Source organism: Budorcas taxicolor, chromosome 4 (genome assembly GCF_023091745.1).
Source record: "Budorcas taxicolor isolate Tak-1 chromosome 4, Takin1.1, whole genome shotgun sequence".
In the NCBI taxonomy this organism is placed as follows: domain Eukaryota; kingdom Metazoa; phylum Chordata; class Mammalia; order Artiodactyla; family Bovidae; genus Budorcas; species Budorcas taxicolor.
The window spans coordinates 9639049-9783227 of NC_068913.1; the positions used below are offsets into that span (position 1 = coordinate 9639049).

At 43.7% G+C, this 144179-nt stretch overlaps 4 protein-coding genes and 1 non-coding gene across 5 annotated transcripts in view; 4 read left to right on the forward strand and 1 right to left on the reverse strand.

The window, feature by feature from the left end:
• Positions 1–1653: 1653 nt before the first annotated feature.
• C4H7orf57 (chromosome 4 C7orf57 homolog) lies at positions 1654–22526 on the reverse strand. Its single transcript, XM_052639141.1, has 8 exons — positions 22472–22526; positions 14404–14589; positions 12488–12596; positions 11866–12022; positions 7067–7164; positions 5350–5549; positions 3985–3999; positions 1654–1775 (listed from the first exon to the last, which is right to left on the reverse strand). Exons 1-8 carry the CDS (start codon positions 22524–22526, stop codon positions 1729–1731), a joined length of 867 nt encoding a protein of 288 aa, XP_052495101.1. The 3' UTR covers positions 1654–1728.
• Positions 22527–30848: 8322 nt separating this feature from the next.
• Positions 30849–77758, forward strand: SUN3 (Sad1 and UNC84 domain containing 3). Its single transcript, XM_052639196.1, has 10 exons — positions 30849–30970; positions 39169–39230; positions 48905–49008; positions 62408–62448; positions 63976–64147; positions 65425–65509; positions 67963–68078; positions 71587–71754; positions 76537–76629; positions 77639–77758. The coding sequence occupies exons 1-10, from the start codon at positions 30849–30851 to the stop codon at positions 77756–77758; spliced, it is 1083 nt and encodes a 360-aa protein (XP_052495156.1).
• Positions 59575–59678, forward strand: LOC128047132 (U6 spliceosomal RNA). Its single transcript, XR_008199319.1, has one exon. It is a non-coding gene; the product is annotated as a U6 spliceosomal RNA (small nuclear RNA).
• A 9570-nt stretch (positions 77759–87328) lies between the features above and the next one.
• CLDN12 (claudin 12) lies at positions 87329–98662 on the forward strand. The gene is made up of 3 exons (XM_052639167.1): positions 87329–87388; positions 88836–88917; positions 97854–98662. The coding sequence occupies exon 3, from the start codon at positions 97891–97893 to the stop codon at positions 98623–98625; it is 735 nt and encodes a 244-aa protein (XP_052495127.1). The 5' UTR covers positions 87329–87388; positions 88836–88917; positions 97854–97890; the 3' UTR covers positions 98626–98662.
• Positions 98663–143890: 45228 nt separating this feature from the next.
• PTTG1IP2 (PTTG1IP family member 2) overlaps positions 143891–144179 on the forward strand; it is a 16965-nt gene continuing 16676 nt past the window's right edge. Inside the window, exon 1 of the mRNA XM_052639052.1 lies at positions 143891–144038. Within this exon, the coding sequence (XP_052495012.1) occupies positions 143891–144038 (148 nt within the window). The remainder of the gene's footprint in view (positions 144039–144179) is intronic.

The following is a 144179-nucleotide window of genomic DNA, read 5'->3' on the forward strand; positions in this document are numbered from 1 at the left end:
AGCTGAGGTTGCCAGATGCTTGTCACAGAAGCATCAGGACCCTGGAAGGGTGCGTTTGCCCATGCCTGCATGCACATGTGTATAAAAGAAGTATTTCACTAAGCACTTTTTTTGCCGGTTGAAGCTGACAATTTTTATTTAGAATGATTTTGCTGTATTTTCTATCTTTTGGCAAAAGCCCTTTGCTTCAAAATAATTTGGATGGAATGTGCAAAACTTCTGTTTTCATCAAGTCTGTTGTTTATTACCAAGCAGGAAGTTAACTGCAGGGTTGTTTTTTACCAGTAACAGACACCAGAATCCCTGCATGGAACCAAGGTCTGGTCACAGGTCCCCATTCCAAACTCTCTCCTCTCCCTAAACCACAGGTTCCATACTCTAATACCCTCAAAAGAGAATTAAACAGTCATAAGCTACTGTATGGGGCTTCCCTGGTGGTTCAGATGGTAAAGAATCCGCCAGCAATGCAGGATACCCGGGTTCAATCCCTGGATCGGGAAGATCCCCTGGAGAAGGGTTCTTCTCCCACTGCAGTATTCCTGCCTGGAGAATCCCCAGGAGGAGCCTGGTGGCTCCTGGTGGAGCCAGGTGGAGCCACCTCCAGCCTGGAGCCTGGTGGGCAACAGTCATAGGGTCACAAAGAGTTGGACACGACGGAGCAACTAACACTAAGCAAGCTACTGTATCTGTTGCTGATGGTTTTTTCTTGGGGAGGGAAGGGTGAGGATGGGGTAGGTTTTAAAGAAGAGGAAGGAAAAGGTGACAAAGGAAAGAAAGTTGGCACCTTCCCCTAAAGCGAAGTCTCTCTGTTCAGCACACACACCACTCACAATCTCCCTATGGCTGATTCAAGGATACAGATCCATGGGCTCAACTCAGTATCTTTAAATGAAGAATTAACTGAAAACTTCAATTTGAAGTGAGCAAGTACATGATAAGTTTATTCTGGGAAAGAAGCTAAAATATCTCTGACTTTACTTGGCTGTCTGAAAATCTTCCAGCAGAAAATTATTATTTTATTAATGAATTAAATGTACAAAATATAAAACTACATTTTATGCTAATTACTTACATTTAAATGGCAATGAAATTTATAAAATGAGAGAACTGTCTCTGTATTAAAACATTTTTGTTAAGACTACTAAATTAAGTATTTAAATATTTTTACTTAATGCAAAACAATAAATGTTTGCTACTATGAATTTTGGTTGATGCAAAAAATATTCTCAAACATTTAAAACTAGAAAATGTTTAAAACTTCAAGGTATAACAAATCAATCTTTTTCTTAATATAAACTGTATCACAATATTCTGAAATTAAATGCTGGTTTGTAACAGAAAAATTATTTCTACAAAAATTTCAAGACCAAAACAGTGAAAAAGCTTTTGGGTGAGTTTTTTCCAGTTAAGCATCTAAACCGCCGATTTCAATAGAGTTAGGGCCCACAGAGACTCACACAGCAGGAGGTGACGTGATATCTGCTGAGGATGGGGAGGAAGCGGCCCTGGGACATCCCAGGTCGGCAAGGCACAGTGGGGCAAAGGCCACTTGCCTGCCATCCCAGAGAGACGCAAGAAACAAAACCCAACACCAGCACCACCACGCAGCAGGGGGTTCACATCTGTTCTAAGACGGATCACTCTGTAAGAATTTGTGTTAATAAACCATAACAGGGGACTTGTGACTACAGCCGTAACAGAGATCCAGGATGCCCTTTATGTCCGGGTTTATTTGAGCTCCACAGGTGTTGAGTCAGGTGGAGGTGCTGCTGAACCTGCAATGTAAAACAAACAGTTGATGAGTAAAGATATAAGATGGCCTGTTTTGTAAATTTAAAAATCTAATCTATTAATTGTATTTTATTTGCAAGCTAATTTTTTTTAATGTGTACCATCTTTTTTTTTTTTTTTTCCATAGGTAAGAAGTGGGTTTATTTAGAGAGAAACAGGCTCCCCAGAGTGTGGGCCATCTCAGAAGGTTGAGAGGCCCATGTGAACCATTTTTAAAGTCTTTACTGAATTTGTTGCAATATTGTTTCTGTTTTATGTTTTTGGGTTGTTTTTTTATTTTTATTTTTTTTTGCCAGAAGGCAGGTGGCATCTTAGCTTCCTGATCAGAAATCAAAACTTGCAACCCCTGCATTGGAAGGGGAAGTTGACCACTGGACGGTCAGGGAAGTCCCTAACCTATTAATTTATTTTAAATAAAAGAAATCTCTCTGTATTGATTTACTAAAGTAGTAATCCTATTTACCGGATTATAACTGTAGTCTACATAAAATTCTAGTGTACTGTCCTATCCACAAGGACTAATCACGTGTCAGAAACATCGGCTTCCAACTCGCAGGCAGCTGGTGGTCCCTGAGTCAGTCCCGCATGTGCTGAGAAGACTCTGCTGACCAAAAAATGCTGAACACAGCGCCACTCATCTAAAGGCAGCTGTCTGGCAGTGTCAGAAACACCTACAGTGGCTGCAAAAATCGCAGTGAAAACCAATAATTCTGGTCTAGTTGAAGGAGAACACATTCAAGAAGCCTTGATACGGTCTAGGCTTGCACAGCTGGCTGCGGTGGAGGGCAGGTGGTGCTTTCCATGGAAAGAAAAGGCGTGCTTTGGGTGGGTGACTGCTGTTTATCAAGTGAAAAGCCGGGATGGCCAGGAGAACCAGGAGACCTTGGGCAGTGTGGCCGAGGTCACCCACAGCACCCAGCAGATCAGAAGTCTTGGTGAGGGAGGATCGGCACCAGGTAGGGATGCTCAGCGACCCAGAAAATGCGCAGAAGCCGGTTGGCTCAACTGCATGGTGATTCTGCCAAGTTACAGGGCCTTTCCTGCCAACTCGGTCTTCCACTAATTTTGAACTGTGAAAAATTTCCTCTGAGGTTCAGAGGGGCTTGCTGCAAATTCAAACACATGGATATTATATAACACGTGCAATGATTTCTTTCCCAGTAGCAAGTATATATATATAGGGAGAAGGCAATGGCACTCCACTCTAGTACTCTTGCCTGGAAAAATCCCATGGTTGGAGGAGCCTGATGGGCTGCAGTCCATGGGGTCGCTAAGAGTCGGACACGACTGAGCGACTTCACTTTCACTTTTCACTTTCATGCATTGGAGACGGAAATGGCAACCCACTCCAGCGTTCTTGCCTGGAGAATCCCAGGGACGGTGGAGCCTGGTTGGCTGCCGTCTATGGGGTCGCACAGAGTCGGACACAACTGAAGTGACTCAGCAGCAGCAGCAGCAGGAAGTATATAACCTTAGACTAATGTTCTTTAACCAGATAAGATATTTTGGTGGTGGTGAAGAAAATTCTATCTACTTAAGACCATGCAGAAAAACAATAATAAAACCCCTTGGAGACCCTCCATAGGTGGGCCTTGGTGCCTGCCACAACTGTATTTAAATTGGGGTCTTCTAGTGGCCTTTCATTCTTTGTGCTCAGTTGCTAAGTTGTATCTGACTCCTGCCAGGCTCCTCTGTCCATGGGATTCTCCAGACAAGAATACTAGAGTGGTTTGCCAGTCCCTTCTCCAGGGGATCTTCCCGACCCAGAGGTTGAATCTGTGTCTCCTGACTGGCAGGCGGATTCTTTACTGCTGAGTCATCTTGGAAGCCCCTTTCACTTCTTTACCATTATTTAAACCCACATCTCTCACACGGTGCCTAATAAAATGTACATCTCTAAAGTGAACTGAACTATGCTTTATCTTGTGTGATCTGCATAAAAGACTAATCTTCTTGTAATAAAGTAAGTGGTCCTTCTTTTGCTGTCCCCAGACTGTGTTGCTAGAACTCGACTTTTTAAAGGGGTAGATGGCACCAGCTTTCGTAGTTAGGGCGCCAGCAGTTTGGAGAGGGATCTCACAGGCTTCTGAGATACATCAGCTTCAGGTTCAAGAACTACGTCCATCGACTGTTCCGTGTGTCTGAGACACGTTTTATATTTGGACGCAGGTCAGTTTCTCTAAAAATACTCACTCGGAGGAGAAGACTCTGGAATAAAGAACAAATACATTCATTTTTCAATTCAATGAAACAGGATAACTTTAAAAGAATTACTTTTAATAATTACTTAAAAATTAGTGAAAGGTTGTATGACTTAAGATGGCATCATGGTGACAGTGGAGGCAGGGTGTTATTAAGACAGTGGCTGGGGCAGCGAGGTGCCCACTGGACGGGGAGGTGCACAGAGATCACACTTACACATAACATATCACATAAAACACTCGAGATGCTTGAAGGGACATAACACAGCTCCTGCCTCCTTAATCGGAGAACTGAAGCCTCAGGGTGAAAATACATCTCCTACAGGTAAACGGTCAGTAATTCCTAGAGCTACATACTCTGGGACATAGTGAAGGACCGGCAAGCCTCGCCTACTGCAGTCCATGGAGGCGCAGAGTCGGACGTGACTTGGCGACTGAACAACAGAAACGAAACACAGGACTCGACAGACTTGAAGATGGATGCGGCCAAAACATAAGACCCACTGTCCCTGTGACTGCGATTGTTAAAAACCAAATAGAGTTTCTGGATAGCAGAATTCAGGGAAAGGACTGAACTGTTGATGTTTAAAGCTTAATGACAAAGTGTAGGAAGTGTTGACAATGGCACGACTTCCACGTGAACTGCTGGTGCTTTTCAGAAGCCAGGGCTTTTTCTGAAGCTGCCCCAGAGAAGACCAATCATTGCGTGGGTCAGGACCTTCTGGATCCAGGAGACTAAAATCGATATTATGCATGTGGTACAACACAAAAAGCATCGGAATTTTCAACAACTAAGACTTCACTTTCTCTTTTCAGCTTCACGCATTGGAGAAGGAAATGGCAACCCACTCCAGTATTCTTGCCTGGAGAATCCCAGGGACAGGGGAGCCTGGTAGGCTGCCGTCTCTGGGGTCGCACAGAGTCGGACACGACTGAAGCCACTTAGCAGCAGCAGCAGCAGCAAAGGAAAATGTAAAGCTACAGAAATAATGACTTTTGCTATTCATCCGAATAAAGAGGAAAAAAAATAAAATACAGATTATCCTCATGTGTGCCTGTAACCTCAATACTTCTGTTTTTTATGTGGCTTTCGGATCACTCATTATGATACAGTTCCCTGGTGGCTCAGACGGTAAAGTGTCTGTCTGCAATGCGGGAGCCCTGGGTTTGATCCCTGGGTCAGGAAGATTCCCTGGAGAAGGAATGGCAAGCCACTCCAGTACTCTTGCCTAGAAAATCCCATGGATGGAGGAGCTTGGTGCAGGCTGCTGTCCATGGGGTCTCAAAGAGTCGGGCACGACTGAGCGACTTCACTTCTTCTAATGAGACAAGGGCTCTTGGTGGCCATGCTGCTCACCTGCGGCTTCCTTGGCGTCTCTGGGAGCCTCTGGGTCTGCGGGCGGCTCAGCGTCCGGTGGGGACGGAGATGAGACAGAGGACTGAGGGGTCTGCGGGGCCCTCTTGTCTGAGTCCGCTTGCTGCTGTAACCACTCATCCTTATATCCATTGCTAATCAGTTTGGAAAAGTTTGTAGGTGAACTGGGTCTTTGACCAGGTCTCAAAAAGAGAAAAATTAAGTACTTAAGTACAAAGGTGAATGAAAAACCAGGAGCTAACATATTCATGGTAAATTACATGTGTTGTTGTTCCTAAAGACATAATAGAGATGGTTCTCTTCTCTCCCTGCCTCTCTCCACCTCTTTCTCAATTTCTCCACTTTAAAACATAAAGAAGTGACCAGCAAGCATGCCCTGGACGCTTATACTTAGCTCAGCTCACACTTAGTTCAGCTCCCAAAAGCCTTTCTTCAGAACAGCCAATGAGAAGAAGCCGGATTCCAGCATTCTCCAGAGGGCTTTCTCCTGAAAGCACTGCCCCGTCCCTGGGGAGGGATGAGTGACTCAGACTCTACTGCTTTGCAACAAATTATTATTTTCTTAATGAGTTCTGCCCAGCTCACATTGCAGATTATCTTCTGCTTCTTTGCACGGCTTTGCCTTCTCTCCATTTACCTCTGTGGCTGTATCTTTACAGACCTTATCACAACCTACGTTCAGACAGGCAAGGAGATCAACACGGCCAAAGCAGCCCACTCAGGTGTCGAGCAGGGCGCCTACATCACCTGTTCCGCTGAGCCTCGGGCTCGGACTTGCGAACCACTCTGTTGTTATTAGGGTCTTCCTAATGGCTCTGAATGGCTCTCCCTGTTTGTGTGTATAGACAGAGAGATAGACCTGGAAATATAGATATAGATAGATGACAGACAGATGGGGGTATGGATGGGCAGAGAGGACAGAGAGATGGATGACAGACAGATGATAGATGATAGGGGGACAGACAGAAGGACGAATGGACAGACAGAGAGATGATGATAGAATTCTTTGCCCTCATAGTCTGAGTGCGGCGCTCCCATGACACTCGTCACACCTAATGTGACTGATTGATCACTCCCCTTCCCGTCCACCCACTAGCGGAGAAGCCATTTGAAGGATTAGTCGGACAATTAACGGCAGTAGTTCTGGCACTAAAATGGGGTTCTGGGAAAGTGAAGAGAAACAGAGGCATCAGGGGCCCTCTCTCCAGCCGGGCAACTACCCACACGTCAGGGCACCTGATGGATGGGAACACAGAGTCCGGGGCTCACTTGGCATGGACGCTGGGGGCCAGGCCCCAGGGACAGAAGGCGGCAGGACTGAGCAGCGCACACATATTAGGCCAAGTGGTCCCAGGTTGACAGGGTGAGCCTGGGTGAGGGGGTTCCTGAGAGGGGAAGGCAGCACTCGGGCTGATGGAGGAGAGAACTCAGCCCGCACTCACAGGCACGAGACGACAAGGGGACAGAGGGGGCCACAAGGTCCAGGGGCGTGAGGAGGGAAGGGGAGATGGGAGAAGAGGCCAGTGGGCAGGCCGGGCCGCGGGAGGTGTGCAACTGCAGGGACGCCCCCGATGCCTGCTGCTGGGAGGTGAATAGCCTTAGGCGGCATCCGCCTCTGGTGTGGGAGGGTGGCTGTCACCTGGACCAAAGGCCAAAACCACACCAAATCCAGACTGCGCTGCCCAGCCCATGCACTTACATGGGTGGAAAGGACAGTTTGCTTCCTGCAGGCTCTCTGTGGCCAAGAGGGGTCCCCACTTTGCTTGGATACTTGGACTTGATGGCTGGCAGCCTCACCTGTGGAGAAGGGAATGGCAAACCACTTCAGTATTCTTGCCTTGAGAACCCCAAGAACAGTATGAAAAGGCAAAAAGATAGGACACTGAAAGATGAACTCCCCAGGTTGGTAGGTGCCCAACATGCTATTGGAGATCAGTGGAGAAATAACTCCCGAAAGAATGAAGAGACAGAGGTGGATGAAACTGGAGCCTATTATATAGAGTGAAGTAACTCAGAAAGAAAAACACCAATACAGTATACTAACACATATATATGGAATTTAGAAAGATGGCAACAATAACCCTGTATGCGAGACAGCAAAAGAGTCACAGATGTATTGAACAGTCTTTTGGACTCTGTGGGAGAGGGAGAGGGCGGGATGATATGGGAGAATGGCACTGAAACATGTATATTATCATATGTGAAACGAATCGCCAGTCCAGGTTTGATGCATGAGACAGGGTGCTCGGGGCTGGAGCACTGGGATGACCCAGAGGGATGGGATGGGGAGGGAGGTGGGGGGGACGGGGTTCAGGATGGGGAGCACATGTGCACTCATGGCAGATTCAAGTCAATGTATGGCAAAACCAATACAATATTGTAAAGTTAAATAAATAAATAAATAAATAAAACTTAAGAAAAAAGGAAGGAAGAGACGGAGCCAAAGCAAAAACAATGCCCAGTTGAGGATGTGACTGGTGAATTAGAAGTGGCCAAATAAGAGATGGCAAGAGTGAACACTGATATTTTAGGAATCAGTGAACTAAAATGGACTGGAATGGGCAAATCTAATTCAGATGACCATTATATCTACTACTGTGGGCAAGAATCCCTTAGAAGAAATGGAGTAGCCATCATAGTCAACAAAGAGTCCAAAATGCAGCACTTGGGTGCAGTCTCAAAAATGACAGAATGATCTCTGTTTGTTTCCAAGGCAAACCAATATCACAGTAACCCAAGTCTATGCCCCAACCAGTAATGATGAAGAAGCTAAAGTTAAACAGTTCTAAGGAGACCTACAAGACATTCTAGGACTAACACCCCCAAAACCCCCCAAAAATGTCCTTTTCATCATAAGGGGACTGAAATGCAAAAGTAGGAAGTCAAGAGATACCTGGAGTAAGAGGCAAATTTGGCCTTGGAGTACAAAATGAAGCAGGGCAAAGGCTAACAGAGTTTTGCCTAGAGAAGGCACTGGTCATAGCAAACACCCTCTTCCAATAACACAGGACACAACTCTACACATGGACATCACCAGATGGTCAACACCAAAATCAGATTGATAATATTCTTTGTAGCTGAAGATGGAGAAGCTCTATACAGTCAGCAGAAACAAGACCAGGAGCTGACTGTGGCTCAGATCATGAACTCCTTATTGCCAAATTCAGGCTTAAATTGAAGAAAGCAGGGAAAACCACTAGACCACTCAGGTATGACCTAAATCAAATCCTTCATGATTATACAGTGGAAGTGACAAATAGGCTCAAGGGATTAGATCTGATAGAATGCCTGATGAATTATCGACAGAGGTTTGTGACATTGTACAGCAGGCAGGGATCAAGACCATCCCCAAGAAACAGAAATGGAAAAGGGCAAAAAGGTTGTCTGAGTAGGCCTTACAAATAGCTGAGAAAAGAAGAGAAGCTAAAGGCAAAGGAGAAAAAGAAAGATATACCTATTTGAATGCAGAGTTCCAAAGTATAGCAAGGAAAGAAAAGAAAGCCTTCCTCAGTGATCCATGCCAAAAGAAAAAAAAAATAGAGGAAAACAATTGAATGGGAAAGACTAGAGATCTCTTCAAGAAAATTAGAGATACCAAGAGAACATTTCATGCAAAGATGGGCTCAATAAAGGACAAGAATGGCATGGACCTAATAAAAGAAGAAGATATTAAGAAGAGGTGGCAAGAATACACAGAAGAACTATTCAAAAAAGATCTTCACAACCCAGATAATCACGATGGTTTGATCACTCATCTAGAGCCACACATCCTGGAATGCAAAGTCAAGTGGGCCTTAGAAAGCATCACTACAAACAAAGCTAGTGGAAGTGATGGAATTCCAGTTGAGCTATCTCAAATCCTAAAAGATGATGCTGTGAAAGTGGTGCACTCAGTATGCCAGCAAATCTGGAAAACTCAGCAGTGGCCACAGGACTGGAAAAGGTCAGTTTTCATTCCAATCCCAAAGAAAGGCAATGTCAAAGAATGTTCAAACTACCACATGATTGCACTCATTTCACACGCTAGTAAAGTAATGTTCAAAATTCTCCAAGCCAGGCTTCAACAGTATGTGAACTGTGAACTTCCAGATGTTTGAGCTGGATTTAGAAAAAGCATAGGAACCAGAGATCAAATTGCCAACATCTGTTGAATCACAGAAAAAGCAAAGAAGCAAAAAAAAAAGAAAAAGCATGAAAAGAGATGGGAATACCAGACCACCTGACCTGCCTCCTGAGAAACCTGTATGCAGGTCAAGAAGCAACAGTTAGAACCAAACATGGAACAGACTGGTTCCAAATTGGGAAAGGAGTACACCAATGCTGTATACCATCATCCTGCTTATTTAGCTTATATGCAGAGTACATCATGTGAAATGCTGGGCTGGATGAAGCACAAGCTGGAATCAAGATTGCCGGGAGAAATATCAATAAACTCAGATACACAGATGACACCACCCTTATGGCAGAAAGTGAAGAGGAACGAAAGAGCCTCTTGATGAAAGTGAAAGAGGACTGAAAAAGCTGACTTTAACTCAACATTCAGAAAACTAAGATCATGGGATCTAGTCCCATCACTCCATGGCAAATAGATGGAGAAACAATGGAAATAGTGAGAGACTTTATTTTCTTGGGCTCCAAAATCACTGCAGATCGTGACTGCAGACATGAAATGAAAAGACGCTTGCTCCTCGGAAGAAAAACTATGACCAACCTAGACAGCATATTTAAAAGCAGAGACATTATTTTGTCAACAAAGTCCCGCCTAGTCAAAGGCATCATTTTTCCAGTAGTCATGTATGGATTTGAGAGTTGGACTATAAAGAAAGCTGAGTGCCAAAGAACGATGCTTTTGAACTGTGGTGTTGGAGAAGTCTCTTGAGAGTCCCTTGGACTGCAAGGAGATCCAACCAGTCAGTCCTAAAGGAAATCAGTCCTGAATATTCATTGGAAGGACTGATGCTAAAGCTGAAAATCCAATACTTTGGCCACCTGATGCAAAGAACTGACTCATTTGAAAAGACCCTGATGCTGGGAAAGATTGAAGGCAGGAGGAGAAGGGGATGACAGAGGACGAGATGGTTGGATGACATCATCAATGGACATGAGTTTGAGCAAGCTCCAGGAGTTGGTGATGGACAGGGAAGCCTGAGGTGCTGCAGTCCATGGGGTCACAAAGAGTCAGACATGACTGAGCAAATGAACTGAACTGAGCCAAGCCTCACCTGTGCAGAGAAACACAGGATAGAATGGGCTTGCTCCCCACACTTTCTCAGCCCCTGCATGCCTCTGTCCAGGGTTTGGGGGCAATGCAGTATTTCAGCCTTTAACAGGCCATGTGCACTGACCCTGTTAACCATCTATCTGAAGGTTCTGGGTATTGCTGGAAGGTGTTGCCAGGAACATGCATGTTCCTGAGAGCAGCTCATTCAGTGATCGTGCAAACGCCAAGACCCAGGTTCAGGGCTGGGGTGTCTTGGGGGCAAACAGCCAGCTAAATATAGGTAGCTGACCCTGCACATGGGGCTCAATTTTCTGAGCCCCAAAATAAACTTCCAAGGTTCCTCCTCCAACTAGACACTGGGAAGTGGGCCTCAAGGCTACTCCCTGGCGAGGCAGGGTGTGCGTGTGTGTGTGTGTGTGTGTGTGTGTGTGTGTGTGTGTGTGAGTGTGAGGGTGGCAAGGCTGGCTCATTGCCAGGACACGGATGCTAGTTTCAACATGAACATCACCAGCTCACCCACAGATCCCACGTCCCGAGAGCCATGCCAGCCGTGACCAACGGCCTCTGAACTGAGACACCACCATAAAGCCACCAACCAGGGATGGCCTTCCACGGCTCCCTTGAAACAGAAATGCCTTGAAAGTGTGTCACGCTGGAGCCAGCACTCCTTCAAGGTCAAATACACCTGCGGGGTTTGTGCAGTGGCAAAGCACTGTCTCCTCTTCCCTTCCTGTCCACACAGAGTATTCTGGGGAATTTTACCTTAAACCCTCAAACAGAATGGGCTCGTTCAGAAACTGGATAATGTCCTTCCTATCTGGGCAGATAGGAAGTGGTGGCCAACTTTCCCCATGTCAGCTCCTTAAACGAAAGGCAGTCTCACCTCACAGGTTTGATGTTGATAAGGAGAAAAGAAAGCTAATTTATTTGGCCTCTGATCTTTGTATTTTCCAATACTTCGGCTATCTGATGCGAAGAGCCAACTCATTGGAAAAGACTCTGATGCTGGAAAAGTTTGAAGGCAGGAGGAGGGGACGACAGAGGATCAGATGGTTGGATGGCATCACCGACTCAATGGACATGAGTTTGAGCAAGCTCTGGGAGATGGTGATGGACAGGGAAGATTAGCGTGCTGCAGTCCATGGGGTTGCAAAGAGTGGGACATGACTGAGCGGCTGAACAACTGGCCTTTGAAAAAATCAAACGTAAAAGGCAGATTCCGGGGTCACGAGACACACACAGCTGAAAAGCAACGCCATACTATCTATCTAGTGCACCTTTTTTTTCTCCTTTTCAAGTTCCTCGGCCTCTCTTTGCCAGATCGTCTTCATGTCAAAGTCAAAGGGGCCCATTCTGGACTCGAAGTTGCCAGTGGCCTGATCAGGGTTAAACTCTTCATAAACCATGTAGTCAGGTATGGACACAGCAGGGACCCTGCAGAAACAGAGGGAAGGGCCCCGGCCCAGCTGCTTAGGGCCCCCTCCGGATTCCCCCTCCCCCATTCCCCCACTCCAGCACCCGGTACTGACCTCCTCCAGGCCCCGCCCACCCCCAGCCCCACTCCCACCCCCACCCCCGCTCCCACCCCCACCCCTCATTTTCTTGGCTCCTCATTCAGCGAGGATAAACTTCCAACTCTTAGCTGGGGGAAAGGAGGAAGGGGAGGGGAAGAGTTGAGAGGGGAAGGAAAGGGAGGAAAAAGACAGCAGCGGAGGGGGGAAGCCTCCAGGATGCAGGGCCCAGGAGAAGCCGGGCAGTCTGCAGAGCGCCAGGAAGGGTGGGAGAGAAAAGGGCTGCAGGGGGCTGCAAGGAGGCTGCAGGCGGAGCGGCTGGAGCGAAGTCAGAGGCTGGGGGTGCTGGGCTGGGCGGTGGCTGCAACGCGGGGGTCAGGACACTCACTGTCTCTGGTCTGCCGTCGGCGGCTTGCTGTGGTGGATGTACCAGTCTGGCAAGGAGTAGGCCACCGGGGAGCCCTTCGTGGTCCCGGGGGCAAAGTGCTTCAACAGATCTCGAAGGCAAAAAAACGCGGCGGTGAGCACCACCACCGCCACACGAGTCTGAGCATCACCAGCCAGCAGGTCGCTGCTGACAGGGGAACTGGGCTTCCTCCTGGGCTTCTCTGGGGTCGGGGGTGGGGGCGGGGGCGGACGTCGGGGTGTCCCTGGTTCTCACCTGCCAGTGCTGCCTGATGCCAGGGAACACCCCCTCCCTCTGCCCCCCACCCCTCCTCCCATCCAAGCGTCCCTGGAGGCGGTGGGGGGTGTCGTTGCTCCAGGCCAACGACTGTGGAGGCAAAACTCATCATGGGGCCCGGGGGCCGGGGCCGGGGCCAGGGGGCGGCTTGCTGTCTCCTCTCAGCCCAGGAGGGTCTGTTCTCCGTCCCTGTTCCTTCACACCCTGGGCATTTCTGGGGTAAGCGCCAGGTTTCTGGTGGGAAGCGGGCACCAGCCCCTCTAAATCATGAGAGTAGGGGTCCTGTTAACCCGCATCCCCTTCAGAGCCAGGCTGAGAGGCACAGACTCCAGCTCCCGGCCCACCCACTGGCTGCCGGGTCTTCGTCCCCCTCCTCCAGGCTCAAGGCGGTTCACAGGGGGTGCTCAGGCAGGGGGTCGACAGGCCCCAGCTGGGAGTGACTGGTTTGCCTGCTAAGCAGGTTTTGCCTGCTAAGTTGGGCAGTGGCCAATACTATTAGTAGACATTTGAAACTTTTTTACTTTTCGAACTTTTCATTTTTTAAATATTTCAAATGTAGACAAAAGTTCCCTCAAATGGTCTGAATTCCGCTATACCCTTCACCCAGATTCCCCAAACACCATGCTTCCTTTCCAATTTGCTTGTTCTTTCTCTCTCTCCCCCATTAGTATTGTCACTGTCTGTTGCTCTTTGGGGGACCACGTGGGGTGTTTCCAGTGACAGTTATGACATAATCACAGTGCAGTGATCAAAATCAGGAAGTCAGTGTGATGCAATCCTTTTATCCAGTTACAGATATTATTCAGATTTTGCCAGCTGTCTCACTGATGTTCTTTTAGCCCAAGGCTCATAGTGAGGAGGGGACCCTGCTTCTGTGCTTCACATGCAATGAGTCACACAGTCTGTTCCGGGCTTTGTAGTGTCACAGCCCAGATGCCACCATCTGCCACATAGCCCACCTTCTCCGTGACAACCTTCACGGAAGGCATAGCGGCCAGAAAGAGAAAGGTCAGCGTTTCTCAGGGTCGCTCTCCACAAAGGCCCGGCAGAAGGTGTTCCAGATGTGACTCCTAACCTGAGCAGCAGCTTGAGTTAGCACAACTGAGCAAGACTTTCTCAGTGAAATCATGGATAAAGGTCGGATGTTCAGCGTCACCACTGACACTCATCCTAGCCTCTATCATGCAGAAGATATTAATATACCCCTGAGGGATGAGGAGACGGAGCACCAGGAAACAAAGATGCTTCACGGGCAAGTGCAGAAGGGGCAACCCCTTCCTACCCCCTAGAAGGGTGACTGCAGTGCAGACCGCGACTCTGCAGTTACACAATGAGGCTGGCGTGGGAGTCACCCCAGGGTGTTGCTCAGGAGAAATCCAGAGAAAACCCCAATCTGGTGAATGCACAGTCTAGTCGGTCTTTCCCATAAACGGCAGCACGTCCCTGAAGAGTCTGCACCCTGGGCTGTATCAGGCAACCTGGACATCCTATGACCTTGAACAAAATTCCTACACTTGACAGTAACATGTGTCCAGATCACAGATGGCATCTGGACGTCCAGATGACAAGGTCACACCACCTGCCCACCCCTCCCCCCCGCACACACACATAAAAGCACTCACCAGGGCGGCCACCTTGCTTGGCCAGCTTCACGTACTCCGAGTCCGTCTCCTTCACCCAGTACCTCCGCAGTCCAAGCGTGTGCCCACTAGGGGCTTCCCTCGGGTCACTGAGGCCGGGAATCTGCGATGCTGGTGGGGCATCCACGGCTTTCTCTGACTGCTTCACAGGAAGGTGGTAATACCAGTCTAGGGAAGAGGAGGCCCAGGGTCGGGATATTACTCATGGAGCCCAGGCTGGCTTGGTCCCCTGCCCAGGAGACATCAAGGAGGGTGTCTCACCCTCCCCAGGACACCAGCAAAGGAAAAACTGCCCTCTTCTGAACACCTGTTACCTGACGCATCTCCCTGTGGTCATGTACTCGGCAGATCCTAAAGGCCACCAGCAGTAGCCACAGTGCCCAGCCCGAGAACACCCTTGCGGGGGCCGGCCACCCTCTGCACCCAGCTGCCCTGCTGTCCCAAAGCAGTGAGACCAGAGCCCTTTCCTGGGGGTCTTAGCCTCCCAGTGAGGTTTCCAAATTCCCTAATTGTCTATCTCTCTTCTCCTTCAATCCTCCCTGAATTGGGACTTGACTGCATTTCTGGATATGTTGGGAGTACACATTCCTGATGGAGCAAGAAATGGCAACCTTCTCCAGTAGTCTTGCCTGTAAATCCCATGGACCCAGATGGGCTATACAGTCTATGGCGTCGCAAACAGTCAGACACAACTGAGCATGCGTCATATACCCACACATTCCTGAAGGATCCAAAATCACTTAAAACATGGGCAAGTCTCTGGACTATGTGGCCAAAAGTTGGCCAAGATTTGATCAACTTAGACTTTTAAAACACTGAGATTTCATGAAAAAAAAACTCTCACCAAAGTGGGCATAGAGGGACCTATTTCAACATAATAAAAAGCTACTATGACAAACCCACAGACAGCATAATACTCAACGTTAAAAAGCTGAAAGCCTCCCCACCAAACTCTGGAACAAGACAGTGATGCCCGTTCTTACCACTTCTACTCAACATAGTCCTGGAATCCTAGGCAGAGCAGTCAAAAAAGAAAAATAAATCAAAAGTATTCAAATTGGTCAGAAAGTGCCAAAATTGTTATACACAGGTGCCATGATACTATATATAGAAAACCCTAAAGACTCCACACAGAAACTACTAAAAATGATAAATGAATTTAACCACATAGCAGGATACAGGATTAACATACAGAAGTCTTTGCATTTCTTTATACTAATAATGAAATATCACAAAGGAAACGTTAAAAAAAAATCCCTTTTAAAGTAGCATCAAAAATAAATAAATAAAATAAAATACTTAGGAATAAACCTGATCAAGGAGGCAAAAGACACATATGCTGCTAATTGTAAGGGAAATTGAAGATGATTTAAAGAAATGGAAAGATATCCCATGCTCTTGCTGCTGCTGCTGCTGCTAAGTCACTTCAGTCGTGTCTGACTCTGTGCGACCCCATAGACGGCAGCCCACCAGGCTCCCCAGTCCCTGGGATTCTCCAGGCAAGAACACTGGAGTGGGTTGCCATTTCCTTCTCCAATGCATGACAGTGAAAAGTGAAAGTGAAGTCGCTCAGTCGTGCCCGACTCTTAGCTACCCCATGGACTGCAGCCTACCAGGCTCCTCCGTCCATGGGATTTTCCAGGCAAGAGTACTGGAGTGGGGTACCATTGCCTTCTCCACCCATGCTCTTAGGTTGGAAGAATTAATACTGTTAAAAAGACCATATTACCCAAAGCAATTTACAGCTGTAACTTGATTCCTGTCAAATTACCCATGACATTTTTCAGAGAACTAGAACAAATAATCCTAAAATTTATATGGAATATTAAAAGATTCAGAATTTTCAACCTATCTTGAGGAAAAAGAAAAAGCTGGAGACATAATTCTCCCAGACTTCCAACAATATTACAAACCTACAGTAATCAAAACAGTGTGGTATTGGCATAAAAACAGACAAACCAATCAAAGGGCTAGAATAAAGAGCCCCGAAATAAACCCACACACCTGTGGTCAACTAACCTTTGACAAAGGAGGCAAGACTATACAATGGGGAAAAGACAGTCTCTTCAGCAAGGGTATTGGGAAAGCTGGTCAGTCACATTTAAATCAATGAAGCTAGAACACACTTGCTTACCACACACAAAAGTAAACTCAGAACGGCTGAGAGAAAAATATGACATGACACCATAAAGCTCCTAGAAGACAGCACAGCCAAAACATTCTCTGACATAAATCATAACTATGTTTTCTTCGGTCAGTTTCCAAAGGCAATAGAAATAAAAACAAAAAGAAGCAAAGGGGACTAATCAAACTTACAAGCTTTTGCACAGCAAAGGAAACCTGAGCAAAATGAAAAGACAAAGTATGGACTGGGACAAAATACTTGCAAACTGTGTGATGGACAAAGGTTTATGTCCAAAACACACAAACAGCTCATATAATGCAGTAACAGCAGCATAAAAACCCCCCAAACAGCCCAATCAAAACTGGTCAGAAAAGCCAGATAGACAAGTCTCCAAAGGAGACATACAGATGGCCAACAGGCACATGGAAATACACTCAACATCACCAATCTCACTAAGCCATATCCGACTCTGCCCCCATGGACTGCAGCAGGCCACACTCCCCTGTCCTCCTTCACTGTCTCCCAGAGGTTGCTCAAGTTCACGTTCATTGAGTTGGTGATGCCATCCAACCACCTCATCCTCTGTCACACCCTTCTCCTCCTGCCTTCAATCTTTCCCAGCATCAGCGTCTTTTCCAATGAATCAGCTCTTTGAATCAAGTAGCCAAAGTACTGAAGCTTTAGCTTCAGCACCAGTCCTTCCAATGAATATTCAGGGTTGATTTCCTTTAGGACTGACTGCTTTGATCTCCTTGCTGTCCAAGGGATTCTCAAGAGTCTCCTCCAGCACCACAGTTTGAAAGCAACAATTCTTTGGTGCTCAGCCTTCTTTATGGTCCAACTCTCACATCTGTACATGACTCCTGGAAACACCATAGCTTTGACTATTTTGGCCTTTGTCAGCAAAGTAATGTCTCTGCTTATGAATATGCTGTCTACGTCTGTCATAGCTTTCTTTCCAAGGATCAAGTGTCTTTGAATTTCATGGCTGCAGTCACCATCTGCAGTGATTTTGGAGACCAAGAAAATAAAACCTGTCACTACTTACACTTTTTCTCCTTCTATTTGCCATGAAGTGATGGGACTGGATTCCATGATTTTAGTTTGTTGAATGCTGAGTTTTAAGCCAGCTTTTTCACCTTCATCAAGAGGCTCTTTAGTTCCTCTTCACTTTCTGCCATTACAGTGGTGTTATCTGAGGTTACTGATATTTCTCCCGGCAATCTTGATTCCAGCTTGTGCTTCATCCAGCCTAGCATTTACCATGATGTACTCTGCATATAAATAAAATAAGCAGAGTGACAATATATAGCCTGACGTACTCCTTTCTCAATTTTGAACCAGTCTGCTGTTCCATGTCCAGTTCTGACTGTTGCTTCTTGACCTGCATACAGGTTTCTCAGGTGGCAAGTCAGGTGGTCTGGTATTCCCATCTCTTTAAGAATTTTCCAGTTTGTTGTGATCCACACAGTCAAAGCTGTTAGCATCATCAATGAAACAAAAGTGGATGTTTTTTTGAATTCTCTTGCTTTTTATATGATCCAACGAAGCATCTGATCTCTGATCTTTCACCTTTTCTAAATCCAACTTGTACATCTGGAAGTTCTCAGTTCTTATTTTCAGCATAACCTTTCTAGCGGGTAAAATGAGCACAATTGTACTCCAGTTTGAGCATTCTTTGGCATTGCCTTTCTTTGGGATTGGAATGAAAATTGACCTTTTCCAGTTTTGCGGCCACTGCTGAGTTTTCCAAATGTGCTGGCATATTGAGTGCAGCAGACAGACGCACAAGGTCATCATCAAAAAGTCTACAAACAAAAAATGCTGTGGGTGGGGAGAAAAGGGAACCCTCCTACACTACTGGTGGGAATGTAAATTGGCGCAGCCATTATGGAGAATACTGTGGTGCTTTCTTATGAAACTAAAATAGAACTTCCATACAATCCTACAATCCCAGTCTTGGGCATATATCTAGAAAAGAAGAAAACTCTAATTCAAAAAGATACGTGCACCCCAGTGTTCATAGCAGCACTATTTACAATAGTCAGGATATGAAGACAACCTAAATGTCCATCAACAGATGAATGGATAAAGAAGACGTGGTGCATATAATGGAATACTACGGAGCCATAAAGAGAATGAACTAATGCCACTGCGGCAACAGGGATGGACCCAGAGATGATCACACTAGGTGAAGTAAGCAGACAGAGACAGACAAATATCATGTATCGCTTATAAATGGAATCTTAAAAAATGACACAAATAAACTTGATTACAAAACAGAAATAGACTCACAGACATAGAAAACAGACTTAATGCTCACCAAAGGGGAAAGAAGAGGGGAGGCATAAATTAGAAGGTTGTGATTCACATGTACACACTGCTATATATAGAACAGATAATCAATAGGGACCCACTGTATAGCACAGAGAATTGTACTCAGTATCTTTTAATAACCTATAATGGGAAGAATTTGAAAAAGAATGTATACATATATGTGTGTGTAACTGAATAACTTTGCTGTACATTGAAGCCAGCACAAACCACACTGCAAATCAGCTATATACTTCAATTAAAACAAACATACTGAGACAGAAGTCACAGGTTTAGTGGACATGTTTGCTAATTTGACAGGAGCAGGACTGAGTGCCACCTCAGAAGGCTGGATGGTGAACAACCTGACCTGACACCCACCCCCCGGGGGGGCATCCTGGCAGGTACATCCTCTCCACACAAGCCCCTCAGCTTTCCTTTTGCTCAAGGCGGGAAGCAGGACATCCTGAGAGGTCAGACAGGAAAGGGGAGAAGCACCCTGAAGGGTTGCTGAACAGAGAGGCAGGGGCTTTGCCCTGGGCAACCTTGCGCTGTGGGAACCCTCTCAGGCTGCAGACTGGTTGGGGGCTGAGTGTGGCTCCCGTGGAAACATCCAGTTGGGTCCCACAAAACTGACGTGCGGTGAGTACAGATATAGGGTGTGTCCAGTGGTTAAAAATCCGTCTGCCAATGCAGGGGATGTGAGTTCGATCCCTGGTCTGGAAAGATCCCTTGTGCAATCTTGGAGCAACTAAGACCGTGCGCCACACTACCAAGGCCACGTGCTGCGACTCCTGAAGCCTGTGTGCCCTGGAGCCTGCGCTCTGCCAGCAAGAGAAGCCACACAGTGAGATGCCTGCTTGCCACAACTGGGGAAGGTCCGTGCAAGCAGAGAAGAGACAGTGCAGCCAAAATAAACAAATACATTTTAAACAGTGTATGAGATTTCTAGGATCTGAGATCTGATAAAGATGGGGTGGGAGGGCAAAGAGGGATAAGAGAAGGCCAGCTTACTCTCTCACCTCCCTCCCCATTGATCTGTTGACCCCTACCTCCCCCAGAGAGTGCTCATGGGTGGTGAGCGGAACGGGCCTTGGCAGAGCCCTAAGGCCCCTCAGTGGGCACCTAGGACAGAACCCTGCAGGTGGCTTTGGTGACCACCTGTGAGGGTCCCTGCCAGGAGCAAGAGGTGTCGGCAGAAGCCCAGGGACCTGCAGTTATCAGGTCCACTCATAATCCCACAGAGAGAAGACACTCAGCCTCTTGGTGTTCCGGTGACACTTTGCATCTGAAACTGATGAACCAATGTGTCCAAATATAAGAACAGACATCACAGCTGACTGAGAGCTAGGGGAACAAAATCTAGGAGGGATGTGAAATTAAAAAGATGCCACTACCGTGGCACAAGTGACTCTAGAATTTAAGAGCTTACTGGAACCAGCTGTCCAAAATGCATGGCAGTCAGGGTCTAACACAGGACCAGCTCCTGGCAGGCGCAATGGGTGATTTCCTGCGTCCACTTGGCTAGGCCACAGTTCCCAGGCTGAGGTCTCCTGAGAAGGAAGAAATTCTGCCCCCAGATGGCCTTCCAACCCAGGACTGTAGCATCAGCTCCTTCTCGGCCTGCTCCACAACTGTGTGAGCCAGTTCCTTAAAATAAATCGATGTCTCAGTCAATCTCTCTTTCTCTTTCTACACACACACATACACATACACACACACACACACACACACACACACAGAGGCACAAATGTTGGGCTCTGGAGAATTCTGAGTGATACAGCAGGATCACAGGAAAACAGGCTGAATAGATGGCTTTACACAAGCACACACGGATCCCAGGAACAAGAAGTCGCCTTCCTCCACAGCTAAAAGTTAGCCACACAATTTCTACTTAGAACTAAAGGTGAGTCCACTGTGTCAAACATGAATGTTCATGAAAAAATATTTAAAACATCTAAACAACAGTAATGAGATGGACTCTATAGTGAAAACACAATAGAGGGAAAAGGAGAAAAGAGAAAGAGGCGGGGGGTGGGGGGGGTGGGGGTGGGAAACCCTGACGGGAAAGCTTTCACGAAGTTTGCCTGAGCTCACAGAGTTAGTTTTAGAACCAGGAGGAAGGGCTTAGGAGCATCATATCTGATCATCTTCAGCTCAAATATTTTCTTTCAGAGGGAAAGCATTCAGTTCTTGCTTTATTTTTCCTCTCTGTGTTTTGATTACTAATTAATCCATAGAGAACAGAGTAGTTTCTACATCTCATTACTGGAAGCTTCGGGCAGGAACTGAGCTCTAATTTGGTTGGCCGTTTATGATGGCGTGCCCTGCAGAGAGTCAGCACATGAGTGACTGTGAACCAACTGTCTCACACACGCACACACACATACACACATGGTTGAAGGAGTGAAGCAGTGAGAATTGTCTTGTCCTCAACCGTGATTAGTACTTGTCTGGCACCAGATCACTCACAACTGTGTAGATTTCTTTACCGGCTCCCCTGTCTCCTCCTGGCTTCCTTTATCTACAAGGAGCCCGGCTCAGAGATGACCGTAGGGTGACTCAGTCCTGCAGTTCTCTGGTCTTTGAGCCATGAGAGGCAACCCAAAGGCAGGGTCCTGGCAACCAGCCTTGGAGAATAGGGCAGCTTTTTGAAACTCTAAGCCTCAGGTTTCTCATCTGCAAACCAGAGCTAACAACCCCTCAGCAGGTTGTCCTGAAGTTCAATGTTAGTGTGACAGTGTTTAGCACACAGGGGGAGGCTACGCAGTAGGGCACGGAGACACCAGAAAACCAGGCTGAGAGCCTACAGTGGAGACTGGGACCCAGGCCTCCTGTGCCCCTTCCCCTCCATTCCAGCACAGCCACAGCCTCATCAACAGAGGTCACAGCAGAGCTCTGGGCAGGAAGCACGGGGAGACTGTGAAGGCCACACTCAGTCCTGCTGCCTGCAGTCCACTTGCCAACCCCTACCCTGCCTCTTCCGACAGAGCTTCGGGACCCTCTTCTCCATCCTCCTACTCCAGCCCTTCATGAGATGCGGAAGAATAACAACAAAGTTAAAATCAGACCACAGCAGCTAGGTCTTCTTTCCCTTCTTCCAACTTCACAATGAGAAGCCCACTGCAGTAAACCTCCACAGGAGGCTTACTTCCTGTGTTCATGAGCTTAAAGCAGAAGACACAGTTACCCTGGTTGGAGTCTAAATCAGGAGCAAGAGACAGGTGATCAATGAAATACACAAGGATGCAGCTGAAAATGAAAGTGTCCAAGTCAACACAGGATTACTGTTACAGAGAAATTTTCAGAGATGTTATTGCTCCAAGAACTGAGTAGCTCTAACAGCCGTGGGTAGCCTGGCTTTCTTTTGTTGAAAGTAGCGAAACAAACGAAAAAACCCCAGAAGTCAAGTTCCCCTCTACGCCTAGATCCCCACCTTACGTTTAAGCCTTACTTCCACCCTGGGGCACAGGGGCGGTGTGTAGCTTTCTTTGATGGTACCCCGTGTTAGTCCCGTCCCCTCCCCACCGCCTTCTCCACACACGCATGCAGGATACAGGTGAGCCTGTCCAGCAGCAGAGCAAAGGCGGATCCTCTCCTCGGGTCACTCACCGCAGGGAGCGTAGCGGCTCGCGGCCCCGTGCAGCTCCTTGCTGGTACTCCTCATTGCCCTGAGACACGCTGGGCCAGGTGTTCACGGGTGAGCCAGGAACCGTTGCCGGGGCTGAGCTGCAGAGGCTGGGTCCGCACCCCTACTCGGTCCGTCCTCCTCCACCTGACAGGTATGCAGGAGTCTCACCATTCAGGTAGTGCGCGCACGCCCAGGCAAGGCATCAGCAGGGGCGCGTCCAGCCAGGGTATATGCATCACACACGCAGAGTAGCCAGCAGGAGACAGCAGGTCCCAAAGTCCCGCCCCTGCCCGGTGCTCCTCCATTTCAGGAGGCAGGGGTCCCTCCCGGTCCCGACCCCACTGGCCGTCTGACCCCGCTCACCTGCCGACCTGGGGTCTGGGTGGGTGCCACCTGCAAAGTCCGAGACCAGTCTGTTCCCGCTGGCGGCTGAGACCAATCCCAAACTCCCAGAGAGGCGCGGAACTACAGCAACCCGCGTCGCCAGGGCAACGGCCGGCCTGGGCCAACCGGCGGCCGCCGACGGAGCACAGGCAGCCAATCGGCGCAGTGTGAGGGCAGGCCAATCGGGTCAGGGGCGTGGCTTGGGTGCCTACAGTCAACTGCCCGGGGCTTGGGCGTTGTCTAGGTGGTGGCGCCGGCGTGGCAGCGCGGCTGCTGGGGCGTGCCAACCTCAGAGTTCTCCTGGTGAGACCTCCGCCCTCCTGACGTCCTGGAAAACTCAACAGCGGTTTTCTTGTCCATCTCCGGTTTATTTAATACATTGTTGAAAAGAGGACGAGTAAGTACCTGGGAAAACTCGAAAGACAGCCGTTTCTGCCAGTTGTGTATTAGTAGTAAAATTACTATGCACACGTCTTTCCTCATACGTTACTTGTTCAATATTTCTGGTTTGGAAACTTGGTTTGTAGTTCTCCTGTAATTCCACCAGCCCAGGCAGCAGTTGGAGCTACGGTTGCTGCTAAGTCGCTTCAGTCGTGTCCGACTCTGTGCGAACCCATAGACAGCACTAGGCTCTGCCGTCCCTGGGATTCTCCAGGCAAGAGCGCTGGAGTGGGTTGCCATTGCCTTCTCCAATGCAGGAAAGTGAAAAGTGAAAATGAAGTCGCTCAGTCGTGTCCGACCCTCAGCGACCCCATGGACTGCAGCCCACCAGGCTCCTCCGTCCATGGGATTCTCCAGGCAAGAGTACTGGAGTGGGTTGCTAGTGCCCTCTCCCGCTGAGGTTGTCTTTTGCTAAAATAGAAAAATCACGATGTCTTAACGGTGGTCATTTGGCAACTTTAAACAAGGCTCTCCTTTTGCTACTACACAAGTTAAGCATTAGAAACCTAGCAGAAGAGAGGTGATGTAACCATTTGATAGGGAGAAGAGAATTCTTGTGATGGGAATTTACTCTCACTGTGGGTTATCAAGCTATCATATAATATTTTCAGGATCCTCAGCTGACCCAGTTTTGAAAGTAAGCAAGACGTCACTTTTCAATGTCAAATGTTTGTCCCATTGCAGCTTGACATGTAGACTCTCACTAAGTATAACAGGGTTTCCTGTTGCATAAGTCAGGGCATTGTTTACCCAGGGAACTGCGCTCTAAGAGAAGGTGATTTTTTTAAATAGTGTATCCTACTGATTGAAGCCTGAGCTTGGTTAACAGAAGAGAAGGAAACTTCCTCAAGTTGACAGCCCTCTTTACTAGCTGAAATCATGATTTGAGTTATAAGGAAGAGTGATCATTCCTCAGAATAGAGTTCTGACTTTTGGAATGTGACTGAAATCACAAGTATTTGCAGATGCCAAATCAAGAACGCAAGTGAGCTGCTACACAAATGAAAACATGGCACAAGAAAAATCTATTATGAAGATTTCTCAGTGTTTATTTCCTATACTTTAACACATATGATCTTTCTTTCATACAATGGCCCGGAGTTTTTAGAAGGATCCAGCCTTTCCTCATATACAATCTTACTTCATGTACAGATTTAGTCAGCAGTTTATGGAAAAAAAAAATTATTCAATTATTTGTAGATGTTTGTTTAAAGTATATCTGTATTTTATATGTGGATAAATTCTTAGAGATTTATATCGTACATAGATATTGTAAATGATTATAAACTGTTTATTAGTTTTTGGGGAAGAGAAAAACATGTATTTGAGTATAAATTCCGATTTTTTTACAGCCCTCAGACCCTTCCTTCTTGCCTGCTCTTGGTTTGCTCATGTTGTTGACTGAAGCTAATATTTCTAAACTCCTGAGACACATCTTCAGGCTCAAGCCCATCCTTGTTTCATCTTCCAACCCAGTAGATAAATTCCTTTCCCTAAACATCACACTCAGGAGACTCAATCTTCCATAATACGCAGCATATTCCTTAGACTAGGATTTCATAAAATGGGGGGATTTCCAAATTTGGTGTTTTCTGTTTGATGATAATCTAATCCTTTCAAGACAAATGCTTCGTTTTTGACACATTTATGTATTTCAGTATTAGGTAGTAGTTTGGGTTTTCAGTCCATTTGAAAAATAAAATTATCATCTGTGGAAACAAGATTATCACCTGTGGCTGGCTCAGAATGAGAAAGGATTTCTTTGTGTCCTTATCAGCATCTCCCCTCCATTATGTGTTAAAGTGATAATGATCTTTCTCTTTGGTAGAAAAACTTCACATTTTACAATAAATGTAAACAGATTACCTTTCTTAAGACGTAACAGTAAAATGTTTTGGAAAAGTGACAGAGTAAAAACAAAATATACGAAAGTAACAGAACAATTTAAATCATTTTAATTTAAATTCCTGTAATGCAACAATTTATATATAATGCTAAGGTAATTGCATTGGTTTTGAAGAAATACAAAATAAATACTTTGTATTTGAAAAATAGTAAGACCATTTATCATGTATGATTTATTATTGATAAAGCTAAGTTGTTATGGGCTATCAGAAACCAATGTTTTTTTAATTTGTTTGGCCATGCCCTTGGCTTTCAGGAGGAGCTCCCTGACCAGGGGTCGAGCCCACAGCCCCTGCAGTGGAAGTGCAGCCTTAATCGCTGGAACATTAGGGATGTCCTGGACATCTGTCTCCGTGTGCTGCCTGCATTCACTGCCAGCCCTGCTGTATGCGACAACTCCCAGTTTTTTGTGCCAGTCACAATGGGTTTGATCACTGGTGGGAGAACTAAGGTCACAAGTGGAGCAACTGAGCCTATGTGCTGCAGCTGCTGACCTGTACACCTGCACAGTGTGATGAAGGTCCTGCATGCTGTGACCAAGGGCAGCCAAATAGATAAAGAAATAAACATCTTAAAAATAAATAATTGCAAATAGGTTGGGGTCTTCTGCCAAATACAAGCTTTGGGGTGGTGGTCTCAGTTCAGTTCAGTCACTCAGTCGTGTCCAACTCTTTGCAACCCCATGAATTGCACCACACCAGGCCTCCCTGTCCATCACCAACTCCCGGAGTTCACCCAAACTCATGTCCATCGAGTCGGTGATACCATCCAGCCGTCTCATCCTCTGTCGTCCCCTTCTCCTCCTGCCCCCAATCCCTCCCAGCATCAGAGTCTTTTCCAATGAGTCAACTCTGCGCATGAGGTGGCCAAAGTATTGGAGTTTCAGCTTTAGCATCAGTCCTTCCAGTGAACACCCAGGACTGATCTCCTTTAGAATGGACTGGTTGTATCTCCTTGCAGTCCAAGGGACTCTCAAGAGTCTTCTCCAACACCACAGTTCAAAAGCATCAATTCTTCGGCACTCAGCTTTCTTCACAGTCCAACTTTCACATCCATACATGACCATGGGAAAAACCATAGCCTCGACTAGACAGACCTTTGTTGACAAGTAATGTCTCTGCTTTTGAATATACTCTCTAGGTTGGTCATAACTTTCTTTCCAAGGTCTCAAGTACCTCCTGTTTCCAAACTTACAATGGCAGTAGATGAAATGCAAATAGAAAATAATTTACAATGCTGGAAGTCATGCTGCTGCTGCTAAGTCACTTCAGTTGTGTCTGACTCTGTGTGACCCCATGGACTGCAGACACCCAGGTTCCTCCATCCATGGGATTTTCCAGGCAAGAGTACTGGAGTGGGTTGCCATTGCGTGGGATCCCAATAAACACAGAGGATCAGAGAGGAACAAGAGTGAAAATAGGAAACTCTTCACTCAAAATAAAGTCTGCCATGCACAACCCTAAGTCACTGTGGAAACAAGCCAAGGAAAGATGGTGACTCATCATAAAATGAGTAATCTCCAGACAGATTTTATTTTTAATTCTGTTGCTTGAAAAGGGCTTTTAAAATAAGCACATACTTAAAGAAATAAGTATACCCTTAAAGACATAAATGAGGGCTTCCCTGGAGGTTCAGTGGTTGGGAGACCACCTACCAACACAGGGGACATGGGTTTGACCCCTGGTCTGGGAGTATCCCACATGCAGCGAAGCAGCTAAGCTTGTGCACCACAAATGCTGATCCCAAGTGCCACAGCTGCTGGGGTCCATGGGCCTTGGGGCCCATGCTGTACAGCAGGAGAAGCCACCACAATGAGAGGCCCACACGCTGCCCCTGAAGAGCGGCCACCCCCCACCCTGACTCCCGGCAATGAGAGAAAGCCCACGCACAGCAACGAAGACCCAGCACGGCCAAAAATAACACAAATAAAAATGTAAAAAATAAAGACCTAAATGAAAGAAGGATAATGAATTTAAAAGTGAATTTCCAAGCCAAAGAAACAAAGCAAAAACAGGTAAACAAGAAAAGCAGAACCCAGGAGAATGTGGGTCTTAACCACATGGGGAAAAAAGCTCAAACTCACTCATCAGAATGCAAAAAGAAACTCTCCTGAGGTACCGTTTTTAAAAAGCTATTCAATTGGCAAAGATTAAAAGATTGATAATACACCAGGTTGATGAATAAGAGGAAAATATCATAAATTCCAGTGGAAACTTAGCTGGCAGAGTCTCTGGAAAGGACAAAGGCAACATTTATCAAAATGACAGACGCAGAGAGACGTGGACCCAGCAGTTCTTCCTCTGGCTGTGCATTCTTGCACATGCACTCAAACACGTAGAATAACTGCAGCATGTGGTTAGTATTGCACACTTTGCAATACAAAAACGCTCATTAGGGTAAACAGATTGGTGCACATTCGTACACCGAAACCCTAGGCAGCCATGAAAGAAGGAGAAAGATCAACTCAGAGTGAGTCAGAAAAACTTCCAAGGACCTTCTTTGGGGGCCCAGTGGCTAGGGCTCCATGCTTCCAATGCAGGGGCCCAGGTTCGATCCTTGGTCAGGGAACTAGATTCCACTTGCTGAAACAGAAGATCTGTGTCTGTGCCACAGCAAAGACCTAGTACAGCCAAACAAAGCATAACAAAACCCAAGATATATTTTTTCCTAGTATGAATTAATGTATTATGCTTGGCAGATTTTACAATATGTTTTTAAAAGAGTAAAAACTCTTTGGAACTTTCATGAAACATTTACTGAGAGAGAAAAGTTACTACCATAAAATCAAAGCTATTTGATCAAACAGCTTTGATAATCAAATTATTTAAAACTTCTTTTTTTCATTGCCACCACCACCACCATCTTGGTCACCAAGATATATTTTTACCTGAAAACAGCAAGGGGTGGAACATGGTTTCTAGCAGGCTTCCTTTTACTTTCAACAAAAAAGAGATGGATATATAGAGATAGACAGAGGCACACATATATATGTACATAAGTATAGTATTTTGGAGAAGGCAATGGCACCCCACTCCAGTACTCTTGCCTGGAAAATCCCATGGGCAGAGGAGCCTGGTAGGCTACAGTACATGGGGTTGCTAAGAGTTGGACACAACTGAGCGACTTCACTTTCACTTTTCACTTTCATGCATTGGAGAAGGCAATGGCAACCCACTCCAGTGTTTTTGCCTAGAGAATCCCAGGGACAGGGGAGCCTGGTGGGCTGCTGTCTCTGGGGTTGCACAGAGTCAGACACGACTGAAGTGACTTAGCAGCAGCAGCATATGTATTTTGCATAAATATATATTTATGTATGTATTTGTACATATGTATCCATATAGTCAAAGCCGTGGTTTCTTCTAGTAGTCATTTATGGATGTGAGTTGGACCATAAAGGAGGCTGAGCATTGAAGAATTGATTCTTTCAAATTATGGAGCTGGAGAAGACTCTTGAGAGTCCCTTGGACTGCAAGGAGATGAAACCAGTCAATCCTAGAGGAAGTCAACCCTGAATAGTCACTGGAAGAACCGCTGCTGAGGCTGAAGCTCCGATACTTTGGCCACCTGATGTGAAGAGCCGACTCATTGGAAAAGACCCTGATGTGGGGAAAGATTGAGGGCAGGAGGAGAAGAGGGTAACAGAGGATGAGATGGTTGGATGACATCATCCACTTAATGAACTTCAGTTTGACCCTGGGAGATAGTGAAGGACAGGGAAACCTGCAGTCCAAAGAGTCAGACATGACTTAGCAACTAAATAACAAATCATATCTTTGAAAAAAAATAAAACAAAATGGCACCATGGATGCAAGTAGAGTGGAGAAGTGATAGCTACCAGGCAGAAGTGGGTAAGTACTTTGCTATGTATCATTTTGCATCTTTTGAATTTTGGATCATTAGGTAAAAAATCAGAAATCTCGGGGCTTCTTGGGGTAGGTCTAGACTTTGCCAAGTTAAAAAGAGAAGTAGTGTATTATAAAAATAGCTCCTACAAATTTACCCTGAAATCAGCATTAAAAAAAGAAAGAAAGAAAAACATCAAAAACAAATTTAAAGGGGCAGTTTAGCGCTATCTTACTAATGTCAGCAGCATTTAAAGAACTGACGGCCCAAATAAAAATCCCAGAATTGAAGAAATACACGAGCATGAAATATCTTACGCTTTTTTCCCTTCAAAAAGGAGAAAAGATTAAAAAGCATGATCACAATGTGGTACATTGGTGAAACTGAAGAACATCAAAGATGAACAGAAAACCTTGAAAATGACCAAAGGGAAAAAGAAAAACCAAGTGGCCACACAGTCGCACAAAAAAGGAATAAGGAGAGATGAAGATTAAGGCAGGATTTTTATCCCCAACAGCCAAGGCCAAGACTATGGAATAGCATCTCCAGAGGACTCAGAGGAAAATAACTGTCAGCCTGCAGCTTTACGCCCCAAATAAGCATGCTCATCATTCCAGCAGTTCCATTCCGGAGGTTCACCCAGGGAAGCCCTTGTGGTGTGCACGAAACAAAGGCAGGCATTGAACTTTGATCGTGTTGCTAAAAAACCAAAAGCAACTGATGAAAGACTGGGAGAGTGAAATGTGATGTGTTGCCTGCCATTCCAGTAAAGAAGGAATGCTGCCCAACCATCAGGCCATCGGTCACTGCCGACAGGACTCACGGTGGAGAAAAGCAGGATGCTAGCTCTATAGAGTTAAGGTGAGGTGAAGTCGCTCAGTCGTGTCCGATTCTTTGCGACCCCGTGGACTGTAACCTACTAGGCTTCTCCGTCCATGGGATTCTCCAGGCAAGAATACTGGAGTGGATTGCCATTTCCTTCTCCAGGGGATCTTCCCGACCCAGAGATCAAACCCATTTCTCCTGTGTCTCCAGCATTGCAGGCTGATTCTTTACCGCTGAGCCACCGGGAAAGCCCCGCCCTCAATAAGGCCACCGGAAAATAACTCAGCTTTCAGACTGTGAACTTGTCTGTCATCGACAGATGTACATGTGATAAAATACTAGACAGCAGTTAAAATGAGGAAGCTGAAGTGAGTGTTTCTCAAGACCAGTAATCTAAGCTGAGAGTGGCTTATCATTTGAATTCACAGCGTGAAAACATTTATGGTTCCATATATATGTGGTAAAATATAAAAAACATTGTGGGAATTTTGTATTTTCATTTTTCTGCGGGAAAGAAAGGAGGGGAGTGGTGTTCTGGGGTCTTCCATTATGTTCGTGATATTTAATTTTTTGAAAAGTACTGGAGCAAGCACAGTGAAACAGCGATTTCTTGTGGCAGAAGCGTGGGGCCTGGGGGACCCTGGCATTTCGCGGTGTGTCTGGGAGCCGCTGCCGCGAAGCCTTGTGACACACGCTCGGGCTGGGTGCTGGCTGGCGGCGAGGCTGCGTGCCCCCTGCCTGGGCGTCCAGCCATTGTGATGTGTCATAGAAGGTGATGCCGCGGAAGAGCCGGGGAGCCTCCTCCAGGGTTAGCTCACTCACAGTTTCCCCCTCGAAGGAGAAACAGCCGAGAAGGAAGAAGGCAAAACCCCAAGCCAATCCCAGACCATTTTGTATAGCCTCATGTTTTCCATCAAGTAGCAAGGAGGCCGCCAGCAATCAGCTACTCGGCTGGGGGAGATGAGTGGGAGACCCAAGTCGAGGGGGAGCACCGGGCTCTTCAGGGCTCCCTCTGAGGACGCCAGCAGCAGCTCTAGCGGGAGCGCTGTGCTCCCCCAGCAGGAAAACCCCGACGCCAGCGGGTACGTAACTGCAGGGTGATCTCCTTAAGATTAGAAGGCAATGGCACCCCACTCCAGTACTCTTGCCTGGAGAATCCCAGGGACGGGGGAGCCTGGTGGGCTGCCATCTATGGGGTCACACGGAGTCGGACACGACTGAAGCGACTTAGCAGCAGCACCGTGTCATGTACCACCCGTGCTCTGTCCCCCGGGAAAATAACCTTCCTTTATAGAGAGAACCTCTGAAGACTTCTCTGGATCCCAATACTTTCTGACCTGTTGTCTCCTTCTGTGGTAGGGGTTAATGTTAATTACAGCAAGTGGGATGGGAAGATCCCCCGGAGGAGGGCATGGCAACCCATTCTAGTATTCTTGCCTGGAGAATCCCCATGGACAAAGGAGCCTGGCGGGCTACAGTCCACGGGATCGCAAAGAGTCAGATATGACTGAGCGACTAGGCATAGCACACACAGCAAGTGGGGGACAAGGTCTGTGAAAGAGAAGATTTTTTTTTTTTAAGGAATGAGTCTCACCGGCAGTGTGAAGTTATGACTGCAGCCTGCGGCCTCACGGGTCAATCATTTGTCAGTGGCCTCCTGCTCAGTTTCTGCCAGGTGCAAGGTCCAGCACCAGGCTTTACAACTCTGTACATGGAGGGCACTTGTTACATCCCTGGGTGAGAACTGGCTACACGGGCTGTTAGTGGGTGTATGTTTTGAGCTAACAACTGTGCCTCCTCTAACTGGAAGAAGGGGAGACAGCAGGAAATCTTGGACCACTTGGATGGGCCCAAAACCCAAGCCTCATCAACTCTGCCCTTGGCACTGCCTGCTGGTAAAACAAAACAGAGAGTAATGAAATAAACACCCCATGGATAACAGCTAAGGTTTAATGAAAAAGCTTAGTGAACCTTTGGTTAATGTTCATTTAAGCCAGTTCCTTGGGAGGGTCTTATGACCTTTGAGTAACTCTCTTTACTCAGTGGATCACTCATGTGACCAGTGAGATGTGAAGGATGGTGGTTTCGAGATTTCACGTCCCTTCAGAGGAGACTTTTGGGAAGACCTTCTTCTCTGTTGCTTTTAGCACATGTCTACGACAAACCAAGACAGTGTATTAAAAAGCAGAGATGTCATTTTACCGACGAAGCCCATATAGTCAAAGCTATGTGTTGAAGCAGTCCAAGCTGGGATAGGAAAAGGATTTCCAGACAGAGTATTGCAGAAAGGAGAGTTTATTAAGAACAAAGGACAGAGATAATGTGGGCTCTGCAAGCGCAGCGGGCCAACCTCCTGACAGACCAGGGAGGGTCGACAGTTTTTGTGGGTTAATAGCCAATTTTTTTAGCCTCAAGGCAAAGAAAATTCCTACAGGAAGGCTGACGCTAGTTGACTGGCTGGGCATCTTTGCCTAATTGGGAATCAGGAAGCTTGTTAGTGATTATTAGGGGCCTTTTGGCAACGGTTACAAAGGGGCTCAGTCAGCTTCGGAGGCGACCTTGATTCTGGGCTCTGCTTCTGTGGTCTTGGTGCAAAGCCTCCCACCTATGGCCTGGGGGACAGGACTCAACACTATGGTTTTTCCACTAGTCATGTACAGAAGTGAGAGTTGGACCATAGAGAAGGCCAAGTGCTGAAGAATTGGTGTTTTCGAACTGTGGTGCTGGAGAAGACTCTTGAGAGCCCCTTGGACTACAAGATCAGACTACTCAGTCCTCAATGAAATCAACCCTGAATATTCATTGGAGGGACTGATGCTGGAGCTGAAGCTGCAATACTTTGCCCACCTCATTGGGCAAAGTGAGGAGCCAACTCATTGGAAAATACCCTGATGCTGGGAAAGATTGAAGGCAGAAGAAGGGAACGACAGAGGATGAGATGGTTGGATGGCATCACTGACTCAATGGACATGAGTTTGAGCAAACTCTGGGAGATGGAGAAGGACAGGAAATCCTGGTGTGCTGCAGTTCATGAAGTCACAGAGTCAGACATGACTTGGCGACTTAACAACAATGAAATAACACATTGGACAGACAGTGGGCACTATTGCTTTTTTTAAGTGGATGAGCTACTTAGAGATTCTGTATTGGGTGAAATTAGCTGGCTTGTGCTTCAGTTCAGTTCAGTTCAGTCACTCAGTCCTGTCCGACTCTTTGCGACCCCATGAACTGCAGCACAGCAGGCCTCCCTGTCCATCACAAACTCCCAGAGTCCACTCAAACCCATGTCCATTCAGTAAGTGATGCCATCCAGCCATCTCATCCTCTGTCATCCCCTTCTTCTCCTACCCTTGATCTTTCCCAGCATCTGGGTCTTTTCAAATGAGTCAGCTCTTCGCATCAGGTGGCCGAAGTATTAGAGTTTCAGCTTCAACATCAGTCCTTCCAATGAACATCCATGACTGATCTCCTTTAGGATGGACTGGTTGGATCTGCTTGCAGTCCAAGGGACTCTCAAGAGTCTTCTCCAACACCACAGTTCAAAACCATCAATTCTTCGGTGCTCAGGTTTCTTTATAGTCCAACTCTCACATCTATACATGACCACTGGAAAAACCATAGCCATGACTAGATGGACCTTTGCTGACAAGGTAATGTCTCTGCTTTTTAATATGCTATCTAGGTTGGTCATAACTTTCCTTCCATGGAGTAAGCGTCTTTTAATTTCATGGCTGCAATCACCATCTGCATTGATTTTGGAGCCCCCCAAAAGAAAATCTGCCACTGTTTCCACTGTTTCTCCATCTATTTCCCATGAAGTGATGGGACTGGATGCCATGATCTTCGTTTTCTGAATGTTGAGCTTTAAGCCAACTTTTTCACTCCTCTTTCACTTTCATCAAGAGGCTCTTTAGTTCTTCACTTTCTGCCATCAGGGTGGTGTGATCTACATATCTGAGGTTATTGATATTTCTCCCGGCAATCTTGATTCCAGGTTGTGCTTCATCCAGCCCAGCGTTTCTCATGATGTACTCTGCATAGAAGTTAAATAAGCAGGGTGACAATATACAGCCTTGACATACTCCTTTTCCTATTTGGAACCAGTCTGTTGTTCCATGTCCAGTTCTAACTGTTGCTTCTTGACTTGCACACAGGTTTCTCAAGAGGCAAGACAGGTGCTCTGGTATTCCCATCTCTTTCAGAATTTTCTGCAGTTTATTGTGATCCACACAGTCAAAGGCTTTGGCATAGTCAGTAAAGCAGAAGTAGATGTTTTTCTGGAACTCTCTTGGTTTTTCGATGGTCCAGTGGACGTTGGCAATTTGATCTCTGGTTCTTCTGCCTTTTCTAAAACCAGCTTGAACATTTGGAAATTAAAAGTTCACGTATTGCTGAAGCCTGGCTTGGAGAATTTTAAGCATCACTTTACTAGCGTGTGAGATGAGTGCAGTTGTGTGGTAGTTTCAGCATTTTTTGGCATTGCCTTTCTTTGGGATTGAAATGAAAACTGACCTTTTCCAGTCCTGTGGCCACTGCTGAGTTGTCCAAATTTGCTGGCATATTGAGTACAGCACTTTCACAGCATCATCTTTCAGGATATGAAATAGCTCAACTGGTATTCCATCACCTCCACAAGCTTTGTTCGTAGTGATGCTTCCTAACAAAATTTGTCCCCCACCCTGTGTCTCTTTGGCCTGAGGGTTAATTTAGGCTGATTTTTTTTTTCTGGTTTTTGGCCTCACCAAAGAATAAGAATAGAAAGCTAGCTCCCTGCAATGGAAATTCAGAATCCTAATCACTGGACTACCCAGGAAGCCCCTAGGCTGATTATTTTGAAGAAATGGAAGATTCAGGAGGCCCTCTTTTTGTCTCCCTCTTAGCTGCCTAAAGAACTGGGATAAAGGAATTGTCTCTGGATCTGAGTGGGGTGGAGAAACCAGCAGGGCCCAGATATCAGAGTCCACTCTGTGTCCCTCTGTCTCTGCTTTTATTTACCATGCACTTGATTTCCATCCCCATGTGACTTGCCTTTCTCCCCTTTGAAGTCCCAACCCCTACACCCTCTTCCCGTCTTTAGCTGAAGATGGTACTTGAAGTGAGGGTTTCAGAGAGTGACTTAGTTTTCCTGGCCTCTCTCACCATACCTCATAAAAGTTGTGTTTGGTTAAGCTGTGTCCTGTCACTTTAATTCTAGACCAGCCAGAGAACCAAGAAGGAGAGAGGAAAACGTTTTCTTCCCAACAGTCCTGTGTTGGTCTCTACTCCCAGGGTGTTGAGCCACTTCCCCAGCGCGGGGTTACAAGCCAGTTTGACAGCACGGCTCAGGAGCAGGTCACTGAGGGCGTCATCTGTCCATTTGCTCAACCAACTCAAACAAACCGATGCAGGAAATGTTTCCTGTCACATGTGCATAATGTTAAACAGCAAAATATAAAGAAACACACACAGGTAAACATGATCGAAGCAGCTTCCAGACCTGAGGTCACTTTCTTAGCCATTCTGCCTGCACCTGGAGCAGGGAATTCTGGCTTCCCATTGATGGACACTAGTTCATAAACAGCATGTCAAAACTCCAAACTCAAACTGATCAAGGGAGTTGCTGAAACTCAGTTGTTCAGTTGCTCAGTCATGTCTGACTCTTTGCGACTGCGTGGACTGCAGCACCCCATGGACTGCATGAAGCCAGGCTTCCCTGTTCTTCACAAGCAGCTGGAGCTTGCTCAAACTCATGTCCTTTGAGTCCGAGATGCCATCCAACCATCTCGTCCTCTGTTGTCCCCTTCTCCTGCCTTCAATCTTTCCCAGCATCAGGGTCTTTTCTAATGAGTCAGCTCTTCGAATCAGGTGGCCAAAGTATTGGAGCTTCAGCTTGGCCCAGCTTTGTCATAGGCAGGCTCAAAGCCATTATCCTAAGACTATGAGTGTGAGTCTCCAAGGCATTGACCCCTGTTTGTGTGGCCTTGTGGAGCCTGAAGGCCGGTTGGGTGTTGGGCATCTAGCTCCTTCAGTGATGACAGCTGGGCATGGTCTGGGTACCTGGCCCTGAGGGGGTATCACCAGCTGAGATCTGCCTCCTCAGCCTGTCCTGGGCACTGGCCAGAGGTCCCAGATTGGGTGCTGGATGATAGCTCCTGGGCAGGGTGACCAGCCTACACAGGAACCCCATCCCGTTGTTAGCCAGGGCCTGGACCTCAGAGTACAAAAGCCAAGCCTTGGGACCTTGAATAAATAACATGAGAGGTGACATCGTTTAGCTTATAGATTTGTTAAAAGCCACAAAGAGGCTTGGAGACAGAACTTAATGCCTCCCCTTCCCTTTCTTGTCCATGACCATTAAGAGTCATGTATACCTTTATATATATACCTTTGTATAAAAAGTTTCAAGACAGAGAATAAAGTTTGTTTTGATGGAAGTTTAAAGGAACTTGCAACCTGACTATTCTGACCCTTGTGGAGAGCTGCACAAGGGACCCAACACCAAGAAGTTTGCAATAACTATCCATGCCCCTCCTCCCCTTTCCTATGAAAAGGCTTTGCTGAAAGCCTTAGAAAAGCTCAGAGTTTTTTAAAGACAAGAGCCACCTGTCTCCTTGCATGATCCTGCAATAAAACTTTCTCTGCTCCAAACCCCACATTTCTGTATTGTCTGGCTTCACACAGTCGGTGACAGCTTCACCCCCTTTACTGAGCTGTGACCCAGTGCTTCTCCTGCTACATCAAGGTGCCTTCTGTAATTAATGAATGACTCATCGTCAACTGGTTTTTGTATGTTTTAAATCAAAATTTCGATTTGCTGTCTTAGAATATTTTGTCCCAAAGCTCCTAGCCTTCTGTTTCAGTGAGATTAGTCTATTTTAGCCATTTTCTTTCTTTTTTTTTCTCCTTCTTTTAAAAAAAACTTTAAAGGTGGATGTGGAACGGTCACTGCAATCACTTTGTAAAACTCTTTGGAAAGATCTGCTGAGACCAGATAGGCACAAACCCAGCAATTTCTGGTCCAACAGAGCAGGACCCCATGGTGCTGTCCCAACGCCCCTTGTCTTCCGCCTGCCTTTCGTCTGTGGAAAACTTGAGCCAAAGAATAAGTTTAATCAGGGAAATGAGAAATTTAGAAACAAAGGAAAATGAAGGAGACCGGATAATAATAATGTAGTCATTAAGCATAGTCAGGGACCTTTTAGTTCCTTCTCTTTTAGTTCCTAATATTCTGAGCCATATCCTGTGAGCTGTCTTATCATGAAACCTCAGATAGAAGGAGTTAACTGCATAACGACCAGACTGACTTTCCAAGGTGAACCCACGACTTAAACTGCCGAAATTCTGAGAACTGACCTCAAAGACATGGGGAAGAACGGACCCTGAAACTGAAGATTAACTGTGCCTAAAACAATCGAGATGATGCTGGTCAGACCACCTATGGCCAATTTGAAGACAACTGCCGGAGCCGACTGTGCTCTTTCTGCATGGGGCTGCCTCCGCCTGTCTACAAAGCTCTTGTCCCACTGGTTGCCAGTGGGAGGGTGGAGTTGGCTTTTGGATCCACTGAGCTGTGCAATGATCTGTGGTTTTTTCTGTGTATGTTGTATTTCAATAAAAAGTGAGGGAAAGGGTTAGGATTGCTTTAGAGAATTTTCTCAGATAGTTGTTCATTGACTTAGTTCTTTGGGCTTCTCAGATGGCTTGGCAGTAGAGAATCAGCCTGCCGGAACAGGAGACACAGTTTCGATCCCTGGGTGGGGAAGATCCCGTGGAGGAGGAAATGGCCACCCATTTCAGTATTCTCGCCTGGAGAATTCCATAGACGGAGGAGCCTGGTGGGCTCAGTCCAGACTCTTTTTTTCTTTTTTCTTCTGGACTGATGAAACATTGCAGACCTGTAGGATAACCTCCTTTGCTTTCTTCTTCATAACCATTTATAGGCATAAAAACATGCAACAGGGCAGTAATGTGTGTGAAAGAGAGGGGTGTGTATGGTGTATGTATATGTGAATATGTATATATACTACTCTGAACACTGTTTTCCCTCAGTTTCACAGATAGTGGATTCAGTTCAGTTCAGTCGCTCAGTCAGGTCCGACTCTTTGTGACCCCATGAATCGCAGCATGCCAGGCCTCCCTGTCCATCACCAACTCCCGGAGTTCACTCAGATTCAGGTCCATCAAGTCAGTGATGCCATCCAGCCATCTCATCCTCTGTCGTCCCCTTCTCCTCCTGCCCCCAATCCCACCCAGCATCAGGGTCTTTTCCAATGAGTCAACTCTTCGCATGAGGTGGCCAAAATATTGGAGTTTAAGCTTTAGCATCATTCCCTCCAAAGAAATCCCAGGGCTGATCTCCTTCAGAATGGACTGGTTGGATCTCCTTGCAGTCCAAGGGACTCTCAAGAGTCTTCTCCAACACCACAGTTCAAAAGCATCAATTCTTCGGCACTCAGCTTTCTTCACAGTCCAACTCTCACATCCATACGTGACCACAGGAAAAACCATAGCCTTGACTAGACGGACCTTAGTCAGCAAAGTAATGTCTCTGCTTTTGAATATGCTATCTAGGTTGGTCATAACTTTTCTTCCAAGGAGTAAGCGTCTTTTAATTTGATGGCTGCAGTCACCATCTGCAGTGATTTTGGAGCCCCCAAAAATAAAGTCTGACACTGTTTCCACTCTTTCCTCATCTATTTCCCATGAAGTGATGGGACCAGATGCCATGATATTCATTTTCTGAATGTTGAGCTTCAAGCCAACTTATTCACTCTCCTCTTTCACTTTCATCAAGAGGCTTTTTAGTTCTTCTTCACTTTCTTCCATAAGGGTGGTGTCATCTGCATTTCTGAGGTTATTGATATTTCTCCTGGCAATCTTGATTCCAGCTTGTGCTTCTTCCAGCCCAGCGTTTCTCATGATTTACTCTGCATAGAAGTTAAAATAAGCAGGGTGACAATGTACAGCCTTGACGTACTCCTTTTCCTATTTGGAACCAGTCTGTTGTTCCGTGTCCAGTTCTAACTGTTGCTTCCTGACCTGCATATAGGTTTCTCAAGAGGCAGGTCAGGTGGTCTGGTATTCCCATCTCTTTCAGAATTTCTCACAGTTTATTGTGATCTGCACAGTCAAAGGCGATGGCATAGTCAATAAAGCAGAAATAGATGTGTTTTTTTTTAATTAACTCACATGCTCAGCCTAGTCATGTCTGTCGCCTTGGTTGTAGAGGTTAAAGTTCAAATTAAAGGTTGAGAGTGGTGTGTTGCTAAATTCTTTTTGCTGTTATTTTTCTTCTTTTTAGATTAACTCGATCATGGAAGACTGTCATGGGTATGGTGTTTATACTGACTTTACTTCTTCTAGGTGAGTCTTACTAAGTAATGATCTTTGAAGCCATTTCACAGGGTGTGTGTATGATGAGAGAGATGGCAGGGGAATGACTCACATTTGCAACAAATGCCCCAGAAACGTAGAAGTGACTGCATGCTCTTAAACCATTTCTACCCCGCCCCCCACTCAATATTTATTTATTAATTTGTTTGGCTGCATCAGATCTTAGCTGCAGAACGAGGAGTCTTTGTTGCATCACGCAGGATCTTCCTTGTGGCTTGTGCGCTCAGTAGTTACAACACTCAGGTTCTCTTGTAAAAGTAATATGGGTTTCTTTGTTGAAAACTTAGTGAGAACTTTATTTCTCTTAGAATTGTTACCAGGTCTAAGCTCGTTCCGTTTGACACAGGACAGGTCGGGAGGCAAGGTGTCGAGGCAAGAAATAGAGACTTTATTCAGAAAGCTGGGCATCCAAGAAGATGGTGGGTGAGAGTCCTGGAGTACTTTATTATGGGGTCTGGATGCCAGTTGCTTTTACAGAGCAGAGAGGAGGAGGAGGAAAGAAGTAAAGTAAAAAGACCATGAAGCAAAAGTGTAAGTCACTCGGTTAGTCCTGCAATGCCCGAGGAGTAGTAGTAGTGGTAGTGATAGTCGCTCCATCGCGTTCAACTCTTTGAGACCCTATGGACAGTAGCCCACCAGCCTCCTCTGTCCATAAAATTCTCCAGGCAAGAATACTGGAGTGGGTTGCCAATCCCTTCTTTCTCCAGGGAATCTTCCCAATCCAGGGATTGAATCCAGGTCTCCTGCATTGCAGTCTACTCCAGTATTCGTGCCTGGAGAATCCCATGGACAGAGGAGCCTGGCAGGCCACAGTCCATGGGGTCGCAAAGAGCCCAACACGACTGAGCGACTGACGCTACCACTACTGCTGCTACTCCTGCTTTGCAGGCAAATTCTTTACCGTCTGAGCCATCTGGGAAATCAAAAGGCCATTAAGTGTTGCAAAATATCTCCTGGTTTGGACATCCTCAGGGAAGGGATGCACTCATTTCTTTTTCCTGCTGTCACTCACGAGTGGGCAGGGTCAGAATGTCTCCCAGTGAGCTGAACAAAGACACTTTAGTTTAACATTCAAGCAGAACAGAAGGGTTCCCCAAGGCAGGCCATTATGTATAGACAATATCTTTTTAATGGACAAAAGCCATGGGAAGCAATGATTAAAGTAAAAGAGATGGATCCAATATGGAGTCAGATTTTTTTCTTCCCTGTTACAGAATCATGGTTCAAAATAAGAGAAGTTGCTTTGAAGTTAGGAAGACTTGATATTTTTATTGCAAACACATAGAATTGATCTTTTCTAAATCTGGGTGACTCATCTTGAAGGATTTTGACAACCAGAGACTGACTCATCATGGAGTTCTTGAGGAAATGCTGCTGCTGCTGCTAAGTCGCTTCAGTCGTGTCCGACTCTGTGCGACCCCATAGATGACAGCCCACCAGGCTCCCCCGTCCCTGGGATTCTCCAGGCAAGAAAACTGGAGTGGGCTGCCATTTCCTTCTCCAATGTATGAAAGTGAAAAGTGAAAGTGAAGTCGCTCAGTTGTGTCCGACTCTTCCCGACCCCATGGACTGCAGCCCACCAGGCTCCTCCATCCACGGGATCCTCCTAGAATACATGGTTTGCCATTTTCTGAATGTAAATATCACACACCATGAATCCTAGTACAATGAGGAATTGTTCTGTGGTACGTGGACACCTTGAATTGCAGAGTGTCCAGGGAAGTCAGAATTTCACCCAGTTATCACCACAATGCTGTTTTCCGCAACAACGGGAGCGGTTCAGTCGGGCTTGCACGTGGATACCTGTACTGCAGGCTCTCTGAAGTCTGTACCAGCCTTCCTTCAGCTGCATGTTAGTGCCCTGAGCACCCATCCCATCTCAGCAGACTTCTAAACTTCATCTTGAAGATTCCAGTTCTACTGAGAACTGCACGCTGTCTGGCTCTGTTGCTTCCAGCTGTCTGGTCTTCACCTCTGCTGATTTCAGCCTGTGAGCTTCAGCAGCCCTCTCCTGACCCCGTTGCTGCTGCCTGCTCCCGACTGAGCCCTCTGCCCTTGAGATTTCCCGCAGCCCTACCCCAGCCCTGTGTCCAGTGATGCATGCCTGCTCTTCTGAGGCTCCACCTCCCTGCCTCTGTCAGGAACACGCCCCCCTGTAAAACTGTTTGTGCTCAGAATTTTCCTTGTTTTGGAAACGAATGCCCTATATCCCTTAGACATTTTTTAATGATTTTTTTTGATGTGGACCATTTTTAAAGTCTTTATTGAATTTGTTACAATATTGCTTCTGTTTTACTTTTTTTTTTTTTTTTTTTTTTTGGTTGAAAGGCATGTGGGATCTTATTTTCTAACCAGGAACTGAACCTGCAATCCCTTCATTGGAAGGGGAAGTTTTAACCGCCGGACTGCCAGCAAAGGTCTCTCCTTTGACCTCTTTTAAGATTGAAATATATACATCTTCTTAGTGCGTGCAAACTGCTTCTTTGTCTTTCCCCACCGTAATGCTGCCCATTTGCCCACAAAAGTGCCAGATCCTTTTTAGCCACCACTGATGTGTTAATGATTTCGATGGAATTAAACTGAACTTGCATCCATTTTTATTCGCTAGGGTGAAACCCACATAATATAAAACGAACCATTTTGACATGAACAACTCAGTGGCATTTAGTGCATTCACAGTGTTGTGCATCTACTACTTCTATTTCCAAAATATTTTCATCAACCCCAAAAGAAACCCCACACCCCTTAGTCAATCCCCAGCCCCGACCTTCCCCCACCCCCTGGCAACAACCGCCAATATGCTTTCTGTTTCTAAGAACACACGTGTTCTGAATGTGTCTATAAATGGAATCATACAATGTATGGCTATTTTGGTGAGGCTTCTTTCACTAAGCTCGTTTTTGAGGCTCATCCCTGTTGTAGATGAATCATTCCTTTTTGTAGCTGAAAAACGTTGCAATGTATGGAGAGACCACAGTTTGTTTATCCATTCCGCTGTGGATGAACATCCACTGTGTCCATCCTTTGGGTGTTCTGGATAGTGCTGCTATGAACATGTGTGTACATGTATTTGTTTCAGTCAGTTCAGTTCGGTCGCTCTGTTGTATCTGACTCTTTGCGACCCCATGAACCACAACACGCCAGGCCTCCTTGTCCATCTCCAAACTCATGTCTATCAAGTCGGTGATGCCATCCAACAATCTCCTCTTGCCCTCAATATTTCCTAGCATCAGGGTCTTTGCAAATGAGTCAGCTCTTCGCATCAGGTGGCCACAATATTGGAGTTTCAGCATCAGCATCAGTCCTTCCAATGAATATTCAGGACTAATCTCCTTTAGAATGGACTGGTTGGATCTCCTTACAGACCAAGGGACTCTCAAGAGTCTTCTCCAACACCACAGTTCAAAAGCATCAATTCTTCGGCGCTCAGCTTTCTTTATAGTTCAACTCTCACATTCATACATGACTACTCGAAAAACCATAGCCTTGACTAGACGGACCTTTGTTGGCAAAGTAATGTCTCTGCTTTTTAATATGCTATCTAGGCTGGTCATAACTTTTCTTCCAAGGAGTAAGTGTCTTTTAATTTCATGGCTGCAGTCACCATCTGCAATGAGTTTGGAGCCCAAAAAAATAAAGTCAGCCACTGTTTCTATGGTTTCCCCATCTATTTGCCATGAAGTGATGGGACTGGATACCATGACCTTAGTTTTCTGAATGTTGAGCTTTAAGCCAACTTTTTCACTCTCCTCTTTCACTTTCATCAACAGGCTTTTTAGTCCTTCTTCACTTTCTGCCATAAAGGTGGTATCATCTGCATATCTGAGGTTATTGATATTTCTCCCAGCAATCTTGATTCCAGCTTGTGCTTCTTCCAGCCCAGTGTTTCTCATGATGTACTCTGCATATATGTTAAATAAACAGGGTGACAATATACAGCCTTGATGTACTCCTTTTCCTATTTGGAACCAGTCTGTTGTTCCATGTCCAGTTCTAACTGTTGCTTCCTGACCTGCATATAGGTTTCTCAAGAGGCAGGTCAGGTGGTCTGGTATTCCCATCTCTTTCAGAAGAGATGGTTTCCATGGTTTATTGTGATTTACACAAAGAATTTGGCATAGTCAATAAAGCAGAAGTAGATGTTTCTCTGGAACTCTCTTGCTTTTTCGATGATCCAACAGATGTTGGCAGTTTGATCTCTGTTCCTCTGCCTTTTCTAAATCCAGCTTGAACATCTGGAAGTTCACTGTTCACGTACTGCCGAAGCTTGTGTTGGAGAATTTTGAGCATTACGTTACTAGCGTGTGAGATGAGTGCAATTGTGCGGTAGTTTGAGCATTCTTTGACATTGCCTTTCTTTGGGATTGAAATGAAAACTGACCTTTTCCAGTCCTGTGGCCACTGCTGAGTTGTCCAAATTTGCTGGCATATTGAGTGCAGCACTTTCACAGCATCATCTTTCAAGATTTGAAATAGCTCAACTGGAATTCCATCACCTCCACTAGCTTTGTTCATAGTGATGCTTCCTAAGGCCCACTTGACTTCACACTCTAGGATGTCTGGCTCTAGGTGAGTGATCACACCATCGTGATTATCTGGGTTGTGAAGATCTTTTGTGTACAGTTCTGTGTATTCTTGCCACCTCTTCTTAATATCTTCTGCTTCTGTTAGGTCCATACCATTTCTGTCCTTTATTGAGCCTATCATTGTATGAAATGTTCCCTTGGTATCTCTAATTTTCTTGAAGAGATCTCTAGTCTTTCCCATTCTGTTGTTTTCCTCTATTTTTATGTATTGATCGCTGAGGAAGGCTGTCTTATCTCTTCTTGCTATTCTTTGGAACTCTGCATTCAGATGCTTATATCTTTCCTTTTCTCCTTTGCTTTTTACTTCTCTTCTTTTCACAGCTATTTGTAAGGCCTCCCCAGACAGCCATTTTGCTTTTTTGCATTTTTTTTTCTTGGGGATGTTCTTGATCCCTGTCTCCTCTACAATGTCACAAACCTCCGTCCATAGTTCTTCAGGCACTTTATCAGATCTAGTTCCTTAAATCTACTTCACACTTCCACTGTATAGTCATAAAGGATTTGATTTAGGTCATACCTGAATAGTCTAGTGGTTTTCCCCGCTTTCTTCAATTTCAGTCTGAATTTGGCAATAAGGAGTTCGTGATCTGAGCCACAGTCAGCTCCCAGTCTTTTGCTGGCTGTATAGCGCTTCTCCATCTTTGGCTGCAAAGAATATAATCAATCTGATTTCAGTGTTGACCATTTGGTGATGTCCATGCGTAGAGTCTTCTCTTGTGTTGTTGGGAGAGGGTTTTTGCTATGACCAGTGCATTCTTTTGGCAGAACTCTATTAACCTTTGCCCTGCTTCATTCTGTACTCCCAGGCCAAATTTGCCTGTTACTCCAGGTGTTTCTTGACTTCCTACATTTGTATTCCAGTCCCCTGTGATGAGAAGGACATCTTTTGGGGTTGTTATTTTAGAAAGTCTTGTAGGTCTTCATAGAACCATTCAACTTCCGCTTCTTCAGCGTTACTGGTTGGGGCATAGACTTGGATTACTGTGATATTGAATGGTTTGCCTTGGAAACGAACAGAGATCATTGTGTCGTTTTTGAGATTACATCCAAATACTGCATTTTGGACTCTTTTGTTAACTATGATGGCTACTCCGTTACTTGTAAGGGATTCTTGCCCACAGTAGTAGATATAATGGTCATCTGAGTTAAATTCACCCATTCCAGTCCATTTTAGTTTGCTAATTCGTAGAATGTCAGTGTTCACTCTTGCCACCTCCTGTTTGACCACTTCCAATTTGCTTTTATTCATGGACCTAATATCCCAGGTTCCTATGCAACAGTCCTCTTTACAACATCGGACCTTGCTTCCATTACCAGTCCCATCCACAGCTTCGTATTGTTTTTGCTTTGGCTCCATCCCTTCCTTCTTTCTGGAGTTATTTCTCCACTGATCTCCAGTAGCATATTGGGCACCTACCGACCTGGGGAGTTCATCTTTCAGTGTCCTATCTTTTTGCCTTTTCATACTGTTCATGGGGTTCTCAAGGCATGAATACTGAAGTGGTTTGCCATTCCCTTCTCCAGTGGACCACATTCTGTCAGATCTCTCCACCATGACCCATCCGTTTGGGTGGCCCCACACGGCATGGCTTAGTTTCATTGAGTTAGACAAGCTGTGGTCCATGTGATCAGATTAGCTAGTTGTCTGTGATTATGGTTTCAGTCTGTCTGACCTCTGATGCTCTCTCTCAGCACCCACTGTCTTACTTGGGTTTCTGTTACTTTGGATGTGGGGTATCTGTCACAGCTGCTCCAGCAAAGCGCAGCTGCCACCCCTGACCTTGGACGTCGGGTAGCTCCTCTTGGCCGCTCCTGCGCCATCGCAGCCGCTGCTCCTTTGTTTGAATACCTGTTTTCAATTCTATGGGTATACACCTACTAGTAAATTGCTAGGGAGGAATTGCCACTGTTTTTCTGAGAAACTGCACCGTGTCACTTTCCCACTAGCAGTGTGTGATGGTCCCCGTTTGCCCACATCCTCATCAATACTTGCTATTCTTTTTTTACAACTGTAGCCATCCTGGTGGATGTGAAGCGCTGTCTCACTGTGCTTTTGTATTTTTTATTCTGTATTTTTATTTTGTCCTTTATATTTCCCTAATGACTGGTATCTAGAGAAGGACATAGCAGCCCACTCCAGTGTTCTTGCCAGGGAAATTCTGTGGACAGAGGAGCCTGGCAGGCTACAGTCCATGGGGTTGCAAGAGTCGGACACGAGTTAGTGACTAAACCGCCACCACCACCAATGAATCATATAAACTAATATTGAGCAACTTTTTACGTACTTGTTTGCCATTTATACCTCTTCTTTGGAGAAAATGTCTTCTAATCTTTTGCCCATTTAATTGGGTTTTTGTCTTTTTGTTGTTGACTTGTAAGAGTTTTTTAAAAATATATTCTGGATACTAGACTCTTCTCAGATATATAATATTTTCCTTCATTCAATACATTGTCCTTTCACTTTTTAAGTAATGTCCTTTGATTCATAAAAGGTTTCAATTTTAATAATGTCATATCGAAGAATCCATTACTAAATTCTAGGTCATGACAGCTTACTCCTGTGTTTTTTCTGAGAACTTTATGATTTTTACTCTTATGTTTAGCTAATCGGTCCATTTTGAGTTGTTTTTTATATATAATATGATTTTTTAAATTTCATATTCATTTTTTGGCAAATGAATTAAAAATGAACCAAATTCATTTTTTAGCAAATGGATATCTTGTTGTCTCAGCATCATTTGTTGGAAAGATATTTTTCCCCATTTAATGGTCTTCTTACCCTTGTCAAAAAATTTAATCAGCCGTAGATGTATAGGCCTAGCTCTGGATTTGCAGTTCTCCTCTTTCTCATGACACTTGATAATCTCAGTTGTTCTGTTTTTGAGTTCACTGAATCTCTCCTTTGCCCGCTAACATCTGCTGTTGAGCCTATTTGGTGAATGTTTTCATTTCAGCTATTGTACTTTGCATCTCCAGAGTTTGTACTTGTTTCCTTTTGTAATTTTTCAGTTGATATTCTCCTTTCATTCATACTTCATTTCTTTGGTTCTCTTTAGTTCTTTGTCTATGGTCTCCTTTAGTTTCTGAGCCTATTTAAGACAGTTGATTTGTAAAGTTTTTGTTCAGTGAATTCAAAGTTTGAGCTTCCTCAGAGATGTCAGTCAAAATTTTTTCCCTTTAATGAGCTGTACTTTCCTGTTTCTTTGTATGCTTTGTAATTTTGTGTTGTAAACCAAACATTTCAGTTTTATAATGCAGTAACTCTGGGAATTGGCTTTTCCCCTTTTCCAAAGGTTGCTTTATTGCTTGTTGAGGGCTGTAGTCATTTGTTTGTTTAGTGATGGTCACTTTTCTGATATCACAGTGGTCAACCAGTGACCTGACAGTTTTCCTAGAATCAATGAATAAGAAAGAGAGAGCAAGGATGTGAGAACCACTCTTCCAGTCTGGGTTGTTTGGCTCTAAACTGGGACACCATTTCAAGGCCAAACTGGGCCACCCACAACTCTGTCATAATCTCCACCTCCTGTTTGCATGCAGCCCACAGATCCACCCAAGGTGCAAGTCTGGGGTCTTCTCTGGGATCTTTCTTGAGCATGCGTCCAGTGCTGAACACTCACACCGCACCCTCCCTTCCTTTCCAAGCCCTTGTTCCCACATGAGCCTCCATCCTTTGCCTTCTATCCCATGATGTTGGATCTGTCTGCCACTTTCTCCATCCACAGTCCCCTGCCCAGAGGGTCAGGGCCAGTCTGTGTCCTTAATTCTTCCAACAGTCATTATACCCTCCCAGTGCATGGGAGTGGATAGACACAAAGATTGGCCTCTGCACTAGACAATCAGGGCAGCACCAGGCAGATAAGCACATGGAGTCAAAGCAGTTGAAGAACAAGGTCTGTGTTAGCTCCCTGGCACAAGCAAGCTGCGCCAGAAATATTGGCTGCCACCCACACAGCCACTGCCACCATTCTGGAAGATGGTATGCAAGTGAGTGATAATGCCACACTGCTCTCTTGCCGAAAATAATCTGCCCTTTCCTTCAGTCCTCTGGTTGATGCAAGCTTGTGATTAGATTTTGGAATTCCAATAAAGTTGATCTTGTTAGACTTTGCCAGCTGATGACTGTTTCAGTGGAGGAACAATTTTTTGAGCACCTTTTGCTGCCACTGAAAATTATTGTCACTCAAGAACCTAATATAGGACTTCCCTGATGGTCCAGTGATAAACAATCTGCCTGCCACTGCAGGGGACATGGGTGTGATCCCTGGTCCGGGAAGATCCCACATGCTGGGGAGCAACCAAGCCTCCACTACTGAAGCGCATGCACCATAGAGCCTGTGCTCTGCAGCAACAGGTGTCACTGCTGCAAGAAGCCCAAGCACTGCAACTGGAGGGGAGCCCCCTCGGTCTCAACTAGAGAAAATCCCCCAGAGCACCGAAGACCAACTAGAGAAAATCCCCACAGCACCGAAGATCAACTAGAGAAAATCCCCACAGCACCGAAGATCAACTAGAGAGAGAAAATCCCCCACAGCACCGAAGATCAACTAGAGAAAATCCCCCACAGCACCGAAGACCCAACACAGTGAAAACTTTTAAAAAAAATAGTAACTTGCTATAGCTTCCCTCCTTAGAGAAATTTCTATTTATATATCTTGTCAACAAAAATTCAACTAACAATCAAGAAGAAAATAGAGGAATTTTATCCAAGCTAAACCGAGGATTATATCCCACAAGACAGACTCTCAGAAGCTCTGAGACCTGTTCCATGTGTTAGAAGTTGAAGGCACAATCATATACATCTTTGAGACAAAGGCTCATATGTCAAAATGACACACTGATATTTACGTAAAGTTCATCCCCATCTTTGAGGAGCTCTGGTTAATTAATGTGCATGCACACTACACATCAAGGAGGGAGGGAGGAGGCCCAAACAGACACAGAGAAAGAGCTTTTATTTTTTCTTGTGCTGCCTGAAAATATAAATTGTTTCATCAATGTAAAATATAAATATTTCCAGATAAACTCTTTAATCAAAGTTGATCTTTTCTTTAACAGGATTTGTACATCACATGAAGCATAAAGAGAAAGAGTTTCCTCAGAAATCCAGACAAATTTATGCTCTAATTGCAGAATATGGTTCACGGCTTTACAATTACCAGGTGATGTTTCCCTAAATCATTTTGTCTGTTACTCATTTAAAATCTAATGTGCTACAAAGAGAGTCCAACTAGACATGTGTTATATTGGTTTTGCATGTGAATATCTAATAGAACATCTAATAGGTGTTCAAGCTGGATTAAGAAAAGGCAGAGGAACCAGAGATCAAATTGCCAACATCCACTGGATCATTGAAAAAGCAAGAGAGTTCTAATAAACGTCTACTTCCGCTTTATTGACTATGTCAAAGGCTTTGACTGTGTGAATCACAACAAACTGGAAAAATCTTCAATTGATGGGAATATCAGACCACCTGACCTGCTTCCTGAGAAACCTGTATGCAGGTCAAGAAGCAAAAGTTAGAACTGGACAGGGAACAACAGACTGGTTCCAAATCAGGGAACAAGTACATCAAGGCTGTATATTGTCACCATGCTTATGTAACTTATATGCAGAGTACATCATGAGAAACACTGGGCTGGAAGAAGCACAAGCTGGAATCAAGATTGCCGGGAGAAATATCAATAACCTCAGATATGCAGATGACACCACCCTTAAGGCAGAAAGCAAAGAAGAACTAAGGTGCCTCTTGATGAAAGTGAAAGAGGAGAGTGAAAAACCTGGGTTAAAACTCAACATTTGGAAAACAGATCATGCATCTGGTTCCACCTCATCATGGCAAATAGATGGGGAAACAATGGAAACAGTGAGAGACTTATTTTTTTCTGGGCTCCAAAATCACTGCAGATGGCGACTGCAGCCATGAAATTAAAAGATGCTTGCTCCTTGGAAGAAAGTTATGACCAACCTAGACAGCATTTTAAAAAGCAGAGACGTTGCTTTGCCAATGAAGTTCCATCTAGTCAAAGCTATGGTTTTTCCAGTAGTCATGTATGGACGTGAGAATTGGACTATAAAGAAAGCTGAGCACCAAAGAATTGATGCTTTTGAATTGTGGTGTTGGAGAAGACTATTGAAAGTCCCTTGGACTGCAAGGAGATCCAACCAGTCCATCCTAAAGGAATCAGTCTTCAATATTCATTGGAAGGACTAATGCTGAAGCTAAAACTCCAATATTTTGGCCACCTGATGCGAAGAATGACTCATTTGAAAAGACCCTGATGCTGGGAAAGATGGAAGGCAGGAGGAGAAAGGGACAACAAGATGAGATTGCTGGATGATATCACCAACTTGATGGGCGTGAGTTTGAACAAGCTCTGTGCATTGCTGAAGGACGGGGAAGCCTGGCATGCTGCAGTCCATGGGGTTGCAAAGAGTCGTACACAACTGAGCGACTGAAGTGACTGAGTGGTAAAGAATCCAGCTGCCAATGCAGGAAGTGTAAGAGATGCTAGTTCGATCCCTGCGTCAGGACAATCCCCTGGAGGAGGTCGTGGCAACCCACTCCAGTATTCTTGCCTGGAAAATCCCATAGACAGAGGAGCCTGGCAGGCTACAGTCCATAGGGTCTCAACTGAAGTGACTTAGCATGCAGGGTATGTATAACTGCTTCACTTTGCTGCACTCCAGAAACTAATATAGCATTGTAAATCATCTATACTCCAATAATTTTTTTTTTAAAGAAATAATGTTGGGACCGGAGATCTACTAAGTGGTTTTACGACTGCTGCTGCTGCTAAGTCACTTCAGGCGTGTCCGACTCTGTGCGACCCCATAGACAGCAGCCCACCAGGCTCCCCCATCCCTGGGATTCTCCAGGCAAGAACACCGGAGTGGGTGGGCATTTCCTTCTCCAATGCAGGAAAGTGAAAAGTGAAAGTGAAGTCACTCAGTTGTGTCCAAATCTTTGAAAATCCATGGACTGAAGCCTACCAGGCCCCTCCACCCATGGGATTTTCCAGGCAAGAGTACTGGAGTGGGTTGCCATTGCCTTCTCCAGTTTTATGACTAAGAGACCCTAAAAATTCTCCACAGTCTCCAGTCCCTGGAAATTCCTGCCACAGATTGGATGTTTCTGATTCATCAAATTTTTCTGCTTCCTAGTTTCTCCCTTTTGCGATAGGCGTGTCTATGGTATGCTGATCCCACTACTGTATTTTGAAAGTACACAATTTGTTTGATTTCACAGCATCTTAGCTGGAGGGGCGGTTGCTTTGGATGGATTGTACGTGGGGTCTCATCCATATCTGACTTGGATGATATTTAGTTGAGGCATTGAACTTTAGACTTAAGTTGATGCTGGAATGAATGAAGGCTTTGGGGTCTGTTGGGATAAAAGGATGTATTTTGCATGCAGGAACATTAATTTGGGGGGCCAGAGTTAGAATGTCATAGACTGATTGCTCTGTCCCCTCCACAATTCATATGTTGAAACCTAATCCAAGTATTAAGGCTTCCCTATTGGCTCAGTGGTAAAGAGTTCGCCCACCAATGCAGGAGACTCAGATTCTATCTCTGGGTCAGGAAGATCCCCTGAAAAGCAACCCACTCTATATCCTGCAACTTTACTATATTCACTGATTAGCTCTAGTAATTTTCTGGTGGAGTCTTTAGGGTTTTCCATGTAGAGGATCATGTCATCTGCAAACAGTGAGAGTTTTACTTCTTCTTTTCCAATTTGGATTCCGTTTATTTCTTTTTCTGCTCTGATTGCCAAAACTTCCAGAACTATGTTGAATAGTAGCGGTGAAAGTGGGCACCCTTGTCTTGTTCCTGACTTTAGGGGAAATGCTTTCAATTTTTCACCATTGAGGATAATGTTTGCTGTGGGTTTGTCATATATAGCTTTTATTATGTTGAGGTATGTTCCTTCTATTCCTGCTTTCTGGAGAGTTTTTATCATAAATGGATGTTGAATTCTGTCAAAGGCCTTCTCTGCATCTATTGAGATAATCATATGGCTTTTATTTTTCAATTTGTTAATGTGGTTAATTACATTGATTGATTTGCGGATATTGAAGACTCCTTGCATCCCTGGAATAAAGCCCACTGGTCATGGTGTATGATCCTTTTAATGTGTTGTTGGATTCTGATTGCTAGAATTTTGTTGAGGATTTTTGCATCTATGTTCATCAGTGATATTGGCCTGTAGTTTTCTTTTTTGTGGCATCTTTGTCAGGTTTTGGTATTAGGATGATGGTGACCTCATAGAATGAGTTTGGAAGTTTACCTTCCTCTGCAATTTTCTGGAAGAGTTTGAGTAGGATAGGTGTTAGCTCTTCTCGAAATTTTTGGTAGAATTCAGCTGTGAAGCCGTCTGGACCTGGGCTTTTGTTTGCTGGAAGATTTCTGATTACAGTTTCAACTTCCATGCTTGTGATGGATCTGTTAAGATTTTCTGTTTCTTTCTGGTTCAGTTTTGGAAAGTTGTACTTTTCTAAGAATTTGTCCATTTCTTCCACGTTGTCCATTTTATTGGCATATAATTGCTGATAGTAGTCTCTTATGATCCTTTGTATTTCTGTGTTGTCTGTTGTGATCTCTCCATTTTCATTTCTAATTTTATTGATTTGATTTTTCTCTCTTTGTTTCTTGATGAGTCTAGCTAATGGTTTGTCAATTTTATTTATCCTTTCAAAGAACCAGCTCTTTGCTTTGTTGATTTTTGCTATGGTCTCTTTTGTTTCTTTTGCATTTATTTCTGCCCTAATTTTTAAGATTTCTTTCCTTCTACTAACTCTGGGGTTCTCCATTTCTTCCTTTTCTAGTTGCTTTAGGTGTACAGTTAGGTTATTTATTTGACTTTTTTGTTTCTTGAGGTATGCCTGTATTGCTATGAACTTTCCTCTCAGCACTGGTTTTATAGTGTCCCACAGGTTTTGGGTTGTTGTGTTTTCATTTTCATTAGTTTCTATGCATAATTTGATTTCTTTTTTGATTTCTTCTGTGATTTGTTGGTTATTCAGAAGCGTGTTGTTCAGCCTCCATATGTTGGGGTTTTTAATAGTTTTTCTTCTGTAATTGAGATCTAATCTTAGTGCATTATGGTCAGAAAAGATGCTTGGAATGATTTCAATCTTTTTGAATTTATCAAGGTTAGATTTATGGCCCAGGATGTGATCTATCCTGGAAAAGTTTCTATGAGCACTTGAGAAAAAGGTGAAATTCATTGTTTTGGGGTGAAATGTCCTATAGATATCAATTAGGTCTAACTGATCTAATGTATCATTTGAAGTTTGCATTTCTTTGTTAATTTTCTGTTTAGTTGATCTGTCCATAGGTGTGAGTGGGCTATTAAAGTCTCCCACTATTATTGTGTTATTGTTGATTTCCCCTTTCATACTTGTTAGCATTTGTCTTACATATTGCGGTGCTCCTATATTGGGTGCATATATAATTATAATTGTTATATCTTCTTCTTGGATTGATCCTTTGATCATTATGTAGTGGCCTTCTTTGTCTCTTTTCACAGCCTTTGTTTTAAAGTCTATTTTATCGGATATGAGTATTGCCACTCCTGCTTTCTTTTGGTCTCTATTTGTGTGGAATATCTTTTTCCAGCCCTTCACTTTCAGTCTGTATGTGTCCGTTGTTTTGAGGTGGGTCTCTTGTAGGCAGCATATATAGGGATCTTGTTTTTGTATCCATTCAGCCAGTCTTTGCCTTTTGGTTGGGACATTCAACCCATTTATGTTTAAGGTAGTTATTGATAAGTGTGATCCCGTTGCCATTTACTTTATTATTTTGGGTTCGGGTTTATACGCCCTTTTTGTGTTTCCTGTCTAGAGAATATCCTTTAGTATTTGTTGGAGAGCTGGTTTGGTGGTGCTGAATTCTCTCAGCTTTTGGTTGTCTGTAAAGCTTTTGATTTCTCCTTCATATTTGAATGAGATCCTTGCTGGGTACAGTAATCTGGGCTGTAGGTTATTTTCTCTCATCACTATAAGTATGTCTTGCCATTCCCTCCTGGCCTGAAGAGTTTTATTGAAAGATCAGCTGTTATCCTTATGGGAGTCCCCTTGTGAGTTATTTGTTGTTTTTCCCTTGCTGCTTTTAATACTTGTTCTTTGTGTTTTGTCTTTGTTAATTTGATTAATATGTGTCTTGGGGTGTTTCGCCTTGGGTTTATCTTCTTTGGAACTCTCTGTGTTTCTTGGACTTGGGTGATTATTTCCTTCCCAATTTTAGGGAAGTTTTCAACTATTATCTCCTCAAGGATTTTCTCATGGTCTTTCTTTTTGTCTTCTTCTTCTGGGACTCCTATAATTCGAATGTTGGAGCATTTCATATTGTCCTGGAGGTCTCTGAGACTGCCCTCATTTCTTTTAATTCGTTTTTCTTTTTTCCTCTCTGATTCATTTATTCCTACCATTCTATCTTCTATTTCACTAATCCTATCTTCTGCCTCCGTTATTCTACTATTTGTTGCCTCCAGAGTGTTTCTGATCTTATTTGTTGCATTATTCATTATATATTGACTCTTTTTTATTTCTTCTAGGTCCTTGTTAAACCTTTCTTGCATCTTCTCAATCCTTGTCTCCAGGCTATTTATCTGTGATTCCATTTTGATTTCAAGATTTTGGATCATTTTCACTATCAATATTCGGAATTCTTTCTCAGGTAGATTCCCTATCTCCTCCTCTTTGGTTTGGTTTGGTAGGCATTTCTCCTGTTCCTTTACCTGCTGGGTATTCCTCTGTCTCTTCATCTTGGTTACATTGCTGCATTTGGGGTGGCCTTTCTATATTCTGGGAATTTGTGGAGTTCTCTTTATTATGGAGTTTCCTCACTGTGGGTGGGGTTGTATCAGTGGCTTGTCAAGGTTTCTTGGTTAGGGAGGCTTGTGTTGGAGTTCTGGTGGGTGGAGCTGGATTTCTTCTCTCTGGAGTGCTATGAATTGTCCAGTAATGGGTTGTGAGACGTCAGTGGTTTGGGAGTAGTTTTGAGCTGCCTGCATATTGAAGCTCAGGGGTGTGTTCCTGTGTTGCTAGAGAATTGTGGCAACCCACGCTAGTCTAGTATTCTTGCTTGGAGAATTTCATGGACAGAGGAGCTGGCGGGCTACAGTCCATCGGGGTCAAAAAAGAGTTGGACATGACTTAGCAGCTAACCAACAACAGCCAACTCCAGGTATTAGGAGGTGGGTCCTTTGGAAAGTTATTAGGTCATGAGGGTGGAGCCCCTTGACTGGGATTAGTACTATTAAGAAAGAGACCCCAGGACTTCCCTGGTGGTCTGGTGGTTAAAAATCTACCTGCCAGTGCAGGGAACGTGGGTTTGATCCCTGGTCTGGGAGAATTCCACATGCCAAGGAGCAACTAAGCCCGTGCCCCACAACTACTGAAGCCTGTAGCAAGAGAAGCCAGCACAGTCAAGCCAGCCGCTGCTCTGCTGGAAAAAGGGACAGATCAGCGAGCTCACCCAGTCAGCAAACTTGACCTGAGTTCCCTTGGGGCTTCTGAAGTTCTCTGTTCCCCAGTTCATCCAGCAACTTCTGAATCTCAGGGTGCTTGTCGTGAGGAGCCCCTAAAGGGATCGATGGAGCTCGTGTGGTCCCTGCAGCTTTCCAGCCTAGTGAGGATCGTTCCCCAGGGAGTTCACAGGTCACACCGGAAGCACCCTCCGGCTCAAGGATGCTGCTCATTTTGCCCACGCTGAGAATCTGTAAGAATCAGGTCCCAGATGGAAGGGCGTCTCCTTGTGGGTTTGTGGAAACCCGAGATAATTCCTGCACCACAAGGTCCCCACATCAAAGCCAAGGCCCACAGGAGGAGCCAGAGAGAGCTCCTCACCAGAAAAACAGATGAGACGTGGACAGTGGCAACCTCCAGTGATTGCCAAATTGTGATCAACTGTATTGTGATGCCTAATTGTATGGGACACTTTTGCTAGGCTATGGTGCTCAGATGTTTGGTCAAACACTAGTCTAGATGTTACACCGAAGGTATATTTAAAGTAAGTTTAACATTTAAATTCATAGACTTTGAATAAAACAGATTATCCTCCATATGGTGGGTGGGCCTTGTCTAATCAGTCGAAGGTTTTAGGAGAAAAAGACCAAGTTCTCCTAAAAACGAAGACATTCCGCCTCCAGATGCCTTCAGACCTGAGCTGCAACATCAGCTCTCCTCTGAGTCATGGACCTGCTGGGCTGCCCCACAGATTTTAGACTCCCAGCCTCCACAATCACACGAGCCAGTTCCTTAAAATAAGTCTCTCTGTGTAAATACCACATCCTACTCTGTTTTTCTAAAGAACCCTATGCTCCCTCTGCCTATGATATTCTGCCCCAGATCTTTGCAGAAGTAACTCCTCCCTGGCATTTCAGCCCAGCTCAAATGTCATCTGGGAGGCTTCTGTGGCCAGCCGCCTACTGGTGACAGTCCCCGTACATCACGTGTCGCCTCTACTTCACTGTGGGCTCGTTGAAATGAGCAGAGATCTTGTCCAAGCCTGACGCCGTTCCTGGAACACGGAGGCTCCGCAGACACCAGCGCAAGTGGATAAAGGGATGAGTGAGCGTGCTATCATTTTGAAAGGCCAGCTTCCTCTCCACTTCGAGGGTTTAGGTGGATCAGCACACTCGACACTGCCTTCTCCTTAAACATTTCTAAGGCTGAGCATCTAAAGCCGGTATTTTTTCATGCAGGTAGCATTTTACTGGGTCTCCCTGGTGGCTCAATGGTATAGAATCCGCCTTCCAATACAGGAGACACAGGTTCTGTCCCCTGCTGGGGAAGATCCCCTGGAGAAGGAAATGGCAACCCACTCCTGGAAATTTTACCTGGAAAATCCCATGGACAGAGGATACCTGGCAGGCTTGGGATCTCAAAACAGGCAGACTCGACTTAGCAACTAAACAACAACATCAGCGTGTTACTATGATCAATGACCAATGGTTAACCTGTTTTTCACACAGAAGAGAGTTCTGTTAGAAACCATATGAATCTGTGACTCCTTTCCATGTGACTTCTTTATAGATCCCAAGCTACATGCAATAGAAGCTGTTTCTTGGCCTTTTTAAAAATTCAACTAATGATAGATTTTAAGATGTTCCCTTGTCTTTAGACATTATTATTTTTTTAAAAATTTGTTTATTTATTTGGCTGTGCTGGGTCTTAGTTGTAGCATGCAAGATCTAGTTCCCTGACCAGAGATAGAACCAGGGCCCCCTCATTGGAAGCATGGCGTCTTGGCTACTAAGCCACCAGGGAAGTCCTTAGATATTATTTTTAACAGCATTTGATCGCTAACTAATATTCTTATGGATAAATAATATATTCAACAAATACTTATTTCTCAACAATCGAATTGTTTTCAACTTTTCAATATTATAAACATCATTGTTGCTGAATCTTTTCACTCATTCTTGATTTTTTTTACTTAGGATAAACTAAGAGAAGGATACAGGAAGGATATTCACAATTCTTAGGTGACCGTTTAATAGTGAATCTTAATTAATACCGCTTTAAAAAAAATTTTTGGCCACAATGCATATAGTATTTTAGTTCCCTGACAAGAGATTGAATGCATGCCTCCTGCAGTGGAAGCATGGAGTCCAACCACTGAACTGCCAGGAAAGTCCCAGTATTGCTTTCCAGAAAGTTAGATGTGCCCCACCCCCCAATCTCCCACCATGGCGAGTGGGAGGATAATGCACGAGAAGTTATTTGTAAGTACATTAAATACAGGTAGCACTTTATCCTCCAATGGGAGCGAATCTATTTATAGATCAGAATGCTGGCTCAGAACAATTAAGGGAATTTCTGTGTGTGCCTAAAGCAACACAGCTATAAATTCCGGAGATGAAATACAAACTCCAGCTTTGCTGCGCATGGCCATTGGCCTATCCTGTTTACTTACGCTAAGGACACAGTTCAGCTGTCACACACAGTACAGTCTCAGTGACCATATACTCACCATCACAATGAAGGGCTTAAGACCAATGATTGCAAATTACTTGCTCCAAATATTTAATTGGTTTAGATCTAAAACTCTACGTAAAGCAGCAAGCTTAATGATCTAACCATAGGTGCAATCTGCAATCAGTGTATTAGGTTAGTCAAAAAGTTCCTTTGATTTTTCAGGTAAGAATAAAAGACACATTTTTCATTTTCACCAAGAACTTTATTGAAACATATTCATCATTTTGTTCTATTATCTTTTGCCATTTTTCAGGCAACTTCATAATTCCATCTTCCCAAAATGTTTTATCTTTTTGAGCAAAGAACTGTTTCATGTACCTTTTACAGTTCTACAGGGAATTGAAACTTTTTCCATTAAGAGAATTTTATAAAGACTGAAATAAATAGAAATGCAAAGATGCAATGTTTGGTGAATAGAGCAGATGAATCAGAACTTCCCAGCCAAGCTGCAACAGTTTTTGCCTGGTTATCAAAGAAACATGCAGTCTTGCATTATCCTGATGGAAGATTATGTGTTTTCTGTTGACTAATTCTGGACACTATTTATTGAGTACTAACTTCAGTTGGTCTAATTGAGAGCAGAACATATTCATTTGGTGTGGCTGGTGGTGGTTCATTTCACTTGCCCTACAGTCTCTTCAGCTTTTCATTGTTCATCACAATTAGTTTTAAAAATAGACCATTTTCATTATGTTTCAGTAGAGAATCACAGGTGGAAATATGGTCAAGAAGGCTTTATGTGGAACCCTAACATCAAAGCGATTAACGTAACCAAGCTGGTGCAAATGATTTTCAACTCTTGATTCGGATGTTTTGAGTTTGGTGGCTATCTCCCACGTGGTGTAACACTGAGTAATCTCACTTCATGTCGCGATTTGATCCCTGTCAACTGGTCTACCCGAACATGGAGCATCGTTCAGCCAGAAATCTCCAGCACCAAACTTCACAGACCACTTTTTACATGTTCGATCACTCACAGCAGCTTCTCCACAAATCTTTGTTTGTGTTTCAGCTGCATTTTTATCTTTCTTGATATATTAAATATGCCAAAAATGGGATATGCATATTATGCCAAACATAATATGCCAAAAATGTTCCTTTTTTCTTTTGTCTTCAATATTAAAATGGCCACACAAAAATTCACCAGTTTAATACGTTTTTTAAAAATGCACATTGATATGTCAGCAGTCACAATGCAATCTAACAAAATTGTTTCAAACTGAGTTAAAGACAGCTAAGCACTACTAGAGCCATTTTACAGGAAAAAACCTAAACGAACTTTTGGCCAATCTGACAGCTTCCAGGATTCACCTGGAAGTTACAGGGTTTAAAATTAGATAACTTGCATGCATGCTGAGTTGTTCAGTCCTGTCTGACTCTGCGACGTAAGGACTGTAGCCTGCCAGGCCTCTCTGTCCATGGGATTCTCCAGGGAAGAATATTAGAGTGGGTTGCCATGTCCTCCTCCAGGGGATCTTCCCGATCCAGGGATCCAATCCGCATCTCTTCTGTCATCTGCATTGGCAGGTGGATTCACTGGGTGGCAGATTCTTTACCACTAGTGCCACCTGGGAAGCCCTAACTTGTGATAGTTTTGTTTAAAAGAGAGAGAAGAAAAGTACTGGCCACCTGAGGCATTTGTGAGCTCTTGCATCCAAACTGTCCCAGCTCGAAGTATCGGAGCCACATTCTAAGACATAAAGTTTTGGATCTCAGTCAACCTTACCTGAAAAAAACAAAACCGCGCTCACCTTGGCAGCTCATATACAAAAACTGGAACAATGCAGAGATCAGCACAGCCCCCATACAAGGACGACTTGCAGATTTGTGAAGGCTTCCATATTTTAAAAAATATTTATTTATGTTTAATTGATAAGTCTTCCATATTTTTAAGGGTAAAACAATGAAACAACAAGAAGAAGCGAGGCTGTGGCCCTGCCCACAGCTGTTTCTTTGCGTTCTCTCCTTCACCTTGTCATTTCTCAGGAGGCTGCCAATTCTACACCCATTCAACTGACTGCAGATGCCCACTGGTCTTCCTTTAATGGGCATGTTTAGGGTTGGGCAGCAGGTGCTTTGTTGGAGTTGCTTCAAAGTCTTAACGAAGGCTTTGGACGGCTGTCCTAACCTTCCATGGGGCTCTGCCCACCTGCCAGGAAGGAAGCCCTGGGAAAGTTCTCAGGAGACCCAGCACGTTCTTATCACAGGAGCCTCATGGAAGGGATGGATTACCAGCCATATGCAAAGCACGTCGTCGAGGTTTCCTTTTTTCCCTGTGGACCGCTGTCAACTCTTGTCTTCCCCACTCCCTCCCACCCACACGCAATTCCGCTGTTACCACGTTAGGAACAAACGAAGGGCCAGCGTTGAGAACTCCAGGAACTGACGTCACACCCATCTTTCACGTTTCCTCCTTTTCCAGTCCTTGTTTTCTATTCACTTCCATTGCCTCACTCTTTTGTTCAATGACTTTTTATTCTATGTTTGTTCCTAAAGTGGAAGCCACCTGAAGTCTTTTTGGGAATGAGGCAAATGCTTTCAAAATTAGGAAAATGTTAAGCTGTCAGTTCAGTTCAGTTCAATTCAGTCGCTCAGTCGTGTGCGACTCTTTGCGACCCCATGAATCGCAGCACGCCAGGCCTCCCTGTCCATCACCAACTCCCGGAGTTCACTCAGACTCACGTCCATCGAGTCCGTGATGCCATCCAGCCATCTCATCCTCTGTCGTCCCCTTCTCCTCCTGCCCCCAATCCCTCCCAGCATCAGAGTCTTTTCCAATGAGTCAACTCTTCACACGAGGTGGCCAAAGTACTGGAGTTTCAGCTTTAGCATCATTCCTTCCAAAGAACACCCAGGGCTGATCTCCTTGAGAATGGACTGGTTGGATCTCCTTGCAGTCCAAGGGACTCTCAAGAGTCTTCTCCAACACCACAGTTCAAAAGCATCAATTCTTCGGTGCTCAGCCTTCTTCACAGTCCAGCTCTCACATCCATACCTGACCACAGGAAAAACCATAGCCTTAACTAGACGGACCTTAGTTGGCAAAGTAAAGGATTCATTTATCAGCAAATTAGTGAAGACATACTTTCTATATGTTTTTTTAAGGGTAATAAAACAGAAAAAAGTAACAGAAATGCAAAACATTGCCCCTAGCGAGAGGAAACCTATTCAAACAGCAATTGAAACACTGGAAATAAGAATTTCTCCCTACCAAAAATCAGCTCCCAACTCCACATCTCTGTACAAAGAAAAATATTGAGGAGAGCCTGTGATAAGTTACATTGCTCACTAGTGAGAACCTACTGTATAGAACAGGGAAGTCTACTCAACACCCTGTGGGGACCTAAATGGGAAGGAAATCCAAAAAGGAGATACGTGTATACAGGTAGCTGATTCACTTTGCTGTACAGCAGAAACTAACACGTCATGAAGCAACGATACTCCAATAAAAATTTTAAAAATGAAATTAAAATGCTCAGCGGAAAAAAAAAAAGCGAGGTAATTGTTTTCTGTGCAGTGTGCAGTGGCGTGGATAAGTCGCCCCTAGTGCCTTGAGCCATTTTAACAGCAAACTGATGGGAAGCCAGAGTTTGAACCATGAAAGCACAGATGTCGGCTGGGAGGATGGGCCTTGTCTGTCAGAGAGCACACGGAGGGCTCCTGCGGTCAAAGCGATCCGAGGAGCCATTTCATGGCCCAGCCCCCGGAACTGCCCACGGGATCATTACTTGGAGAACGAGTCTGCAGACGCGATTGGGGATCCTGAGGTGACGTCCTGCATTTCCCAGATGGTCTCTCGAGCGCACTGAGACATGTCCTCATGAGAGACACACGAGCAGAAGCACCGGGGGCGAAGGGCCTGTGGGGACGAGGCTGAGGCCTGGGTGGTGCCGCCCCAGCCGGGAAGCCCAGGGCCGCCAGAAGGTGGAAGAAGCAAGGAACAGACTCTCTCTGGAGCCTCAGAGCAAAGTACGGCCCTGCCCACACCCTGCCTTTGGACTTTCGGCCTTCAGGCCCGTGAGAGAATTCACTGCTAGCTTTTCAGCCATTCCCGGGGGATCCAGGAACCCGAGTGGCACGTGGCGCCTCCCACACAGAGGAGCTGGTGGGGGGAACTGGGGTGGGGGCGGGCCCGGCAGCCTGAGTGCCTGTGTGGACCGCCTCCACCCAGGCCGTGCACATCCTCCACATCAATAGGATCGTCAGCCTGGCCGGGGCACCACCTGTTCAAACACAAGATGGTCCTTCTGAGACACGCTGGCGGTGTTAGATAAAGCGTCTGTGATCCTCCTGATGTCATGGCTAATGGAAGCCAGCAGTCAGCTTCCTCATGTAGCAAGGGGATGCTCCTCACTGTTTACAAGGACAAGCCTCGGGGCTGGACGTCTCTGCGTCTCCTCTAAATATCACTCTCTGCAGGAAGATGCAGATGTCTTAGAGACTGTGGGTCCTACTGGCCAGGGGTGTCTATCCAGGGTGGTCCTTGATTTCCTTCCCCTCCACAAATAGGAAAAACAACTCCACCCGAGTAGGCAGGATTTGAAATGATCTGGCTTTGCTCTGTTTTATTTTTCAGGCCAGGCTTCGAATGCCAAAAGAGCAACTGGAACTTTTAAAGTGAGTGAGATATTCTCATGTGTGTGACTTTCTGGTGTGTGACCAAACACTGGAATGCTTTTGTAAAATTATAAAACGAATTTCTACTTCTGTGGATGCTTCTTGAAGGGAACATACACTGGAAGCTACTTTCAGTATTCTTTTTTTTAATGGGATAAAATTAGAAAAATAGACCAGGATTTAATTATGAAGCCATTAAAAATAGTTTTAAAATATATTTGGTTATTTGAGAAGTGTAGTGGGACACAAAATTATTTTGTTATTTAATACAACTTTTTTGCATGGGATAAAAACTTTTACAAAAACTATTAACAGTTTCTATTTTTTCAGCAGTTTTGCATTTTCCAAACTGTGAACATAGATTGATTCATAAGTTTTTGTTCTTTTGTTTGTTGTTTTTAGTCACTAAGTCATGTCTGACTCTTTGCAACCCCATGGACTGTAGCCCACCAAGCTCCTCTGTCCATTGGATTTCCCAGGCAAAAATGCTAGAACGAATTGTCTCTTCCTTCTCCAGGGGATCTTCCTGACCTAAGGATTGAACCTGCGTCCCCTGCATTGGCAGGCAGATTCTTTACCACTGAGCCATGAGGGAAGTCCATTTCATAAATTGGGGGGAAAGAAGTGGCTTCCCTGGTAAAGGGAAGGCCAGCGGTAAAGAATCTGCCTGCTAATGCAGGAGACACGAGTTCAGTCCCTGGATGGAGAAGATCCCCTGGAGGAGGAAAGGACAACCCACTCTAGTAGTCTTGCCTGGAAACTCCCACGGACAGAAGAGCCTGGCGGGCTACAGTCCGTGGTCAGAAAGAGTCAGGCACGACTTAGTGACTAAACACACACACACACACACACACACACACACACACACACACACAATAAGTATTAACAGTACTTACATTTTTTCAACATAAAGAAATACCCTTTGGTTTGACATTTTCTTATTCTCTCTACCAGTAACTTTCAAACTGTACAAGTAGCAGAGCCAATTCTTGGGAAGTAAAATCTTGCACCCTTGAGCTGATGAAAGGCAGCTGCCCCACCCTCACCCCGCTCCCCTAAGCCCAGACTCCTGGGCCCCTGAATCTTTCAGTCACTCGTCTCTAAAGGCTGGTTCACAGGATTTCAGGGCTTTGGTTGGCATCCCCACTCAAAGTGCAAGGTGTCCGGGCCCTAAGGCGGTGAGAGGGGGTTTGGGGCACTGTGACGTTGCCCAGCTCAAGTCAGTGTGGCCTCGATCCCCGAGGGAGGAATGGGATGAGTGAAGTCCTTTGAGCCCCCCTTCCCTGCACAGAGCACAGCCCACGCCTGCGATGGATGCCCTCAGGAGTGCTTCCCGGAATGTCTTTGCTTCTCATGCACAGCGAAGGGCAGTTCTCTAGAAAAGAGGGCATCGCCTGGGCACCCCTCACTCAGGGTTCTCTTCTGCAATGTTAAGCGCCCCTGGGTTTTGCTGGCCCTGAAGCCCAGCGTGGGGCTGGCAGGGAGCCCACTGCTTCCTCCTTTCACCGTGAAGGTCTCCATTCACAGGAAGGAGAGCCAGACTTTGGAAAACAACTTCCGGGAAATTCTCTTTTTAATTGAACAAATAGATGTTCTGAAGGCATTGCTTAGAGACATGCGGGATGGTCTGCACAATTACAGCTGGAATGCCGACATAGACCCCACTGAGGGCTGGAACCACACCGAGGTCATCGAAGAGGTAAGTGAGTCTGGGAGGGAGGCAGGGGCGTGTCCACTCTCTGAAACATATGTGATGGGGAAATGTAATGATGGCTGGGATGTGTGGTCTGTCTTCTTCTTGAAAATTCCTTTTCTACATTAGCTTGTAAAGTGAAGTGTTAGTTGTTCAGTCATGTCCGACTCTTGCAACCCCTTGGACTGCAACCCACAAGACTCCTCTGTCCTCGGAACTCTCCAGGCAAGTATACTGGAGTGGCTAGCCATTCCCTTCGCCACAAGATCTTCCCGACCCAGGGATCGAACCTGGGTCTCCTACATTGCAGGCAAACTCTTTACCATCTGAGCCACCAGGGAAGCCCCTACTTTACTTGTACTAAAGCTCACCCCTAGAAGCACACTTTTTCTTATTGGCTGTGTCACAGGGAAGATTTTTTTATTGCAGTAAGACTGACTTTCCACCCAAATAAGTAACTGACTGTTTTATTTTGCAGTTAAAAAAAAAAAAAAGACTGCTCATTCACAAATGGCAGTCTCTGAACGTTTATACACAAATACTTAAATAGTAAAATATTTTTATTCAGGGACCTAATGCTAGTGTATCTGACCGAATGAGCACCAGATCAGGCAACATGATGATGAAGACCAAGAGCTTAGTTTTACGTCTTCTCCTTCTGTTAGCACTAGCTTCGTTTCTTTTTCCTGAGATTCTGATTTTTGAAGCACACATTCTGTTGACCCTGACCACCACTGCCTCCAAGCCCCCATCCTCATGGCCCTGGGACAAGTGCTTTTGTCATTTAGAACTCAGACCATTACATTCTCTCAGGATGCTTGGTTTCTTAGACTCAGAACATCCTTATAACCCAATATTGATTTAAGAGATGAATAATTTCTAACACAAGCAATTGTGTGTTCTGTGTAAACTGCCTCGATCCCCAAACACCTGCAGAACGCTCCAGTCTTCATTGCTAAGCAGGACACTGAAAGGGGGGCCCAGCAGGTCGCACATACAACCTCCCTGGGCTGTTCCACTGTGCGAGCATTTTGGGGTGCTCTTCAGGGGACTGACATGCTGCCTTCCTCCACGACCTTGGCGAGGGGCCCAGCACCTCTCAGCTCCCTGACACCTCAGCTGCCTGTGAAATACGGATCCCACTGATCTGCGGAGGCAAGAGGAAGAACGTGGGTGTGTTTGGCTGATTAGCAAACGTAGGCGCGAATCAATATAGTAAATTGTCAGGACTCAAGAAGTTGACGGAAATTGTTAACAGGAAACTCTTTTTACAATTTGTACAGGAAATGTCCACCTTGGTGAATTACATACTGAAAAAGCTGAGAGAAGATCAAGTCCAGATGGCTGATTATGCCCTTAAGTCAGCAGGTGAGTAAAGAAACGTTAAGCTCCGTGTAAAAAGTCAGGACTTCAGAACGATCTCCGTTCACTAGCGTCTGTGAAGAGGACCACAGAGAAAGCCTGCCTGCCACAGCAAGTTTGCATAAGCATCACAGACTTCATTGCATTTTGTCTTCAACATACAAAAATGACTGCTAATGACTAGTCTCAATGCACCGTTAGTGATAAGTAAGTGATAGTGTCTCCACTGTATGTAATGCCCTTTTAAAAAAAAATTTTTTTTTTTTTTTTAAATTTTGGTCTGCACCGGGTCTGTTGCTGTGCCAAGTTTTCTCCAGTTGCGGTGGACGGGGACTACTCTGTTGCGGTGCACGGGCTTCTCATTCCGCTGGCTTCGCTTGTTGAGCACAGGCTCCAGCCTGCGGGCTTCCGTAGTCGCAGCACGTGCGCTTCGGTAATTGCAGCACGTGGGCTGGTAGTTGTGGTGCACAGGCTCAGTTGCTCCCTGACTTGCGAACCTGGACCCCCTGCCTTAAGAGTGCAGAGTCTTAGCCGCTGGACTGCCAGGGAAGTCCCTGATGGGGGCTTAATACATGTAGATGTGACAAGTCGTGAGGGAAGGTCAATGGGTGAAGTTAAAGTGACCTCTATGCTTATACAGTTTTGAATTTTACACAAATTGGTAAGATATTACCTGTAAATTGACTTTGAAAAGTTAGTGATGTGTATTAATATTGCCAGAGCAATCACTAAAAAGAACACAAAGTGTGTATAGAGGGAACCTACCTCAACATAGTAAAGGCATCTCTGACAAGCCCACAGCTAACATCGTACTCAGTGTGAAAAGCTGAACGCTTTTCCTTTAAGATCGGGATCTGGACAAGGGTGCCTGTTCTCACCACTTTTGTTCAGCATCGTATTGGAAATCACAGCCATAGCAATCAGAGAGGAAAAGGAGTAAAAGGCAGCCAACTGGGAGAAAAAGAAATAAAACTATCACATTTGCAGATGACACGATACCATTTATAGCCATAAAGACTCTGCCAAATAATTATTACTTACATAGAGATTTCCATAGAGATCATCAAAACTCTATTAGAATAAGTGACATTAGTAAATTCAACTGTATATGTTTCATTTTCAAATGCTTATGATCAGAAATTGGAAAAAGACAAAAACAGTCCTATTCACAATGACAGTGAAAGACAGGAAATTCTTGGGTATAAATTTAATAAAATTTTCATAGGATCTGTGTGCTAAAAACTGGACAAATGAACAAACAAAACCCACAAATGAAAGAAATGACAGAAGACCTGGACAGATCTTCCATGTTTGTGGATTAAAAGTTACAATATTTTTAAGATGGCAGTTCTCTCTAGTTTGTTGGTTCAGTACAATCCCGATCAAAATCCCAGCACAACTGTTTGTAGAAGTCTATGAACTCTCTCTAAAATAGCTGAAGCAGTTTTGAAAGAAGAACAAATTTGGAGAACTCCCTGATGTTAAGCTACAATAGTATAAAGCTACAGTAATGAGAATGTGAAATCAATGGAACATAATAGAAAGTCCAGAAATAATCCCACACTAATTAACTTTTGACAGTGGGGAAAAAGCAAGTTGATGGTGCTCAAAGAGTTGGACATACAGTTCCAAAAGGAAAAGAATGGATAATTTGGGCTTCATCCAAATTTAAAACTTCTGCTTGGCAAGAAGATATTGAAAAGAATGAAAAGACAAGTCACAGGCTGGGAGACAGTATTACAAACCACGTAGCTGACAAAGGACTTTCATCCAGAATTTATAAACACTCTCAAACTTCACTATTGCAAATCCTACCTTCTCAGAAAAGGCACTGGTGATTTGATATTCACTCATACTTGTGTTTTTTAATGCTGTATTTTGATACCCAGATGGAATTTAAGGAAGTGATTTGCATTTTATTTCTTATGTATAAAACACCTTTTACTTCTAAAATGAATTTGAAGGGATAATGTTTGATGAGTATATTTTTTATATCTTTGATTAAAATTAAAGCTCAATGAATCTGAAGAAAGGCTATTATAAATACACTTGTTAGTATATTTATGACACTTGGTTTTTCTGCTTTTGTTTTTGAGTAAATCGGGCTTATTTATCACAAAAGCTGTTAAAATGTGGGAATCCATATGTTTCTTTAGGTAATAAACACAATCCACCTAATAGTTCCATGTCTAAATCAGTGGCTCCAGATTTCATTTTTTTATCATAATGTCAGTTCTAGAAATTTTGTGAAACCACAGAACAAACATGATTTTCTCAAAGTGACGAGATTTCAGTGGTAATGAAAGCTGAAAATCATACTTTTACCACCAATTTCCTGGTATGAGTTTTACCTCATTTGTAAGTTGACCAGTAATAGTTTTCCAGCAACATTAAAATCTAAATCGTGTTTTGAATTGTGTGATTTTTTTTTAATTTTGAAAATTATTTTATCATATCAGGAGCCTCTGTTGTTGAAGCTGGGACCTCAGAAAGTTACAAAAATAATAAAGCAAAACTGTACTGGCATGGGATTGGCTTCTTAAATTATGAAATGCCTCCAGACATCATTCTCCAGGTAAAAGTTAGATTAAAAATAACCTGTTTATATTTTAGGATCTTGTTCCTATTATTTATCATGAAAACATTAATGTCTGAAAGAGATGCTGCTCTGAACTTGCCAGAGAACCTGAAACCATCTGCTTGCATTTTTATAGTCATCAAAATACATTATTTCTTATTTTATGGGCAGAAAACTATGATTAGCTAATTGATTATTTTAAGGTCAGTGAACTAGACTATGTTCTTCTCAACTAGGACATACACATTCCATATCTTCTCTTAAAGCTGATTCTGTAGTCTTCCTTTTCCAGCAAAAACTTCAATCACTTGACAAATATTTGTTGAAGGTGCATGACCCCTGAGTGCAAGTACTGTGCTTTGTGCTATTCAGGTCACCACATTTTTATAAAGCCCAATTTTAACAGCAGAAATTTCCAAGTAAGATTTTCATTAACATTTCAGTTCGATTCAAAAGGCCCTTGATACCAACTGACAGTAGAGCTCTCAACCATAATTACACACCTGAATTTATTTCTAATTTAGAAATACCTTCAGGGGCAAACCTATAAATCTCAGTCCAGAGTACAGTCTCGATCTAGAAAATGGTGGACATCATTTATCATCCTTAGCACTGGTCCCAGCATCACTGTCACCACCATTATCATCTCTATTATCTCTATTATCATCATCACCACCATCACCACCGTCGCCACCATCATCAACAACCACCACCACCATCATCATCACCCATCACCACCACCAGCACCACTACTGTTATCACCACTACCACCTACCATCACCACCATCACCAGCAGCAGCAGCAGCACCACCACCACCACCACCATCAGCAACCATCACCATCATCATCATCACCACCATCAAAACCACCATCACCACCATCACCACCACCATCACAACCACCATCACCACCATCGCCACCATCATCACCAACCACTGCCACCATCATCATCACAGATCACCACCACCAACACCACTATTGTTATCACCACTACCACCTACCATCACCACCATCACCAGCACCACCACCATCACCACCACCATCATCAGCAACCATCACCATCATCATCATCACCACCATCAAAACCACCATCACCACCATCATCACCAACCACCACTGCCATCACAACCACCATCACAACCACCATCACCACCATCATCATCACTCATCACCACTGCCAGCACCACTAATGTTATCACCACTACCACCTACCATCACCACCAGCACCAGCACCACCACCATCATCACCAACCATCACCATCATCATCATCACCACCATCACAACCACCATCACCACCATCGCCACCATCATCACCAACCACCGCCACCATCATCATCACCCATCACCACCATCAGCACCACTACTCTTATCACCACTATCACGTACCATCACCACCATCACCACCACCATCATCACTAACCATCACCACGATCACCACATCACCACCATCATAACCAACCACCACAACCATCATCATCACCATTATCACCACTATCACCTACCATCACCACCATCACCACCACCATCATCACCAACCATCACCATCATCATCACCACCATCACAACCATCACCATCATCACCACCATCATCATCACCACCATCGCCACCATCATCACCAACCACCGCCACCATCATCACCAACCACCGCCACCATCATCACCAACCACCACCACCATCATCATCATCACCACCATCACCATCACCAGCACCACTACTGTTATCACCACTATCACCTGCCATCACCACCACCACCATCACCATCATCATCATCATCACCACCATCGCAACCACCATCACCACCGCCACCATCATCACCAACCACCACCACCACCATCATCACCACCATCACCACCACCATCACCACCATTGCCACCACCATCACCAACCACCACCACCACCATCATCACCAACCACCATCACCACCACCATCACCACCATTGCCACCATCACCACCAACCACCGCCACCATCATCACCAACCACCACCACCATCATCATCACCACCATCACCATCACCAGCACCACCACTGTTATCGCCACTATCACCTACCATCACCACCACCATCATCACCATCATCATCATCATCATCACCATCACAACTACCACCACCATCATCACCAACCACCATCACCACCACCATCATCACCATCGCCACCATCATCACCAACCACCGCCACCATCATCACCAACCACCACCACCACCATCATCACCACCATCACCACCACCATCACCACCATTGCCACCACCATCACCAACCACCACCACCACCATCATCACCAACCACCATCACCACCACCATCACCACCATTGCCACCATCACCACCAACCACCGCCACCATCATCACCAACCACCACCACCATCATCATCACCACCATCACCATCACCAGCACCACCACTGTTATCGCCACTATCACCTACCATCACCACCACCATCATCACCATCATCATCATCATCATCACCATCACAACTACCACCACCATCATCACCAACCACCATCACCACCACCATCATCACCATCGCCACCATCATCACCAACCACCGCCACCATCATCACCAACCACCACCACCATCATCATCACCACCATCACCATCACCAGCACCACCACTGTTATCACCACTATCACCTACCATCACCACCACCATCATCACCATCATCATCATCATCACCATCACAACTACCAGCATCATCATCATCACCACCATCACCACCACCACCATCATCACCAACCACCACCACCATCACCAAACACCATCACCACCACCATCACCACCATCGCCACCATCATCACCAACCACCACCACCATCATCATCACCACCATCACCAGCACCAGCACCACCACTGTTATCACCACTATCACCTACCATCACCACCACCATCATCACCATCATCATCATCATCACCATCACAACCACCATCACCACTGCCACCATCATCACCAACCACCACCACCATCATCACCAACCACCGCCACCACCATCATCACCACCATCACCACTACTGTTATCTCCACTATCACCTACCATCACCACAAGCACCAGCACCAGCACCAGCACCACTATCACCACCATCATCTTCACCAACCATCACCACCGTTGTCACCAACCATCACCACCATCATCATCACCCATCACCAGCACCAGCACCATCCCATTAACCATCATCACCATCACCTGCCGTCACTGTCACCACTCTCTTCATTACCACCACCAGCACTATCTTCACCAGTGCTATCGCCACTCATACCAACCAGCTGCATCTAGCAGCTTACAGTCTTAATTAGAGCAGCAAAAGAAAACATATGCCTGAATAACGGTTCTGATTGACATCAGCAATCAGAACTGTGGGAATCTGGAAGCTTTGCTGTTTGATACATCTCACACAGAGCCCTCATATTATAGGCATAAGCAAGATCTACAGTCTGTAGTGATTAGCTGGCCAGCCCTGTAGGGGTGGATTTATATAAGCAAGTCAGGGATTGATGCAGTGCTTTCTTTCCAGCCGGATGTCCACCCTGGGAAGTGCTGGGCCTTTCCAGGCTCCCAGGGTCATGCCCTAATCAAGCTTGCCAGGAGGATCATACCAACTGCTGTTACCATGGAGCACATCTCAGAGAAGGTGTCCCCCTCAGGAAACACCTCCAGCGCACCCAAGGAATTTTCTGTCTATGTGAGGAGCTGTCTAAATCTTCCTTCAGAAGGGGCTGTAGGAGGTGATCAGCTAGGAACTGGGAGCTGAAGTCTCATCTGAGCTGTGCAGCTAAGCATTTCTATTTCTGTGTATTACTTCCAGTATCTCAGCTTTGTCATCTACAAAGTGAGAGGGTTTGGACCAGATGATTACTACTACATAATGCTATTGTTAAAAATTTTATCCAAGTTATACGTGTACGATTCCCATAGATGAAAATGAAACAAGATTTTCCCTAGACCCACTTCTCCCACTGATTTTTAATCCCTGGAAGTTTTCACTTGCCAGAGCTCGGACTGCTCATGTGGTTACTGCCTTCATATCAGCTTTTACTGTTATTCCTTGATTTTTCAGTTTTGGTTGTTACTATTGACTTCCTTGAATGGAAAATGGAGATTAGTTCTCTTCCATGCCTCTCCCAATTCTCCCAAAATGTTTATGTCTTAACTTAAAGGAAAAAAAATAGGTTTATTGAGATATAATTGACACATCAGCAATTCAGACAGGTAAAGTGTACACTTAGTAACTTCTGGTATATTCACAGAGTTGTGTAACCATGATCATGATCAATTTTAGAGTATTTTTACTATTCTCCAGAGAAACCCTGCACCCCTTAGCTGTCACTTCTCATCCCCCACTCACTGCCCCAGCCACTGCAACCACTAATCTCTTTTGTATCTATAGATGTGCCTCTTTCAAATGTTGTCATTGTTGTTTAGCCACTAAGTCATGTCTGACCCTTTGCAGCCTTTTGGACTACAGCCTGCCAGGCTTCTCTGTCCATGGGATTTTCCAGGCAAGAATACTGCTCCAATACGGGTTGCCATTTCCTTCTCCAGGGGATCTTCCCAGTTCAGGGATAGACCCCATGTCTTCTGCTTAGCAGGCGGATTCTTTTCCACTGAACCACCTGGGAAGCCCTATTTTGGATAGTTCCTATAAAATGGAATCATATTATATGTGAATGGTTTTTGTGAATGGCTTGTTTCCCTCAGCATAATGTTTTCAAGGTCTATGTAGGCTAAAATGTGTTACTATTTCATTTTTAATTGCTGAATAATATTTTATTATATGGTTAGACCCCTTTTTATTTATCCATTCAGCTGGACATCTGAGTGGATCCCACTCTTCTGACTGCTATGAACAATGAACAGTGCTGCTGTGAGGCACTGGGTACAAAGTTTTCTGTGGACCTCGGTTTTCGTTTCTCTTGGGTTTGTGCCTCAAAGCAGAGTTTCTAGACCACGTGATAAATCTGTGTTTCATCTGTGAGACACTGGCAGATGGCATATTTCAGCTTCAGTACACATCCAATGTGTTCATTGTGACTCTGTGAACAGTATTGGTCTTAGCTGAGTCATGCAATCCCTTGAACACAGTTTCTTTTTTAAAACCTTTTCATTTTGTATTGGGGTATAGCCTGTTAATAATGTGATAGTTTCAAGTGAGCAGCAAAGGGACTCAGCCATACATATACACTTATCCATTCTCCCCAAACTCCCCTCCCAACCAGGCTGCCACATAACACTGAGCAGAGTTCTATGTGCTCTACAGTAGATCCTTGTTGGTTATCCACTTTAAATATATCAGTGTGTACGTATCCATCCCAAACTCCATAACTATCCCTTCCCTGCATCCTTCCCAGGGACTGAACCCATGTCCCCTGCATTGCAACGCAGACTCTTCACCACTAGACCACCAAGGAAGTTCCTTTATTTTTCAAAGATATCCTTCGGGAGCATTCTGCTCACATCTCTTCCCACCTGGTGGCTGGTCAGGCCTGATTCACAGCTGTTAGGGGATTTCAGCTCCACTCTCTGAGGATTTGACTTGTTTTAAATCTATTGTTTTGAAAATGTTTTTAATCTTATGTTTCTTCTTTGGCTTTCTGTTTTACTGTTTGGAATATCTAATCAATTTATATTTTAAATGTAATTTTGAATATTTAAATTCTACTGTCATGATTATTCTAAGATTTTTTTTTTTTTTTTTTTTTGCAAATGCTCCCTTTTCTAGAATCTAAATATCTTCCTTCATGGTTGCAATACCTTCCCTCCAACATCTGAAGATATGAGCAGATGTAGTTTTGTTCCATGTTTTCAGCTCCTTCACATACTCTCAAGTACCTCCCTTGCTATTTATAATATGGGCTCCATCTTCCTTGCTAAGTGCTTTCCTCCTGTGTTTGGTGATGCTTGTCTGTCTCATTTAAGAGCTGAACAGTCCAAAGCTGGCTTTTTCTGCACACCATTATGGGCAAGTTGACAGCAAGCTTCACAGCTAGATGGTCTGGTTGGAGACCCCAGAGTGTGGTTTCTAGAAGGTTGACCCCAGGAATCCTACAACCTTGTGCCCAGGGGTTTTCAGCTTAGCCCACACCCTGGGTGTAGCAGTGCACAGCCCATCATTCTTGATAGGATCTACCTTCCCCTGTTATTTCTGCAGGATGCTCTTGAGGTCAGTTTTGCTGCAGGTGGGAAGAAAACGGCAGTTCTTTTCTGGACCAGGACAGGAGTGATGGCTAGGCTCTAAATGCTTCTTAAAAAGACCATCAGAGGAACTTCCCTGGTAGTACAGCAGATGGGAGTCTGCCTGCCAATGCAAGGGACACAGGTTCAATACCTGGTCTGGGAAGATTCCACTTGCCGAGGGCAACTAAAGCCCACACGCCACAGGTACTGAGCCCGCCCTGCAACTACTGAAGCCTGTGTGCCTAGAGCGCCCTGCAGCGAGACGCCACCGGCGTGAGAACCCCGTGCGCAGAAACTAGGGAGTCGCTCCGCTCACCGCAACTAGAGAAAGCTCGCACACAGCGAAGACCCGGTGCGAGAAAACTTAATCGATTTTTTAAAAGATCGTCAGCCCACCCTCAGATGAGGGGACTCCCGGCTTCATGCATAGCCTCCGCACCGTGGCCCCACCTCTGGCCCTTTCTGAACTCGGAGTCATCACCAGCTCCAGCGTGCTGCTTGTTGCCCTCTGCAGCCGGAGCGACTTGAGTTTCCTCTGGGCCAGTGCACCAGCCACCATTTGGCAGTCTCCAGATGCTTTTCTCTTCGGGTCTGCGCCTGTGTTTCCCTCAGAGGTTTATGCCTCACTCCATCCCCTGGGGGTCCCTCTCTGAAGGGGCCTCAGCGTTAAACACGGTGCTTATTACCTGCCTTGTGTGTCGCTGGAACACCTTTAGATGCTGTGGGTCTCGAGTTATAAAACAGACTGCCGTCCTTTGATGGGAGCCTGCTGCCGGTCACAGTCAGTGTCTGCAGACACTTGTAGTTGAGTTATACTGGATTGGAGCAGAAAAGTGCACACAGTTGCTCATTAAAGAGGAATTATGAGTGAATCCTTCAGGCAAGAATCCTTTAAGAAATAGACCATATTTTAAAAGTTAAAAAAAAAAAATCCTTTTAGTAAGACAAAATACTTCTCATTGTTTTTCTCAATATTAGCACATGAACCAAGAAAATTAAAACAGGATCATAAAGAAGGTTCGAAATAAAACTAGCATGCCTCTCTGAACAGGCTAAAGGAACTATATGAGATGATATATAAATATATATACATATATATGTCAAATATGAAATATGTATGTTTATGTCAATATATTGGAGAAAGAAATGGCAACCCACTCCAGTGTTCTTGCCTGGAGAATCCCAGGGATGGCGGAGCCTGGTGGGCTGCTGTCTATGGGGTCACACAGAGTCGGACACGACTGAAGCGACTTAGCAGCAGCAGCAGCATGTCAATATATAGATTAAAAGTATATATAACTGTGGGGCATTATTTAATCATGATGTATCCAATTCTTTTAGTTATCCATTTATTTTTGGTTGCGCTGGGTCTTCCCTGCTGCGTGTGAGCTTTCTCTAGTTGCAATAAGCAGGAGCTACTCTATTGCGGACAGTGGGCTCTGGGCTCGCGGGCTTCAGTAGCTGTGCACACAGGCTTAGTAGCTGCAGCTTGCAAGCTCTGGAGTGAGGGCTCAGTAGTTGTGGCCCACAGGCTTCGTTGCCCTGTGGCCTGTGGGGTCTTCTCAGATCAGGAATCAAACCCACATCCCCTGCATTGGCAGGCAGATTCTTAATCACGGGATAACCAGGGAAGTCCCAATTCTTTTACAAAATTGACTCATAGTTTAAATATTACTATTTTCATTACAAAATGATTGAACTCATGAAACTTTATTTTTTGTTGTGGTGTTACGATTCAAAGACTCTAACCATAAACTTTAGATTTACAAGATTAATTAATTTCCACCAGTGTGCTCTCTCTCTCTCCTCAAAAATCTTCAGCTTTAAAGGGTAGAGAAGGAAGGTCAAAAGCACAAGGGAAATTGCATACACATATCATCAACAAAAGCTTACTTTTGGGATGGAGCTATTTGTGTGATCAAAGTTCAGCAAATTGGTGAAGTTAAACGCATTTTGGGCCGATGTGGGGGCTCATTTCTTGGTTTATTTTACCCAAAGCATAGTAAATACAGTTAGGAGGTGAAAGTCCATGCTGACATGTGCTGTCATCTGTCTCTTCATCCTGTCTGTCTGTCTCTCCATCCTAGTCTGTTCAGCCCTTTGATTAGGCTGGTTCTTGCCTCACAATCCTCCCCCCAACCCGTGCCCAGTGCTGACACGCAGCACAGCAGTGTGTCCCTGGTGGACACCCAAAGATGTCTGGGGAGTTGTTACTTAAACAGACAGTTGACTCCGTTTATTTTAACCGAACGCACATTCGTTACAACCGGGTCTGTTGCTTTCTTTATAGGGCATCTCGAAACAATGTGAAGGAGAAGAAATTTTCCTAGGTCAGTTTGTGTATAACAAAACAGGGACCACCGTTCAAACATTTGCAATCCAGGTAATGAGAGCCTTGGGAGAAGGTGCGGTATCTGTGGCTCCATGCCCAGGAGGGATTTGTGGGGTTGCTTGATGTAAAGTGGTGTGTGAGAATAATTGTGACGAAAGTGTGAGATAAGCAAGCCTTGTCTGAATTCCAGTTCTTAGCTCCAATCATGTTCATAAGTTTTAATGCAAAAAAACAGGCAAATATAATACAAAGTTGTTTCCGAGACAATTTTTTTATTATTTGCTATTACTTTTACACACACACGCGCGCGCACACACACACACACACACACACACACACTCACTCTTCCTCAGTCCTTATTTATCAGATTCCCTTGATAATATTTAATCTGACAGTCACTATCTTCTTCCTTGGGTAAAGGGGGTGGGGATGATGGTACGAAACGAGATGATTGGAGGCAGAGAGGAACTCAGAGAGAATAAATATTTCATACCAGATAAGAAAAACTTCTCAGCCTAACTCAAACGGGAAAGAATACCAGTTGGTAACTTATAAATCCCTAAAAGTCAGTAAGCCATAAGAAATGTATTGCATTCGTTCTCATTAGTCACAGGAACTAATGAAAAGACGTAAAAGGCATCTCAAGCCATGTAAACAGAAGTGTGTTATACTTCTTGGCCTGTGCTGAGAAAATCTAAGCTGAAAACATGTGTCAGAAATGAATGCCCTTACAGAGTTTCACGTTCAACTGTACATCCACGTCCCTCCCTGCCCCCTCCCTGGGGCAGCCAGTCAGGACCACCATGGAGACAGGAGAAGGCGGTGAGAGATCCCCGGGGTCCAGACCACCATGCTATTTGCCTTCCCTGTGTCTGCCTTTTTATCAGCTCTTTCCTTACGGTAGACCAGGATGCCATCCACTAGACTGGTTCTTGAAAGTACTTGAGTTAAGAAAGAAAGAAAGTGTTCTAATTTTTTTCATTTATATCAGCATTACTTGAGATTCTTTGAGATAGTTCATTTGATAAGACATTAATTTTAATCTTTTCTCTTTTTTCAGCATGAAGTTCCTGAATTCTTGTTATGTGTGAAACTTAAAATTCTCAGCAATTGGGGACACCCAAACTATACTTGTTTATATAGATTCAGGGTTCATGGCACCCCAAGAGATGACAGCTAGAAGAACTGGTGCAGAAGGCCATGATCACAAGTCCAAAATATTCAAGTACTCCAATTCCCTTTGATTATATCACATCCATAGGAATCAAAAATCAGAAGTGGGAGAGAAATCTTAAAGTGGTTCTTACCTGCAGTAAAACGTGAATGAATTGTACTATTAAAAATATGAAAATAAATTCAATCTCTGCATTAGTGTGGCCTCTGAGGATGAATCATGTTGTTGAAGCACTGAAAAATGAGTTTGCATTTACAAGAAGATGGTAATTCTCAACACTCTTTCTCATAATAGCATATTTGCTTTCATTTATTAGTTCATTCATACCAGGCATGGATATCTGCTGTTACCACTATTAGTTAACACTGATCTGGACACATCTGTAATTAGAGAAGCTAAAGAAATTAGGAGTAAAATTTAGGAAGGCCAACCGTAATTCATTTGCAGATGACTTGATGAATTCCTGCAAAAGCAATTGAATCAATGAAAATATACATTATAAACAAAGATGGATAGAAAATTATCATATATAAATCAAATCAAAAATATAAACCACAACCAGTAAGAGAATATAATTTACAAAAGCCTCAATGGAAAATTTTTAAAAATCAAATGAAAGAATTAAACTGTTTGAAGATCCAATAAAACAGCAGTGGATAATGAAAAGACCTAAAAAAAAAAATGGAAAGACATAACCTGTCTATGGATACAAAAACTTCACTGTCAAGAAGTCGATTCTGTCTAAACTAATCTACAAATTCAGTTAAATCTTAATTAAAACCCAGAAAAAAAAAATTATGGTATTTTGGCCATATGTGAGGGCTTGTAGACTGCCTCAAATAGTGACAGGATTTCAGAGGCCTGTTTAATATCTTTATTGTTTGAGGTTAGAAGCCACCTTTCTTTCCAGATTGCCCCGTGAACCTGCCCCATGGAGAATGCATAGTGGGAGCCCGTGTATATATCAGCCAGGAGCTGGGCTCTTATCAGAGCAGTGATTTCTGCCTTCTGGGCTAAGCTCCCTGGGGACAGGGCTTTTTCTTTAATAATCCCTTTAAGTGTTACCACTGCATACCCAGGGGCTTCCCTGGTAGCTCAGCTGGTGAAGAATAAGCCTGCCATGCAGGAGATCACAGTTCGATCCCTGGGTTGGGAAGATCCCCTGGAGGATGACATGAGCTTGAATTAACAGCCCAAGGCTTATACCCTATCTCTCATGTGTATACCATTTGACATGCTTTTTAAAGTCTGGGAATGCCAAAGTTGGGGTTGAGACTAACTTTATTAACATTTTTATTGTTTCACAGACCGTTTGGCACTCTTTAGTCCCCATCAGGGATTCAAGATTACGTCCCTTCAGTGCCCTGTAGAGGGGTTTTTGCTATGAGCCCGTAGTTTGGGATCTAAATCCCACAGAACCCTGCCATTTCCAGAAACCCTCTCAGTTGGCTGTGGGTCTTGCTGCAGCTGCTGCTAAGTCACTTCAGTTGTGTCCGACTCTGTGCCACCCCACAGGTGCTCCCAATTCTGCAATTGCTTGCTTCCTCTGAGGCCAAAGACCCCCGCTGTCCTTGAGAGAGAGCAAAACCTAGATGCTTGCTCTTTGCATATCTGGGCCTTTTTCTGGGAGGCCTTATATCCACAATTGGCCAAATAGTTCAGGGTCCTGATGGTATTTTGTACACATTTGTCAGCTGTAGGACTTGCTGTGAGCAAGTCACGCACATATTGGAGTAAGAGTCCTTCATCCAGTCTTAAATTTCTAAAGTCTCTAGCTGGCATCTCCCCAAACAAGGCAGGGGAATTCTTAAATTCTTGAGGCAGGACTGTCTAACAATACTGTGGGACTACCTGTGTTTCTGGTTCCTGCTATTCAGACGTAAATAAATGGCTGTGATTTTTCTGTAATTGGAATGTAGAAGAAAGCATCTTTTCAGTCCAGGACTGAGAACCAGCCATATTCTCCTGGAACAGTTGTAAGCAGGGTACATAGGGCTTCCCTTGTAGCTCATTCGATAATCTGTCTGCAATGCAGGAGATCTGGGTTTGATTCCTGGGTCGGGAAGATTCCCTGGAGACGAAAATGGCAACCCACTCCAGTATTCTTGCCTGGAGAATCCCATGGACAGAGGAGCCTGGCAGGCTAGAGTCCATGGGGTCGCAAGAGTCAGACACAATTTAGTGACCAGACCACCATGGATTAGGTCCCACAGGGTTTAAGATTTCATAAACAGCCCTCAAGTCCTGGACAGACTGATATCTGTCGCGTCTGGCTTCTTGACCAGGAGGATTAGGAGTGTTATACGCAGACCTGCAAGGTTTAATCTGTCGTATTTTCAAAAATTTTTCCAGAGTTGGCTATATTCCCTTTTGGTCTTCTTGTCTCGGAGGATATTGTTTTACATTAGGTGTCCCAGCATCCCTTTTTGATGGGATTTGTATTGGTCTTGCTTTTTTGGCCTTCCCCAGAGTTCTTATCAGTAGGTAAAGAATCTGCCTACAATGCAGGAGACACAGGAAATGCAGGTTCAGTCCATGAGTTGAGAAGATCTCCTGGAGAAGAAAATGGCAACCCACTCAAGTATTTTTGCCTGAAAATCCCATGGAGAGAGGAGCCTGGCAGGCTACAGTCTAAAAGGGTCCCAAAGACTCAGAAACAACTGAGAGACTAAGCGTACCCACAGACAGTGCTGTCAGCCCACACTTCTGGCCTCACCTTTTCATAGACCTCGGTGGGGAAGAACTCTGTCTCCTTCTCTGGGGTTTTCATGAGCATCATTTGTAGGCTCAGCACATGCTCCAGTGGGACCCTGGTGTCAAGATGTTCTGGTGGAAAAGTTACTTGAGCGTTTAATTTACAAAGGAGATCTCATCCCCAAGGAGGGGCTAGGACGCTCTGACACATAAAAGTTGTGTTTCAGGCTGAGATCCCCTAATTGGCATTGTAGAGGTTGTTAAAATGAATGGTTTAGTACTTGTCCAGAACTCCCATGACTGGGATACACTGGGATGTTTTCTGTGCCACCATGGTGTTCACTGCAGAATATGAGGCACCTGTATCTATTAGAAAGTCCATCATTTTTTTCCCCACTGGCAAAGTCACCCAGGGCTCCTGTGGGGAAATTAGAATCAGATGCCTAAAGTCTAAGGGAGCCCCTGGGACTTTTCATTCATCATCAGAATATTCCCCTCTTTCTACCATATGAGAGGTTCCTGTCCTCCTGATATACTTTCGTTTAGGGCAACCATTTTTCCAATGCCCATCCTCCTTGCAGTGAGCACACTGCTCCTCCCCCAGTGGTGGCAGCTTGCCTCCTTTTAGGTTATTCGGCTTCTGGGAATCCAATACTGCTGCCAGAAAAGGTGGCTTCTGTTTTCCATCTTTCTTGCTTCTGCTGTTGTTCCCTGTTGTTGAATGCTTTAAAAGCAACATCTACTGATAAGAGCTCATTCTACATCATCTAATTTTTGTAATTTTCTTCTTATGTCTGAAGCACTTTGCCCAATAAAGGTCATATTTACCATCCTTACATTCTCAGGGGCCTCAGGGTCTGTATCCAACACCATGCACCTCTTGATATGATGCAATGAGAAGGTCAGATCATTGCTTTTGTGGTAGTTCCACTAAAAACATTGCTTGAGACTCATCTTGAATAAACATGTAGCTTATCAGTTGCGCTTTTGTTTTTGCTTCCTTCTCTACCTCTCCTGATCTTACATTTAGGCAGCAGTGCCTCTAAGTTTGGTAAATCCTTTCTAGAAATTCTGATGGATCTTCGTTTGGTTTCTGGTTTATCTCCTGGATTTTGTTTAAGCTCCTTTGTCCAGGTATCCCCTTTTGAAGGCCCACTAAGATACATCTCCTGCAGTGTTCTAAAAGGGGCATGCCTCCAATATTAGGATCCCAGTAAGGCTCCGCAATAGGGACTGCCAGATTTTGCTTCTGGAGTTCCATTTGGATCCACTAGATGGTGGTGTTGCACTTTCTCTCCAGCCTTGTTAGTGACCATCCTCCTTTCATCCCTAGTAAGCATTATATTTATAAAGGGGTCAATGTCTGCCCAAGTGGAATCAGTTCAGTTCAGTTCAGTCACTCAGTCGTGTCTGACTCTTTGCAACCCTATGGACTGCAGCTCGCCAGGCCTCCCTCTCCATCACCAACTCCCGGAGTTTACTCAAACTCATCCCCATGGGATGCCATCCAACCATCTCATCCTCTGTCGTCCCCTTCTCCTCCTACCTTCCATCTTTCCCAGCATCAGGGTCTTTTAAAATGAGTCAGCTCTTCGCATCAGGTGGCCAAAGTACTGGAGTTTCAGCTGCAACATCAGTCTTTCCAATGAATATTCAGGACCAATTTCCTTCAGGACGGACTGGTTGGATCTCCTTGCAGTCCAAGGGACTCTCAAGAGACTTCTCCAACACCACAGTTCAAAAACATCAGTTCTTTGGCGCTCAGCTTTCTTTATAGTCCAACTCTCACATCCATACATGCCTACTGGAAAAATCATAGCTTTGACTAGATGGACCTTTGTTGACAAAGTAATGTCTCTGCTTTTTAATATGCTGTTTAGGTTGGTCATAACTTTTCTTCCAAGGAGTAAGCATCTTTTAATTTCATGGCTGCAGTCACCATCTGCTGTGATTTTGGAGCCCAAGAAAATAAAGTCAGCCACTGTTTGATGGGACCAGATGCCATGATCTTTGCTTTCTGAATGTTGAGCTTTAAGTCAACTTTCTCACTCTTCACTTTCAACAGGGGGCTCTTTAGTTCTTCACTTTCTGCCATAAGGGTGGTATCATCTGCATATCTGAGGTTATTGATATTTCTCCCAGCAATCTTGATTCCAGCTTGTGCTTCTTCCAGCCCAGCGTTTCTCATGATGTGCTCTGCATATAAGTTAAATAAGCAGGGTGACAATATGCAGCCTTGATGTACTCCTTTTCCTATTTGGAACCAGTCTGTTGTTCCATGTCCAGTTCTAACTGTTGCTTCCAGACCTGCATACAGATTTCTCAAGAGGCAGGTCAGGTGGTCTTGTATTCCCAAGTGGGATGGTGGCTGGCGAATACGGTGGTGAAGAGTTTAGTCCTACAGAGTGGGTCTTCTTGGCAAGCAGTGTTATGGTTTCCCCTGGGTTTCCTTTCAGATGGTTGCACCACACGGTGGCAGTCCTCTGATTCCTTTTCCTCCTGATGTAAGAGCAGAAATACTTCTGCATACGAAATCTTATCTTTTTTCTCTGCTCTTTTGCAAAACACTTCCAACTGCGAGATCGCAAAATAACTGAAAGCGCCATTCAGGGGCCATCACTCTTCTGATCCTAATACACATTGTGTACAAATTCCATTATAATAGTACATCCTGTCTTTCTCAGTCATAGGCTCATGGATCAGACTGGCTCCAAATAGGGAAAGGAGTACATCAAGGCTGCATATTGTCACCCTGCTTATTTAACTTATATGCAGAGTACATCATGAGAAACACTGGGCTGGAAGAAACACAAGCTGGAATCAAGATTGCCGGGAGAAATATCAAGAACCTCAGATACGCAGATGACACCACCCTTATGGCAGAATGCAAGGAACTAAAGAGCCTCTTGATGAAAGTGAAAGAGGAGAGTGACAAAGTTGGCTTAAATCTCAACATTCAGAAAACGAAGATCATGGCATCCGGTCCCATCACTTCATGGCAAATAGATGGGGAAACAGTGGAAACAGTGACAGACTTTAATTTTTTGGGCTCCAAAATCACTGCAGATGGTGATTGCAGCCATGAAATTAAAAGACTCTTACTCCTTGGAAGAAAAGCTATGACTAACCTAGATAGCATACTGAAAAGCAGAGACATTACCTTGGCGACAAAGGTCCATCTAGCCAAAGCTATGGTTTTTCCAGTAGGCATGTATGGATGTGAGAGTTGGACCGTAAAGAAACCTGAGTGCCAAAGAATTGAGGCTTTGGAACTGTGGTGTTGGAGAAGACTCTTGGGAGTCCCTTGGACTGCAAGATCAAACTGATTTCCTAAAGGAAATCAATCCTGAATATTCATTGGAAGGACTGATGCTGAAACTCCAATAATTTGGCTACCTGATGTGACTGACTCATTGGAAAAGACCCTGATGTTGGGAAAGATTGAAGGCGGGAGGAGAAGGGGACAGAGGATGAGTTGTTTGGATGGCATCACTGACTCAGTGGACTTGAATGTGAGCGAGCTCTGGGAGTTGGTGATGGACAGGGAAGCCTGGCGTGCTGCAGTCCATGGGGTCGCAAAGAGTCCGACACAATTGAGCGACTTCACTTTCACTTTTCACTTTCATGCATTGGAGAAGGAAATGGCAACCCACTCCAGTGTTCTTGCCTGGAGAATCCCAGGGACGGGGGAGCCTGGTGGGCTGCCGTCCATGGGGTCGCACAGAGTCGGACACGACTGAAGCGACTTAGCAGCAGCAGCAGCAGGAGAGGGACTGACTGAACTGAACTGAACGTAGTATAATTCTCAAAAGACGTTCACTCATGCCACCTCTGCGGTGTGCTTTCCCTCATTTTACAGTTTTCTCATGTAACAGGAAACAATGAAGACAAATGCTGCCCATCAGGATTGCCACAGTTCCTCTCAGCTATGTCAGTCTCTCCCCTTGGGTAATTTTTCCGACATTAACTGGTAACTGCAGGTCTGCAAACAGCCTTCCTCGGGGGACTGGGGGCTGAAGTGGGGAAGCAGGCGCCTGACAGACACTGGTAGACACAGCTTTGGGTAAGAGCTAATAAATACATGGGTTTCCCTGGTGGCTCAGATGGTAAAGAATCTACCTTCAATGCAGGAGACCCAGGTTTGATCCCTCAGTAGGGAAGATCCCTTGAAGAAGGGAATGACAACCCACTCTAGTATTCTTTCCTGGAGAATTCCATGGACAGAGGAGCCTGGTGGGCTACAGTCCGGGGGTCTCAAACAGTCGAATGCAGCTGATCGCAAAGGACGCACATAGTAAATAGTTATCCAGGTAGAGTTTACCATCTCTGCAATTATGAAGAAATTAGTTCCTTACTTCCGACTCCACACCGTGACTGATCTTTTGCATGGTTCACTCTAATTGCATTTCCGATGAGGTTATTTCCTTGTACAATAAACAAACATAATGAATAGCGTCCACACTGTTCCCCAGCTCATTTAATCATCTGCACTAGAAAACTATGTAATAGATAGACCAGCAGCAGTGTGAATATGTTGTAGGAGGGGGGCCCCTTCCAGGGCCTGAGAGTGGGTTCTTATCTAACACTCAGAAATGAATTGTCTGAGGAGACACCTGTGCTGACAAAGCAACAGGCTTTATTGGAAAGGGGTTCCAGGGTGGAGGTGGCAGGGCAAGGGAACCCGGAGGAACTCTCTGCCACATGGCTCCCAGTCTCGGGTTTTACAGTGGGTGATGGGACGAGTTTCTGGCTGTCTCTGGCCAATGATTCTGACTCAGGGTCCTTCCTGTGCTACACGCATTGCTCAGCCAAGATGGATTTCAGCAAGGAGGACTCCGGGAGGCGGAAGGACATGTGGCACCTCCTTCCATTCTTTACCTAATTCTTCTGGTTGGTGGTGGCTTATTAGTTCTGTATTCCTTACCAGGACCTCCTGTCATAAAATAACTTGTGCAAATATTCACTATAGTGCCTAGTCAGTGTGTTTCCCGTAACACTTGGGTATGTAAGTATTTCATCTTTTCTGTACCAAAGGCAAGCTAACCATAGACCTGAACTTGATTAATAAGTCTAGAAACAGAGTTGTCTTCCCTTCTGTTTGTAGCTTTAAAAAAAAACTGTTATCAGCTACATATACATCCCAGCTAATGTCTGCTAACCGGATTTAACTAATCATCAATGATTGGGAAACAAATATCAGGTGATTTTGTACACAGTTATCTAATTCAATTCCATTTTCTACATTAGAGAACTGAAGTTCAGAGCAAAGAATCCTGTGTCATATTGTTTTTGCCCGTCTGCTATTACCAGACCTGGCCTGCAGCCCAGAGACTTTCTGTTCCCAGAGTTTCTTTACTATCTAATGATGCCCTCTTTCTCACGGCTACATCTCTTGGCCTGGCTTTGGGATCAGATTGCTTCTGGCTTTAAATTATCATGCATTCTCTGAAGCAGTGTGGAAGCTGAGAAAGTGGTAGCAGTGCTCGGAGAGTAGCTTTCCCCATAACTAATAAATAGTCCTGTTGTTCCTAAAGCAACGGAAAAATGGAAATAGCAAACACATACAGTCCTTATTGTGTGTTAGACACTCTTGCAAACTTTTCTGTGTTATAGCAACTCATTTAATCCTCACTGAAGTTTTTAATATATATACATTATTATTACAGATGAGATCCTGAGGTACAAACAGGTTCCTTACTTTCCCCAAGATCATACAGCGGCAAAGTGGGATAGGAATGGATGCCATCCTTTACTTTTATTTACAACTATGATGCAACTCAAAAGTTTTCTCAAACTTTTTCTTTTGAAACATTTCAAAAGTACAGAGAATTTTAATAGTACAGTGAACACCCGCATATGTAACTCTGTCTAGAGTTTGCAGTTACCAACATTTGCCACACTTACTCTATCTGCATGTGTGTGTGTGATCATGACACCTCAACATCTGTCCTGGGCAGGTCACCCCCAAACATGCCTCAATGGCGTACCCATTGTTTTGAAGTAAATTTACTTGAGAAAGAGCAGGTGGGAAAAAAAAGGATAAACTTGGCATGGACATGTACACCCTGCTATAATTAAAATGAACAATTAACAAGAACCTACTCTACAGTACATGGAACTCTGCTCAATGTTATGTGGCAGCCTGGATGGGAGGGGAGTTTGGGGGAGAATGGATCTGCGTATACGCATGGCTGAGTCCCTTGCTGCTTACCTGAAACTATCACAGCATTGTTAATGGGCCACGAACGTGAAAGTGTTAGTGCTCAGTCCAGTGGGGCTCTTTGTGATCCCATAGACTCGTGGCCCACCTGCCAGGATCCTCTGTCCATGGGATTTCCCAGGCAGGAATACTGGAGTGGGTTGCCATTCTCTTCTCCAGGGGATCTTCCCAGCCCAGGGATCGCACCCAAGACTCCTGCATTGCAGGTGGATTCTTTACCGTCTCAGCTACGAGGGAAGCCCAATGATGGGCTATACATCAATACAAAATAAAAAGTTTAAAGGCAAATAAGTAACACTCTGACCACTCCCCCAACCCACCCCCGCCCCACTGAAAGTGGTAAATAAATTACTTAGTGGGAAATATTTATTTGGGGACCCAACTCAAAATTATTTTTAGCTCTGTTTCCTCTAACTGTCTTGTAGACCTGTAACCCAAATCTAAATGGAAGTTAAGGTGTTAAAGGAATGGGGGAGGTGGGAAGCAGAGCAGAAAGGCGGGAGGTGTTCGCAGGATATTGCCTGGGACTGCCAGCTCAGTGGATTTTGGGAATTGTAGTCTGCCAGTCATCCAGGGCATTCCTGTTTCGGGAACCTGACTACGAGTCCCAGAAGCCTTCGGAGCGGCTCTCTGGGAACGCACTTCCTGGGACGCCGAGAGGGAGACGCTCTGAGAGGCTCCTCAGTGTGGGCGAGTGAAAATGCCCTGGATGTGAGAAACAGGTAGGTGTGGGCAAGAATGTTCTGGTTTCTGGGTCTTTTGCATAAGTAGTTGAGGATTTTGTGTAAGGTTGCTTAGAGGAGAGTCACTCAGCATTGGAAAGTGCTGACCACCTTCGTGGACGTGAATGCTGAATGAGGAGGTGTTTGATGAAGCTCTCAAAATTACTTTGGACCCAGTAGTATGAAAATGTCGACGTGTCTGGCCAGGGCTAGGGACTTGGCTGGCCAGGTGTGTGCTGTGGAGGTGCAGGTTGCTATTTTTGAATCACTAGCTCATGCTGGTTGTGTAATGATGACCTGCTCTCCGTTCAAACCCACTTAGTGGTGCAGGGATGAGCTTGTTCTGAGAGCATTCATAGTCACTGTTGCAGTTTCTTTGCAATTGGCTCTAACCAGGAAAGCTCGCTCGCTCGCTCTCTCTTTTTTTTTTTTTTAAACTTTCTATGTCTTTCTGCCAACTCTGATGCTCCTAAGGACACAGCTCAAAGGGAGTGCAGAGAGGGTAGGCGGGAGGCGGGCTTCTCTGGAAGCCTGCTTTGCTCTTCTCTGAAGCCCAAGTTCTGTGTTACAGGCTTTGCAAGGGGCCAGTCATGACATTAGAAGGCCAGACTTGGTGACCTGACTTTAAAAAGATTGCTCAGAGATCCTATTGTGTGTTTCATATTGTAAAAACTTAACTTTGGAGTAAGTAAGCAACTGTGATTGAAACCAACCAGACATATATTTAGAAAAGAAAAAAAAAATCTGGTTGAAATCCCTTTCCTGCAGACTGTTGGGAACATCATTCTACTTTATGATCATTGTAGGACTAGCAGTATATATGTATATAGACACGCCTTAAACCAGGAAGTTCTTAGGCGTTACAAGTTTTCCTTCTCATCCTTCTACTTGAGGTAGATAGTGTTTGAAGAGGAAGTTGTTGATGCTTAAGAAAGATATATGAAAACATTTAAATGGTGGGTTGAGCTGTTGGTGGAACTATAAACTGAAAAGAAATTCTAGTTGCAAGTTTTAGGGGGCACGGTACAAAGCACCTTTGACTAGCTTTGTTGTCAGTATCCTTTTAAAAGAAATAAAAGAAACCTCAGGAATGTGTTTTATGCCAGGACAACTAATTACATAGTGCTTCATCAGCCCTCCTTATTCTTTCACTGAAGTTATGAAAAGATTTCCAAAACAGCGAAGTGATTTCCATCCTTGTTTTTCCTATCTTCTTAAGTCACAAAATGAGAGTTAATTTTTTCTTCTGTAGCTCACAAATAGATATTGTGTGAATTTAAGAATAAACTACTTTAGTTTTTAACTTACTGCCCACCTTTTTTGGCTTAAGATTTCTTTGGTTTTAGATTGTTGATAATTATTTTTCCTAGTTCCATATGAATTCACATTGAGTTTTTAGAAAAGTGCTATATTAATTTGGAGAACTTTTCCTGTTCTTTACGTCCAGGTCATCTTGACTGTGTTCAGATGTGTATATATTTCTTCTAAGGTGATTAAAGTTGTTTTGGAACTATCAAGTACCTCAAAGAGTAAGTACATCCCTTGATTTTATTTCTTCATTTTACTTCCATATATAGGACACTGTTTTCTCTTAACAAAATAAAGTTACAGGATAGATCTCCATTCCAGGTGCTGTGTTGATGATCTGCATCTTCTCAGAAAACCCTTCTAAGGGAGAAGGGACTGCTAGTGTTACTACCGAGGAATAACGTAGCTGCTATTACAGATGTGTTCTCATGTAGCTATTCCTACAGTCATGGATCTGAGAATTCTTAAAGCTCTTGGCCCTTATTCCTGCTCCAAACTTCTTTGAACTCTATTCAAAACCACAGGAAAGATATTCTTTTGAAAAACATTTTTAATTGAAATGTCTTTGATAACCTTCAATTGTGTACCATCTCCTCTGCAAGTCATTGTGGAACAGTCAGATATGAAGTGGGTGTTTCGAACAGAGGCCTAATCTGATTTGGTCAGTGGCTATTCTCAAGGAGAATGCTCTCAAATAAACCTACCAATAATCGTCACAGACTTAAATTTCCCGCCCTATTCTGTTTTACGAAGGGTTTTACTGTTTATGATCTCACAACTATCTTGGGAGAAATTTGAGATGCAGAGGGCACAGGACTTGCCCAGTTTGCAAATGGTGGTTTATGACTGGCGTTTCAATCTTGGGTTGCCTGGGCTACAATACCGTGCTGCCTCCCAGATGGAAACTGCAAGCCCACACATCTGTATATACAACTCAGCTCAAGACCTGTCGCCCAGCTAGTGTTCGTGGGTGCTCCTCAGATTGTTAAAGTGTATTCTTAGCCTTGCACATCTGCTACAGTTGCTAATAAGGGGTTTTCATATGGCAAAAAGATGTTTATTTTTTTTTTTGCTCATTGGGAGAAATATTTTAAAAAGGAAATAGAAATACAAGTATAAAAAATTGTGTAACTTAGATAAGCAAATATTAATTTGATATATGAACCACTCTTCATGGCAAGAGGCACATCCTGTATGTAACATACCTATTAAGTTGAAAACATGGGAATCAACTGTCATAATTGATTGTCTAACCACGGTGGGAATTATTCAGTGTCGCTAAACTTATATATGTGTTTCTAGAAGCAGAGGCTGCATATAAATAACCTGGGAATGGCCTCATCTTTCTTAGGAAATTTCTGGGGGAAGAAAATGAACTTCATTTTTAAAAACGAGAGAGACTTTGGCCAGTAAAGAGTGGAAAGCAGGGGCACATCTTAGAAGCAGTTTGGAGGCTTCAGAACACAGAGTATGAATGAATGTAACGAGTGAGCTGATCCTGGAGCAAATTTATAACGCTCTGTGTCCTCACCATACTCATATGAACCTTCCATTTGTTTTTTTGTTCATTCATTAAACAGATAATTGAGTACCTTCTATGTGCCAGTGTTGGACACAGTGAATAAAACAGAAGGCTCTCTGTGCTCCTGGAATTTACAGTCTGGTGAGAAGGATAAACACTGAACAGAGAGTATAAGCAAATTTACTGCTATCAAAGAAAAATTACAAAGGTGCAACCAGGGCGTGTAATTAGGGACGGGGGAAGGTGAAGGGTCGGAGAGGAGAGGGGAGGTTCAGGTCCAGGGCTCCCTGGAAACTGGAAAGATAAATACATGTCAGCTAAGCAAAGAATAGGATGGGATTAAGAAAGTTCTAGGAGGAAACAACATGAGCAAAAGCCCACATTGAAAAACAAAATTTGACAAGTTAAAAGCATTATGTCTACATAGACTAATATGTAAGGTAGGAAACTGACTCAGAAAGGAAACTAAGAATCTGTCAGGAACCAGATGGTGGGAAGTAAAACTCTGGAAATTATGGGAAAGATTTGAAACTTTGGAAACTTCATTCTGAGGAAACTATTCAATAGAAAGCTATTGAATGGTAAAAAATGTAGTGAAATGATCAGATTTTCTTTCTTTTTTTTTTTTTAATGATCAGATTTTCAATTGAAAAAATAATGCATGGTTTCAAATTAATTGGTAGAGCTCCAAGAGTCAGCATATCTTTCAGTTTTAAATCACTGAACATATTCCTTCTCTGACTGTCCCTATAAGATGTTACTTTTTCCCTCTATGGGATATACTGCTGCTGCTAAGTCTCTTCAGTCATGTCCGACTCTGTGCTTTCTATCAAATCATACACATGTAGAGTTATGAGCAGGGTATAAAATGTAAAGCAGCCAAAGAAAGTTACAAAGAGTGGGGACATTAATTCTAGCACCGAGATTGAAATTCAGTTAAATTAAGGTTCATAATATTTCCCTTCTGAAAAATGCCATATACTTGTTCAGTTCAGTCGCTCAGTCGTGTCCGACTCTTTGTGACCCAATGGACTGCAGCCACGCCAGGCCTCCCTGTCCATCATCAACTCCCAGAGTTTATCCAAACTCATGTCCATTGAGTCAGTGATGCCATCCAACCATCTCTTCCTCTGTTGTCCCCTTCTCCTCCTGCCTTCAGTCTTTCCCAGCATCAGGGTCTTTTAAAATGAGTCAGATCTTCACATCAGGTGGCCAAAGTGTTGGAGTTTCAGCTGCAACATCAGTCCTTCCAATGAACATTAAGGACTGATCTCCTTTAGGATGGACTGGTTGGATCTCCTTGCTGTCCAAGGAGCTCTCAAGAGTCATCTCCAACACCACAGTTCAAAAGCATCAATTCTCTGGTGCTCAGTTTTCTTTAAAGTCCAACTCTCACATCCATACATGACCACTGGAAAAACCGTAGCCTTGACTAGGTGGACCTTTGTTGGCAAACTAATATCTCTGCTTTTTAATGTGCTGTCTAGGTTGGTCATAACTTTCCTTCCAAGGAGTAAGTGTCTTTTAATTTCATGGCTGCAGTCATCATCTGCAGTGATTTTGTAGCCCCCCAAAATAAAGTCTGACACTGTTTCCAGTGTTTCCCCATCTATTTGCCATGAAGTGATGGGACCAGATGCCATGATCTTAGTTTTCTGAATGGTGAGTTTTAAGCCAACTTTTTCACTCTCCACTTTCACTTTCATCAGGAGGCTCTTTAGTTCTTCTTCACTTTCTGCCATAAGCGTGGTGTCATCTACATATCTGAGGTTATTGATATTTCTCTTGGCAATCTTGATTACAGCTTGTACTTCTTCCAACCCAGCATTTCTCATGATGTACTCTGCATATAAGTCAAATAAGCAGGGTGACAGTATGCAGCCTTGACATACTCCTTTTCCTATTTGGAACCATAGTGTTGTTCCATGTCCAGTTCTAACTGTTGCTTCTTGATTTGCATACAGATATCTCAAGAGGCAGGTCAGGTAGTCTGGTATTCCCATCTCTTTCAGAATTTTCCACAGTTTATTGTGATCCACACAGTCAAAGGCTTTGACATAGTCAATAAAGCAGAAATAGATGTTTTTCTGGAACTCTCTTGCTTTTTCGATGATCCAGCAGATGCTGACAATTTGATCTCTGGTTCCTCTGCCTTTTCTAAAACCAGCTTGAACATCTGGAAGTCCACAGAAGCCTGGCTTGGAGAATTTTGAGCGTTACTTTGCTAGCCTGTTAGATGAGTGCAATTGTGTGATAGTTTGAGTGTTCTTTGGCATTGCCTTTCTTTGGGATTGGAATGAAAACTGGCCTTTTCCAGTCCTGTGGCCACTGCTGAGTTTTCCAAATTTGATGGCATATTGAGTGCAGCACTTTCATAGCATCATCTTTCAGGATTTGAAACAGCTCCACTGGAATTCCATCACCTCCACTAGCTTTGTTCGTAGTGATGCTTCTTAAGGCCCACTTGATTTCACATTCCAAAATATCTGGCTCTAGGTGAGTGATCACACCATCGTGATTACCTGAGTCATGAAGATCTTTTTTGTACAGTTCTTCTGTGTATTCCTGCCACCTCTTCTTGGTATCTTCTGCTTCTGTTAGGTCCATACCATTCTGTCCTTCAGTGAGCCCATCTTTGCATGAAATGTTTCCTTGATATCTCTGATTTTCTTGAAGAAACCTTTAGTCTTCCCATTTCATTGTTTTCTCTGTTTCTTTGCATTGATCCCTGAGGAAGGCTTTCTTATCTGTCCTTGCTATTCTTTGGAACTCTACATTCTAATGGGTGTATCTTTCCTTTTCTCCTTTGCTTTTCGATTTTCTATTTCACAGCTATTTGTAAGGCCTCTTTAGGCAACCATTTTGCTATTTTACATTTCTTTTTCTTGGGGATGGTCTTGATCCCTGTCTCCTGTACAATATCATGAACCTCTGTCCATAGTTCATCAGGTAGATCTAGTCCCTTAAATCTATTTCTCACTTCCACTCTATAATCATAAAGGATTTGATTTAGGTCATAGCTGTATGGTCTAGTGGTTTTCCCTACTTTCTTCAATTTAAGTCTGATTTTGGCAATAAGGAGTTCATGATCTGAGCCACAGTCAGCTCCTGGTGTTAGTTTTGCTGACTGTATAGAGCTTCTCCATTGTGGCTGCAAAGAATATAATCAATCTGATTTCAGATTATATCAATCTGATTATTTCAAAGATATAATCAATTTGGCCATCTGGTGATGTCCATGTGTAGAGTCTTCTCTTGTGTTGTTGGAAGAGAGTGTTTGCTATGACCAGTGCATTCTCTTGGGAAAACTCTTATTAGCCTTTGCCCTGCTTCATTCTGTACTGCAAGGCCTAATTTGCCTGTTACTCCAGGTGTATCTTAACTTCCTACATTTGCATTCCAGTCCCCTATAATGAAAAGGATGTCTTTTTTGGGTGTTAGTTCTAAAAGGTCTTGTAGGTCTTCATAGACCCATTTAACTTCAGCTTCTTCAGCATTACTGGTTGGGGCATAGGCTTGGATTACCATGATATTGAATGGTTTGCCTTGGAAACAAACAGAGATCATTCTGTTGTTTTTGAGATTGCATCCAAATACTGCATTTTGGACTCTTGTTGACTATGATGGCTACTCCGTTTCTTCTAAGGGATTCCTGCCCACAGTGGTAGATATAAGGCTCATCTGAGTTAAATTCACCCATTCCAGTCCATTTTAGTTTGCTGATTCCTAGAATGTCGACGTTCACTCTTGCCATCTCCTGTTTGACCACTTCCAATTTGCCTTGATTCATGGACCTGACATTCCAGGTTCCTACACAGTATTGCTCTTTACAGCATTGGACCTTGCTTCCATCACCAGTCCCATCCACAACTGGGTGTTGTTTTTGCTTTGGGTCCGTCTCTTCCTTCTTTCTGGAGTTATTTCTCCACTGATCTCCAGTAGCATATTGGGCACCTACCGACCTGGGGAGTTCATCTTTCAGTATCTTATCATTTTGCCTTTTCATACTGTTCGTGGAGTTCTCAAGGCAAGAATACTGAAGTGGTTTGCCATTCCCTCCTTTAGTGGACCACATTCTGTCAGAACTCTCCACCATGACCCACCCATCTTGGGTGGCCCTACACGCATGGCTTAGTTTCATTGAGTTAGACCAAGCTGTGGTCCATGTGATCAGATTGGTTAGGTTTCTCTGATTGTAGTTTCAGTCTGTCTGCTCTCTGATGCCCTCTCTCAATGCCTACTGTCTTACTGGGGTTTCTCTTACTTTGGACATGGGGTATGTCTTCACGGCTACACCAGCAAAATGCAGCCGCCGCTCCTGACCTTAGATGTGGGATAGCTCCTCTTGGCTGCTTGCCACGCAGCCACTGCTCCAGGTATACTTGTTGGCTCTCTAAAAATATGACTTTTAGTTAGTTTCTGGGATCTGAGCCAAGCATAGTTGAGCAGAAGCCAATTCATGGGACTGATACAACACCTGGATTGATATGATGCGGGATAAATTTGAACACACTTAAAACTGAAATAGATATTAAATATTGATCCGGCTCTGTTTATTAGTGTCATTTGATAATCTATAGGCTAAGAACTACAGAAATTTATTTATTAGTAATAAAATTCATTCTGATCTTGTTTCTCATTTCATCTGTAGGAATCAGGGGTACAGGGGAGCTTGAATGAAGGAAACTCAATTATACTGATACTCCACGTGTTTGTCCCCTACCTCTGAAAACAGAAAGGAATTGTGATCGGCTTAGGACTTAGCCGTGGTGATCTGAAGGCGTTCTGAAGCTTTGAAAGCAATTGAGGGAAACTTTTTTTTTACATCTTCCCAATGATTAAGTCTTCTTTCTTTTCATTGCTCAGTTTTTCTCTAACCTTGAATTGTTCATTTTTATGAACTTGTATATCTTATTTGGTCGATACCTAACAGTGATCACTTGATATGTAGTAATCAGACGCCTTTTTCGTTGTCAGCACTTTGAGTTTTGATAAAACAGCGTATTCTTTCCCTCAGTCTGACGGTTAACATGTTGGGGCAAAGTCCAGATCTTTATGGCCTTGGTGTGCCTCTAGGACGTAACCGAGTGTCTTGCATGTGCTGAATAGCAAATCCCTGCTGAATGGATGGTTGCTTAGTGATGGCTACTTCCTTGTCCAGTTCTATATCATGAAGAGTCTACCTTTTTAAGCTACTGTGGTCTTGGGTCAGAGCCTAGTATTTATTTTTTCAAATGTTCCTAAAATGACTTGTGTACCAGGCACTGTGCAAGTTGCTCTCAGTATACTAGGGAGAAGATAAATGAGCAGAAACCAACAGGAAGCTGGATTCTAGAGACTGACAAAACCAGTGGCATTTTCCCCTGTAAATGTCCTCAAACCTGCACCGGAGTTCCCATCGTTGGACTCAGGTGGTTGGTTGGTTGCTAAAATCAGGCATTTAAAATTTGCTGGAAAAAAAATAATGACCATAATTCCTCCAAGTATTTTCATCCATAACTTTTTTTTTAAACAATTACTACTTTTGGTAATATTGACAGAAGACAACATGATAAATAGTAAGCTAAGAACAGAAAAACTTAACAACTAGTTATTCTTGAGGACTTTAAGAAATAGTCACTTTTATATTTTACGATATAAAAATCACTTAAACCGATTTTTATATTGTACACTTATATATGTGTGTGTGTATAAGTATGTTCAGTTCAGTCGCTCAGTCATGTCCGACTCTTTGCAACCTCATGAATCCCAGCGTGCCAGGCCTCCCTGCCCATCACCACTCCCGGAGTTCACCCAAACTCATGTGCATTGAGTCGGTAATGCCATCCACCCATTTCATCCTCTGTCGTCCCCTTCTCCTCCTGCCCCCAGTCCCTCCCAGCATCAGGGGCTTTTCCAGTGAGTCAACTCTTTGCATAAAGTGGCCAAAGTACTGGAGTTTCAGCCTCAGCATCAGTCCTTCCAATGAACATCCAGGATTGATCTCCTTTAGGATTGCCTGGTTGGATGTCCTTGCAGTCCAAGGGACTCTCAAGAGTCTTCTCCAACACCACAGTTCAAAAGCATCAATTCTTTGGTGCTCAGCTTTCTTCACAGTCCAACTCTCACATCCATACATGACCACTGGAAAAACCATAGCCTTGACTAAAAATTATTCCCAGTTCTTGTGATTGGACTAAATATATAGTAAATTAAAGCAGTCTGTCCTGTTGCCTTGCAGGAGACATGGTAGAAAGTAGAAAAAATATATTTGAGTGGTATTTAGAGAGTGAGTTTCAAACTCCTGAAGAAATAAAGCTGAATAACATACTGGTTTTTATAATATGTCATATACAGATAAACATCTATTTCTGCTTTATTGACTATGCCAAAGCCTTTGACTGTGTGGATCACAATACACTGTGGAAAATTCTGAAAGAGATGGGAATACCAGACTACCTGACCTGCCTCTTGAGAAACCTATATGCAGGTCAGGAAGCAACAGTTAGAACTGGACATGGAACAACAGACTGGTTCCAAATAGGAAAAGGAGTACGTCAAGGCTGTATATTGTCACCCTGCTTATTTAACTTCTATGCAGAGTACATCATGAGAAACGCTGGGCTGGATGAAGCACAAGCTGGAATCAGGATTGCCAGGAGAAATATCAATAACCTCAGATATGCACATGACACCACTCTTGTGGAAAGTGAGGAACTAAAAAGCCTCTTGATGAAAGTGAAAACGGAGAGTGAAAAAGTTAGCTTAAAGCTCAACATTCAGAAAACAAAGATCATGGCATCCGGTCCCATCACTTCATGGCAAATAGATGGGGAAACAGTGGAAACAGTGACAGACTTTATTTTTGGGGGCTCCAAAATCACTGCAGATGGTGATTGCAGCCCTGAAATTGGAAGGAAAGTGATGACCAACCTAGACAGCATATTCAAAAGCAGAGATATTACTTTGCCAACAAAAAGGTCCGTCTAGTCAAGGCTATGGTTTTTAGGCACTGTTACTTTCCCCATTTTGCAGATGAGGAAAATGAGGTGCACAGATGTAGTGTTGCTGATCCAAAGTCACTTGGGTCACTTGGCTAGTAACTGAGGAAGCAGGGATTTGAATTCATGCCGTCTAGCTCAGCGTCTGCCTTCAGCTACTCCGCTGCCCTCCTTACACCTTTGCCTGTTTTGCTAGTCTGCTTTTACATCTGCGTGAGCATCGGAGGCTGAATTTGTGTTTGGAGTTGATGGTTTGTGGATGGTGCTGTGACCCTGCATATTTGAGTGTCTGACACATCCAAGTGCTTGAACGTGGGTGTCGAATGAGTGATTTTTGAAAACAGAATTTCAGATGTGATGTTAAGCGAATTTGGAATTCTGTTGGTTGTTCCTCTGATTCACTGGGTAGAAAAATGCTCATGTGTCAAGACTTTGGTTGCTGTATGAGCAGTCATTGGTGAGCAAGGGTGTGCGTGTATGCCTGTGCTCCGCGGTCACGGGCACATGTGCTCATACCTGTTTTATTGCACATGGAGGCAAGGGACAGAATTCCCCTGTCTGATTCCATGTCCCTGGTTGTGTTTCCAGACAGCCCCACCCTTCCTACACTGCTCCCCCGGGGTCCCCTCATGATCTGTCTTCTTTGTCCCCCCAGTCTGACTGGCAGTACTGTGCACACCTGCCTGCCTGCCATGGGCTGTCGGGATGTCCACGCGGCCACTGTGCTCTCCTTCCTGTGTGGAATCGCCTCCGTAGCAGGCCTCTTTGCAGGCACGCTGCTTCCCAACTGGAGGAAGTTGCGACTGATCACGTTCAACAGAAACGAGAAGAACCTGACCGTCTACACAGGCCTGTGGGTGAAGTGTGCCCGCTATGACGGGGGCAATGACTGCCTGATGTACGACGCTGCCTGGTACTCCTCCGTGGACCAGCTGGACCTGCGGGTCCTCCAGTTTGCCCTACCCCTCAGCATCCTGATCGCGATGGGCGCCCTGCTGCTCTGCCTGATCGGAATGTGTAACACAGCCTTCAGGTCCTCCGTGCCCAACATCAAACTGGCTAAGTGCCTGGTCAATAGTGCGGGCTGCCATCTGGTGGCCGGGCTGCTGTTTTTCCTGGCAGGTACTGTGAGCCTCTCCCCATCCATCTGGGTCATCTTTTACAACATCCACCTGAACAGGAAGTTCGAGCCAGTCTTTGCGTTTGACTATGCTGTGTATGTCACTGTGGCTAGTGCTGGGGGCTTGTTTATGACGGCCCTGCTACTATTTATTTGGTACTGTGCATGCAAGTCCTTGCCCTCTCCTTTCTGGCAGCCGCTGTACTCCCACCCTCCCGGTATGCACACATACTCACAGCCCTATTCAGCCCGTTCCCGCCTCTCTGCCATTGAAATCGACATTCCAGTAGTTTCCCACACCACCTAATGGGGAAATCGTTGTTCAAGAAACCTTGTAGCCTCACACTTCCCTCCTGAAAGAGCTGTTTTGGACCTATATCCATTTTCCTCCGTTCCTGATCAATCAGTGAAGCCAAATCTGTATGTTTTGGTAGGATGAAGTGCTGCTAGTTTTTATGAAAAGTACAATATTTTAAATGTGAATCATTCCTTTTATCTTGCTTCTTGTGCTCAAAGCATTTTTAACCTCCATATTGATATCTGATCATTTATTTAGGTAGAAAGGACCTGTGTCTCAATTGAGGTGATTTAGAGCCACATAGTAAAAAATGATTATTAAGAGGAGCTATTGTATGCGATCCTTAGAAATATTTCAGAATGTCAGAATGTGTATCACCCTTTTTCTATAATACCTTAAATTGGTGGGAAAAAATGGACAATTTCAAATTAAGATTTTTTTTTTCAGGTAAGGGTAATAGTTTATCAGTAGCCAGTCTACCAGCTTAGGCTGTAACTTTTCTTACTTCTTTCTCGGGGCTAATTGTATTGAATAGAGTTTGGTATTTTGAAGATGACTTTCTTTTGTGAGTTCTTATCTTCTACCTCATGCCTATGTTTAAAAATAAAATGTATTTTAAGTGATGTCAGAGAGAATAAGCCTAACCTTTAAAATATCTATTAGTATGGATAACATTTAACCTAATTATAAAGTTAATGGTTCTATAAGTTGTATTATTAGAGTTAAACTGTGCCATTTGATGGATTGGTGCTTCCTTTGAGGCGAAAAAAAACCCTTTTTTTTCCAGATATCATCGACCAGGTGGCACTCAGGCCTACATGTAATCTCTTAGTGACCAAGAGAAAGAAAGAGGCCTGAGTGGTTCCTTCAGATAGTGGCAGGGGACAAGCATCTGTTCTTCGGTGACAGCTGCAGAGATTCATCGGGGTGACTGCCTTTTGGGTGATGGGTGGAGTGAGGCATGGCCTCCCCATGACCAGGTTCCCTCTTGATTCAGTTCCCGCCCCGTCACCGATTATTTCCGTGAGCTAATATCTTTGCCCAGCATGTTACTAGATGCTGTAGAGGATACATGGAAAGTATGAGATCTCGTCCCATCTACTAAGAAATTTTACTTCAAGATAGAAGATCAAATGGTTAACTGACCTCAGTGGCAGCTGGTCTTCACTTCTCAATCATTGTTCCTGGAGTACATTTCACCCAAAGACATGGCTTTCTGGCAGTCAGGCTTATTGTAAATACCAGCAATATTTGGATCCAGAAATTCAGTTTGTTGGATCCTTTAGAGCACCTACCTTAGTCTTGATGCTGTGATAACAGGGTATCAGATTCATGAGAACTGGATGGGCCACAGTGGTAAAAACAAACAAACAAAACCCACCAATTGTTCCCTTTGCACCTCTAAAAATATGATGGCATATCAAAGAGGGAGAAGTATTTAAAATCTCTCTTGTAATGAGATAGTGCTTAGAGGAAACCATGTCAACACCGAGATGAATGCTTATAGATTCAGGGATATTGGGTCTTTACCCTTAGGAATTTGAGCTGCTTACTTATTTGATGTAATTTGCTCCACATCTGTACTGTGTTCATGGGGAATTTGTTCTATTACCCATTACAAATTTCACATACAACTAGTTGCATGATTGACAGGTTATTGTGCCTCTTTTGCAAATCTGAGTATGCTTCTGGTACTTCTGTGTATAAAGCAGTACTTTTGTTTCTAATTCCAAACACTGGTTTATGTAAATAGCAAGTAAATCCAGTTGTATAATTTTTCAATGCCTTCAGTTGAAAGCATGCAAAACTCTGGTTTTTAAGCAATAGCTTCTGATTTCCTTCTGTATTTTTTTCCTCTTCTTGGATGTAGCTGAGTTTTGATCATTCTAAGACAACAGCAGGTAAAATTTTGAGATTAATATTAATTTTCCTTTTACTAATTAATTTCTGTCCCCATTTTCACTGACTTTGTCCAGAAGTGTCAAGAATTCCACCATTCTTTGTATAAGTAATGTTAAAAGCAGACTCAGCCATTAATATTCTAGACAGTTTTTAGGCCATGGGACCATATATATAAAATGTTGAACTTTTACTACAAGCATTTTTTTGATTCTTTTCATAAACTGTAGCCTCATATTAGTGTTTATTATGGATTCACATGGCAGAAGAAACAGCTGTTTCCCTTATTGTCATTAATATTTCAGATTTGCTGTCAGAAACTATTCTTATTCTTCAGAGCCATCAAAGGAATCCATATATTTATAATTTTTTTAAATAACTTCTGAGCATTCATCAGGCTATCGTTGTGATGGGGGATATCTTTCTTTTGTTGTTACAAGTCTCTTCATGTTAAAGGCCTTTTATAGAAGCTTGGAAAACAGTTTGGAAGACCTTAAATGTAGTATGATGCACCAGTTTTGGTTTATCCAACCATGGGAGGAAAAAACGCCTGAATTTACTTTACTTGTAAATAAATATACATGATAATAGATAATATGTTTGCTGTAAACTGCAGTGTAAAACTTCGATAAAACTGCACTGTACTTCTTGATGTTTATTAAAAGATGTATTTTTACAAGTTTCTGTTTCTGTCCTCATTTTTATCAGTGCTTTAAGGTGAAATATTTTGAGAAATGTTTCTCAAGTATGTGCAAATTGTAAAAGACACAGCCCCTTTTAAACCCCTGTAGAATAGCAGTTGGAATCAGAAAATCTGGCATTATTGTTTCAAAAGCATCAAGACCCTTCATTTCTAAGAATGGTCTTAGGAGTTCCCTGGACTATTTCAACATTCCAGAGAAAAACAACAAATAAAGTCAAATGGGCTAGACTTGCCTCATCAGTGGAGTTTTTCTAGTCATCTGTGCTCTTTGAGATTGAGAGTTCTCAGATGGTTAAATGGGAGGACATTTCTTCATTCTTCAGAACTCAAGGTTGCCAGGAAAAGTGGTCCTAATAGGTAAGTCACCTCAAAATTTCCGGGACCTGGAATGAGCTTTTAGTTTTTGGCCTCCCAGTGATAGTATTCACAAGCACCCCTCACTGAACCCATGGCTCTGATGGGACATTAGATGCCAGAGCTGTATGTTGCACTAGAAGTGTGAAGCCATTTCAGGCTGGCCATCCCCATAGCTGATTATACTAACACACTACAGTCTGGAGTCTTCCCCCAAGTTGCACAAGCTCCCTGAGGGTGGCTGAAATGCTGGAGAAACTCTTCATGCTAACCAAATTCACAAGAGTGATTTACCAACCAGAAGGGAAAAATATAGATGGCTTGCAATCACTATCCAAGACCAATTTTTAAAAATATACCCTACACAGAGCTCTTTGGAGAAAAAGACTGATTCCAGTCCCAGGGTAGGAAAAGTGAAAGATTAGCCCAGCACATCGTCTTCTGCAAAAAGAAACACTCGAAGAAGGATAGAGACTTAACAAATTACACAGGAGCTGGCTTAAAGAGGTTCCTACTGGTTGAATCTGGGACAATCTAAGCATCAAAATAACATGGAATCTATTGAATAAAGCAAAAAGCCATGCATCCCTACTGATAGAAACGGGAAGAAAGAAAAGTTGCTTCTTCAGTAAAATACCAAATGATCAGTATAGAAAAATAGATGGAGTTGGGAAAACATCAATGGAATTAAAAGTGATTGGTGAAAGTTTGACCAAAAACAGGATATTTACATAGTCTCAAAATACTGCTCCACAAATTACTAATTTCAGAGGGGAAAATAGTAATAGTGGATCAACTTGGCAGTCGCAGCTTTAACCAGGTGAATGAATTTATCACCAATGTTAAACCAACACCATGTTCCTCATGATATGATGCAGTGAGGTCAGATCATTGCTTTTGTGGTAGTTCCACTAAGACCATCGCTTAAGACTCATCTTGAGGAAATGTAGCTTGTCAGTTCCTCTTTTGCTTTTTGCTTCCTTCTCTACCTCTCCTGATCTCACACCTCTTCATTTTTATAAGAAAGCATAAAAACTTACAGTCAAAATTATTTCATTATTTTATTACAGTCTAAAATATTTCATGTTTAGGAGAGAATTTGAAAAGCTTGCATCAGGTTTCTCTGGAAAAAATAAAAAAGGAAAGGTCCTTGTAGAAGAGATACAAAGAACCACAGGACTCAAGGGATCTGAATTAGCTGTCCCATTTCACTGATTAGCAATAACTTCAATCCTGAAGCATACTGACAGGTTAGCCTAAGGGCTATCCCCTTTCCTTCCCCTCCCCAACACTGGAAAACTTTTCTAGGAGAAAGTCATTCTCCCTGTCCCTGCTGGGTGTCTCACCACCCTCCAGCCAGGAAGGTTCTGTGCCAGTGCCATAACGTGCCAGAGCCTTTTAAAACCTCACGGTGGGACTGTAGAACTCTGGAGAAAAAGCACAACTATGGCCTGCCTAATATTCTTACACAAATCTGCGATTAACAGGGAATTTAGGGTTTTTTCACTTTGTTTGGAAATGGGCCAGCTTTCCACACTGTTCTGTGAAACAAATGCTTCAGCAAATTTTGATGAAGACAATGAGATGGTAGATGAGGAAAGATATTTTTTATTTTCACATTTTGTGAAAAACCCAATGTGACTGGGTCCTATTAATAATAATGTAGTAACCATGATTTTGAGTGGTCCTTGTTCACTTAAATCCTCTATAGAAAAAAAAATATATGTAGATTCATGTCTCTAGAGTTATGCTTTATAGAAAAAGGTAACCGCTTCTCATTAAGAGAAAAGGCATAGTAATACTTTAACTGCATTATATATCTGGTGGCATTGCTCCATAATTCACTGTTAATACTTTGAAAGGCTGTGTGTGCTGCGCTTAGTTGCTCAGTCGTGTCTGACTCTTTGCAACCACATGGACTGTAGCCTGCCAGGCTCTACCTGTCCATGGGGATTCTCCAGGCAAGAATACTGGAGTGGGTTACCATGCCCTCCTCCAAGGGATCTTCCCAACCCAGAGATTGAACCCAGGTCTCCTTCATTGCAGGTGGATTCTTTCCCATCTGAGCCACCGGGGAAGACCATGAACACTAGAGTGGGATCCCTTCTGCAGGGGATCTTCCTGACCCAGGAATCAAACTGGGGTATCCTGCATTGCAGGCAGATTCTTTACCAGTTGAGCTACCAGTAAATTAATACAGATAATTCTCTTAAATTTAAAAATACTTTTTGCCGCTATGCCCATGTCCTTTTTCTTGTCCTTACTCTTAGGCCAATTTTGTGGTCTGGATAGTCCAGGTTGGGAGTTGAATACCAGAATGTTTCTGTGGAGAGTGAGGACCCTGGCTCCTGACAGATCCCCTCTGGGGTGAGCAGGTGCCTAAGAAGTCTGTCTTCCCCCTTGCTGGCTGTGTGAGTGAGGACTTTGGGTCATGTTCTGACCTGCTGACCTGCTCCTGGCTGCTTCTGCTTAAAGAGCTTGAAGGTAGCAGTGGGTGCTGGAGCCTGGTGGTATCAGCCAGGTGTACACATCTCTTCCCAGCTCCTTGTCCAGTGAGATCATGTTTGTAGTTTGAAATTGGCCATGGTGAAAGTATTGATGCCACAGAAATTAGCAGATACTGCTGCTGCTGCTGCTGCTAAGTCACTTCAGTCGTGTCCGACTCTGTGCGACTCCATAGACGGCAGCCCACCAGGCTCCCCCAGCCCTGGGATTCTCCAGGCAAGAACACTGGAGTGGGTAGCAGATACTACAGAGTTTTATCTTTTCCCTTTTTTCCTTTCCTCCCCTCCCTCCCTCCGTCCCTTCCTTCTTTCCTTCTCATTCCCCACCCTCCTCAGCTGTTGTTAAACACTAAATCAGCACATACCATTGCTCAGCTGAGATTAATTTGCTGAGCTTCAAATTAGTTAAGGAACTGAGAATTATAACAAGTGTAAAACTTTATCTGTGATAAAGGGACTCTCTGAAACAGACTTTTAATGAGCCTATTTCCAGTATTGCTCTTTCTTCTTCCCCACCACCAACCCATCCTGTATACTGGCAACAGAAGGAACCTAATAAAGTCCAAATATGACCTTGTCTCTCCTCAAGTTTATTCAGCAGTTAGTTACCTCTCAGAACAGAATCTAAATTCTTGCTCTGAGTGGTAGGTCTTGTGCAGCAGTAAACAGAGGAGTACATCAAAGACATGGAGCCAGGAAAAGCACACTGCCTGGCACAGCACAGCCACACAAATTATCTACAGACTTTTTTTTTCCCATTGTGCCCATCATTGATCAGACTTTTAGCAATTATTAACACTAACAATATCTTTGAAGTTAATGTGTAACAAAATGCAAATTCAATAATAAATAATAGGGACTATCCCTTCTCGAGGACCTTTGGATTGGTCACATACCAACCCAAATTGGTCACAAGAGAGAGAGGCCTCACTCTCTCTTGGATCACTTCCTCTGGGGCAAAGCCAGCTTCCATGTTGTAAGGACATACACAACCCTATAGTTTAGGAAGAACTGAGGCCCCCTACCAATTTTCCAACCATGTAGGAAAGCCACGTGGGAAACAAGGAATTTCTGTTTCCTATGTGATGGAAAGAGTGGCCTAATGAATGTGATAGCTAGCCTTTAAGATGGCCTGCAATGATCCTTGCCTCCTGGGATTCATATCCTTATGCAGTCCTGTTAACATACTGAATACATTACAGTCCAGGCTCTCTCTGCTCGCAGCATGACAGGCCAATAAACTTGGAGATGAAGTGTTGAAACAAGGAATACGACTTCATTCGGAAAACCAACTGACAGAGAAGATGGCGGACTAATATCTCAAAATAACCAGCTTACCTGGATCTAGATGTTAGGAGGTGAGGAAGTAAAGTAAGAAGGCCATTTATCGTGCAGCATAGAAGTGGATGTGTTAATTTCTCTCCTGCAGCCACTCACAGGTGGGCTGGGTCAAGTTGTCTCTCTCTGAGCTGAACAAAGGCACTTATAGTCAGGCAGAGGGGCAGGGGTCCCCAAAGTAGGCCATTACGTATGATTATAAGAATAAAGTAACGAAAAGCAAATCAAAGAAACAGATCCAACTAGTTACCAGTAAGACTTTGCAGAAATGATAGCTTGTGACTTCTGAGGTTATAGGTCATAAAAGATGTAGCTTCTGCCTCTCTCTCTTGGATCACTTCCACTGGGGTGAAGCCAGCTTCCATGTTGTAAGGACATACACAGCCCCTACAGTTAATTTAGGGAGAACTGAGGCCCCCTACCAATTTGCCAGCCATGTCGGAAACAGGTATCAGATTACTGCAGCCTTGGCCAACGTCTCAATTGCAACCTGACTGAAAGGTCCCAAGCCAGAATCTCCTGGCTAAGCTGCCTCAAGTTCCTGACCCACACATCCTCTGTGAAATAGTGCTTACTGTTGTTTCAAGATGCTGTGTGTGGAGCTGTCAACTTAAAAGTTAACCACAACCTAAGAGTTGAGGGTTGTGTTTTATTCAGTGGGAATTTTCAGGACTTCAAGCCCAGGAGGCAGCATCTCAAGTAATCCTGAGAGAACTGCTCTGAGGAGACACACAGGGAGGAGGCAGCTTACATAGAAGTTTGCAACAAGGGGCAGGTAGTCTGAACATCATAGGTATCTTGTGAATCAAAGAGAACCAGACATCTCAGGTTAAGGAATTTAGTGCTTTTCTGTATATGGGAAGATTCGAGAGTCTGAGCTCACTGGCTTCATTCCTTTGACATGCACCTCAGCTATCTGGGGGCCAGTATCCTGCTTTTTTCACATCCTTAGTTCTCACTGATCACTGTAGGGAGTGGCTGCGACCTGGTGGCTGCCAATGATACAGGCATCGTTCTGCCTCCTGAGTGCCTCTAGGGCTCAGGAATTCACATTTGGAGAGCCAGAATCACTGATGACTGTGACATCCTTGTTTACTGATATGGCAGGAAATACTCCATTTCTCAGGGACAGTTTGTTATATGGCAGTAGATGACTGATACAAAGAGCATAAGGCAAACGCTGGGGAGGAATATTTGACTTTATGCTATGAAGAGGTATTATGAGCTTTCCTGGCTCCATGTCAGAAAAAAATCTGTCTCATGATCCCAGATTCCCTTAGAAAATGCTGAATATTTATTACCAAAATGTGGTAAAAACAGCCTAATCTGGGTGGGAGGTGAGAAATATCTGGGTTTAGGTTGGGAGCAGAGTCCTCTCTAATTCTGGTTAGGTTATAAGTGACTGCCTCTGTTACCAGGGAAATAAACTGAAGAATAAACACTCATGGGGTTTGGAATAGATGTTAAATCATGCATTTACAGTCAAACTACTATGATATATAAGAAGTGGACTATTTCCTGCCATATCAGTAAACAAAGGAGGTCACAGTCATCAGCAATTGCAGCCACCACAGTGGAGAGCTGGTGAGCCCTGAGGGAACTCAGGAAGGAATACCTGCCCTCTATCATAGCAGCCATCAGACTACAGTCACCTCCTGCAGTGAGCCCTGAGGAAACTCAGGATGTGAAAACTCAGGATACAGGCCCCAGACAGCTGAGGTGCATACCTAAGGAATGATTTCAGTGAGCCCGGAGTCTTGCATCTACCCATACAGCCATCCAGTGCAAACCACCACCATGGCTCACTGGCGGTGCAATAGCTTATCAGTGGTCTCCAGGATTCCACCATTTTCCTGTATCGTTAATTCTCCGCCCAGCAGTCAGTGGTGGGGGTGGTTTAGCTGCTAAGCTGTGTCCGACTCTGTGCAACCCAGTGGACTGTAGATAACCAGGCTCCTCTGTCCATGGCATTTCCCAGACAAGAATACTGGAGTGGGTTGCTATTTCCCTCTCCAGGGGATCTTCCTGACCCAGGGATAGCACCCTGTTCTCCTGCTTTGCAGGCGGATTCTTTACTGACTGAGCCACCAGGGAAGCCCTCTCATACATAGAAGAGCGCTAAATTCCTTAATTTGGGTTATCTGGTTTTCTCTAATTAACAGTAATCTGTTGATGTTCAGTTTACCTGAACTTTTTCTGCAAAACTTCTATATAATCTGGCTCCTCCCCTCGCCTCTTGTGAACAGTTCTCTCAGGGTCACTTGAGACACTGTCTCCTGGGTTTGAAGTCCTAAAAATCACTGCCGAATAAAATGTAACTCTCAACTTTCAGGCCATGAGTTTAAGTCCACATATACATAGTGGTTGGGTCCGAAATGCAGTACTTGGATGCAGTCTCAAAAATGATAGAATGATCTCTGTTCATCTCCAAGGCAAACCATTCAATATCACTGTTATCCAAGTCTATGCCCCAACCAGTAATGCTGAAGAAGCTGAAGTTGAACAGTTCTATGAAGACTTACAAGACCTTTTAGAACTAACACCCAAAAAAGATGTCCTTTTCATTATAGGAGACTGGAATGCAAAAGTAGGAAGTCAAGAAACACCTGGAGTAACAGGCAAATTTGGCCTTGGAATGTGGATTGAAGCCGGGCAAAGACTAATAGAGTTTTGCCAAGAAAATGCACTGGTTATAGCAAACATCCTCTTCCAACAACACAAGAGAAGACTCTACACATGGACATCACCAGATGGTCAACACCGAAATCAGATTGATTATATTCTTTGCAGCCAAAGATGGAGAAGCTCTATAGAGTCAACAAAAACAAGACCAGGAGCTGACTGTGGCTGAGATCATGAACTCCTTATTGCCAAATTCAGACTCAAATTAAAGAAAGCAGGGAAAACCACTAGACCATTCAGGTATGACCTAAATCAAATCCCTTATGACTATACAGTGGAAGTGAGAAATAGATTTAAGGGCCTAGATCTGATAGATAGAGTGCCTGATGAACTATGGGATGAGGTTCGTGACATTGTACAGGAGACAGGGATGAAGACCATCCCTATGGAAAAGAAATGCAAAAAAGCAAAATGGCTGTCTGGGAAGGCCTTACAAATAGCTGTGAAAAGAAGAGAGGTGAAAAGCAAAGGAGAAAAGGAAAGATACAAGTATCTGAATGCAGAGTTCCAAAGAATAGCAAGAAGAGATAAGAAAGCCTTCTTCAGTGATCAATGCAAAGAAACAGAGGAAAACAACAGAATGGGAAAGACTAGAGATCTCTTCAAGAAAATTAGAGATACCAAGGGAACATTTCATGCAAAGATGGGCTCGATAAAGGACAGAAATGGTATGGACCTAACAGAAGCAGACGATATTAAGAAGAGGTGGCAAGAATACATGGAAGAACTGTACAAAAAAGATCTCAACGACTCAGATAATCATGATGATGTGATCACTCATCTAGAGCCAGACATCTTGGAATGTGAAGTCAAGTGGGCCTTAGAAAGCATCACTATGAACAGAGCTAGTGGAGGTGATGGAATTCCAGTGGAGCTATTTCAAATCCTGAAAGATGATGCTGTGAAAGTGCTGCACTCAATATGCCAGCAAATTTGGAAAACTCAGCAGTGGCCACAGGACTGGAAAAGGTCAGTTTTCATTCCAATCCCAAAGAAAGGCAATGCCAAAGAATCCTCAAACTACCACACAGTTGCACTCATCTCACACGCTAGTAAACTATTGCTCAAAATTCTCCAAGCCAGGCTTCAGCAATATGTGAACTGTGAACTCCCTGATGTTCAAGCTGGTTTTAGAAAAGGCAGAGGAACCAGAGATCAAATTGCCAACATCTGCTGGATCATGGAAAAAGCAAGAGAGTTCCAGAAGAACATCTATTTCTGCTTTATTGACTATGCCAAAGCCTTTGACTGTGTGGATCACAATACACTGTGGAAAATTCTGAAAGAGATGGGAATACCAGACCACCTGACCTGCCTCTTGAGAAATCTGTATGCAAGTCAGGAAGCAACAGTTAGAACAGGACATGGAACAACAGACAGGTTTCAAATAGGAAAAGGAGTACGTCAAGGCTGTATATTGTCACCCTGCTCATTTAACTTCTATGCAGAGTACATCATGAGAAACGCTGGACTGGAAGAAACACAAGCTGGAATCAAGATTGCTGGGAGAAATATCAATAACCTCAGATATGCAGATGACACCATCCTTATGGCAGAAAGTGAACAGGAACTAAAAAGCCTCTTGATGAAAGTGAAAGAGGAGAGTGAAAAAGTTGGCTTAAAGCTCAACATTCAGAAAACAAAGATCATGGCATCCGGTCCCATCACTTCATGGGAAATAGATGGGGAAACAGTAGAAACAGTGTCAGACGTTATTTTTGGGGGCTCCAAAATCACTGCAGATGGTGATTGCAGCCATGAAATTAAAAGACGCTTACTCCTTGGAAGAAAAGTTATGACCAACCTAGATAGTATATTCAAAAGCAGAGACATTACTTTGCCGACAAAGGTCTGTCTGGTCAAGGCTATGGTTTTTCCTGTGGTCATGTATGGATGTGAGAGTTGGACTGTGAAGAAGGCTGAGCACCGAAGAATTGATGCTTTTGAACTGTGGTGTTGGAGAAGACTCTTGAGAGTCCCTTGGACTGCAAGGAGATCCAACCAGTTCATTCTGAAGGAGATCAACCCTGGGATTTCTTTGGAAGGAATGATGCTAAAGCTGAATCTCTGGTACTTTGGCCACCTCATGTGAAGAGTTGACTCACTGGAAAAGACTCTGATGCTGGGAGGGATTGGTGGCAGGAGGAGAAGGGGGCGACAGAGGATGAGATGTCTGGATGGCATCACGGACTCAATGGACGTGAGTCTGAGTGAACTCCGGGAGATGGTGATGGACAGGGAGGCCTGGCGTGCTGCGGTGCATGGGGTCGCAAAGAGTCGGACACGACTGAGCGACTGAATGAACTGAACTGAACTGGGGCTTCCCGGGTCACACTGGTAGTAAAGAATCCACCTGCCAATACTGGAGAAGTAAGAGACTCAGGTTCTATCCTTCAGGAAGATCCCCTGGAGGAGGATATGGCAACCCACTCCAGTATTCTTCCCTGCAGAATCCCGTGGACAGAGGAGCCTGGTGGGATATAGTCCATAGTGTTGCAAAGAAACGGACACGACTGAAGCGACTTAGCACAGCACACATACGTAGTGGTCATGCTGGCCCATGGTTATCAGGAACAAATATACCATACCTTAAAAAAATATATCATTTGTTTTTATCTAATGGTCAATTATTTCTGGGGTCAGCCTTTCAGGAAGAAAAACAAAACTGATATTTTCCTAGGTAGAGGAGGAAATAGCTGATTTTAAGATTCACTAGGCAGTTGAGTTGACAAGCAAAACCTCCCTTTGGTAGAACAAACAGCAAGATAAAATCCTGTGGCAGAGACTTCCCTGACAGTCCAGTGGTTAAGACTCCACACTTCCAGTTCAGGGCGGTGGGGGTTTGATCCCTGGCTGGGGAACTAAGATCCATATGCCATGCAACCAAAAGAAAAATAAAAAACTTGATGGCAGTAATTGTGAGATCAGCATTAGGAGTGGAAAGCTGAACTGTATTGATATTTCAGTACAGCAAAGTTAATCTGATTGCTTTCCTAATACTTGGTCTGAAAAGGGCAGAAGCTAGGTAGCTTAGGACTCCCAGAGCGGGGCAGCCTAAGGACACTGAATTCCTCATTTGGGGAATAAAAGAACTGAAAGAAAATGGGACCTGGGAGGTGGGGTGGGGGAGAATGGCTCAGCTACAGAACGGAAAGCATCAAAAGTCCCTACCCTTCTTAGACTGCTTCTCTCTCCACCAGCCGGTACAGCTTTGTCAGGTACAGAGGTAGAAAAAGCCATTAATACTAACGTGGAGTTAGGCAGTGTATGTTTGCAGGTGTTCAGTTGCTCAGTCGTGTCTGACTCTTTCAACCCCATGGACTGTAGCCCGCCAGGCTCCTCTGTCCATGGAATTCTCCAGGCAAGAATACTGGAGTGAGTTGCCATTTCCTACTTCAGGGGATCTTCCGGACCCAGGAATGGAGCCCCGTCTCTTGTGTCTCCTGCACTGGCAGGCAGATTCTTTACTACTGGGAAGCCTGGAGTTAGGGAGGGACTGATAAATTTCCCATAAGGCCAAACCGCAATGCCAGTGGAATTGGCTTTGACCAGGAACAGAGCAAGAATTAAGGAAGACCTAACACTGCTGCTGCTGCTGCGAAGTCGCTTCAGTCGTGTCCGACTCTGTGCGACCCCACAGACGGCAGCCCACCAGGCTCCCACGTCCCTGGGATTCTCCAGGCAAGAACACTGGAGTGGGTTGCCATTGCCTTCTCCAATGCATGAAAGTGAAAAGTGAAAGTGAAGTTGCACAGGCGTATCCGACTCTTAGCGACCCCATGGACTGCAGCCCACCAGGCTCCTCCATCCATGGGATTTTCCAGGCAAGAGTACTGGAGTGGGGTGCCATTGCCTTCTCCAAGACCTAACACTGGAAAGTGGAAATAATCTAAAGTTCTAAAGTTCAACTCAAGTGAAATTCTTGCTTTTAGAAGTGGTACCATGAAAGGATGATTAATAGAAATTCAGTTTATTCAAAGGACAAAAGTATGATTGTTAAGGAAGGAATCAAAATTTAGGATGCTCCAATGAGAAAAATGCAGGGAAAAAAGAAAATCATCTTACCCTGATGTTTTACTTAGGAGCCTCTGCTATTGGCAGTCACCCTTCAGGGGGCTGGCAGGCTTTTGTCCTGTGTTTATGTATTTGTTTTAGTTTCTACAGATGCCTCTGAATTTTTTGTTAGAAGTAAAGTCACTCTCCCTGCCAAGAGAAATTAGCAATTCTTCTACTGTGGCATAAGCACAAGCTGTACCATGGACACATAAGAAGCACTCCCCGGTTCCCCCCAGACCCAGCTGGATCTGTGCTTTGGGAAGGTACTGTGTCATGAGAGGAGGGCTTTGTGGGGCCCGTGCAGGCACGTGAGGGCCTGGGTTCAGAAGGGCTCTGCCCGTGGTTTAATAGTCTGGATGCCGTCTGGAAATTCTTTCTTTCTGCATTCTTTGCTGGCTGTGCTGGCTCCTCATTGCTGTGCAGGCTTCCCTCTAGTCGTGGGGAGCAGGGCACGCTCTCCAGCCTCCGTGCTCGTACTTCTCTCGCCGTGGCTTCTCTTGTTGCGGAGCACTGGCTCCAGGATGTGCAGGCTTCAGTGGCTGCAGCTCAGGGGCTCAGCTGCTGGGGCACATGGGCTGAGTTGCCCCGCAGCATGTGGAATGTTTCCAGACCAGGGATGGAGCCCGTATCCCCTGCACTGCCAAGGCAGATTCTTAACCACGGGACCACCAGGGAAACCCTGCCTTGAATTTCTTAATTTGTTTCAGTGGGAGGCAGCAGAGGAGCCCTGGGTGTGGAGTCAAGAGCACTGAGATCTCTGTAGTTCTGGGTCTCCTCTCACTTAGCAGGTAACCTTGGGCAGGTATCTGAGAATCCCAGCTCCTGTTTCTCAGTTTCTACATCTGTGCATTGACACAAGTATTAACCACTTTAGTAGAAGTCTCAGTCATTCAGTTGTGCCGTACTCTTTGCAACCCCATGGACTAGAGCCCACCAGGCTCCTCTGTTCATGGAATTCTCCAGAATACTGGAGTCGGTAGCCATTTCCTTCTCCAGGGAATCTTCCAGACCCAGGGCTCAAACCCCAGTCTCCTCCATTGTAGGCAGATTCTTTATTGTCCTAGCCACCAGAGAAGGCTAATAGCTACCACGCTTCTTTTCAAAGATGGTTGTGAGGGTGCAATGGACTTTTCTTAAGTTCTGTTTGTGTGTGTGTGTGTTGGGTCACTAAGTCATATCCGATTAATCCAACTATCCCATCCTCTGCTGGCCCCCTCTGCTTTTGCCCTCAATCTTTCCCAGCTTCAGGGTCTTTTCCGATGAGTCAGCTCTTTGCATCAGATGGCCAAAGTATTGGAGCTTCAGCTTCAGCATCAGTCCTTTTAGTGAATATTCTGGGTTGATTTCCTTTAGGATCAACTGGTGTGATCTTCATGCTGTCCAAGGGACTCTCAAGAGTCTTCTCCAGCACCACAATTTGAAAGCATCCATTCCTCGGCACTCAGCCTTCTTTATGGTCCAACTCTCACATCTATCCGTACATGACTACTGGAAAAACTATAGCCTTGACTATATGGATCTTTGTCGACACAGTGATGTCACTGTTTTTATAATATGCTGTCTAGGTTTGCCATAGCTTTCCTTCCAAGGAGCAAGCATCTTTTAATTTCATAGTTGCAGTCAGTGTCTTCAGTTATTTTGGAACCCAAGAAAATCTGTCACTGTTTCCACTTTTCCCCCTTCCATTTGCTATGAAGTGATGGGACCAGATACCACAATCCTAGTTTTTTGAATGTTGAGTTTTAAGCCAGCTCTTTTCCCTCTCCTCTTTTACCCTCATTAAGAGGCTCTTTAGTTCCTCTCACTTTCTGCCTCGAGAGTGGTATCATCTGCATATCTGAGGTTGTTGACATTTGTCTTGGTAATCTTGTTTCCAGCTTGTTTCCAGATTCATCCAGCCCAGCATTTCGCATGGCGCACTCTGCATAGAAGTTAAATGAACAGGATAACAATATACAGCCTTGACCGACTCCTTTCCCAATTTTGAACTAGTCTGTTGTTCCATATCTAACTGTTGCTTCCTGATCCACATACAGGTTTCTCAGGCAGGTAACGTGGTCTGGTATTCCCATTTCTTTCAGAATTGTCCACAGTTTGTTGTAATCCTCACAATCAAAGATGTTAGTGTAGTTGGTGAAGCAGATGTTTTTCTGGAATTCTCTTGCTTTTTCTATGATCCAGCGAATGTTGTCAATTTGATCTCTGCTTCTTCTACCTTTTCTAAACCCAGGTAGTACATTTAGAAGTTCTCAGTTCATGTACTGTTGAGGCCTAACTAGAAGGACTTTGATCATAACTTTGCTAGCATGTAAAATGAGTGCAGTTGTACAGTAGTTTGAACATTCTTTGGCATTGTCCTTCTTTGGGATTGGAATGAAAATTGACCATTCCCAGTCCTGTAGCCACCACTGAGTTTTCCAGGTTTGCTGACATATTAAGCGCAGAACTTCTAATGGCATCATCTTTTAGAATTTTAAATAGCCCAGCTGGAATTCCATCCCGTCCACTAGCTTTGTTTGTAGGAATGCTTCCTAAAGCCCGCTTGACTCCACACTCTAGGATATCTGGCTCTAGACGAGTGACCACACCTAGTGTTGGAGCTGAGGATGAAAAATGTGACGCAAGGTAGCATGTTGTATATCAGAATCTTCTTTTGTAGATGCTTGTCCAGAAAGAAATGGTAGTGCGGTCCATGATGATATTTGAATTTAGACGATGAGTATTGTGCATGTTCAGTCACTTCAGTCACGTCCGACTCTTTGTGACCCCACAGCCCCCCAGGTCCCTCTGTCCATGGGAGTTTCCCAGCAAGAATGCTGGAGTGGGTAGCCATTTCCTATTCCAGGGGCTCTTCCTGACCCAGAGATTGAACCCTTGTCTTCTGCATTGCGGGTGAATTCTTTACCGTGAGCCATGAGGGAAGCACAGAAGAATATGACCCTATTCAAAAGGCATTACAGGGACTTCCCCGCTGGTCCAACAGTTAAGAATCCCCCTTGCAGGGAACATGGGTTTGACCCCTGGTCTGGGAAGATTCCACTTGCCATTGGGCAACGGAGCCCGTGTGCCACAACCACTGAGCTCATGTGCCTAGGGCCTGTGCTCTGCAAGAAGAGACGCCACCACCGTAGAAGCCTGTGGACCACAAGCAGAGAAGAGCCCCGCTCACCACAACTAGGGAGAGCCCACGTGCAGCAGTGGAGACCCAGTGCCGCTGTAAATAAATACACAGCATTTTAAAAACGACCTCAAAACAAAGCAAGAAAACCCAAAATGCATTACAAGTTTAAAGAAACACAGTCTCACGCTTAAGCTTTTTCTCGTTAAACTAGCCTTCTTAAATAAGACAAAGTAATTGAGCCAAGAGTTATGAGATCCATCTCTCCCCTTTTACTATGATTTTTAGGGGGGATACAGGAATGAGAAACCAATTAACTCGGGGAAGGGCCCAGTGGAAAGCTGATGCTGCTATTACGGACAGGAGTTTGAGTGGGTGGAGGAGGCACTATAAAAGATTGAGTTGTTGGTGCTGGTTACACAACATTCAGAATGTATTTAATACCACTGGACACTGAAATGTGATTTAGAGAGTAAATTTTATGTTGTGTGTATTTTATCTCAATAAAAATTTTTTAAGAAAAGATAAACAAGTGGTGGGCTGGGTCTGGCTGGGTTGGATTTTGTGGATCACTGCCCTGATGGATCATCATGGGTGCATCCATGCTTAGAAGACCCCTGGTCTACAAAACTGTGTGTTTGCACAGTTCTCCAATAATATGACCTAAGGTAAACTGGGTGGGGGAAAAGACCCAGCCCTTAACCAGTTTAGAGCTACCACACTGTTCTTCTACCATGTTAGGATAAAGATATAACCCTTACCATTTAGTTCAAGGATAAGAAAAAATGGATGATGGCACAGTGCAGGAAAAGGTATTACTATTTATTCAGTTACAAACCATGGAGAAGGGAATGGCAACCCCCTCCAGTATTCGTGCCTGGAGAATTCCATGGACAGAGGAGTCTGGCAGGCTACAGCCCATGGGTCGTAGAGTTGGACACGACTAAACAACTGACATCATAAACCATGTCCATTTGAAAAATACACGAATGAGCTAGAGCTGTGAGGCCGGGGGAGGTGGCTAGCGGACTGAGTGCTGATGTCATCTCTAGCTTTAAAAAATTTGGTCCACAAGCAATCAGTTCAGTTCAGTTCAGTCGCTCAGTCGTGTCCGACTCTTTGCGACCCCATGAATTGCAGCACGTCAGGCCTCCCTGTCCATCATCAACTCCCGGAGTTCACTCAAACTCATGTCCATTGAGTCGGTGATGCCGTCCAGCCATCTCATCCTGTCGTCCCCTTCTCCTCCTGCCCCCAATCCCTCCCAGGATCAGGGTCTTTTCCAATGAGGCAACTCTTCTCATGAGGTGGCCACAAGCAATAGGCAGACTTATTTTCCTCTTTTTGAAATGCCTAAGGTTAAAGATATTTAATTCAGTTGGACCTATAGGTTGGATGGAGAAAATTAACTATAGGCTGATAGTATTTTTTATATCCAAAAAAGTCATTCTATAGGAGAAAATCAAAGAAAGTATGAAAATCTGCTTTGAAAATTGTAGACAGTACCACGGACTAAAGGTATTAATATGGAGCTGACTAATATCTAATGCTAAATATACTTACATATATCACTTTGTTACTGTAATTCATTACAAATGAAAAACTTTCAAAAAGCAACTGAATCTTCAGGTTTGATATTCCATGTTTTGGTTTGCCAAAGTGAGACCTTCTCAGCCCTTTCATTACTGATTGTATTTTATATCTGATATAAAACTAATGAGCAACTATTTGTAAAAGTTATCACCTAACACTATTGATTTGCTTTCCTATTCAATTTGCACCTCCTGCTTCTGTATTTGATGAAGAAATTCTTATTTTAAAGCCAAACATTTATTTAGCCCTATATCTATGTGCAGTTGCTTTTATTTGGAACTTCTTAATCGAAAACTAAATATGGGTTTGGTTTCAATATTTGCTTTGAATATTAGTTTATGAGTACAGAAATAAATACATGATATATGCTTCCTAATATATTTGTGCATATTTACTTTAGATCAGCATCAAATGTGCAGCTTGATATAAGGGAAATAAGGGTGACTTTAGGAAATCGTTGTGACAATACAGATTTTGATAAGCCAAGTGTTATTTAGGGTCTTAGGTTCCCCAGAGTATTCTCATTTCTCAGAAGTAAGATCTCCGTGAATTGTGTCATGTGCAGCGTAAAGGACGATCAGGTAGGAGTGCAAAGCCCAGCCTGAGCCATGCTTTCCACGTGCTGCCACCCGCCCCATCTCTTTTCCTAGGCACTCACTTTATGTTTCTTTCGCAGTGGGCTTTGTTCTCGTTTAAAGCTCAATAAATCTGTAACACTATCCAGTAATAGTGCTCAAAGGGTCACCTCATTCAGAGATATTTCACAGTTAACACTTCTAAAGATTGGAAACTCTTAAACGCCTCAACAGTAATCTTCCATAGTGAAATTTTAGGAAGTATACATGTTTGTGGTGAGGTTCTTTGAAGCCTGAGTTCCTCCTGGAAGCTCTCAAATCACACCACAAAAGCCTACTCCATTTTAGTGCATTTTAGAATAAAGTTTTATAAAAGGATATAGAAACTCACTGAGACTTCTTTGTGATAAAATTTTTTTTATTTTTTCTTATTTTTAGTTGAAGGATAATTGCAATATTGTGCCGGTTTCCGCCACACATCATTGTGGATCAGTCGTAGCTATGTATACATACGTCCCCTCCCTCTAGAGCATCCGTCTCCCCTCCCTCCCCATGCACCCCTCTAGATGGCCACCGAGCCCTGGTTTCAGTTCCTTGATATGAGAAAAACATTTTATAAAAAGACAATTTGAAGATCACTTTGTGAAATGCTGTTTTACAGAGTACTTTGTGATGTACATTGTCCTTGTTGAAGAGTTGCATTGGGTGGCCTGGATATAGCCTTAAAGTGAAAGCCTATCTGGGGGCTTTCCAGGCGGCTCAGCGGTAAAGAATCCACCTGCTAGTGCAGGAAGCACAGGAGACGTGGGTTCCATCCCTGGGTTGGGAAGATTCCCCTGGAGGAGGAAACGGCAACCTACTCCAGTATTCTTGCCTGGAAAATTACATGGACAGAGGAGCCTGACAGGCTACAGTCCATGGTGTTGCAGAGTCTGACATGACTGAGCACGCACTCACGAAGGCCTATATATAGAAAGTTCTTTATTGCCTTTAAATTTGATTGACCTTGGCTATTGCTGTATTTTTGTGGAACAATTGTGACATCTAGTGGTTATTCTCAGTAATTCTAAGGAATGGTTTCACATGTTTTCATTTGAGAACTTGCTATGTAAACAACACTATAACAAATATCCTTACAGACACCCTTTTACATAGTTAATTATATGGGATAGAGACCAAGGAGCAAAGATGGTGATGGTGGTGGTTTAGTCTCTAAGTCGTGTCTGACTCTTTGTGACCCCACGGACTGTAGCCTGCCAGGCTCCAGTCCATGGGATGCTCCAAGCAAGAATACTGGAGTGGGTTGCCATTTCCTTCTCCAGAGGATCTTCCTGACCCAGGAATCAAACCTGGGTCTCCTGCATTGCAGGCAGATAGATTCTTTACCAGCTGAGCTATGAGGGAAACCTAGTGGAGGTGACGAAATTCCAGCCGAGTTATTTAAAATCCTAAAAGATGGAGCTGTTAAAGTGCCACATTCAATATGCCAGCAAATTTGGAAAACTCAGCAGTGGCCATAGGACTGGAAAAGGTCAGTTTTCATTGCAATCCTAAAGAAGGGCGATACCAAAGAAGGTTCAAACTGCCATATAGTTGTGATCACCTCACGTACTAACTAAGTTATGCTCAAAATCCTTCAAGCTAGGCTTTGACAGTACATGAACTGAGAACCTCAAATGTATAGGCTGGGTTAAGGAAAAGCAGAGGAACCAGAAATCAAATTACCAACATTTATTTGATCACGGAGAAAGCAAAGGAGTTCCAGGAAAACATCTACTTGTGCTTCATTGACGATGCTAAAACCTTTGACTGTGTGGATGACAACAGACTGTGGAAAATTATTAGAGATGAGAATACCAGACCACCTTGCTTGTCTCCTGAGAAACCTGTGCGTGGATCAAGAAGCCACAGTTGGAACCGTATATGGAACAACAGACTAATTCCAAATCGGGAAAGGAGTATGTCAAGGCTGTACATTGTCATTCTGCCTCTTTAACTTATATACAGAGTACATCATGCAAAATACCAGGCTGGATGACTCACAAGCTGTAGTCAAGATTGCCAGGAGAAATATCAATCACCTCAGATATGCAGATGACACCACTCTAAGGTCAGAAAGTAAAGAGCCTCCGGATGAGGGTGAAAGAGGAGATAGAAAAAGCTGGCTTAAAACTCAACATTCATAAAACTAAGGTCATGGCATCTGGTTCGATCACTTCATGGCAAATAGGAGAAAAAACAGAAGCAGTGACAGATTTTATTTCCTTGGGCTCCAAAATCACCAACGATGCTGACTGCAGCCGTGAAAGTGAAAGATGCTTGCTCCTTGGAAGAAAAGCTGTAACAACTAGACAATATATTTAAAACCAGAGACATAACTTTGCTGACAGAGGTCCGTATAGTCAAAGTCATGGTTTTTCTAGTAGTCACAAATGGCTGTGAGAGTTAGACCATAAAGAAGGCTGAGCGCCAAAGAGTAGATGCTTTCAAACTGTGGTGTTGCAGAAGACTCTTAGAGTCCCTTGAACTGCAAGACCATCAAACCAGTCAATTCTAAAGGAAATCAACCCTAAATACTGGAAGGTCTGGTGCTGAAACTGAAACTGAAACTCCAATACTTTGGCCACCTGATGGGAAGGGTCGGCTGATTGGAAAAGACCCTGATGCTGGGAAAGATTGAGGGCAAACGGAGAAGTGGGTGACAGAGGATGAGATGGTTGGATGGTATCACCTACTCAATGGACATGAATTTGAGCAAACTCTGGGAGATAGTGAAGGACAGGGAAACCTGGTATGCTACACTCCATGGGGTCACAAAGAGTTGGACATCACTTAGAGACAAATTATAAAAACAAAACTGAGGAGTGGAATTCCTGAGTGAAAAGATGTATTTAGAATGTTGGTATTGTCAATTCACCCTCCAAAGAAGATTGCACCCGTTTATACTTCTGCAACTACAAGTACAGAGTTCTTCACATCTAACCAATGATGACAGTTACCAAATGCATTCACCTTTATTTGATTTTCATTTCTTTATGAATGGGCATTTCACCTTTTTATGGCTGTTTTTCCTTTTTGTTTCCTTTGTTTTTATTTTGTTTGGCTACTTGTTTTTCTTTATCCCTGAAGTGCCAACACACTCTAAGGAAATTAGTCATTTATCTATAATTTGCACTGAAAATATCTTTCTCAGTTTGTCATTTATTATTTATACCTAGTGATTTTTTTTTTGATTGTATTTGTTTGTTTCACTTTGCAAAAGTTTGAGATTTATGTAGTCAGGGATATCAGATTTTTCCTTTATTATTTTTATTTTATGTCATATTTCAAAAGGCTGTCTCCCAGAGGATCAAAATTAAAAGTTATATATCTTTATTTATGTAACATAATCATGTAAGTCATTTACAGTGTTTTAGTTTTTTTTTTTTTGCATTTACTGTTTTATCTATTTATCTATATATTCTAGTAAAATAGGTAACTTTGTTTTCCCCTAACAATGTAAAGGAGGTTGGTAAATGGAACAATAGCTCTTAAGAAGACTGAGGTAGGTATCCATACTGATGAGAAAAGATGTCAAAAATATGTAAAAGGTAGAATAATATTGATAGTATGATTCTTTTTACATAGAAAAGTTATTTCCCTGCAAAGGCACAGAAAATATCTGAAAGGGTGTATACACACATGCACACGCATGCACACATTGAGCTACTGCAGTGGGCACGTCTAGGGGCCCGGGAGATGCTGGTGGGATAAGCGGGATTTTACTTTTTTCTCCATTCGGCTCTCTACTATTTGAATATATTACCAGGAATGTGTATTATGTATGTTACAAAAATTATTTTAAAGTAATAGTTAATAATATGGGAAGATATTTAGGATCTGTAGTTACCTGAAAAAGCAAGTTATAAACAATAAGTAAAATATGATCCCGTTTTAGAAAACAGAAGACTGTCCATGTAAAGAGAAAAGACTGCATGGATATACACCAAAATGTTAACAATGATCTCAGATCTGGGTCATGTTTATTGTTTTCTTTTGTGCTAACCTCTATTTCCCAAATACTTTACAGTGGACACACATTTCATTGTGATTATAAAAAGTAAATATATATTTATATAAATATATACACACACACACATATATATACTGCTGCTGTGGCTGCTGCTGCTAAGTCCCTTCAGTCGTGCCTGACTCTGTATGACCCCATAGACGGCAGCCCACCAGGCTCCCCCATCCCCAGGATTCTCCAGGCAAGAACACTGGAGTGGGTTGCCATTTCCTTCTCCAATGCATGAAAGTGAAAAGTGAAAGGGAAGTCGTATGTATACTAGAATTGATGAATTCTTGTAAGATACATCAACTGTAGTTTCATATAGCTATGGTTTACTTGGACTTCCCGAGTGGCGATAGTGGTAGAGAACCCAGCTGCCAATGCAAGAGATGCAGTTTTGACCCCTGAGTCAGGAAGATCCCCTGGAGCAGGAAATGGCACCCCACTCCAGTATTCTTGCCTGGAGAATCCCATGGACAGAGGGGCCTGGCGGGCTGCAGTCCACAGGGTCATAAAACGTCTGACTCAGCTGCGTGACTGCGCACACACAGCACGCTTTACTTACCTAAAGCCTTAGCACTGTCCGCTCTTTCTTCCCCACTCCAGTAACCTAGTTGATCATTAAGAAGTTTGATTTGACATTTGATCAGACATTTCTTATAAAATAAGATGATATGCTCTTTGATACTTTTAAAGGGAGAAGTTTCTGGTTCATGGAGCCAGAAGATAATTGAATACAAAAATATCTGACATGAAGGTTATTTCTTCCACCAAATTTCAGTCATGCAAGACTGCTTAATCCTAGGGTTTCTCCTCCACGCTTGACTGATTTCGTCTATATTTTATGTGGAGTAAGTAGCAAATACTTTTGACGTTCTTCGAATTCTTTTAAAATTATTTATATAATTTTACTCAGTCTCGTTCCAGAAAGGATTTAAAGTCCTTACTAAAAAAAATACACAAGTTTTAAAAATAAGTGAAGTGTAACCAGAGAAAGGAAAATGTAAAATAAGTGGGTGGAGAAATCAAGATAAAACAGGACAGAAGGAAAGAGAAAATGAAATCACAAGATGAAATCTATCCGTTAAGAGCCATTTTTCTTTTGAGGGTGATTTGACTCTTCTAAGTAGCTCCCTCACCCTAAAAGAAAGAGATCAGAGTTGGGGAGGCTCAAACTGTTCTGAGATTGAGGCCAAAGGGAAATGAGTCAGTGCATGAGGTTGATATAGGACAGTAACAGTGGCCACAGCTTCTACTCGGGCTTCCTGTGGGTCAGAAACCAGGCTAAGCTCTGTAACTCATTTTTTTTTTATTGATGTGTTGGTTTGTGCCATACATCAATCCGAATCAGCCACAGGTAAACACACGTCCCCTCCCTCTTGAACCTCCTTCCCATCTCCCACCCCATCCCACCCCTCTAGGTTATCAGAGAGCACCAGGCTGAGCACCCTGTGCTATGCAGCGCTTCCCATGAGCTTTCTCTCCTACACATGGTTATGCGTATATTTCGATGCTACTCTCTCAGTCTGTCCCTTAGGGGTATATGCCAGTAGTGGGATTGCTGGGTCGTGGGCAGTTTTATTTCGTTTTAAAAGAAATGTCTGCACTGTTCTCCATAGTAGCTCTATCAACTTACATTCCCACTTACAGTGCAAGGGGCTTCCTTTTTCTCCGCACCCTTTCCAGCATCTATTGTTTGTAGATTTTTTGATGATGGTCATTCTCACTGTTGTGAGGTGATACCTCACTGTAGTTTTAGTTTACATTTCTCTAATAGTAAGCGACATTGAGAATTTTTTCATGTGTTTATTGCCATCTGGATGTCTTCTTTGGAGAAATGTCTGTTTAGGTCTTCTGCCCATTTTTTCATTGGGTGGTTTGGTTTTCTAATGTTGAGCTCCATGAGCTGCTTGTATATTTTGGAGATTTATCTTTTGTCAGGTGCTTCAATTTGCAGTTATTTTCTCCCATTCTGAAGGTTGTCTTTTCATCTTGTTTATGGTTTCCTTAGCTGTGCAAAAGCTTTTAAGTTTAATTAGGTCCCACTTGTTTATTTCTGTTTTCATTTCTATTAGTCGGCGGGTCGTTGCGATATATGACGAAAGTGTTCTGCCTATGTTTTTTTTCCCTAAGAGTTCTATAGTTTGTGGTCTTATGTTTAGATCTTTAATCCGTTTCAAGTTTTGTCTTTGTATATGATGTCAGGCGTGTTCTAATTTGATTCTTTTACACGTAGCTGTCCCATTTTCCCAGCACCACTTATTGAAGAGACTATCTTTATCTCCATTGTATAGTCTTGCTTCTTTTGTTGAAGGTAAGATGCCCATAGGTGGGTGGGTTTATCTCTGGGCTTTCTATCTTGTTCCATTGTCCTGTATTCCTGTTTTTGTGCCAGTACCATCCTGTCTTGATGACTGTAGCTTTGTAATGTTGTCTGAAGTCAGGAAGGTTGATTCCTCCAGCTCCATTCTGCAAGTCATGGTTCTGCTTCATCTTTACAATAAAACCATTCTTAGTGGGGGACTTTTATCTCCTATTTACCCTGTTTCTTCTCCACTCCCCAGGTCACTTTGGGAGTGAGTTGTTGGGCTACGTAATCTTCTCCTGTGTAACTCCTTCCCCCTCAGGATGAACTTGGGAGAGTTGGTGGTTTAAGAGAAGGGAAAGGAGCTGGAACTTATTCCCTGAGGAGGCTGTGCTCCAGCCTAGGGGATTCTTAGTCCCTCTGTACACACTCAGAACCCTGCCCCTGTACCTCTGGGGTGCTGATGTGCTCCCCAATTCAGCTTTATTTGTAAAGTACCTGACACTACACAATTCTTTATCTGAAGTTCCTGGGACCTGGTGGGTTTCAAATTTGAGAAATTATCAGACTTCAGAAAGGTTATATGTCTTACTTACAGGTTCTGGGACAACTCCCCATTGTCAAACCCTTTGTTATTTATGCAATAAAAGGTATGAATGTTCATGCAAAGTTGGATAAATTAAGACTATGTCTCATTAAGTCAGACCAGATTTTATTGTCAAATGAGTTTGAAGATGTTGGATTTTGCTGCCAAATGAATTACAAAAACCCTTTTGGGTTTTCAAACTTTTTGGATTTTGAACTGTAGATAAAGGATTGTTTGGCTGTATTTTGATCTCCAACTGTGTCTGCTTTCTCAGTTGGTTCCTGCTTTGGAGAATAGAGAAATGTATAGGTAGATAAGGGCTTCCCAGCTACCATTCAGTTCAGTCACTCAGTCGTGTCTGACTCTTTGCAACCCCATGAATCGCAGCACGCCAGGCCTCCCGGTCCCTCACCAACTCCCAGAGTTCACTCAGACTCATGTCCATCAAGTCCGTGATGCCATCCAGCCATCTCATCCTCTGTCATCCCCTTCTCTTCCTGCCCACAATCCCTCCCAGCATCAGAGTCTTCTCCAATGAGTCAACTCTTCACATGAGGTGGCCAAAGTACTGGAGTTTCAGCTTTAGCATCAGTCCTTCCAAAGAACACTCCTTCAGAATGGACTGGCCAGATCTCCTTGCCGTCCAAGGGACTCTCAGGAGTCTTCTCCAACACCACAGTTCAAAAGCATCAATTCTTCGGTGCTCAGCTTTCTTCACAGTCCAACTGTCACTTCCATACAGGACCACTGGAAAAACCACAGCCTTGACTAGATGGACCTTTGTTTGCAAAGTAATGTCTCTGCTTTTCAATATGCTGTCTAGGTTGGTCATCACTTTTCTTCCAAGGAGAAAGCGTCCTTTAATTTCATGGCTGCAGTCACCATCTGCAGTGGTTTTGGAGCACAAAAAAAAATAAGGTCTGACACTGTTTCCCCATCTATTTGCCATGAAGTGATGGGACCAGATACTATGATCTTAATTTTCTGAATGTTGAACTTTAAGCCAACTTTTTCACTCTCCCCTTTCACTTTCATCAGGAGGCTTTTTAGCTCCTCTTCACTTTCTCCTATAAGGGTGGTGTCATCTGCATATCTGAGGTTATTGATATTTCTCCCAGCAATCTTGATTCCAGCTTGTGCTTCTTCCAGCCCAGCATTTCTCATGATGTATTCTGCATATAAGTTAAATAAGCAGGGTGACAGTATACAGCCTTGACGTACTCCTTTTCCTATTTGGAACCAGTCTGTTGTTCCATGTCCAGTTCTAACTGTTGCTTCCTGACCTGCATACAGATTTCTCAAGAGGCAGGTCAAGTGGTCTGGTAGTCCCATCTTTCTCAGAATTTTCCACAGTGTATTGTGATCCACACAGTCAAAGGCTTTGGCATAGTCAATAAAGCAGAAATAGATGTTTTTCTGGAACTCTCTTGCTTTTTCGATGATCCAGCAGATGTTGGCAATTTGATCTCTGGTTCCTCTGCCTTTTCTAAATCCAGCTTGAACATCAGGAAGTTCACAGTTCACGTATTGCTGAAGCCTGGCTTGGGGAATTTACAGCATTAGTTTACTAGCATGTAAGATGAGTGCAATTGTGTGGTAGTTTGAGCATTCTTTGGCATTGCCTTTCTTTGGGATTGGAATGAAAACTGACCTTTTCCAGTCCTGTGTCCACTGCTGAGTTTTCCAAATTTGCTGGCAGATTGAGTGCAGCACTTTGACAGCATCATCTTTTAGGATTTGAAATAGCTCAACTGGAATTCCATCACCTCCACTAGCTTTGTTTGTAGTGATGCTTTTAAGGCTGACTTGACTTCAAATTCCAGGATGTCTGGCTCTAGGTGAGTGATCACACCATCGTGATTATCCGGGTCATGAAGATCTTTTTTGTACAGTTCTTCTGTGTATTCTTACCACCTCTTCTTGGTATCTTCTGCTTCTGTTAGGTCCATACCATTTCTGTCTTTTATCAAGCCCATCTTTGCATGAAATATTCCCTTGGTATCTCTAATTTTCTTGAAGAGATCTCTAGTCTTTCCCATTCTGTTGTTTTCCTCTATTTCTTTGCATTGATCACTGAGGAAGGCTTTCTTATCTCTCCTTGCTGTTCTTTGGAACTCTGCATTCAGATGGGAATATCTTTCCTCTTCCCAGGTACCCTTAGTGATAAAGAACCCACCTGCCAGTGCAGGAGACATGACACACAGGTTCAATCCCTGGGTTGGGAAGATCCCCTGGAGGAGGGCATGACAAACCACTCACCACTCCTGTATTCTTGCCTGGAGAATCCCATAGGTAGAGGAAACTGGCAGGCTATGGTCTGTAGGATCGCAAAGAGTCAGATATGACTGAACCCTTCACTGGCCTTATAACTTTGTATTTATAATTTTATATTCTTTCTGTTAAAGAGATTCCTAAAAAGTACAAGCTTCAGACCCCATAAAACCTAGGGCCACTTCTGGGGAGAGTTATGATTGCCTTCTCTAAAACCCAATAGCCTAAAGTTAGGTACCATCATCATCCTCATTTTACTTAGGAAGGGATTGAGGCAAAGAGGTTAATAAGTTGGCATCAATTATAAGTGGCAGAGTCTGGAGTCAAACTCAGTCAATGGAGCTAATGAGTCTGTGCTTTTAACCACTGACTTTCTACATCTGTGGATAAAAATAAAAAATAGTTGACAGTCTCTTTTCAGTTAAAGTAAATCCTGGAGAAGAGCCCTTACCCCACAAAAATAACCTAAGGCATCTTAATTTCTACCAAACAACTCAGCGTGATAAGAGAAGAAGGAAATTCTTCAAATAATGTCCTCTAGTAAAGTAGGAGGAAAAAGCATTAAAATTAACATCTCTGCACATGTTCTTCTAAAGAGAATCCTTGGGACTAAATTCTGTTCATGCATGATCATTCCCCTGATACTGCGCCTTTGATATTAGGCAGAGTTTATTCTTTTTCCCCCCAAAGGGATTGTCTTTGCACTCCCCTGACATCTTAATTACACTTGGCTTTTTATAAGGTTCAGCCTGAAAATCAATGAACATCATGTACATAGGATCCTCTGTCATTTCTACAACAGTAGACAGTGTCACACGTGCGTCACTCCATTTACTCTGCACAAGCCTGTGAGAAGGGGAAGCAGGGAATACCCACATGCTATAAACGAAGAGACTGGGGACAGGAGAAAGGAGCTTCTCCAAAGTCACCCAGTAGTGGCGCAACCGGCCCCCAGACTCAGGACATTTTCCTCCCTAGTCCAGGGCCACTAAAACCATGTCTGCTTCACAAAAGCTAGAGGGATGATTTCCTCCATTAGGGGAACTGTAGGAGGTTGTTTTTCTAAAGCATCAGCTCTGGTCATGTAGGTTCCAACTTAATGCATGTTTCATCTCTGGCTAACTTGTTGGCCAAGTGCCTAAGACAAACAAAACTGTTCACTCATTCAGACTGATTCTGATTTCACACTCAGATCCTCCACTTGGTATAAGAGAACAATAAAAAAAAAGTCTTTTTGTGCCATTCCTTACAATTACGATGGCATTTAAAAGCATTTTTATGAAATATAAGTAGTTATAGAAAATAATGATGATCCCTTGAAGAAAACAATGATATTCACCACACAGCTATAACACACATGATCATTTTACCATATGTTTGCTTCAGATTTTTTTTTAAGTAATAAAGTCCCAGTGAATATTTCTCTGATTCCATTCTTTACTTGCACCTACCAGAAGTAACCAGCAACCTAAAATTTTTATATTAACCCATAAATGTTTATATAGTACTTTAGCATATAAATTTCTAATGTCAGTTTTGTACTTATATAAAAAGATAAATTTATCAAATTTATATGAATATCTATCTTGCATCTACCATGCTGTACTTCGGTTTTTTACATTCAATTTTGTTTCTGAAATTATGTTGATATTTAAAGCTAATAGATTTATATCTTTAGCTTTTATGATATTGTAGATGAGACCTTTGTTTCAATTACATTTTCCAGTTGGTTTTGACTAGCATATGAGAACATTGATTTGAAATCAAGAAAACTTTTTGAACTCATTAATTCTCGTAACTTATAGATTCTCTTGGATTTTCTATGTGAGCAATCATCTGAAAATAAGAGGCAAGCATTTTTAGAAGGATCATATTTCTCAATGGGACCTGCTGTTTTACAGAACAGCAAGCTAAAGCTGAAACTCCAGTACTTTGGCCACCTCATGTGAAGAGTTGACTCATTGGAAAAGACCCTGATGCTGGGAGGGATTGGAGGTGGGAGAAGGGGACGACAGAGGCCTCAGTTCAGTTCAGTCGCTCAGTCGTGTCCGACTCTTTGCGACCCCATGAATTACAGCACGTCAGGCCTCCCTGTCCATCACCATCTCCCGGAGTTCACTCAGACTCACGTCCATCGAGTCCATGATGCCATCCAGCCATCTCATCCTCTGTTGTCCCCTTCACCTCATGCCCCCATTCCCTCCCAGCATCAGAGTCTTTTCCAATGAGTCACCTCTTCACATGAGGTGGCCAAAGTACTGGAGCTTCAGGTTTAGCATCATTCCTTCCAAAGAAATCCCAGGGCTGATCTCCTTCAGAATGGACTGGTTGGATCTCCTTGCAGTCCAAGGGACTCTCAAGAGTCTTCTCCAACACCACAGTTCAAAAGCATCAATTCTTCAGCGCTCAGCCTTCTTCACAGTCCAACTCTCACATCCATACATGACCACTGGAAAAACCATAGCCTTGACTAGATGGACCTTAGTCGGCAAAGTAATGTCTCTGTTTTTGAATATGCTATTAAGGTTGGTCATAACTTTTCTTCCAAGGAGTAAGCGTCTTTTAATTTCATGGCAGCAATTACCATCTGCAGTGATTTTGGAGCCCCGCCAAAAAAAGTCTGACACTGTTTCCACTCTTTCCCCATCTATTTCCCATGAAGTGATGGGACCAGATGCCATGATCTTCGTTTTCTGAATGTTGAGCTTTAAGCCAACTTTTTCACTCTCCTCTTTCACTTTCATCAAGAGGCTTTTTAGTTCCTCTTCACTTTCTGCCATAAGGGTGGTGTCATCTGCATATCTGAGGTTATTGATATTTCTTCCAGCAATCTTGATTCCAGCTTGTGATTCTTCCAGTCCAGTGTTTCTCATGATGTACTCTGCATAGAAATTAAATAAGCAGGGTGACAATATACAGCTTTGACGTACTCCTTTTCCTATTTGGAACCAGTCTGTTGTTCCATCTCCAGTTCTAACTGTTGCTTCCTGACCTGCATACAGATTTCTCAAGAGGCAGGTCAAGTGGTCTGGTAGTCCCATCTTTCTCAGAATTTTCCACAGTGTATTGTGATCCACACAGTCAAAGGCTTTGGCATAGTCAATAAAGCAGAAATAGATGTTTTTCTGGAACTCTCTTGCTTTTTCGATGATCCAGCAGATGTTGGCAATTTGATCTCTGGTTCCTCTGCCTTTTCTAAATCCAGCTTGAATATCAGGAAGTTCACGGTTCACATATTGCTGAAGCCTGGCTTGGAGAATTTTGAGCATTACTTTACTAGCATGTGAGATGAGTGCAACTGTGCGGTAGTTTGAGGATTCTTTGGCATTGCCTTTCTTTGGGATTGGAATGAAAACTGACCTTTTCCAGTCCTGTGGCCACTGCTGAGTTTTCCAAATGTGCTGGCATATTGAGTGCAGCACTTTCACAGCATCATCTTTCAGGATTTGAAACAGCTCCACTGGAATTCCATCACCTCCAGTAGCTTTGTTTGTAGTGATGCTTTCTAAGGCCCACTTGACTTCACATTCCAGGATGTCTGGCTCTAGATGAGTGATCACACCATCGTGATTATCCGGGTCATGAAGATCTTTTTTGTACAGTTCTTCTGTGTATTCTTGCCACCTCTTCTTAATATTGTCTGCTTCTGTTAGGTCCATACCATTTCTGTCCTTTATCGAGCCCATCTTTGCATGAAATATTCCCTTGGTATCTCTAATTTTCTTGAAGAGATCTCTAGTCTTTCCCATTCTGTTGTTTTCCTCTATTTCTTTGCATTGATCACTGAAGAAGGCTTTCTTATCTCTTCTTGCTATTCTTTGGAACTCTGCATTCAGATGCTTATATCTTTCCTTTTCTCCTTTGCTTTTCGCCTCTTTTCTTTTCACAGCTATTTGTAAGCCCTCCCCAGACAGCCATTTTGCTTTTTTGCATTTCTTTTCCGTGGGGGTGGTCTTGCTTCCTGTCTCCTGTACAATGTCATGAACCTCATTTCATAATTCATCAGGCACTCTATCTATCAGATCTAGGCCCTTAAATCTATTTCTCACTTGCACTGTATAGTCATAAGGGATTTGATTTAGGTCATACCTGAACAGGTTAGCAGTTTTCCCTACTTTCTTTAAGTCTGAATTTGGTAATAAGGAGTTCATGATCTGAGCCACAGTCTGGCGTGCTGCAATTCATGGGGTCGCAAAGAGTCGGACATGACTGAGCAACTGAACTGAACTGAACTGAAGGTTATCTGATTTCTGAAGTAAAATCAGTATCCAGTATATACAAGCACATGTCCCAGCAATATTCAGGATATCCCAAATGTTTCTAGAAGTATCTTAAGGGCTTCCCTGGTAGCTCTGATGGGAAATAATCCACCTGCAATGCAGGAGACTTGGGTTCAATCCCTGGGTTGGGAAGATCCCCTGGAGGAGGGCATGGCAACCCACTCCAGTATTCTTGCCTGGAGAACCCCCATGGAGAGAATATCCTGGGGATTACCGTCCATGAGGTCACAATGAGTCAGACACAACTGAGTGACTACGCACGGCATACACATATGAATAGTTATAATCATGTTCTTTTCTTGCTCTGTTGCTCAAAGCCTCTATTCCTTGGTGTGACTTCAAATGGAGCAGCACAAAACCAAAAAATTGGAAGCAAATGAGTGATACTCAGAAGAGCGTAGTATCCCACTTAATATCTGTGATTTAAAAAAAAATATTTATTTGACTGCGCTGGGTCTTAGCTATGATACTCAAGATCTTTGATCTTTGTTGTGGCATGTGAAACCTTTTAACTGAGACATATGGGATCTTGTTCCCTGACCAGGGATGAAACCTGGGCCCCCTGCATTGGGACTGTAGAGTCTTGGCCACTGGACCACCAGGGAAATCCAATACCTGTGATTTTTTAAAGAACAGAAGTCTTCGTAGAGAAATAGTCTTTAGATTTATGTAGCTCCTAATCAGATTTCTCTGTAAATAGAATGATACAAAGCTGTTCTCTTTTTGTTGATTGGTAAAAACAAGTTGGAGGAGAGATGTGAAGTCAGCATCATCCATTCCCTTTGAGAAGTAACATAATGTCATATAATGAAAGTCAAGGTCAAAGACCCATTATCTTTGTGGCCATTTATTCTGACCACCTGTCAGTGCTAGGCAAAATGATCAGTAGTCTTAATAAAGCAAGAGTCTCCTGGGAGAGCATATTCTGGTTTCCATGTGAACTTGAAGCCACAGATTTACTGTATGTCCTTTCTTATTATTTCAACTGCCATTGTTAAGGGACATTTCCCCCAGATTCTGCTCAATAGAAAACATTATTGGACCTCCCTGGTGGTCCAGTGGTTAAGAATCTGCCTGCCAATGCAGAGGACATGGATTCGACCCCTGGTCGGAGAAGACTCTACATGCAGAGGGTCGACTAAGCCTGTGCGTCACAACAAGAGAAGCCACCACCATTAGAAGCACAGGCACCGAAGCTAGAGAAAGCCCATGTGCACCAACAAAGAGGAGCCAAAACCAAAATACATGAAGTCTTTAAAAAAGGTAAAAACATGACATTATAAATAAACTCTATGTGTCAGTTAGAATTCTTTGGATGAAAACAATAGGAACTAACTTTGCCTTTATAGATTGGTGCAGTTATCCTTGATTTTATTCCATGGTGCTTGCCAGATCATGTAACTTTGAATTCTAATCTATGAGCGTGAAAATGTGTGTGCACACATTGAATGAGAGAATGAGGAGGGTCTAATATTTACTGAATGTTGCATGTCAGATACTTTGCTAGGTTTATTTATTTATTTTTGGTAACAAACAAAAGCTAAGATTTTTCTGAAAAAGATTTTCAAAGCTAGATGCAAACATTTCTCTCAGAACTGCAAACACTGCTGAAAGAAGGGGCAGTTCAGCCATCCTCCTGAGAAATTTGAGCCTCATTTAAGGCTGAAGCAAGGATTTAGATTTAATTTTCCTGCTAGGAATAGGTAAATTCTCTGCCAAAGACATGATCTTCAGTTTCCCACAGCAACCACCCCCCCCCCCCCCAAAAAAATGTCTTTCAGAGCCTGCAAAACAAATTCAGCTCACATGAAAATGTAAATCAAGTTAGGATATGAAATCACGTATGCTACTTCCAGGCTCCACAGAAGTTTGACAGTAGAGTTTAGGTTGCAACAAGCTTCGAGGTATCTGAGAAAACCTTTCATTTCAGGGCTTCAAATGATTAGATGATTAAAATTACTCTTTAATAATTAAACATGCCATCTGTATAAGGCAGAGTGTGACTTTTCACCCAAGGTCTCTCAGACTGTTCTAGAATTTCTGCAGTTGCCCCATATGGTATCAGAAATCCCTTGCTAGTCTTCCTTTGAAATATCAGAGAAGCAGACTTACAGCAGCTGTTTTTGTGTGCCAGGTTTCGTTGAAATGTGGGTTTTAAAAGCCCTTGGCTTGTCATTTTGAGATAGCTTACCTTAATCACAAATTTCACCATAATATAATTCAACTGATGCCTGAAACTCAGTATTACGGAACATTTGATGAACAATGCACTTAACAACAGTGTCCAACCAGAATGTACATTTTCTATTGAAATGTCCTTTTCATGTTATACGTGCCCTCAGAAATGTCCAACAAATCGTAAACATTCCTTTTTTCTGTAACAACAAAATACCAAGAAAACAGTCCCCACTATGCTTTCTTTCCACTGGTTGGGAATGTAAAAAGAATGTGAAGTCTAGAGAGGTGTCTACTGTATTATTGAAATACTGCTTAAAAACTGACGCAAAACTGCTTAAAAACTGTCGTTGAGCCAACAGCAGTACTAGACAGTAAGTAATGAGCACACTTGCGTGTTTGCCTTAAACGTCATCTCACACAACTTTCAAAGCTCAGTGACCCACAGGTCAAAAAGGAATATCAGTCACCAAAACACAATTTCTCTATACTTTGGGGGGAAAGGGCATCGATACCAACTTTAACAGTATTCACTGATTAATCCAGTAGTATCCTGGCGACTTTTCATCTGCTTGCCTTCGATAAGCAGTTTAGTTATCAAGATTCAGCTGTTAGACATTTGAATGCTTTAAATTTTTACTTTAGTGGTTCTTTTGGGGATAAACTCAATTTTTCGCTTCTATTAATAACCTATATTGGAAAAGAATCTGAAAAAGAAAATATATGTATAACTGAATCATTTTGCTGTACATCTGAAACTAACACAGCATTATAAATCAACTTTTCTCCAGTATAAAGTTAAGAAATTAAATTCAAAATAAGAAACAAAAATGTGGACTTTCAAAGCCAAAAGCAAAGATAAATGAGCTAGTCTTGATTTTTTTAATAATGGAAAATTAATTTTTAAAAGGCAAATTGTGGTATAAATTCTTAGATTCTGCTGTTTGCTTCTCATGTCTGCATATAGCCAGCCATCAGGAAAATTATCCTGTTTTTGTTATTGACGTCTTTATTATACTTAGGAGCCAGATGGAATTCATTGGTCATTAAAATGTAACACAAAATAGTGTACATTTTCCCTTATTCCCCCAGCAAAATTTTAAGCCATGGAGATAGACAATAAGTATTCATTCATTTAGCTATTCAAAAATTATTTATTTATTAATTCCTCCTATAATGGGTACTGGCATACTTAACACCGTGAATGAGGCATGTAAGAACTGAGTCTTCATTTAGTAGAGGGAGCCAAACACATAAAATAAAAATTCATAATGTGACGTGATTTTATATACAAATACATATTTGTGTATAAGTATATATCAGAGGGCAATGGCACCCCACTCCAGTACTCTTGCCTGGAAAATCCCGTGGATGGAGGAGCCTGGTAGGCTGCAGTCCATGGGGTCTCTAAGACTTGGACACGACTGAGGGACTTCACTTTGACTTTTCACTTTCATGCATTGGAGAAGGAAATGGCAACCCACTCCAGTGTTCTTGCCTGGAGAATCCCAGAGATGGGGGAGCCTGGTAGGCTGCCGTCTATGGGGTGACACAGAGTCGGACACGACTGAAGCAACTTAGCAACATATATCAGAGGAGAGGGCTATTTGTTTTGTGAAGTAAAGGTACGGATTATTCACCAGCTAAACTTCTAAACCCATTCTCCACCCTCGTCTGCACTGCTCTGATGTCCATAGATTGGATTGCATTATTACCTGAGTTTCTTTGCCTCTTTGGCTTTGGGAGGCTTGTTGCTGTTCAGTCGCTCACTCATGTCCTACTCTTTGTGACCCCATGGACTGCAGCATGCCAGGCTTTCCTGTCCTTCACCATCTCCTGGAGTTTGCTCAAACTCACGTCCATTGAGTTGGTGATGCCATCCAACCATCTCATCCTCTGTCGTCCCCTTCTCCTGCCTTCAAGCTTTCCCAGCATCAGGGTCTTTTCAAATGAGTCAGTTCTTTACATCATGTGGCCAAAGTATTCGAGTTTCAGCTGCAACATCAGTCCTTCCAATGAACACCCAGGACTGATCTCCTTTAGGAAGGACTGGTTGGATCTCCTTGTAGTCCAAGAGACTCTCAAGAGTCTTCTCCAACACCACAGTTCAAAAGTGTCAATACTTCAGTGCTCAGTTTTCTTTATAGTCCAACTCACATCCACACATGACCACTGGAAAAGCCACAGCCTTGACTAGAGGGACCTTTGTTGGCAAAGTAATGTCTCTGCTTTTCAATATGCTGTCTAGGTTGGTCATAACTTTCCTTCTAAGGAGTAAGCGTCTTTTAATTTCATGGCTGCAGTCACCATCTGCAGTGATTTTGGAGCCCCCCCAAAAAAGTCAGCCACTGTTTCCAGTGTTTCCCCATCTATTTGCCATGAAGTGATGGGACTGGATGCCATGATCGTAGTTTTTTGAATGTTGAGTTTTAAGCCACCTTTTTCACTCTCTTCTTTCACTTTCATCAAGAGGCTTTTTAGTTCTTCACTTTCTGCCATAAGGGTGGTGTCATTCTGCATATCTGAGGTTATTGATATTTCTCCTGGCAATCTTGATTCCAGCTTGTGATATATAAGATCCATATATACATATTTGGTCGTCATCCTATTTCTGGCATAGAGCTCCTAAAATTCTTGAAATTTCCTTCAGCCATTATTCTGTGATAAGTGTCAATGGAGTACAATCTGTAAAAATATTGACTCACTATGCTGTACTCCTGAAACTAGCATACTATTATAAATCAACTATACTTCGATGAAACAATCCCTTGGAATTTCTAAGTAAGGACCATGATGGCTGCGTGCATGCGTGCTGAGTGACTTCAGTTGTGTTTGCCCTTTGCGACCCTGTGGAATGTACCCTACTAGGCTGCTCTGTCCAGGAGCTTCTCCAGGCAAGAATACTGGAGAGGGTTCCTTGCTACTAAGCCACCAGGGAAGACCTAGGACCTTGATAAAGGTGTCTTTTTAATGTAAATGAGGTGACTTTTGGAGCCTCGCCCAAGTATGGGAGCTGATTGCCAATCATCCCCTCTTCCCTCCTTTTCCACCCCTGCCACTCCCCTCCACTCAAGAGAGGCTGGAGGTTGAATCAGTTGCCTCTGGTCAGTGACTTAATCAAACACACCTATGTAATGAAGCCTCCGTAAAACCACAGAGGAGTGGGTGTGAAGAGCTTCCCAGTTGGTGACACGGGGAAATGGGAGAGTGGTGGGCCTGGAGAGCACGTGGAAGCCCCTCAGTCTTTCCCCATACCTTATCTTATGTATCTCTTCCATCTGGCTGCCCCGGGGTTGTGTCCTTTTATAATAAACTGATGATTTTTAAGTACAGTGTTTCTCTGTGCTCTGTGAGCCACTCTAGTAAATTAATTGAACCAGAGCAGGATGTTGTGGGAACCTTGAAAGCACAGGTGATAACATGGACTTGTTCTGACTTGTGTCTAAAGTGTGTTGGGGTAGGGGTGCAGTCTTGTGTTATGGAACCCTTCCCTGAAGCATCTGATGCCACCTCTGGGTAGACAGCACTGGAATTTAGTTGAGTTGAGTTGTTGTCCACAGCATTGCGGGGGGAATATCCCCCAATATGTTGAAATTGGTGCTCCAAACCTAAAAGAGTTGTGTTTTTTTCCCTATTAAAAAAATATTTCATAAACAGTTATCTCTACCTGATAAACACAAAAGCAGGGAAAGTACTGAAAAACTATTTTCATAGGCACACATTTGCTTTTGATAAAGGCAAGAATAAGGATGAGCTGGAAAAAATGCAAACGAGAGAAAACAAAGTTTGCCTGTGCACAAGGAATGAATTTTTTTGACAGGAATAATTCTGAAGGACAAAGAGTGAATCTCAGGATGAGGGGAAAGTGCTATGTCTGACTGTTAGGGACAGAATATGCCCCTCAAATTCATATGTCTATGGGATTTCTCAGGCAAGAGTCCTGGAGCGGGTTGCCATGCCCTCTTCTGGGGATCTTCCCGACCCAGGGATTGAACCTGCACTGGTAGGTGGATTCTCTACCACTGAGCCTCCAGGGAAGACCGTGCACACCCAGAGGAAAGGCCACATGAAAACACAATATGAAGGCCTCGGGAGAAACAAATGCTGCCGGCACCTTGGGCTTGGACTTGCAGCCTCCGGAACTGTGAGAAATTAACTGTTTAAGCCACCAGTCTGGTATATTGTTATGGCAGCCCAAGCAGACTTATGCACTAACCAATGGAAAATAACCCTCAAGAGACTAGGACAGGTGACTAAAGCAATTCAATAATGTTTGTGTATGTGGCTGAAGGACTGCAATTAATGTCAAATGACTGTTAGCCTTTGGAAAGGGCTAGGCATTTGTTCCAAAATTAAAACTGAGGAATGACTCTGAGGCTTCCCTCTTAAGTGACTGGATGGATATCGCTGCTGTGAATCCAGCTGGGAAGACAGCAGGAAGAACAAATTTGATGGGAAAAAAAGAGACTGGCCTTGGGCATACTGGGTTTGAGACATCTGAAGGATGTTCAAGTAGAGATTTCTTGGAGTATAAGACCAGAGCTAAGGTGATGAATGCTTTGGGATATAGATTCAATTTGAAAACTTGACCATGTACTATGTGGTAGGCATTCTTCTAATGTTTGCATTGTGTGGCTAAACAAAAGAGATAAAAATCCTCACTCTGTGGAGTTTATATTTCCAGTGGACAGGAGAAAGGAAAACAGCAGTAACATAAGAAGCAAATTTTATAGTATTTTAGAAGTTAATACAAAGCCTATATGCAGGTCAGGAAGCAACAGTTAGAACTGGACATGGGACAACAGACTGGTTCCAAATAGGAAAAGGAGTATGTCAAGGCTGTATATTGTCACCCTGCTTATTTAACTTCTATGCAGAGTACATCATGAGAAACGCTGGTCTGGAAGAAGCACAAGCTGGAATCAAGATTGCTGGGAGAAATATCAATATCAGATATGCAGATGACACCACCCTTATGGCAGAAAGTGAAGAGGAACTAAAAAGCCTCTTGATGAAAGTGAAAGAGGAGAGTGAAAAAGTTGGCTTAAAGCTCAACATTCAGAAAACAAAGATCATGGCATCTGGTCCCATCACTGCATGGGAAATAGATGGGGAAACAGTGGCAGACTTTCTTTCGGGGGGCTCCCAAATCACTTCAGATGGTGACTGCAGCCATGAAATTAAAAGACGCTTACTCCTTGGAAGAAAAGTTATGACCAACCTAGATAGCATATTCAAAAGCAGGGACATTACTTTGCCAACAATAGTCTGTCTAGTCAAGGCTATGGTTTTTCCTGTAGTCATGTATGGATGTGAGAGTTGGACTGTGAAGAAAGCTAAGTGCCGAAGAATTGATGCTTTTGAACTGTGGTGTTGGAGAAGACTCTTGAGAGTTCCTTGGACTGCAGGGAGATCTGGCCAGTCCATTCTGAAGGAGATCAGCCCTGGGATTTCTTTGGAAGGAATGATGCTAAAGCTGAAACTCCAGTACTTTGGCCACCTCATGTGAAGAGTTGACTCATTGGAAAAGACTCTGATGCTGGGAGGGATTGGTGGCAGGAGGAAAGGGGACGACAGAGGATGAGATGGCTGGATGGCATCACGGACTCGATGGACGTGAGTCTGAGTGAACTCCGGGAGTTGGTGATGGACAGGGAGGCCTGGCGTGCTGCGATTCATGGGGTCGCAAAGAGTCGGACACGACTGAGCGACTGAATTGAACTGAACTGCAAGACAACAGAGCATGCTAAGGGGACTGGGAGGACCGTTGTAAGGGGGTGTGGCTTGCAATAATCTCCAAGGGGGTTCAGGTGAAGCCTCACTGAGAAGATGTCATTTAATCAGACTTGAAGGAGCTGAGGGAGTTAACCAAGGGGCTATCTAGGGAAGTGCATTCCGGGCAGAGGGAACACCCACTGTAAAATCCTGTGGTGACAGCATGCTGAGTATATTCGAGAAGCAGCAGAGATGCCCGCACGGCAGCAGCCTAATCGCACGAGGAGGGAGAGAAAGAGCGTAGCTGATGCCAGAGGGGCCAGGGAGGGAAGTGTCAGGCCACACGGTCATCAGCTTTCTGTAAGGAGCTCGAGGATTACTCTCAGAAGGAAGTTTCCAAGTAGAGATGTTACCTGCTCTGACTCCTAACAGAGTTACTAGCTGCTGGGTTACCGACAGGCTGGGAGAGTAGGGCAGGACAAGGTTGTGAGCAAAAAATAACAGGAGAGGAGGGGGAGGTGTATTCATCTGAAGACAAGAGGTGATCTGCTAATGAATTTGGGTGCAGAGTTTCCGAAAATAAAGCAACAAGGATGACTTTACGGTTTGGAGACTGAAAAATTAGAAGGATCGGAACATGGATGGAAGATCATAAGTTTTGACTGTCTAGAGAGAAGATGTGGTTTGAAGCTGTTGAATAGGCATTTTGATATATTTGTCTGGAGTTTAGGAGAGAGGTCCAAGTTGAAAATAGAAATTTAGGAGTCAGCAGCACATTGGATGATATTTGCCATGATATTTAAAACCATGTCCCTAGATGAATAAATGTATTTAGGATTTACTCTTGGAAATCGTTGGAAAACCAAGGATTCACTCTAGACTACAGAAATATGAACAGGTAGGTCTTGGAGAAAAGTAGCATCAAAAACAAAAAAAAGCTAAGCAGGAATAACCTGAGGGGTATAACATTCAAGAGAGCTTGGTGACCTAGAAACGAAGTGAGAGGGGCTATTAAGGAAGATGGTGCGACCAAAAATGCCAGTTGTTGGCCATCAGTCAGGAAAAAGGAAGGTTGAGATCTGATCATTGGATTTAGTACATGGAGATCATTAGTGTCCTTGACAAGAAGCTTTTTGGTGAAGTTGGGGTTTGGGGAGTATGATTCGAGAGAGTTTAAGAGATAATTTGGACCTTTTTTGCAAAAGATTCTGATGCTAGGGAAGATTGAAGGCAGAAGGATAAGAGGGTGACAGAGGATAAGATGGTTGAATGGCATCACCGAATCAATGGACATGAACTTGGGCAAACTCCGGGACGTGGTGAGGGACAGGGAGGCCTGATGTGCTGCAGTCCAAGGGGTCGCAAACGTGAACTGGTGACTGAACACCAACAAGAGACAGTAATGGATGAAAATTGAAGTCGTTGAGTATAGGCTCCTCCTGAGAAATGAGGTGATACCTAATAAAAGAAGCAGAGTTAGGACAGAGTTTGTATGTGATTTTAAAGACAGAATCAATAAGAGCATGTTGTGTACTTTTGAGAATGAAGCAATAGAGACTGGAAGACAAATAATGCAGAAGAGGGAGAGCTGATGGAGCAATGCTGTGGGAGAGACATAGAGGGGAATATCTAGTGCCCATGGAGGAACTTTGCCTTTGAACAGGAGCCCAGAAAATTTCTCTGGTTACAAGCAGGAAAGCAGAGAATGTGAGTGCAGATGCTGGGCTAAGTGTGGAAGTGGAATCTAGGTAAATTTCCTCTGGACTGGTTCCATCTTCTCTGGTGTAGTAAACAAGGCCATCAGCTACAAGTGGTTTGGGAGGGTGATGAGTAAGTGGCAATTGTTATGTCAGAGTATATGAGGCTGGTTTCAGGTCAGCCAGAGCTGGGGCAACCTTTCTGGGCAAGAGGGTACTTGTGATGAGATGATAAAACCTAATTCGTGAAGTGCCAAGAAACTGAGGTCAGTCCAAGAGTTGCAGGCGTGGTGGGTGATCACATCGCATTCTCATCCCTCTGCCTGAAGTGAGATGTTGCAGTTATCTGAATAGATTCAGGGACTCAGAGCTGCTGAGGTCCACATCAGGACAGGGAAGGCATTAAGTAGGCACAGGAGAGAGATCCCGTGGGAGAGTGTCCTGACCAGACGCTACGGTTCTGTGCTAGAAATTAGGGGTCTCCTGTGACAATCACAATGTTCTGTTCTGAATGTGGGACTGTACAGAAGTGGTACCTTTATCTTTTATGTATTTGGATAGATAATTTTGCTTATTTGGATAGGTAATTTTGCATGTGTATGTACATATACAAATGAGAATACATATGTACATATGGAAATGTATATGTAGACAGAAAGAGCAAGAGAACAAGCTTCATTTATGAACAAAAGGAGCTTCATGCATGGGATCTGTTGAGTTACAGATTCTCTTTCCTTGTTGCAGATATCCACATCAACTCCAGGAAGGAGCACAGGGACTTTGCTTAAGAACAGTGTCACATGTATTCTTTTTAACGGCTGAGTAATACTCCATTGTGTATATGTACCACAGCTTTCTTATCCATTCATCTGCTGATGGACATCTAGGTTGTTTCCATGTCCTGGATATTATAAACAGTGCTGCGATGAATGTTGGGGTTCATGTGTCTCTTTCAATTCTGGTTTCCTCAGTGTGTATGCCCAGCAGTGGGATTGCTGGGTCATAAGGTGGTTCTATTTGCAATTTTTTAAGGAATCTCCACACTGTTCTCCAAAGTGGCTGTACTAGTTTGCATTCCCACCAACAGTGTAGGAGGGTTCCCTTTTCTCCACACCCTCTCCAGCATTTATTGCTTGCAGATTTTTGGATCGCAGCCATTCTGACTGGTGTGAAGTGGTACCTCATTGTGGTTTTGATTTGCATTTCTCTAATAATGAGTGATGCTGAGCATCTTTTCATGTGTTTGTTAGCCATTCGTATGTCTTCTTTGGAGAAATGTCTATTTAGTTCTTTGGCCCATTTTTTGATTGGGTCGTTTATTTTTCTGGAATTGAGCTGCATGAGCTGCTTGTATATTTTTGAGATTAGTTGTTTGTCAGTTGCTTCATTTGCTGTTATTTTCTCCCATTCAGAAGGCTGTCTTTTCACCTTGCTTATATTTTCCTTGGTTGTGCAGAAGCTTTTCATTTTAAACTAGAGCTGATTATACAGAGTGAAGTAAGCCAGAAAGAAAAACACCAATACAGTATACTAACACATATATATGGAATTTAGAAAGATGGCAATGACGACCCTGTATGCCAGACAGCAAAAAAGACACAGATGTGTATAACGGACTTTTGGACTCAGAGGGAGAGGGAGAGGGTGGGATGATTTGGGAGAATGGCATTGTAACATGTATACTATCATGTAAGAATCGAATCGCCAGTCTATGTCCGACGCAGGATACAGCATGCTTGGGGCTGGTGCACGGTGATGACCCAGAGAGATGTTATGGGGAGGGAGGTGGGAGGGGGGTTCATGTTTGGGAATGCATGTACACCCGTGGTGGATTCATGTCAATGTATGGCAAAACCAATACAGTATTGTAAAGTAAAATAAAGTAAAAATTAAAATTAAAAAAAAAAAGAACAGTGTCACAAATCTGTAACCACCGCTTTTCCTTTCTAGGAGGAGTCTTAATACGTTGCTGTTGAGGAATGCTCAAAAAGACAGAAAACATAACTCAAATTGGCTTAAGCAAAAGGAGACTTATTAAGTCAGATGATCGAACAATTTGATTCCGAAGAGTGTCTGATTCAGTGTCCAAAAGGATCAGCAGGGACTTATTTCTTCTTCTGAAATGACTATCATTTTTCCTTCTGTCCTTATCTTGTCAGTTTATGAGAACTTTCATATATATTAACAGCTCTATCTGTCCTCTGCATTACAAAGAGGTGAGGAAAAGACACTCCGTGCTTGTCCCATTCACCATCTTTATTGTCAGTACTGGATTCATCGTCCTCAGCGTGAAGTCTAGATCAGTGTGTCAAGGAGGCCATGGGACAGCTCCATCATTCAGCTTTAAAAAGCAAAACAAGATAGACACTTCCTGGGTGGTCCAGCAGTTAAGACTTCACATTCCAAAGCAGAGGTTTTGGGTTTGATCCCTGGATAAGGACCTAAGATCCCACATGCCTTGGGGCCATGAAACCAAAACAAAAAAAAAGATGCAATATTGTAACAAATTCAATAAAAACTTAAGATAGACCCTGACCAAGGAGAGGCCTCCATGCCCAGTTCCTTCCCACCATACCCCTGGGCACTGGGGCAATATTGCTCAAGTTTCAGTCATTCTGGAACCACCTTCACAATTTTGCCTTGTCCTTTAAATCATACTATTTATATTTCTGAAATGTGACATTTTAACCTAGATTATTTTAAAAGAACAGCATATATTGTTGCCAGTATATCATTATGACTTTGTTGCTGCTCAGTCGCTCAGTCGTGTCCGACTCTTTGCTACCCTATGGACTGAAGCACGCCAGGCAGGCTCCTCTGTCCTCTGCTGTCTCTCAGAGTTTGCTCAGATTTGTATTCATTGAGTTGGTGATGCAATCTAACCATCTCATCCTCTGCTGGCCCCTTCTCCTTTTGCCTTTCATCTTTCCCAGCATCAACATCTTAACTACTAGTTATATTTTCCCCATCACTTTAAAAATAAAAACTAATAACCAGGTGAAGAAAGCTGCTACTGTTTTCTAGCTATTGAATGGTGGAATGTAGAATTCAGGCCTTCTTCAAAAGCAACAACCCAGCAGGGAAATAAACTTCGGAGGGTAATAGACTTCTATCGAGACCAGTGGACAAAGCGTAGGTGGTGACCGTGGCAGGCCAGTGTTGCATGACAAACATTCTGCATTCTGGCTGGAACATTAGTGGTACTAAAATTCTGCGAATTATGCTGGAGTCCAAGGCTCTGAAAGAGCCACCTCGGAAGGGACTGCTGGGACGGCTCATGGTCCGTGAGTGGGTTCACAGGTCCAAATAAGTACCTGATGCCTACCACAGTCCCTCTGGCCAACAACTGGTGGCACCCAGGTCCGAAGAGCTATGTGCTGGCTGCGGTCATGGAGCCAAATCCTCCTGCCAGTGTTTATCTCTCTCTTTCTTATCCAACTGTTTATCAGCTTCTCAGAAAATAGCTTTTCCCAAATCTCCAGATACAAGGACAAGCAAAGACCAAAAACTATGAATGATGGTAGGTAAGCCATCCTGAGCCCAGAGGCACTGCTTCACGTGTGCCGTGGCTTTTATATTTGAGCCTTCCTGGAAGGCTGAAATTTTCATCTCTAAAGTTGCCTTTGGGTGTTGACTAAAAAGATGCACAATGTGGGAGATA

Excerpts from the sequence above, each read along its gene's own strand:
- C4H7orf57 (XM_052639141.1), bottom strand. The coding sequence starts at position 22,526 with ATGAGGAGTACCAGCAAGGAGCTGCACGGGGCCGCGAGCCGCTACGCT. Across the intron at positions 12,023-12,487 it reads CCGACGGCAGACCAGAGACA|GGTCCCTGCTGTGTCCATAC; the intron begins GTGAGTGTCCTG and ends CTGTTTCTGCAG. Across the intron at positions 5,550-7,066 it reads AAACTGTCCTTTCCACCCAT|ACCTGGTCAAAGACCCAGTT; the intron begins GTAAGTGCATGG and ends TCTCTTTTTGAG.
- SUN3 (XM_052639196.1), top strand. The coding sequence starts at position 30,849 with ATGAGTGGGAGACCCAAGTCGAGGGGGAGCACCGGGCTCTTCAGGGCT. Across the intron at positions 39,231-48,904 it reads ACTGACTTTACTTCTTCTAG|GATTTGTACATCACATGAAG; the intron begins GTGAGTCTTACT and ends TTTCTTTAACAG. Across the intron at positions 65,510-67,962 it reads TTATGCCCTTAAGTCAGCAG|GAGCCTCTGTTGTTGAAGCT; the intron begins GTGAGTAAAGAA and ends TTATCATATCAG.
- CLDN12 (XM_052639167.1), top strand. The coding sequence starts at position 97,891 with ATGGGCTGTCGGGATGTCCACGCGGCCACTGTGCTCTCCTTCCTGTGT.